This window comes from Carcharodon carcharias, chromosome 19 (genome assembly GCF_017639515.1).
Source record: "Carcharodon carcharias isolate sCarCar2 chromosome 19, sCarCar2.pri, whole genome shotgun sequence".
NCBI lineage: Eukaryota > Metazoa > Chordata > Chondrichthyes > Lamniformes > Lamnidae > Carcharodon > Carcharodon carcharias.
Genome location: NC_054485.1, coordinates 83,228,991 through 83,373,169, shown reverse-complemented (window position 1 = coordinate 83,373,169; position 144,179 = coordinate 83,228,991). Strand labels below are relative to the sequence as shown.

General features: G+C 44.0%; 1 protein-coding gene across 3 annotated transcripts; it reads left to right on the top strand.

Annotated features, from left to right (window-relative positions):
* The first annotated feature begins 53,678 nt into the window (after positions 1 to 53,678).
* On the top strand, positions 53,679 to 84,282 carry LOC121291552 (E3 ubiquitin-protein ligase RING2-A-like). Of its 3 annotated transcripts, none has more exons than XM_041212909.1 (7): positions 53,679 to 53,781; positions 65,610 to 65,756; positions 76,220 to 76,380; positions 78,031 to 78,246; positions 80,613 to 80,903; positions 83,070 to 83,241; positions 83,945 to 84,282. In XM_041212909.1, exons 2-7 carry the CDS (start codon positions 65,679 to 65,681, stop codon positions 84,044 to 84,046), a joined length of 1,020 nt encoding a protein of 339 aa, XP_041068843.1. In that variant the 5' UTR covers positions 53,679 to 53,781; positions 65,610 to 65,678; the 3' UTR covers positions 84,047 to 84,282. The 3 variants fall into 3 exon arrangements, with proteins under 3 accessions (XP_041068843.1, XP_041068841.1, XP_041068842.1); XM_041212907.1 differs by having other exon boundaries at positions 65,610 to 65,807; XM_041212908.1 differs by having other exon boundaries at positions 53,692 to 53,900; positions 65,610 to 65,807.
* Positions 84,283 to 144,179: the final 59,897 nt, after the last annotated feature.

Below are 144,179 nucleotides of genomic sequence, written 5' to 3'. Positions count from 1 at the left end.
GGGCTAAAGTTCCACTCCAGGGCTTGAGCACCAAAATCACAGTGGAACTCCCAAGGGAGTGCTGCACTGTTGGAGGTGCTGCCTGCTTGGGTGAATATAAAAGATCCCATGGCATTATTTTGAGGGAAGGGGGGGGAGGGGTGCGAGATAATCCCCGGTATCCTGGCCAATATCTATTGCTCAGTCAACCTGACAGAAAACAAGATTGTCTGGTCATTCGATATCACATTGCTGCTGGTGGGAGCTTGCTGTGCACAAATTGGCTGCTGCGTTTCCTACCTTCCAATAGTGGCCACACTGCACTTCATTGGCTTGGAGACATTCTGTGATTGTGAAACGTGTTATATAAATGCAAGTCCTTCTTTCTTTCAGAATTTTCTAGTGGATACGTTAGCGCCTATCTCATGTCTATCTATATGGGCCTTAATTCTGGCTCCCCCACCAACCGCACCCCCCCCCCCACCACCTCCGCCCGACGAGTGGAAACATCTCTCTGAATCTACCCCCATCGAACCTTTCATAATCTAAATGACCTCCGTCACCCCGTCAGCTTCTTTTTTCTTGCGAAAAGAGCTCCAGCCTATTCAATGTTTATTTATATATCAAATACCCTTGAGTTGCTCCCTATACATGTTCATCATGTGTAAATTAGGAATGTCGTGGTAGTGTGCAGATGGTCAAATTTTGTTATAGTGCAGCAGATATATGTGTATCTGTGTGTGTATGTGTTTAATATATTTTTCCCAATACTGTTAACTTTCCCCCCACGAAGTGAATACCCTTTGATCCTGTCCAGACGCCGCCCCCTTTGTGCCAGCATTCTCTTTAATCGCGCTACTTTGCTCTTTCTTCTCCGGCCGGATTGGGACCAAGTGTTCGGAGGGACAATGCGATCTCAAGCTGCAGCGGCAGTCCTTATACAGAAAGCTTACTGCTGAAAGGAGTCCTCTTGAACGCTTCTCACGCTGGGACTGAAGGCGCAAAGCCTTTCATTGTCCCCTTGGTTTCACCGTCACCATTTTAAAGAGAGGGTGTGTGTGTGTGTGTGTGGGGGGGGGGGGGGGGTTGGTTGGGGGGGGCGGTGGCGGGGGGGCGGTGGGGAGCGCTTGGAGGGGGGCGGGGGGGGGGTTGAGGGAGGGTGGTTGGCAATGAAGTTAAGCCCTTTCTGTAAGTAAACAGAACTAGGAATTAGTCACCTCACAAACCTTTACAAACTAAACTCCCTTCGCTCCAAAAGAAAAGACAAAGTTTCTGTTTAACAATATTCACTAAACAGAGGCAGTGGGCTAAGAGAATTGGGGAGAACATTGTTTAGGACAGAGAGAGAGAGAGAGAACCCTGGTCTCCCAAACACCCACTTCTGGAAGAATAACAACATTGGATAACAAAAATCAAGGCAGTTACTCAGCCTCAATGAGTTATTTTTCTGGTTTGAGGTATTGGCCTCATTTGTCTCTTGCGATGCACATTCCACGCTTACATCTCATCATTTGTTTGTATTTAATTTATTTCCCCTTATTTTTTTTTAAATGTGCATGTACAGGAGGTTAGGAGGTTTAAGCAGCTCTATAGATTTAGCAGCAGTTTTGAAAGGGGTTAAGGCTGAGAAATCGATGTGGATGCAAGCGACTGAATGAAGCATCTTCGCTATAACAAACTGGCCGCAGAAGTTAGTGGATATTTCGAAAGTTTGTTTTTAACTGAGAGTTCACTTTCACATCTCATATAGATGTACGCTCTGCCGCCAATGTAACTCCTTCCCGGATTATCCAGCCGCCAGGAATTAGAGGGCATTGCAAACATCAGGACACTTTCCCTCACTTTAGATTGGCTGGCCATTATATTATTTGCTTCTTTCTCTCTCTCTTTTTCCCCTCTCCCTTTGTATATCGGTTGCCAGGCGACTCGGGAGACTAAGAGAAACTATTTGCCCGATAAATTAAAGGAGAGAGAGAGAGAGAGAAAGTGAGAGGGACAAGAGTGACAGGACGTGAAGGGACAGCAAAGCTTGAGATTGAATCGTCCTTGCTATAGTTATATGATGCGACCAAAGTTGCTGAATGATTTTTTAAAAAAAAACTTTTCAAACACTGTTATTGGGTCTCCCTCTTGTTTTAGCAAGGAAAAACACTGCCCTCGTTATGACACAAAACCCAACCGCGAGTTACAAAGCAGCCTTTGCAAAGGGGACAAGAAGATCTGTGTTTATTTTTCCGCCTTCTCCAATCCTGGTACCAAGCGTCCAAGGCACAGCAGCGTCAGAGTTCTCATTCAGAAGTGTTCTGAGTGTACATGAGGTGAGGCCTTTCTGTGTTTTGCGGCTCAAAAGGGGGGTGGTGGGGGAGGGAGGGAGGGGGATGGATGGAAGGCTTAAATAGTCTCCACACTGCCATAGTGACCGAAGGAGGGAGGGAGGAGAGGGTTTGGGGGGGTGGGGTGGTGGGGGTGGGGGGGGGGGGGGGGGGTGGTGGCTTTAAGAGTCATGAGCTAAGAGATCTCCATCCATCACACTACAGATTCATTGAGCCCCGGACAGTCGCTTGGCCGAGAGGATATATTGTCAGTAGACAGACTGCCCACCAACTGAGCAGCCCAGAGGGGACAAAGCTGAGAGGCAAGACTCAAAGGGCAGCCGGGGTGGTGGGGAGTGGGGGTGGGTAGGTGATGGGTGGGGGTGTGGGGGTGGGGTGGCGAGAGAGAGCCCTCAGAACCACCGCGTTTGGGGAGCGAGTGAAAGCCACACGAAAGACGGAGAGGGAGAGAGAGACAGAGAGAGAGAGAGTCACTCTTCACAAGACACAGGAGAAGAAGCCAGCAGCAGGTCTTCATGGAGGAGACAGCACCCCGAGACTCAACCAAGGATGTAAAGGACACAATGAAACCGAGAGAACTGAAGCCAGGCTGGACGAGTTGGAATGGGTCACCCAACGCAGATCTAAATGTAGGAAAAAATGTTTGGGCTGAGTGTGTGTGTGATAATTCCTGTTTTCCTTAAAACCGAGGGTTTATTTTTCTTCTTTCCACAGGAAGGTAGAAGCTGAACTAGATTGTCTCTGCTTTCCCCACATTGAGAAAGAGAGAGAGAGAGAGAGAGTGGGGAGACTTGCCCGAGGACCCCAGCTCTTGATTGTCCGAACGCAATTCTTGTGCTTCATGCGAACAAACCCAAGAATTGTGCCTGGACATCTGAAGCCGGGTTTTGTCTAATTGTCTTCCAATCGATTCTCCCACTCTCTACTCGGACATCAACCGATGGATTGGCGGACAGTCCCAAGAAGTGGCCCAGAGCAACTCTTCATCCGATTGTTAAGTAATAAAAGACATCAGTGAGGGCAATCGATTTTTTTTTTTTGCTGGTTTATTCCCACACTGTGAGGCGCCTCCTCCTCGCAGGACCGCTTCCCAAGAAAGGCAAATGTTAATCTCTCAAAACACAAATAGGAGATTTCGGAAATCTTAAAATTCGGAATATTCCGTCAAAAGGGCCTTTCTTTGAGTTTCGTGTGAGTTATTTGATTCACACACAAACAAAATTGCTGGAGAGGTTCCAAAGGAGGCGAGTCATTGATTAAATCGGGCGTTTTAGATCAAAGCTGTGTACTGTTCAGATCAATTTAGACCATTGCTGGTCCAGCCGGAATATTGCGGATTCTGAATTTTAAATTTTTTTTAAAAAGCACACACACAGTAACTCAGCAGGTCTGGCAGCATCTGTAGAGGGAGAAAGAGAGTTAACTTATAATTTTTGGTCAGGAGCATGGACTTTACTCGCTTATAGCAGAAGGCTTCAATCGGGTTAAACTCGGATAATCAGGACCGCCCTCCCCGCAATGTCTCAGTTGTCGAAAAGGATTGTATTCAATTCTATCCTGTCACTCAGTAAAGCGCCCCCTCTCTCCCCATTCTCTCCCTCCACAGCCTCCTTTCTGCATCCTCGCCCCCTCCCCCCGGCCTCATTTCTCTCCCTCCCTATTTTTTCACTCATTCTCACTTTTCTCCTCTTCAACGGCTCTATCTTTCCTTCTCTCCGACTTTCTCTGGCTCACACTATCACCCATCCTCGCCACCTCGCCCGCACCCCCTCCCACGACACCCCCCTCCACCCCGCACCGCCCCCCCTCCACGTCTTTATTCCCACTACTGTTTTCTCCCCGTTCCCTTGCAGTATTTTTTTTCAAATTCTCAAACTCTTCCTTTGAGCTGGTAGCGCCTAGAGTGGGGTATGGGTCTGTCGCTGGTGGGTTGGGGAGGGGGTGTGCGGAGCATCACTGAAATGGTCACCAGTCATTTCTTGGGACTTTATTGTGCTCTCATTATTCCAACAGGAGGGAGCCAGTTCTACAAGTTTCACATTTCTAGTCCTTTAACTAATGGACTGCAAATGAAAAGTACGACTGTCTCCTGACTTTCAGGGCCTTCATCAGGAATGAATTAAAAACAAAATTGGAACCTTGCTTCTTTGTTTTTTTCTTAAATATACTGTAAGTGCAGGTCGATATAGCGCGTTCTAGCTGGTTGTCCTCAATCGCCAATGGTCTATCTCAGTCTCTCCTCCAGACTTCCTTTTGCTCTTGTCTCCGTGACAACAATGACCTGGGGCCAGCCATTCACCACACTCTGACTGGAGGATTGAGCGTCCACCACAGCGGTCATCATGACGTTCATTTCCCTCCCCGTCCTGGGTTCGATACCAGGAAAGTCTGGCTGGCTTTCCTCCCGACAACCCCCTAAACCAGGCTGGGTGATTGAGACAAAATAAAAAAGCAGCCCTACACCTCTTCTGGCTGCTGTGTGTTACAGAAAAACTAGCATTTATATTGCGCCAGTCACCAACCCTGGCCATCGACGGCGCATGGCAAAAGCGATAATTGGGAAGTACGGCCGACTGTGGGAAAGCGAGGTGAAATACTGGAGTTAATTACAGCAATCACCAAATCCACTGTATCCCACAATCCATATCCCCATTCCCACACTGTATCCTCCATCAATCTCCATCTCCGCACTGAATCCCACATCAATCCCCATCCCCATACTGTATCCCACATCAATCCCCATTTGCACATCGTATCCCACATCAATCCCCATTCTCACTCTGAATCCCAAATCAATCCACTACCCCACATTGCAACCCACAATCCACATCCCCATTCCCACACTGATCCTACATCAATCTCCATCTCCGCACTGAATCCCACATCAATCCCCATCCCTACAGTGAATCCCACATCAATCCCCATTTGCACATTGTATCCCACATCAATCCCCATTTGCACATTGTATCCCACATCAATCCCCATTCTCACTCTGAATTCCAAAACAATCCCCAACCCCACATTGCATCCCACAATCCACATCCCCATTCAAACACTGTATCCCACAATCCTCATCTCTATTGACACATTGTATCCCACATCAATCCCCATTCTCACTCTGAATCCCAAATCAATCCCCAACCCCACATTGCATCTCATAATCCTCATCCCCATTCCCACACTGTATCCCAAATCAACCCCCATCCCCACACTGCATCCCAAATCAATACACATTCCCACACTGTATCCCACATCAATCCCCATCCTCACTCTGTGTACCATATTAATTTCCAGCCCCACACTGTATCCCATAATTCTCATTCTCACATTGAATCCTACAATCCTCATCCACATCCCTACACATTTTCCCAGAATCCCCAGTCCCATGCAGTATGCCACATACATTCAAATCCCCACATTGTATCCCACATCAATTCCTACTCCCACACCACATCCCACATCAATCCCCATTCCCACACTGTTTCCCACATCAATCCCCATTCACACACTGTATCCCACAATCCCCATCCCATTCCCACACTGTATCCCACATCAATCCCCATCTTCACTCTGTGTCCCATATTAATTTCCAGCACCACACTGTATCCCCAATCAGTCCCCATCTCTGTAGTGTATCCCACATCAATCCCATTTTCAAGCTCTCTCCAAGACCAATCTGCATTCCCATTCCCTTACTGTATCCCACATAAATTCCCAAACCACGCTTTATCCTACTCAACCTCCATCCTACACTGTATCTAACTTCAATCCCCATCCCATTCCCTATGTACACCCATCCCCAATATGTATCCCACATCAATCGCCATTCCCATTCATGCACTGTATCCCACGTCAATCTCTATTCCCATTCTTACTCTGTATTCCACATCAGCCCCATTCTCAATCCCACTGTGACCACATCAATCTCTGATCTGATTCGCACACGGTACTCCACTGTACTCCATGTCAATCCACATCCCAACACCGTATCTCACATCAATCCCCATTCCCACAATGTATCCCATATCAATCCCCATTCGCACACTGCACCCCACATCAATCCCAATCCCCACACTATATACCACATCAATCTCTGTTTGCAAACTGTGTCCCACATCAATCTCTATTCCCATTCTCACTTTGTATCCCACATCAGTCTCAATTCTCAATCCCACACTGTGTCCACATCAATACCTAATCCGATTCCCATACCATACTCCCCTGTACTCCTTTTCAATCCCCATCCCCACACTGTATCCCACATCAATTCCCATCCACAGACTGTGTCCCACATCAATCTCCATTCCCACAATGTATCCCATATCAATCCCCATTCGCACACTGCACCCATCAATCCCCATCCCCACACTGTATCCCACATCAATCCCAATCCCCACACTATATACCACATCAATCTCTGTTTGCAAACTGTGTCCCACATCAATCTCTATTCCCATTCTCACTTTGTATCCCACATCGGTCTCAATTCTCAATCCCACACTGTGTCCACATCAGTACCTAATCCGATTCCCATACCATACCCCCCTGTACTCCTTGTCAATCCCCATCCCTACACTGTAACCCACACCAATTCCCATCCCCAGACTGTATCCCACATCAATCTCATCCCCACACTGTATCCCATATCAATCCTATCTCCACACAATATCCCACATCAATTGCTTCCCCACACTGTATTCCACATCAATCCCATCCCCACATGGCATCTCACATTAATCCTATCCACACACTGTATCCCACATGAATCCCCACCCCCATACTGCATCCCACATCAATCCTATCTGTGCATTATTTATTTCTATTTTTTTTTTCTTTCTTGGGATGTGGGTGTTGCTGGCTAGGCTAACATTTATTGCCCATCCCTAAATACCCTTCAGAAGGTGGTGGCGAGCTGCCTTCTTGAACTGCTGCATCCCATGTGATGTATGAAGGGAATTCCAGGATTTTGACCTAGTGACAGTGAAGGAAGAGCAACATAGTTCCAAGAGAGGATGGTGTGTGCTTTGGAGAGGAACTTGCAGGTTGTGGTGTTCCCATGTGTCTGCTGCCCTTGTCCTTCTAGGTGGTGGATGTCATGTGTTTGGAAGGTGCTGTTGAAGTAGGCTTGGTGAGTTGATGTAGTGATGGATGGGTGCTAATCAAGAGGACTATTTTGTCCTGGGTGGTATTGAGCTTCTTGAGTGTTACTGAAGCTACACCCATCCAGGCAAGTGGAGTGTATTCCATCAAACTACTGACTTGTGCTTTGTAGATGGTGGACAGATTTTGGGGAGTCAGGAGGTGAGTTACTCATGCAGGATCCCTAGCCTCTGACCTGCTCTTGTAGCCACAATATTTATATGGTTAGTCCACTTCAGTTCTAGTCAATGGTAATCCCCAGGATGTTGATAGTAGGGGATTCAGCAATGGTAATGCCATTGAATGTCAAGGGGAAACAGTTAGATTCTCTCTTTTGTGGCATGAATGATAGTTGCAACTTATCAGTCCAACCAGAATGTTGACCAGGTCTCACAGCCTATTGAAATGGACTGCTTCAGTATCTGACGAGTCACAGTGAGTGCTGCTGAACATTGTTCAATCATCACTTCTGGCCTTATGTTGGACGGAAGGTGATTAATGAAGCAGTTGGAGATGGTTGGGCCTAGGACACTACCCTGAGGAACTCCTGCATTGATGTCCTGGGACTGAGATGATTGACCTCCAAGAACCACCACGACCTTCCTTTGTGCTGGGTTGGACTCCAACCAATGTGGAGCTTTAATCCTGATTCCCATTCATTTCAACTTTGTTCAGGCTCCTTGATACTGTACTCAGTCAAATGCTACCTTGATGTCAAAGGCAGTCACTCTCACCTCACCTCTGGAGTTCAGCTCTTTTGCTCATGTTTGGACTAAGGCTATAATGAGGTCAGAAGCTGAGTTGTGATGGTAGAGCCTAAACTGGGTGTCAGTGAACAGGTTATTCCTATGTAAGGGAACTCAAGAGCTTGGGGTGTAGGCAAAACTGGGCATTCTCAAGAGACCAGAATTGGAGGAATGCAGATGTCTTGGTTGGGGGGGGGGGGGAGGGGGGGGGTGCAGGGTTGTGGAACTGGAGGAGTTTACATGGATATGGAGGAGCAAGGCCATGGAGGAATTTCAAAACAAGGATGAGAATGTTAAAATTGAGGTGTTGCCAGACTGGGAGCCCATGTAGCTCAGGGAGCACAGGGATGATAGGTGAATGGGACTTGCTGCGAGTTAAGACATTGGGCGGAATTTTACGCTGGTGGGATTTTACTGTCCCGCCAAAGTTTTAAGCAGCTTGCTGCATTTGACGGCCCTGCCCCCACCATGATGGGGCTGTAAAATTCTGCCCATTCTTTGTTTAAAAAGCACAGAAGGAGGCCATTCAATCCATTCAAGTCATGTCTGTGCTGGCCCTTTGAAGGAGCCTCACCTAGAGCCACTCTCCTTCCTTTTCCCTATAGCTCTGCAAATATTTCATTTTCAGATAATGATCTGATTCCCTTTTGAATAAAGATCTAATTCCTTTCTGAATGTCTTGATTGAACCTGCGGAACATTACTTATCCAGGTAAGTGGAGAGTATTCTCAGGTACTCTCAGGTAGCGCATTCCAGGCCCTAACCACTCACTGCGTGAATAAGATTTTCCTCATGTCGCCATTGCTTACTTTGCCAGTCACCTTCAACCTGTGCTCTCTGGCTCTCAATCCTTCCACCAATAGGAACAGTTTCTCCCTATCTACTGTGCCCAGACCCCTCATGATTTTGAACACCACTTTCAAATCCCCTCTCAACCTTCTCTTCTCCAAGGAGGACAGCCCCAACTTCTCCAACCTTTCCATGCAGCTAAAGTTGGAAATGCCTCAACAGTTGGAAAATATCAAACACTAATCCAACACCTGTACCAAAAACACACACTAAAACCCCAACCCAGGGTTGGCCAGAGAATGGGAATTTTTACTGAGCTTCTGTTAATGGGCTTTTACAGATGTCAGTGTGGATTGCACAGTCTCTGATAAGCCTCAACAAAATCTTTATTATATCTACGCTTTTCAAAAGTTTTGGGATTGCGCTCTTTTGGATACATCCCGGTAACTAATTCCACTGTGTTCAGAATCTATTGCATGATGTTTGTTCCCAGTGAACCGACACAGTCCCAAAATTTGGAATTTCCTCTCAGTGGGGCATTAATTCAAATCTTTCCCCAGTGCAAATTAACCAGCTTACTTGCTATTTTGGAAGCTAATTGTGTTCAAATTTAAATTCTTAATCAAATTCATCTCCAACAAGAGAGAATTTAACCATTTCCCCATGACATTTAATGGCATTACCATCACTGATGTGGGGGATCCACTATCAACATCCTGTGGGTTACCATTTATCAAGAAACTGAACTGGGCCAGTCATATAAATACTGTGGCTACAAGAGAAGATCAGAGGCTAGGAATAGTGTGATGAGTCACTCACCTCCTGATTCCCCAAAGCCTGCGAACCTTCTACAAGGCACAAGTCAGGAGTCTGATGGAATACTCTCCACTTACCTGGATAAGTGCGGCCCCAATAACACTCAAGAGGCACAACACCATCTAGGGCAAAGCAGCCTGCTTGAGTCACACCCCATCCACCACCTTAAACATTCATTCCCTCCACCATCAATGCACAGAGACAGCAGGGTGTAACATCCACAAGATGCACTGCAGCAACTCTCCAAGGCTCCTACCAAACCTCTACCACCTCTACCGCCTCTGTGACCTCGACCACCTAGAAGGACAAAGGCAGCAGACACAGGGGAATACCACCATTTGGGAAGTTCCCCTCTAAGCCACTCACCATCCTGACTTAGAAATATATCCTTCACTGCTGCTGGATCAAAATCCTGGAACTCCCTTCCTAACAGCACTGTGGGTGTACATGGGCTGCAGAGTTTCAACAAAGCAGTTCACCACCACCTTCTCAAAGGGCAACTAGGTATGGGCAACAAATGCTGGCCTTGACAGTGATGCCCATATCCCAAGAGCAAAGAGAAAAGTGTGTCTTCAATTTACGGTTTGATATCACCTTCAGGGGTGTCGTCCAATGCCTTTAAGCCATTGGATCTCATGAGGCATCAGACACAAACCCAATCCCAGCCTGGTGGAAGGGATCACTGATGAGCTGTCATGCGTGGTGACCATCAGCATTTCCTCCCTCTTCCTTGACCTGTCGCAGTCTGCAGCCATCTCAACTGAAATTAGCACTAACCTGAGAGCAGAGATGAGAGAGCCTGGGCTTTCTTGTTGGGGAATTGAGAAGCTGACTGACTTAACTCTTGAAAGGGAGGAGAGAATGAGGGGCAGAGAGTGCAACAGGGAAAGAGAGAGTGCACCCCAGCAGAGACAGGAGCTGCAGCAGAGTAATTGCATTATAATTTTAAATCACTAGGGACTATCCAGAGGGCCTTAGTGACTAGCTCCTGCTTTGGATGAGCTGCTAATTGACAGCCACTGTGGTGCTAAATCGCACAACCCCCTGACAGGCCCACACATGACACAAGCCCATCAATCATCGACTGGAAGTCCGTCCGACTGTCTTTAGGAGCCGCTGACCCCCTCTCCACTTTCACCTGCATTGGTGTCGTCCCTATGGCGACGGTCGGGCTTGCGGACAGCAGATGGGCACCCGGAGAACCTCTGCTACCCAGAGAAAAAAGAAATGTAAAAAAGGGAACATGAAAGACAAACAGGAGTTTCCCCTCGATTGTATTAGAGGAAACGAGCGCTGACGCTTTTGTTTCATTCTCTCGATTGCTGCAGCCTCAGTTTGTTCGGATCCTCGCTTAATCTCCATTCTCTGCAGCCTGGTGCTGGAGATTTCTGTTGTTCCCGTTTACACTTGTAGCATTACCTGTTCCTGTGTTGTTAGCTCGCTCCCAGGCATTAGCTGGCGACCCATGTTCCTTCGAAAGCAGAAAGGGCCGTTTTGCCAGTGAAGGTAATGCTGCCTCACCACAGGCTCTGAGGCATTACGGCCGAGGGCTCGGCCTGGCCTCCTTGCCTGGATGTAAAAGTTCCCTCTGCGTTACTTGAGGAGTTGGGGGCAAACCAGTTCCTCCTTATTTATTCATTCACACGCTGTTTTGTGCGGACTTTGTTGAATTTGCTCACAAAACAACGAGGCTGACGTGTTTCAATTATGACGTCCTGTTGCATAGACTGGTTCTGATAAAAGATCATCGATCTGAAATACTAACTCTTGTTTCTCTCCCCGCAGATGCTGCCTGACCTGCTCAATGTTTGCGGCATTTTCTGTTTTATTGCATAGGCAAGGTTTGTATTCCCCTTGTGGATAAAAGATTAAGTGGCGATTTAATTGAGGCGTTTCAGCTGATGAGAGGAGTTGATAAGGTAGACTTTATTCATCTGGATTACACCCAGGATTACTGGTTTCTCCGGGACATACAACGCTCCTCGGACTGCTTTTCTGGTCGCATCCTGAGATCCACACTCAGTGCCATGCGCAGCTATATGAACACACTCGACCTCTCCCTCCAGCAGCACCGACTCACCCTACCTCTAAGCTGTCCTTGCCTCCAGTTTCATTTTATTCTTCATCTCATCCGACGCCTCAACAAGAAACTTTGTCTCTCTCTTTCAGGTGCAAAGGAACGCAAGCTCCAACAACTCATCGACACCAACACCCGTCCAGGACCCTCCACCCCTGCCCATCCCCCTGACCTCATCCCGTCTTCCAATCCCAGCTCTGGCCGTGTATTCACCATACCCCTGACCTTCTCTCTGATACTGAACGTTCAGTGCTCAGCAAAGGACTCAGTTTCATACCCTTACACCCTCATCTCAATGAATTTCGGGCTCGGCACGATGCTGAACTCTTCTTCCGCCGCCTTCGTCTCCATGCTCACTTCTTTGGGCAGGAGTCCTCTCCTCGTTCAATAGATCCTTTTACCAACATCCGCAGTATTTTGCTTTTATCTCATTCATCTGGTCTTGGGAGACCCCAGAACAAAGCGGCATAACCTTAAAATTAGAGCTGGGCTGTTCAGGGGTAATGTTAGAATGCACTTCTTCACACAAAGCATCGGGGTAATCAAGAACTGTCTCCCACCAGAAAGTTGGGGCTGTTTCATCCAACAACTGTTGAGGCCAAAGGTCAATTGCATGGAGCTGTCAAGGCTGAGATTGACAGCTTATTTTTATATAATTTTTCCTGTAATGTGAGCCATTTCTGGCAAGTTTGGCATTTATTACCCAGCTTGAGCTGCCCTTGAGATGGTGGTGGTGAGCCGCCTTCTTGAACCGCTGCAGTCCATCTGCTGTGGGTGCACCCAGAGTGCTGTGAAGGAGAGAATTCCTGAATTTTGACCCAGCAACAATGAAGGATGGTACATGGGGGATATTTTAATATCTGCTAAGGAATATCTGACATTTGGCAGTTTTGGATCCAAAGGTGCATTCTAAGTGAAAAATGTGTTTATTGTAAAGTTACGAGAAAGAACAAAAGTGGGAGAGGGATGAGAATTTCTGGAGCACCTTATCACATCCCTTATACATGTCCTGGAGCACTGTTCAAACTATGAACTATTTTGAGGTGCTATCACTGTAATCATTTTTTGGACAGCGTAATCTAACAAAAAGAAAGACATTACACTTATACATTGCCTTTCATCTCCTCTGGATGCCCCGAAGTGCTTTACAGCCAACATCTTTTAAAGTGTAGTCATCTTTGTCATGTCTTCAGCATAGCAGCCAATTTAAGCACAGTAAGCTCCCATGAACATCAATGAAACAAACAGCCAGATCTTCTCCTTTAAGCTGTTGGCTGAGGAATCAACATTGGCCAAGATGCTGAGGTGAATTCCTCTGCTCTTCAAGTAGTTTTGTGGGATCTTTTACATTCCCTAGGTGACAGGCTGTTTAACGCCTCATCCAAAAGATAGTGCAGTGCTCCCTCGCTGGGAGTGTCAACTTGGGTTTTTCTGTGCCCCAATCTCTGGAGTGGGGAGCTTGAACTCAACAAGCTTCTGAGCTCGAGGGCAGAGTGCTACTCTCGGATCCGCGGCTGATGCGTGAATGGCCAGTTAATGTGATTTTCAGCCATGTTGGTTGAGAGAGGAATGATAACTTGGAACATCCTGCACTTCAGCAAAGGCTGCCATGTGACCCTGAATATCCAGATGCATCAAATTAACTGTGTCCTCCAGAAGAGGGCACCCTTGACAGTGCAGCACTCCCTCGGTACTGCATCAGAGTGTCAGCTTAGTTCCTGTACTTGATTCCTGGAGTGGGACGGAACTCACAATTTTCTGACTTGATTTGCAAGAGCACATTCAAGCTCTATGTGAAAGGTTTGACTAAGGGGCTTTACCCACGATGCCGTGCAGTTGCCACGGCATCAAGTGCGGTATCATCAGTGACAGGTGACAACAAAAGTCACACTTGGGGACATAGGAACAGGCAGAGGCCACTCAGCCCCTCGAGCCTCTCCCGCCATTCAGTAAGATCACAGCCGATCGATATCCACCCAATGTAGCTCCATATTCTCTTAAATATTCACCTTGTAAAAAACCTATCAACCCCCAGAATTTAAAGTTAAAATAAGCACCAGCATCTGCTACTACCTGCAAGGGAGAATTCCACTTTTCTCCCACCTTTTGCATGAAGAAGCATTTTCTAATCCCTTTCCTGAATAACCAGGCTCTGGTTTTATGGTTATTCCCCCTCATCCTAGACTCCACCCACCAGTCAAAAATGTTTCTATCTTGCTCTATACATTCCTTTCCAAACCCTTAAAATCCTTAGTTGCGTCACCTCAACCTTCTAGACTCTGGGGAAAAGAAAGCTAATTTGTGTAATCTCTCCTCCTTCGAGCCCTGGTAACATTCTGGAAAATCTTTGTTGTGCTCCCTTGAAGGTCAATATAATCTTTCTAAGGTGCAGTAGCCAAAAACAGTTCTCAATACCCTTGGTTCTTTCTCTTAGTTGATACCAACAGCCCTATTAAATTAAACATTTAAAATTGACCACGGTACAAATACTCTTTTAGTCAGCAAATTGTTATAGATACGGAGTGCACTGCCCGAAAGGGCTGTGGATTCAGATTCAATAATAACTTTCAAAAGGGAATTAGATAAATACCTGTGAAAGGAAAATTTGAAGAAGCATTGGGGAAACAGCAGGGGGTTAATGGGATAGCTCTTTCAAAGAGCTGGCATAAGCACAAAGGGCTGATTGGCCTCCTTCTCTGCTATGCAATTCAGGGGTGATTTTAACTGTGAGGGGTGTGGTAGGGGTGGAGATATGCAAGGCTGATTCCACACTCCTCATGGAGTAACTCTCCATCAAAGTCAAGATTGGACAGTGTGTACATCTGACCTTCCATTCAACCCCACAGATTTCCTGTCTGGCATGTTAGGTTAAAATTACTCCCATATTCGGTTATCGGGTATGGACCAAGATGGACCGGGAAACAATTCAATTCAGCTGAATTGGCAGGTCCATCAGAAGGCGGTTGGATTCAATAGTCCAAGTATTCCTTTTTCCCTACCGTAACTTCAGCAGCAATCTGGCAGAAACCAAGAGAAAATGTTACAAATGACTGTGATTCAAGCATTGGCACTGATTCCCCGAGTAAGGACGTTGGGGGCTGGGGGTGCGGTTCCCCTCAGGCCTTGCACCAAAGTTGAGGTAAAACACATGGAGAATCCCCTGCAAAAGCTCCAGGTCTGCCGTTGACCGTGTTCGAAGGAGGGGAAGCTTCACAAAACAAGAATCCGACAGAGGCCTGCTCTTGATTGCATTCCAAAGACTTCTGCTCAATAGCCATCACTTTTGGAGGGATAGAATTGATAGTAGGAAAATTATGCTATATCTGTATCAAATCTTGGTTTGACCACACTTAATGTGCTGCATACAGTTCTGGTCGCCATATTATAAAAAGAATACAGAGGCACCAGGTAGGACTCAGAGAGATTTAAGATGATACCAGAAATGCATGGATACATGGGGGAGATAGCAGCATAGTGGTAATGACATTAGTAATCCAGAGGCCCAGGCTAATGTTCTGGGGACAAGGATTCAAACAGCTACATGGTAGCTGATGGAATTTAAATTTAATTAATAAATCTGGAATTGAAAAGCTAATCTCAGTAGTGAAACCATTCCAAACGCAGACTGGGTGACAGCTTTGCGGAACACTGGTCTGTCCGCAAGCATAACCCAGACCTCCCTGTCGTTTGCCATTTCAGCACACCACCCTGCTCTCATGCCCACATGTCTGTCCTTGGCCTGCTGCAATGTTCCAGTGAAGCTCAACGCAAACTGGAGGAACAGCTCCTCATCTTCCGACTGGGCACTTTACAGCCTTCTGGATTGAATATTGAGTTCAACAAATTTAGATCATGAACTCTCCTCCGACCCCACCCCCTTTCCGATCACCTTTTTCCAATAATATAGATTTTACTTTTCTCACCTATTTCCATTATTTTTAAATGTATTTCCATCTATTGTTTTATCTCTACCTTTTAGCCTATTTCGATCCCTTCCCCCCACCCCACCCCCACTAGGGCTATCTGTACCTTGCTTGTCCTGCTTTCTACCCTTAATGTCACCATTAGCACAATTCTTAGCTATTATTACCACCATCAACACCCCTTTGTCCTTTTGGTATGACATCTTTTGGCAATCTCCACCTATCACTGGCCCTCTATCTAGCTCTACCTGTCCCACCCCACCTTAAACCAGCTTATATTTCACCTCTTCTATTTTTCCTTAGTTCTGATGAGTCATACGGACTCAAAACGTTAACTGTATCCCTCTCTGCAGATGCTGTCAGACCTGCTGAGTTTTTCCAGGTATTTTTTTTTACTGTAAAAACCCATCTGGTTCACTAATTTCCCTTTCGGGAAGGAAATCTGCCATCCTTCCTTATCCGGCCTACATGTGACTTCAAACCCACAGCAATGTGGTTGACACTTAGTGGCCCTCTGTAATGGCCTAGCAAACCGCTCAGTTCAAGGGTAATTAGGGATGGGCAACAAATGCTGGCCTTGCCAGTGATGACCACATCCCATGAAAGTATAAAGACAAAAAACCTATCAGGAAAGGATGGAGAAAGGAAGGCTGGACAGTGACTGTTAAACTTCTTGCTGCCAGCTGGTGAAGGAGGAGACCAGAAGTCAATCTTTACTCAGTTTTAGATTTATTCACAAAGTGAGACATTAAAAAAGTGTAACTCCTAACTCTACAATAACCCCCCAAGCCTGTGTCAGTAAGTATCTTTGTAAGTAATTATCCAATGGGTAGCCCCCACTTGTAGACACCTAACATTAATTTATGTAATTTATACATATATCCCTTTCCTCCTTTAATAAAATTTCAATAATATTCACAAACAATATTTCAAAACAAATCAATTAAGAGAAAATCATTTTTCAAAATATCTATAAAGCATTGCATCACAAGATGGTCCTTGTCTAGGACCCCCTATAACCTTTTGGTACAAGTACCTTTTTTCATGAAACGATCAAATGATTGAGGAATTGCAACAACACATTTGATTGTGGAGATTTCCTTTTTGCTCCAACATTTGTTTCACGAGAGCAAGGTCAATCTTTCATCTTTCTCACTTACACCTTTTGTCAAGTGACTGTTTCCCCACAAGGAAAAGTTATCTATGTTACCCGGCAATTTGAGAGGAAAAAGCTGGAATCAGATGTAATGGTATTACAGTTGAATAAAGGGAACTACAAAGGCATGAGGGAGGAGCTGGCCAGAATTGCCTGGGAGATGAGCCTAGCAGGAAAGACAGTGGAACAGCAATGGCAGGAGTTTCTAGGAGTAATTTGGGAGACACAACAAAAATTCATCCCTAGGAAGAAGAAGCATACTAAAGGGAGGACGAGACAACCATGGCTGACAAGGGAAGTCAGGGACAGCATAAAAGCTAAAGAGAAAGCATACAATGCGGTGAAGAGCAGTGAGAAACCAGGGGATTGGGAAACCTACAAAGACCAACAGAGGACAACTAAAAAAGAAATAAGGAGGGAGAAAATTAAATATGAGGGTAAACTAGCCAGTAATATAAAAAAGATTGCAAGAGTTTTTTTAGACATATAAAGGGTAAGAGAGAATCAAAAGTGGATACTGGGCCGCTGGAAAATGACACTAGAGAAGTAGTAGTGGGGAACAAAGAAATGGTGGAGGAACTGAATAGGTACTTTGCATCAGTCTTCACAGTGGAAGACACGAGTGACATCCCCAAAGTTCAAGAGAGTCGGGGGCAGAGGTGAGTATGGTGGCCATTACCAAGGAGAAGGTACTAGGAAAACTGAAAGGTCTGAAGGTGGATAAATCACCTGGACCAGATGGATTACACCCCAGATTTCTGAAGGAGATAGCTGAAGAGATAGTGGAGGCATTAGTGGTAATCTTTCAGGAATCACTGGAGTCAGGGAGGGTCCCAGAGGACTGGAAAATCACTACTGTAACCGTCCTGTTTAAGAAGGGAGTGAGGCAAAAGATGGGAAATTACAGGCCGATTAGCCTGACCTCGGTCGTTGATAAGATTTTAGAGTCCATTATTAAGGATGAGATTTCAGAATACTTGGATGTGCATGGCAAAATCGGGCAAAGTCAGCATGGTTTCATCAAAGGGAGGTCATGCCTGATAAATCTGTTAGAATTCTTTGAGGACTTAATGAGTAGGTTAGACAAAGGAGAGCCAATGGATGTTATCTACTTGGACTTTCAGAAGGCCTTTGACAAGGTGCCGCACAGGAGGCTGCTCAGTAAGATAAGAGCCCATGGTGTTAGAGGCAAGGTACTAGCATGGATAGAAGATTGGCTGTCTGTCAGGAGGCAGAGAGTGGGGATAAGGAAATCCTTCTCAGGATGGTGGCCGGTGACTAGTGGAGTTCCGCAGGGATCACTGTTGGACCACAACTTTTCACTTCATACATTAATGATCTAGATGAAGGAACTGAGGCATCCTGGCTAAGTTTGCAGATGATACAAAGATAGGTGGAGGGACAGGTAGTTTGAGGAGGTGGGGAGGCTGCAGAAGGATTTGGACAGGTTAGGAGAATGGGCAAAGAAGTGGCAGATGGAATACAATGTGGGGAAGTATGAAGTCATGCACTTTGGTAGGAAGAATAGAGGCATAGACTATTTTCTAAATGAGGAGAGAATTCAGAAATCTGGAGTGCAAAGGGACTTGGGAGTCCTAGTCCAGGATTCTCTTAAGGTTAACTTGCAGGTTGACCCGATAGTTAGGAAGGCAAATGAAATGTTGGCATTTATTTTGAGAGGACTAGAATATAAAAGCAGGGATGTGCTGCTGAGGCTTTATAAGGCTCTGGTCAGACCATATTTAGAATATTGTGAGCAATTTTGGGCCCCGTATCTCAGGAAGGATGTGCTGGCCCTGGAGAGGGTCCAGAGGAGGTTCATGAGGATGATCCCAGGAATGAAAGGCTTAACATATGAGGAACGTTTGAGGACTCTGAGTCTATACTCGATGGAGTTTAGAAGGATGAGGGGGGATCTAATTTAAACTTACAGAATACTGAAAGGCCTGGATAGAGTGGATGTGGGGAAGATGTTTCCATTAGTAGGAGAGACTAGGACCCGAGGGCACAGCCTCAGAGTAAAGGGAAGACCTTTTAGAACAGAGATGAGGAGAAACTTCTTTAGCCAGAGAGTGGTGAATCCATGGAATTCATTGCCACAGACGGCTGTGGAGGCCAGTCATTGAATGTATTTAAGACTGAGATAGATAGGTTCTTGATTGGTAAGGAGATCAAAGGTTACAGGGAGAAGGCTGGAGAATGGGGTTGAGAAACTTATCAGCCATGATTGAATGGCGGAGCAGACTCGATGGGCTGAATGGCCTGATTTCTGTTCCTATGTCTTATGTCTTATGCCTTAATAGGCAAACTGTTTTCAGTACAAGGTTTTTATGACTGGTCTATACTCCCATGAATATGTGGCCAAAATGGTGAAAAAGACTTTCAAGATGACTTTTCTGGAGGTGGGAGAGCCAACTCTAACATCTGTATCTTCCAGTCACCCTTCAAAATGCCAAGTAACTAATCTTCTAAGTCCCATCTACAAAGACATTTTCCATGCAAGTCCATCCTTGTTACAAGATTAGCTGGCCCCCATCTGGTACTTCAGGATAAACTCCAATTTTTTCCAAATATACAATTCCTTTTGTTTTGCCTCCCCTGCTAGTTTTCCACTTGTTCCTCGGAAGCCACCATAGCTTCATGGCCATGAGGGCTTCTGTTTCTGGCCCTATCTCATGACTGCTTTGTAGCCCTCCTTTCATTGTGTAACCTATTCAAGCTGTAGCCTCTACTTGCATTTCAGTGTCTTCAGGACCAATAGAGAGATCTTTCTCTCCCACAGATGGAGACTCTTTTTCCGATAATGGTCATTTCCTAATGCAAGAGTCAGTCTCAGGCCCACTATTAAAACTCACATTGTGCTTTCTTACTTTCTATCCTTTTACCCCATTGTTATGGACTGGAGGGGATTTAATTTAGAACAATCCTGATTTCTCCGCTCACTATCCCTCTGTAAACAGAAAAGTGTTTTGGATTTTTCATTCAGTTTTTGAGCGATCCAATCCTCTACTAATAACACCACAACAAACTTGAGATAGGGTAAAATAAGACGGCTGGTTTATTTTACACACACACAAAATGCGGGAAGGGTTTTTGCAATGTACGCCCCTTTTTGCATTTTTAAAATTCACTCACAGGATGTGGGCATCACTGGCTGGGCCAGCATTTTTGTCCATCCCTACTTGCCCTTGAGAAGGTGGTGGTGATCTGTCTTCTTGAAACGCTGAAGTCCATGTGGTGTAGGTACACCCACAGTGCTGTTAGGAAAAAAGTCCCAGGATATTGACCCTGCGACAGTGAAGGGACGGCTATATATTTCCAAGTTGGAGTGGTGAGTGACTTGGGAGGGAACTTCCAGGTGGTGGTGTCCCCATGTGTCTGCTGCCCTTGTCCTTCTAAATGGTAGTGGTCGTGGGTTTGGAAGGTGCTGCCTAAGGAGCCTTGGTGAATTCCTGCAGTGCATCTTGTAGATGGTACACACTGCTGCTACTGCATTGCTGGTGGAGGGAGTGAATGTTTGTTGATGTGGTGCCAATCAAGTGTGCTGCTTTGTCCTGGACAGTGTCAAGCTTCTTGAGTGTTGTCAGAGCTGCACTCATCCAGGCTAGTGGGGAGTATTCCATCACACTCCTGACTTGTGCCTTATAAACAGTGGACAGGCTTTGGGGAGTCAGGAAGTGATTTACTCATTGTAGTAGATTCCTAGCTTCTGACCTGCTCTTGTAGCCACAGAATTTATATGGTTAGCCCAGTTCACTTTCTGATCAATAGTAACCCCCAGGATGTTGATAGTGGGGTATTCAGTGACGGTAATGCCATTGAACATCAAAGGGTGATGGTTAGATTCTCTTTTGTTGGCGATGCTCATTGCCTGATACTTCTGTGGCATGAATGTTGGTTGCCACCTGTCAGCCCAAGCCTGGATATTGTCCAGGTCTTGCTGCATTTGGACATGGACTGCTTCAGTATCTGAGGAGTTGCGAATGGTGCTGAACATTGTGCAATCATCAGCGAACATCCCCAATTCTGACCTTATGAAGGAAGGAAGGTCATTGATGAAGCAGTTGAAGAGGGTTGGGCTAGGACACTGGCCTGGAGAATTCCTGCAGTGATGTCCTGGAGCTGAGATGACTGACCTCCAACAGCCACAACCATCTACCTTTGTGCTAGGTATGACTCCAACCAGTGGAGACTCCAACCAGTTTTGCTAGGGCTCCTCAGTCAAATACAGCCTTGATGTCAAGGACAGTTACTCTCACTTCATCTTGGGAGTTCAGCTCTTTTGTCCATGTTTGAACCAAGGCTGTAATGAGGTCAGAAGCTGAGTGGCCCTGGCGAAATCCAAACTGGGCGCCTGTAAGCAGGTTATTGTTAAGCAAGTGCCGCTGGTTCGCACTGTTGATGACATCTTCTATTACTTTACAGATGATGGAGAGTAGACTGAGCGGTGATTGGCTGGTTGGATTTGTCCTTTTTGTGTACAGGACATACCTGGACAATTTTGCACAAAACTCGGTAGATGCTAGTGTTGTAGCTGCACCAGAACAGCTTGGCTAGTGGCGCAGCAAGTTCTGGACCACAAGTCCTCAGTTCTATTGCCGGAATATTGTCAGGACCCAAAGCCTTTGCAGTATCCAGTGCCTTCAGCCATTTCTTGATATTATGTGGAGCAAATCGAATTGGTTGAAAAACTGGCATCTATGATGCTGGGGGCCTCTGAAGGAGGCTGGGATGGATCATCAACTCGGCGCTTCTGGCTGAAGGTTGTTGCAAATGCTTCAACCTTAGCTTTTGCACTGATGTGCTGGGCTCCTCTATCATTGAGGATGGGGATATTTCTGGAGCCTCCTCCTCCAGTGAGTTGTTTAATTGCCCACCGCCAATCATGACTGGATGTGGCAGGACTGCAGAGCTTGGATCTGATATAAAAACAAAAAAACTGCGGATGCTGGAAATCCAAAACAAAAACAGAATTACCTGGAAAAACTCAGCAGGTCTGGCAGCATCGGCGGAGAAGAAAAGAGTTGAAGTTTCGAGTCCTCATGACCCTTCGACAGAACTTGAGTTCGAGTCCAAGAAAGAGTTGAAATATAAGCTGGTTTAAGGTGTGGGTGGGGTGGGGGGGGGGGGCGGAGAGAGAGAGAGAGAGAGAAGTGGAGGGGGGTGGTGTGGTTGTATGCAAAAGCAGTGATAGAAGCAGATCATCAAAAGATGTCACAAACAACAGGACAAAAGAACACATAGGTGTTAAAGTTGGTGATATTATATAAACGAATGTGCTAATTAAGAATGGATGGTAGGACACTTAAGGTATAGCTCCAGTGGGGATGGGGAGAGCATAAAAGATTTAAAAATATTTAAAAATAATGGAAATAGGTGGGAAAAGAAAAATCTATATAACTTATTGGAAAAAAAACAAAAGGAAGAGGGAAACAGAAAGGGGGTGGGGGGGGAGCTCAAGACCTAAAGTTGTTGAATTCAATATTCAGTCTGGAAGGCTGTAAAGTGCCTCTTCGGAAGATGAGGTGTTGTTGCTCCAGTTTGCGTTGGGCTTCACTGGAACAATGCAGCAAGCCAAGGACAGACATGTGGGCAAGAGAGCAGGGTGGAGTGTTAAAATGGCAAGCGACAGGGAGGTTTGGGTCATTCTTGCGGACAGACCGCAGGTGTTCTGCAAAGCGGTCGCCCAGTTTACGTTTGGTCTCTCCAATGTAGAGGAGACCACATTGGGAGCAACGAATGCAGTAGACTAAGTTGGGGGAAATGCAAGTGAAATGCTGCTTCACTTGAAAAGAGTGTTTGGGTCCTTGGACAGTGAGGAGAGAGGAAGTGAAGGGGCAGGTGTTGCATCTTTTGCGTGGGCATGGGGTGGTGCCATAGGAGGGGGTTGAGGAGTAGGGGGTGATGGAGGAGTGGACCAGGGTGTCCTGGAGGGAGCGATCCCTATGGAATTCCAATGGGGGGGGTGAAGGGAAGATGTGTTTGGTGGTGGCATCATGCTGGAGTTGGCGGAAATGGCGGAGGATGATCCTTTGAATGCGGAGGCTGGTGGGGTGATAAGTGAGGACAAGGGGGACCCTATCATGTTTCTGGGAGAGAGGAGAAGGCATGAGGGCGGATGCGCGGGAGATGGGCCGGACACAGTTGAGGGCCCTGTCAACGACCGTGGATGGAAAACCTCGGTTAAGGAAGAAGGAGGACATGTCAGAGGAACTTTAAACCACACCTTAAACCAGCTTATATTTCAACTCTTCTTGGACTCGAACTCAAGTTCTGTCGAAGGGTCATGAGGACTCGAAACGTCAACTCTTTTCTTCTCCGCCGATGCTGCCAGACCTGCTGAGTTTTTCCAGGTAATTCTGTTTTTGTTTTGGATCTGATATGTTGGTTGTGGGATTGCTTAGCTCTATCACTTGCTGCTTATTCTGTTTGTCACTCAAGTAGTCCTGTGCTGTAGATTCACCAGGTTGACACCTCATTTTTAGGAATGCCTGGTGCTGCTCTTGGCATGCCCTCCTGCACTCTTCATTGAACCAGGGTTGATCCCCTGGCTTGATGCTAATGGTAAAGTGGGGGATATTCCAGGCCATGAGGTACAGGTTGTGTTCAAGTATAATTCTGCTGCTGCTGATGGCACACAATGCCTCATGGATGCCCAGTCTTGAGTAGCTAGATCTGTTCGAAATCTACGGTGGTAGTGCCACACAACACGATGGAGGGTATCCTCAATATGAAGGCGGGACTTTGTCTCCATGACTGTATGGTGGTCACTCTTACCAATACTGTCATGGACAGATGGATCTGTAGCAGGCAGGCTGATGAGGATGAGATCAAGCATGTTTTTCCCTCTTGTTAGTTCCCTCACCACCTTCCACAAGCCCAGTCTAGCAGCTATGTCCTTTACGACTAGGCCAGCTTGATCAGTAGTGGTGCTACATTGAAGTCCCCCACCAGAGTACATTCTACGTCATTGCCACCCTCCGTGCTTCCTCCAAGTGGTGTTCAACATGAAGCAGCACTGATTCATCAGCTGAGGGAGGGTGGTACATGATAGTCAGCAGAAGGTTTCCTTGCTCCTGTTTGATCTGATGCCATGAGACTTCAGAGTCAATGTTGAGGACTCCCTGTATACCACTGTGCCAGTTGGACAAGACATACCCAGGGATGGTGATGGCGGTGTCTGGGACATTATCTGTAAGGTATTATTCTATGAATATGATTATGTCAGGCTGTTGCTTGACTAGTCTGTGAGACAGCTTTCCCAATTTTTGCACTAGCCTCCAGATGTTAGTAAGGAGGACTTTGCAGGACTTTGCCGTTGTCGTTCTGGTGCCTAGTTCGATGCCGGGTGGTCCATCTAGTTTCATTCCTTTTTTGAGACTTGTAGCAGTTTGATGCAACTGATACATTTCAGGGGGCATTTAAGGGTCAGCCTCATTGGTGTGGGTCTGGAGTGACATGTAGGCCAGACCAGGTAAGGACGGCAGATTTCCTTCCCTAAAGAGCACTAGTGAACCAGATGAGTTTTTATAACAATCGACCATGGTTTCATGGTCATCAATAGACTTTTAATTCCAGATTTTTATTGAATCCAAATTCCACCATCTGCCATGGATGGACTCAAACCCAGGTCCCCAGAGCATTATCCTTGGTATCTGGATTAATAGTCCAGCGACAATAGCACTCCACCAGGGATAAGGAATCATGGTTTCACGTGAGCCCAGTGTCCAGAATCAAAAAGTCCAATGGTGCATTCCTTCAAGGGTTATTGGGCTGAAACTGTTGCACGGTGATCCGCTTTTCCAGAAGCAATGACTTCCACGATGGAAGAAGGCACGTAGAGATGAACTAGTCTTCTAGACACAGATACAGAGCTTCAGATATTCCAGTAGTACACGATGTAGATGAGGGCCAGGCAACTGAAAACCTGGTCAGAGATCTTTGTTGCTACGAGTCAGGTGGTAAATGGTAGGCAGAGGCAGGCTGCTAGCCTGGAGTCCTGGTTCTCTTCTGAACTTCTCTTCAGCGACTGAAGATGGAATCCAAAAGCTGTATAATTTAAAGCAGTTCAAACAGCTCAAGTCTCGGTCATGTGATAGGATGGTTTGGGTTGAGCCTTTAAACTAACGATGCCCCTTGTTAAAATCCATTGTGTTTTGAGGAGGTAACTGTCGAACCATTAGCAGAATGTTGGAGATGAGGAGTCACAAATAGCTCTGCCTTTGTCCATAGATGCTGGTGCAGATATCTCGCCTACTCTCCTTTATGTTGGTTTGCCTGGATAGTTTATACAATGCAAGGAGTGTTACATTCCAGGGGTTTGATGTGTGCCCTTTTTTCCATTTGTAAAGTGCTCAGAAACTTCCAGAACCACCATCATGTGGCCAGCAGTGGCCATCTCATCTGCCCAGCCATTTGCCCATTTTTTTAAAAAGCAGAATTTAAACAAGAGAATATGGAAGAAAAACAAATTTCTTTAGTTTTTTTACTTCTTTGTGCCATCTCAGCAGGACACCATTCTGCCAATCTATGAACCTCGCTTCTTGGCTGTCACCTTAAACATTTAACCAATACTTAAACTTTCCAGCAGCTTTTTCTGCATGCCCTACAATAGTCAAAGCCCTCCATTCACGGACTCACTGGAAAACTTGTCACCCGCTTACCCACTTTAGGCAATTGGCCTGGCCTTTGGATGTAATTGCCCTATTCTGTGTGTCAAGATCACTCAGCCTACCACCACCTAACCACAGGGAAGAATTTTACATTCCCCGCTGGCGAGATTGCAGGCAGGGGGTGGGGGGTGCGGGGAGGGGGGATGAGCGTAAAATCCCTTGGATGAGCTTCCCACTGGGCTCCCGCCATCCCCAACTTCTCCGCAATTTCATGCTAGGGCAGGTGAGGCCTAGGCCACTTAAAGGCTATTTCCCACCCAGCCTCAATTTTCAGTCTGGCAAGAGGAGTCCTGGGGTATCGGGGAAGCCTTAAAATAAACTGGGTTCAGGCCTAGTGGAGGAAGGGAGGTGGTTGCTGATTGAGGGCTGCTGATGGAGGCGCCCTGTTTTAACATCAGGCACTCCAACACGCCCACCTCCACCCCCAATAAGGTCCACAGATCCTCCCTCCACACCAGCCTCTCCACTGACACCCTAATCCTCCTCTTTCCACCCCCCCCCCCCCACTGCCCCCAAGCCCAAGTCCTCACCTTCCCTCCCTGCCCTGAGACCCCCAAAGCTTAAGCTTACCTGGTCCTGGATTCTTGGGACTTAGGCTCTGGGGAGGGCTCGCAGTCCCAGTCCTGTCCACTGCAGCTTCTGGCGCTGCAGGGACTAGAGAGCCACTGGCCAATCGGATTGGCTGGCAGATCTCTGAGGCAGACTTCCTCCTGAGTGAGGGGAGGGAGTCCCATCTCCAGCCAATTAATGTTCGTTAGAGCGTTAAATGGTTGTGTGCAGGTAGTATCGGGAGGCATGTGTTTCCTGCCAACTCTGGATGGTAGGAAGGGAAACTCTGCCATCTTAAAATCCTCCCCCTGATCGATTGCGTTCTGTTCCTCAGGACTGTCATTGCAAAACACGATCAGGTGACATAGAAAGTACCTCATCACCTTCTATCAGCTTCTCAGATCCTGACAGTTTGTCATCAATCCCAATTAGGAATGAGGAACGCACCTTAATAATTTGATTAGCTTGTTGGATAACCACTGGCTAACTATCATGCCTTGTAGGATGCCTTACAGCTCTCTGAGTTTCTCCGAGACCTCAGCCGTGTTTAAAGCCATTCTCTCTTCATGTAAAGGAATCAAATGTGCAGAAAAAACGGAACTGATCGCAGTCCCCTCTGGAGCAGAGGGACTATGCCAAACTATCGGGGGAGATGGTGCGTGGTTAGCAATCCAGAGGCTAATGCTCTGGAGACACTGGTTCAAATCCTACCATGGCAGGTTGGTGAAGTTTAAATTCAATTTTTAAAAAAACTGGAATTAAAAGCTAGTCTCAGTAATGGTGAGCATGACAACCCTGCTGGTTCACTAATTTCCCTCAAGGGAAGGAAATCTGCCATCCTTACCCAGTCTGGCCTACATGTGACCTCAGACCCACAGCAATGTGGTTGACTCTTAACTGCCCTCTGAAGTGGCCTAGTAACCCACTCAGTTCAAGAGGCATTTAAAGATGGGCAACAAATGCTGGCCTTGCCAGTGATGCCCAGATCCCATGAAAGAATTAAAAGAAAAACACACAGAACATAATTTGGGATTCCTCCCATTGACTGAGTTGATAGGGACTATATCCTCCAACCATATGAAGAGAATTCTTTGCATTAAGTGTCCAGGCCAATGCAGTTGTCAACTTGGGTTGATCTGCTAAGATTTTATGCAGAATTTCATCTTTCACCGTTTGATTCCTTTTACAGAGGCCATTGCTGAAAGGACTTTCAGCTGCGGTGTTCATGACCATAATGTTCATGTTTTCATACATGTCTCCAAACTCATCATTAGCAAATCCTGCTTCATTATCAGTCAGAACCTTAGCTGGTGGCCCAAGTCACATGCCTATCCATTTTTCCATGACTTTATCTATAATCATCCTTTTGTCCTCACCAGGTATTACTGTAGAAAGACTAAATCTGGTTGCCATGTCTGTAAATGTTTTTCAAAAATTCTGTTTAACAGTCATTTAGTAGTGCAGAGCTTGAGTATTGCTAAAAAAAAAAGAGATTTCTTGTCAAAACATTTCATCTTGCACTCATTAGGACAAAATGCAAGAATACCAATGTCAGGGGAAACGACATATTTATACTGTATGAGAAGAGATTGCTGATTGGTTGGCAAGTGGACTCTGATTGGTCAAGGCATTGCCATGGTGGATGCATCAGTTGATGGTGACTGACAGTTAATTGTCAAGCATTGTTTGAAATTTAAACCAGGCAGCTTGACTCTGATTGGTTAAGACATTGCCCTGAGGAATGAACCAGCGAATGGCTGTAACTTATTTTGTTTAGCTGAAACCGGTGCAACGTGTGTATGTGTTCTTTCTGTCTGCAAAGAACAGGGCCCTGTGTCTTAATATATGTAGCTTCCAGTCACGTAAGTGCACCACAAACTGTGCCACACAGAGTTCAGTTGCCAACCAATCTGCAATCTTCTCATACAGTATAAATATGTTGCTTCCCCTGACATTGGTATTTTCTTGCGAATTGTCCTGAAGAGTATATGACAAAAAGCTTTGACAAAAAATGTCTCTTATTTTCAGCAATTTCTATGTTTGGCCCATACATTTAGCTCCATGGCAACCATCTCACTAAAGTCATGTGCCAACAGAAAGTTTACAATAGGATGTGGTGGTGTGCTCTGATACTTCTTACATATTTCACATTTTGCATTAATTTTTGATCAACCTTGCATACTCATCATCAACCACACATGCACCACTTAGCAGGATTTTTAATCTTTGACAAAAAGGTTGAGCAAATTGTCTGTGCAGCTTTAAGCTAATTTGTTTTTCTCTCTCTCTGATTCCTATCAGCTGATGCCATTAATATTTCTTTAACATTCTGATTAGAAATATCAGATTTTGTGAAAGGAATATAACAATACCCTGACTGGGTAAACTGCAGATCCACTGAATTTCCAAAAACAACTATTATATCATGTTCCATGACCAGTTTCATATGTGTCTTTTTCATGGAAGACTTACTTAATAGCAATGGTATCTCACTAGAAACTACATCAGTACTGATAAAGTGGCTCTTTTGCATGGAATAAATACTTTTTTTAGACACATTTTTGACACATTTCTACCTCTCTTCAGTTGAGAAGAAGAGTCAGATTGGACTTGAAATGTTGACTCTGTTACTTTCTCTATAAATGCAGACAGACATGCTGAGTTCTTCTAGCACTTTCAGTTTTTATTTCAGGTCTCAAACATTTGCACTATTTTGCTTTTACTCCTTTTAATGACCTGTCATCCCTGAACCTAAAACAAGTTGAACTTTCATATTCCCTGACCTTATGCCAAGCCTCACGGCTTAGTGAATCTAGATAACATTTTAGCCAATCTCTTCCACACACTGTTGAGGTGCAACCACTATCAAACATTGCATGGTTAAATGATTCTGTGACTAATACACTCATCACTAGACTTAAGAATCTTGTGACTAGTGTAATTCCTTCAGACTGATCATTATCTTCACCTCCAACCTCCAAATTCTCTGTGCTATGCGCCACTTCCAGAACCCTGCTGTTTCGCTTGGTCAGTTCATCGCATAATGATATTTTGAGTCACAGCTGAAGCACCTGTTAACTGTTCAACAGACATTCATGGGTTCATTCACCAACTATTGCTTCTCCAATCCTGTCATCTGCTTTGGCATCCAGATCTGCTAAGAGTATTTTCAACTTCAGCCAGTGACCGGACAATCTCGAAATGCTGCAATCATCGCGTTCTTTATCCTTTACAACATTGGAACATAGGACTTTGGAGCAGGCATAGGCCACTGAGCCCCTCAAGCCTGCTCCACCATTTAATAAGGTCATGGCTGATCTGACTGTGATCTAAACTCGACTTTCCTTTCTGCCCCCCATAACCCTTGACTCCCTTGTCTATCAAAGATCTGTTTAACTCAGCCTTGAGTAAATTAAATGACCTAGCCTCCACTGCTTTCTGAGATAAGAGAATTCCACAGACCAACGACCCTTTGAGAGAAAAAAAAATCCTCCTCATCTCTGTCTTAAAGGCTAGACCTCTTATTCTTAAGTGTGTCCCCTGGTTCTAGTCTCTCCCACAAGTGGAAACATCCTCCTGGTCAAGTTCCTTCAGGATCTTATGTGTTTCAATAAAATCACTTTCATTGTTCTAAACTCCAATGGGTATAGGCCCAACATCGTACAACGTCTCATTTGTGCCATCAAGACTGCCAGAAATGACTGCTTCCCTGGGATTTATTTTCAACACAGCAAATACATGATCCAAAAGGCTGTCTCTTTCTGAGAACTGAACCAGTAAGTGTTTCTTTATGTGTGCATAAGTCCAAGGAGTGCCCCCTCCTCCACACCCCATCCACCTAAAACACTTAACCTTAATTTACATTATTAACAGTGACCTAATAGAGGTCTTTAAGACGATGAAAGGTTTTGATAGAGTGGCTGTAGAGGAAATACTCCTTCTTGTTGGGAAGAGCATAACAAGAGGTCATCAATATAATATAGTCACCGAGAGATTCAATGGGAATTCAGAAGAACCTTCTGTACCCAGAGAGTGGCAAGAATGTGGAACTTGCTACCACATGGAGTGACTGAAGTGAATTCTATAGATTGAGTTAAGAGGAAGCTAGAAAAGCACATGGAGGTGAAGGGAATAAAGAATTAGTAGATTTAGGTTAGGAAAGACAGAAGAAGGCTGGAGTGGAACATAAACACTGGCATGAAATGGTTGGGCTGAATGGTCTTTTTCTATGCCATATATCCTATGTACATGTATGTATGCATGTGCTCAAGCGCAGATGCTCAACATTGATAAGATTGGCACCTGTCATGATTTCTGCCTAGATGGAATAGGCTGCCACCAGTTAGTGTCTAGGTACTCACATGGAGGATATCAATTGGTGAGGCACCAAACAGCAAAAGAGAAAAGGGGCATGCGTTGAGATCTCATAATCTCAAATTCAAACATGGCTGCTTTCTGCAAACAATAAAAACCGAGAGCAGAGGCAGGTGCTGGGTCATACCTGAACGGGAATAATCACATCAGGCAGTTTACAGTAGCTTCTCAAACCAAAAGGTGCTTCTTTTTGTACAATGCCAATTGTGAATCTACACCACTGCTCTCTGGTCCCTCATTCCATGTGGCCATCCTTCATGTGAGAACCTGGGACAGTGAGTTCTAACAAACTATTTGATTGCAATTAGGCATTTAAGGTCCACATTTCAAATTGGACATTTTCACAGAGCAGATTTTATTGCTGTGGTCATTCAGAACTCCGAGAGAGGTAGAAGGATTGGGACTGAATCCCAACTCAACAGCAACAGCAACAATAATGTACATTTCTATGGCATCCTTAACATAGTAAAATGTTCCAAGGTGCTCCACAGGAGCATATTAAACAAAACATGGCACTGAGCCACCTAAGGAGGTATTAGGATCGATGGTCGAAAGTTTGATCAGAGAGCTAGGTTTTAAGGAGTATCTTTAAAGAGGAGGTGGAGAAGTTTAGGGAGAGAATTCCAGCACTTAGGACCCAGGCAGCTGACAGCACAGCCACCAATGGCAGGGCGATTAAAATGGGGAAGTGTGGGAGTTCAGAATTAGAATGGCTCCCAGTCCACTAAAGCCTCCATTGTAAAATTCCCACCTTTGTTTGCAAATCCCTCCATGGCCTCAGTACTGGTTTGACACTTTACCCCTTACAATTCAGGCTGATTGGAAACAATCCCCTTTCTTTGCTATTGTTTAAAGTGACATCAGTTTGGACCAGTCTTAACCCAGTTCCCCACTGTGCTGAATCTGCCAACAGAACTGCCTGCAATTCTACACAACCGGTTGTTATGTTATCAACTTCCTTTTTAAGAGGCCACAGTGGTCGCTGAAGGGGAACATGGTAATGATATGGGATGGGAAGAAAAAGGCTAAAAGCAAAGAGAGGATTGGGAGGGCATCCTGCACTTCCACCATTAACCAGGACACCGCAGCATATCAGAGAATATCCTGCTCTTCTCTGAATGGTGTCATGTGCTCCCTATACACATCTGTAGGGGCAGACGTGCACTAAATTAAATGTGTTCCTCTGAAGGGTGGCACCCATGGCAGTGCAGCACTCCCTCTGTACTGCACTGGGATGAGAGTCTAGATAATGTTCTCCAGTCATTGGAGTGGCACTGAAGCCATGATCTAAGATTGGTGGGGCAAGAAGTGGCCAGAGGCTCTGTCAAGCCTGCCTCACACACCATGAGGGCCAGAGCTTCATGACTTAAAAAAAAACAAAGACTTTTATTTGGTGCCTCTCATGACCTCAGGGTGTCATAAGGTGCTTAACAACCCATGGCAGCCGTATTGAAGTGTAGTCACTTTTGCAATGTAGGAAATGCAGCAGCCAATTTGCACACAACAACATAATCATCCGGATTTTAGTCACATTGGCTCAGGGGCCAATATTGTTCAAGACTCCTGGAAGAACACGCTTGCCCTTCTTCAAATAGTGACCCTTGGAAACTTTTACATCCACCTGAGAGGGCGGATGGAGCTTCGGTTCAATGTTTCATCTGAAGGATGAGTGCGACACTACATTGGAGATTTAGCCTGAATATTTATGCTCAGGTCCCCTGATTAGGACTAAAGCTCATAACTTTCTGACTCAAAGGTAGGAGCAACTGAGCCATGCTGACACTTGAAAGGATGAGAAATATATTTCTAACTCTCTGCCTCCCAGTTGTTCCCTATTTCCATGATGGCTGAGCCAGTGGGCTTCAGGAAAGACATGAACCCCTCCTCCTCAATCCTTTTGCGGGTAGCCAACGTGCCTTTGGAAGACTGGGCACCTTATGCTCCCAGGACTTCGGGCACCCGTTTTGTGGCTTCCAGCTTTGGCCGGCAGGTTTGTGGTTTCTGGGTCGGCACTTACCAGCTGCCAGCTTGGGCCCTCTTGCACCCGGCTCGGCCAGTCTCTCTCCGCCACCCGCTCACAGCCCTCCACCCTTATCAGCTGGAGTCTGCAGCTGGCTTGCGGGCTCTGGGACTTTATAACATTCCTGTGAAGCGCTTTGGGATGTTTTATTACACTAAAGGTGCCACACAAATATAGGTTGTTGTTGTTAGCTGTGTTGCCATATAGAAGTGGGGAGATGGGAGGGTTATTAATGCCAATTCTACAGAAACTTCCAACTGGTCGGCCAGGATGGCCAGACCTCCCCTGTGAGGTGGTGACAAGGTGCTATTGTGACACGTCTGGCCCCAGCGGGTAAGGTAACCCAGTGTGAGTGCCCACCTCCTTTATGAAAATGACCCCCATCCCTGGAGGTTTGGCACAGGGACAGGAACTGGGCCAGGCAGCCCTTTCAAGGGCAGAGAGGGGCTCAAGGAACTTCAGAGCTGGTATGTTATTTCATCACTTTGCTTTTTGGTGTATTTTGTATTTGGGTAAACTCTAAGCTTCTGGTGGCTGAGATCAGTTACCACCCATGCACACCAAGCACCCCCCCCCCCCCCACCCCCCCACCACTGAACTCATGGCAAATATGGTTCCACCACATGGCCATTGACATCTGGCCAAGTGTCCACCTTTATTATATTTTCCCTCAGGTTTGAATCCCTCCATGAGAAAGTATGAAAATTTTGCATTTCTGTAGCACCTTTCATGTCGTCAGGATGTCCCAAAGCACTTTACAGAGGTGAAGTACCTTTGAAGTGTGATGGCAGAAACATGGCAGCCAATTAGTGCACAGCAAGATTCCACAGACAGTAATTTGACAATGACTGGATAATCTGTTTTTTTTTTAAGATGATTCTGGCCCCAGGACACTGGAGAGAACATCCCACCCCCCTCCCCACTCCTCTCCTTCGAAATAATGGTGTTTTGGGAAGCGTCACCTGGAAGATGATGCCTCATCCAAAAGAAGGTTTAAGTTGTGGCGTTTTCAATTCACTCCCAAAACCCCCATTCCTCATTCACGGCCCCAGCCCTCAGGGATGGAGAGAGTTCAATTACTTGCCTGCTCGCTGCCTTCAAATACGGTGGAATGCGGTTTGAACCCCAGAGGGGCTTTGTAATGGAAATGAGAGTGGGGCCAGTTCTCAGAGAATGAAACCACTGAATACATTTGCACACAGCCTCAATCCTGACACGCCACTATAATAGCAGTGAGGGCATTCCCCTTTCTTCAGCTCATATCAACACTATTAGCTCTACTAATTAATACGTGCACGCTATTGCTCCATAACTCATTAGCATTCCTTCACAATGAAGAACTCTCTGCTGAAGCAGGCACTAGTCACCTCACCTTGGCTGAGGAATTCCTCTGGTCACTAAGTGTTGAGAATTGTCAATGCCTTCGTGACGATTCCACCGCTCATTATTTCTTACAACTTGGTTAGAGATGGGGATCGAGAATGAAACCCACAACACCACCCCCCGCCACCCCCAAACAATCCAGCTTACAAAATGTCTCTGCTCGCTTTCAGTAGTCTAGACTAATAACCTTGTATAGAACCTTGGTCTGACCACTGTTAAGAGAACTGTGAAAAGTTCTGGTCTCCATCTTATAAAAAAAGGGATCTGGAGGCACTGGAGGAGGTGCAATAAAAGATTTACTGGAACGATAGCAGAACTGAGAGGTCATAACTATCAGGAAAGGCTGAACAGATTGGGGCTCTTTTCCCAAAAGAGGAAAAGACTGAGCAGTGACCTGATGGAGGTTTTCACAATTATGAAAGGGTCTGATGGGGTAGATGAAGACAGGGTGTTTTCACAAGACAAGGACAAGGGCAGCAGTTACATGGGGCAAAATTTTATGGTCCCGTTGCGGTGAGGGCGGGACCAGAGAATGCGAGGAGCTGTTCAAAAATCCATTGACTTCAGCAGGACTGGAAAATCCTGCCAGCGGAAGGGGCCAAGAAATTCCGCCCTATGGGAACACCACCACCTGGAATTTCCCCTCCAAGCCACACACCAGCCTGACTTGGAAATATATTGCCATTCCTTTACCATCGCTGGGTCAAAATCCTGGAACTACCTCCCTAACAGCACTATGCGTGTACCTACAACACATGGACTGCAGTGGTTCAAGAAGGCAGCTCACCACCACGTCCTCAAGGGCAATTAGGGGTGGGCAATAAGTGCCAGCCTAGCCAGCAAAGCCCACACCCCATGAATTAATTTTTAAAAAACTTTATAGAGGTGTTCAAATTAGGGGCCTTAAATAGAAGATAGTCACAAATAAATCCAGAGAGTTGTCGATGCTGCATCACTGAGTATATTCAAGACAGAGGTCGATAGATTTTTGGATCCTTAGGGAATGAAGGGATATGGGAATAGTGCTGTGAGGTGAAATTGAGGTAGGTAGACCATGATCCTGTTAAATAACAGAATAGGCTCGAAGAGCCAAATGGCGTACTTGTGTTCCTATTCCTTATATTCTTACAAGAAACAAAACCAAAGAACTCTGAAAGGTATGTCAACCACAGTGATGCTGGTTTTAGGGCTAATCTGACAATGCAATCAGTGATAGCTTGTTCCCAATGGATGATGGTCAACTCAAAGTAATCTGAAGGACATTCATAGGCAAGGCAGCCATTTCGGTTCATTTTTTGTTCTTTATTGGGATTTTGTTGTCACTGGCAAAGCCAGCATTTGTTGCCTCTCCCTAATTGCCCTTCAACTGAGTTTCTTGCTAGGCCATTTCAGAAGGCAGTTAAGAATCAACCACATTGCTGTGTGTCTGGAGTTACATGTAGGTCAGACTTGGGAAGGATGGCAGATTTCCATCCCTAAAGGGCATTAGTGAGCCAGATGGGTCTTTACAACAATCATTGATTGTTGTTATGGTCACCAGCACTGATGGGGATAGCCTTATAATCCCAGATGTATTCATTGAATTTAAATTCCACTAGCTGTTGTGGTGTGATTTGAACCCATGTCCCCAGAACATTAGCCTGGGCTTCTGGATTACTAGTCTGGTGACATTACCACTACACCACAATCTCCCACTTATGAGGTGCTTTGGGACATCCCAAGGTTGTCAGAGGTGAAAACTCGTCCTTTGTACTTTGAGCCAGTTCTGTGAGACGTGATAAGCCATAGAACTCTAAACTGATGTTTTCCTGCTTCTCCAAATTGCCCTACCTTCATCAGCCAGTTTCAGTATATCATATTACCAGCTAAGTCACATTGTCAAAACTGAATGTTCTTTGACCATAAGTTACACTGTTGAAACTTAACAAACCAGATATGCTGACAGTATATATCCACAATCACCTATAAGTGGTCAAGTGGATTGTACTCTTCTTAGTGACTGGCCAGGTCACTCCTTGCTTCAGCTGAAGTAAAATTACCCGGGTTCCTCAGGTTTTATACAGTGAGCAGATGGGGTGAGGAAAAGCTTTGGCTGATGCTTGTTTGACGCAGCCACTGTTGTTGCTCCATCACCTCCAGCCCTGAAGCCGATCTTTCCAATTCTTCTGAAGAGCCACCATGTTCGGCTGTTGAGGTGAGATTGTGCTGCTGAACAGATGTGATGCAGCTTCTTCTATGAAGCAAGATTCAATTTGCCTTTGCTCTAAGTTGTTTCTTTATAAAAAAAAAAGAACAGTTTGGGAGAAGAGGCCTCGTGGATAGGACATTAAGGGGTGATCTGATTGAGTTGTTGAAGGTCAGTCAAAGAGCTGATATTCAAGAGTGAGAGAAACTCTTTCCCCTGTGGAGGGAGAAACAGAATTAATATAAAGGTCGTGACATTTCATGGGAACAGGGTGATGAACGTCAACTTGGAAGCTTGAAGACTTTGGAAACAATTTCTCTTGATTTAACTTTCATGATTTCAAACACCTCTATCAAATCTCTTTCTCAACCTCTCTGCTCAAATTAGAATAACCCTTTCTTTTGTCGTCTCTGTCATAACCACATCCCTGGAACCATTCTAGTAAATCTCTTCAGTATGGTCCCCAAATCCTTCACAACCCTCCTAAATTGTGGTGTCTAGAGTTGGACACAATACCCCTGCTGGGGCCAAACTAATATTTTATAAAGGTTCAGCATTACCCCCTGACTTTTGTACTGTGTTCCTCTAATTATAGAAGGACAAGGGCAGCAGATGCATGGGAACACTACCACCTGCAAATTCCCCTCCAAGCCACACCATCCTGACTTGGTTTGACTTCACTGTCACTGGGTCAAATTCCTGGCACTCCCTTCCTAACAGCACCATGGATGTACCTACGCCACATGGGCTGCAGCGCTCAAGAAGGCACCTCACCACCACCTTCTCAAGGGCAATTAGGGATGGGCAATAAATTCTGGCCTAGCCAGTGGTGCCCACATCCCGTGAATGAGTAAAAAAAACCCTGTGAACCCACAACCTCCTGGCTCCGAGACGAGGGTGCCTCGCTCTGAGCCACGGCTGGCACGACTTCCAGCTCTGGGTGGGTCATCGTGAGAATGCCGAGCGCTGTTCTCTTTAGATAAGGTGCCTTGTTGGTTAAAATAGCAAAACGTGATGGCTCTGACGAGAGCAGTTCTAGAAAGAACAGTTGTCAGATGCCCCATAGTGGCCGGTTTAAATCAAGGCAGCCTGAAGACACCAAATACTGCCTGGCTTGAGATCAGTCAAGTGTCACGTTCCCACACATTAGCTGCTTCGGGTAGGGGAGCCTTCAGAAAACAGCCAGTTCATCAACATATGATGCATGTGAATAAACGTGCAACTCCTTTATCTGAAACTAGTTAGCTATGGTTGGGTGTTTGGGCTACATGTCAGCAGTGGCTCAGTGTTTAGAGGTCTTGTCTCTGAGTTACAGGGTCGTGGATTCAAAATCCACTTGAGAATGTAACCCAGGCTGGCACTCCCAGTGCAGTATGGAGGGAGCGCATCACTGTCAAAGGTGCAGCCTTTCAAACGCGATATAAAACCGAGGGCCCTGCCTGCCCTCTCAGGTGGATGTAAAAGATTTGCTAGCACTGTTTCAAGAGGAGCAGGGCTATTCTCTCTGGCCTCCTAGACAATACTTACCCCTCAGCCAACACCTAATAAACAGATTAAACCCATTGGTCCTTTAGGCAGCTTGCTGAATGCAAATAAGTGGCCACATTTCCCTACATTACAAAATTAGAGCAACTTAAGGCACAGAGGCAGGTCATTTGGCCCTTCTTGTCCATGCTGCCTGACAAGGAGCCATTCAGTCTAATCCCATCTTCCAGCTCTTGGTCTATAGGCCTGTAGCTATGGCACTTCAAGTGCATATTGATGTGATTTTTCTATGTGATGAGGCTTTCAGGCAGTGTTCCAGACCCCCAACACCCGCTGGGTGAAAAAATTATGCCTCAACTTCCCTCCAATTCTTATACCAATTATGTTCAATCTCTGCTCCCTGATTATTGACCTCTCTGTGAAGGGAGATAAGTCCTTCCTATCCAATCTTTCCGAGGCTCTTCATAATTTTATATACCTAATTAAATTTCCCCTCAGCCTCCTCTGTTTTGGAGAAAACCCTGCAGCCTACCCAATCTTTCCTCTTCACTAAAATTCTCCAGTCCTGGCAACATCCTCTCCAAAAAACCCTCTCTAATGCAAACATGAACCTATGTGCTATCGGCAGGATGTACTGCAGCAACTCATCAATGTTACTTTGGCAACACTGCTCTCCCCTGCAACATCAGCTATCGAGAATGGCAATGGTGTGGAACACCTTCAAGTTTAAGCACTCCTCTGGCTCACACAACTTATATTTTTGCTTTCATATGACTTATATTTATATCACAAAATTGTTACAGCGCAGAAGGAGGCCATTCAGCCCATCATTTCTGCACCGGCTCTCTGAACGAGCAATTCATTAGTGTCATTTTCCCGACTTCTATCCCATAACCCTGCACATTCTTCCTTTTTGGCTAACAGTCCAATTCCCTTTTGAATGCTCCGATTCAACTTGCCTCTACCACACACTCTCAGAGCATTCCAGACCTTAACCATGTGCTGCGTGAAATTTTTTTTCTCATCTATTAGTGCCTTTAATGTAATAAAATGTCCCAAGGTGCTTCACAGGAGCATTATAAAACAAATTTAGACACCAGCCACATAAGAAAATGTCAGTTTTAAGGAATGTCTGAGGGGAGGAAAGCAGAGAGGTGGAGATGTTTAGGGAGGGAATTCCAGAACTTGGGGCCCAGACACCTGACGGCACAGTTACCATGGGGGAGCGATTAAAATCGGGGATGCTCAAGAGTCTGGAATTAGAGGGATGAAGAGATCTCGGAGGGTTGTGGGGCTGAAGGAGATTACAGCAATAGCAAAGGGGCAAGGTCATGGAGGGTTTGAAAACAAGGATGAGAATTTTAAAATCAAGGCCTTGCTTGACCAGGAGTCATAAAGGTCAGTGAGTGCAGAGGGTGATGGGGGAACGGGACTTGCTGCAAGTTATGACACAACCAGCAGAGTTTGGAGGACCTCAGGTTTATGGAGGGTAGCATGTGGGAAAGCAGCCAGGAGTGTGTTGGAATAGTCAACAGCATCCTGACATGTACCTTTACATCATTGTTCCTTCATCATTGTGGGGGTTAAAGCCCATAATTCCCTATCTACCATTGTAGGGGTGTGATCACCACACAGACTGCAGCAGTTCAAGGAGAGGTCTGACAACCATCTTTTGAATGCAACCAGGGATGGGCAATAAATGCTGGGCTTGCCAATATAGCTCACATTGCAAGAACAAATGTAACATCTTGACTGGCAATCAGGTTGTTAGGACTTTCTCCAGTACCTGTTCTGATGCTGAACTATGACAACCATAGCTCCACTAACAACAGGCATCAGAATGCTGCTTAGAGAAACCAGCAGCATTCCCTCACTTCCATAAGCGGTCTACCTTCAGTAATGATTTCCAATATTGCTGCAACAATGTGGTAAAACACCTCGAGGTGCTTTACCAGAGGGTTACAGCCTCTTGGGTATTTATTAGGACACCTGACCCGAAGCTTGATCAAAGAGGAACTTAAGAACATAAGAAATAGAAGCAGGAGTAGGCCATTTGGTCCATTGAGCCTGTTCCACCAGTCAATAAGATCATGATTAATCTGAGGTGGCCTTAACTCCATTTTCCTTTCTGCCCCCATAACCCTTGATGCCCTTGAATATATTCAATGACACAACTTCCATGACTCACAGGGAAAGAGAATTCCAAACACTATGACCTCTCAGCGAGAAAATCCTCCTCATCTTCATCTTACTTTTTAGCATGGGTCTCTAGCGTTCTAGATTTTCCTTTATTCATTCATGGGATGCAGGCATTGCTGGCTAGGCCAGTATTTATCCCATCCCTAACTGCCCTTGAGAAGATGGTGGCGAGTTGGCTTCTTGAACCGCTGCAGTCTATGTGGTGTAGGTCCAATTTTCTGTAATGGTTTGATGCAACTTAGTGTCTTGCTTGGCCATTTCAGAGGGCATTTAAGAGTCAACCAAGTTGCTGTGGATCTGGAGTCACATGTGCGCCAGACCTAATAAGGATGGAAGATTTCCCTCCCTAGTGAACCAGATGGGTTTTCAAAACAATCGTTTCATGGTCATTATTAGACTTTTAATTCTAGATTTTTATTGAATTCAAATTCCACCATCTGCCATGGATTCGAACCCAGGTCCCCAGAGTATTATTCTGGGTCTCTGGACTACTAGTCCAGTGACACTACCACTAACCCACTGCCTCCCCTGAATCAGAGAGGCTGTGTTCTGTGATAAATAATGCTCATACTCAAATAGTCTTTAAAATTTCTTAAAAGTACAGAGAAAAAAAATCTGGCTCCACACACAACAGGTACATTTTCAAGGGAACATTGGAGCTAGTTGTGGAACCAGAAGGTTTTAAGGAATGTCTTAAAGGAAGAGAGAAAGATGGAGAGGTTTAGAGAGGAAATTCGAGAGCTTAGGGCCCGGGCAGCTGAAGGCACGGCTGCCAACGGTTACGCAATTAAAATCAGGGATGCACAAGTGGCCAGAGTTAGAGAGGCTCCTGGACGGGCAGCACTCATTTCTCATCCTCATTTTCAAAATCTCCATGGCCTCACCCTCCACCCCTCTGCAAGAGACAGAGTAGGGCTGAGGCTGCAGGAGGATTTGAAAACAAGGATGCAAATCTGTAAATTGAGGTGTTGCTTAGCCTGAGAGTCAATGCTAGTCAGCGAGCACATGGGATGGAGGGTGAATGGGACTTGGGGCAAGTTAGGGTCCAGGCAGCAGAGTTTTGGATGAGCTGCAGTTTATGGATGATGGAAGGTTGGCCAGGAAAGCATTGAAGCAGTCAAGTCCAAAGGCAACAAAGTTACAGATGAGGGTTTCAACAGTAGATGAGCTGAGGTGGGGTTGGAGACTGTTGATCTTATGATGGCAGCTACCTATAATCAGATCCCATGGGAAAGATGATGTTGATGATTTTAAAACCAAGATATCTGTGCTCCTCCAATAATGGCCTCTTGTCCATTGCCCACTCTCATTATCCCATCATTGCTGGCTATGCCATCAGCCGCCTAGGCCCTAAGTTCTGGAATTCCCTCTGTGAACCTCTCCACCTCACTCTCTCTTTTTCTTTAAGATGCTCCTTAAATCCCACCTCTTTGATCAGCTGTCTTAATCCATCCTTCTTTGGCTCATTGTCAAATTTTTGTTTGATTGCGTTCCCGTGAAACATTTTGGATGCTTTACTACATCAGATGACATAAAATTGCTCATCTAAGTGAGCCAACCTGTTATAATCTAGAAAGCCAGTTGTTGTTCTTTATTCAGTTTTATATTTATTTACAGAGTGAAACATTGCAAGCATATACCTCCAAACTTAACCAACAATAGTTTCAGTAAGTATCTCTTTATATCTGCTCAAGTAAAACCCCAATTATTGCCTTTCGCCTTCATATAATTAAATACAATTGATATACAATTAACGCCACCAATCCCACTGCTGTGTGCCATGTTAACGTGTGATCTTCCATAATTTAATTGGATCCGGGTCAGTAATTAGCTCAGTTAGTGTTTCACTGACATCGATAACATGCAAATTGACCTTCGTAAGTAAGAGGCTGCCATTTCTGCAAATTGACATAATGATTACTGCCATTTGATAAACAGATTTGAGAGAGATTGCAAATGAGAACACTGATTCAGCATGAGGGATGGAAACCAAAACAGGATGTCAGATAAACAATCCCAGAAATAGAGGCTCGAGTGGGGCACAGATGTTGGCATGGACTGTTTCAGCTGAATGGCCTGTTTCTGTGTTGTATACCAGCAACAGCTTGCATTTTGCACTGTAAAATGTCCCAAGGTGTTTCACAGGATCATAGTCAGATTTTAAAAAAAAACTGGCGAGCCACATAAGGAGATATTAGGGCAAATGACCAAAAGCTTGGTCAAAAAGGTAGGTTTTAAGGAGTGATTTAAAGGAGGAGAGAGAGGTAGTGAGGCAGAGAGGATTAGGAAGGGAATTCCAGAGTTTACGGTCTAGGTGATTGAAGGCATGGCTGCTAATGACGGGTTATAGGACGTGGGCCGTACGCAAGAGGCCTTAATTGGAAGAACATAGAGCTCTTAGAGGGTTGTAGGGCTGGAGGAGGGAACAGATTTGAAGGGGCAAAACCATGGAGGGATTTGAACACAGGATGAGATTTGACACGTTGGTGGATAAGATGCCTCTGGCACCGGGTTTATCGCAAAGGAAATGCTTGTTTTATGCTCAGATCATCTGCAGCACTAAATGCGAGTGAAAGGAGGCATGTTTTAACCAGAGAGAGAAATAGGAAGCAGAGACAGAAAAATAGAGACACAAGCATGAATGGAAAGGCAGCAAAAACAAGTGAAAATATTTCTTCTTCGGGTTTTCTATTGAAGTTTGGGTGGGAGGAGTCCCACCAGATGAATGAGTGTGAAGCAGAAGAGGAGACGGAGCGTCAGAAGAGAAAGCTGTGAGATCAGCGTGCAAAGATGGACACTCGCCCTTCTTTTCTTTCCCCTGTGAACGCTGTCTTTATGAAGGGGTATGCCCCTGAGCACACAATGGGAGCGAGGGACCCAGCGAGGAGCCGGTAAATGTTTTGCTTTTGGTCAGTGACCTTTCCCTTTTGGATGCTGAATGCAGCAGCTGTTGCCTTTTTGGACTTTAGCCTGCATTTGTGGCCTCCTTGCATCACCAACCACCCCCCCCACCTCCGACACTCCCTCCCATCTCCTACCCTCGCTGTCCTCGGGTGATCAATCAAACTGATCGATCGCCAAGCTACTGCTGGGAGCCTCGTCGCTTCATTTCAAAATGAATAGTCAAAGAGGCGGGGCTTTGAGAGAGAGGCGGGGATGATGAGGAATCTATTATGCCTGTAAAAGCAAATTTGCTTTTCACATTAGTTTGGGTCCATTAAACAGTGGGAGGGGGGATGGGGGTGGTGGAGCTGGAATCAGAAACGAGGCTTGGGCTATGGGAAAGCCAAAAGAAAAGAAGGATTTGTACATTTGCAAACTGAGACAGGATGGGTCAGAGTTGGGATTCACACACATGCCCTGGTTGGTATCGTGGCCTGCAGTTATTAAAGGGACTGAGTCATTAAGCAAAATTGTTTCACTGTTGACAAAGCTGCAAGGACAAAGGGTGCTTTAACTTCTTATAAACAAGAAATAGGGGTGATGGCCAAGAGCGGTGGCATTGAAAGTCCTTTTAATTTGATTTTTTTTTCTCTTTGTTTTCATTCTTTTTCTCTTGCCCGACATTCTTCTCAGGTCCTCTGACCTCCAGGGCTGGGGAGTCAGGGAGGCGTCTGACCTGCTCCCATGCTCTCGGTCGAGGTCTGTGCTGACCGATTAGAAACTGGGGTAGAACCACCACAGAATTGTTATGGCACAGAAGGAGGCCATTTGACACCGGAGAGGAGAAGATCCTATTTCCCTATTGCTTTAAAACTCCAACATTTAATGTCCCCAGCGAGTTCAGTATCCTCTTCATAACTTTGAACCTGAATCTTGGACTCACCCTTTGAGCCTTGAATTTCCAATTGTCTGACATAAAGGATGCATTCCATCCCTGCAGGAGCACACTTCAGTCACCCAAACCCTCAGGCTGTAGGTAAAGATTGGCAAGAACCAAGGTTTTCGGACCCCTCCCAATGCTGCTACCCCACCCTAACATGACGGCATAGGCTCCTGCCAGAATTTGAACAGACTAAAAACATGCATTTTACCACATAGTCATTTATTGGCTTCCTGCTACTTCTCCGTCTTCAGCCATCTGACTGGGCAGGCCATTGGATTGCAGGATTGCCTGGAGCTAAGTAGGAAAAATGCCCCAAAAACTCTGCTCCCACCTTCCGTCACTGACCACTCCTGTACCAGAATGCAAGAACATAACAAGTAGTGGGCCCTTGAGTCTGCTCTGCCACTTAATAACTTTGTGGCTGAACTTTTACCTCAGTTATACCTATCCCCCATATCCCTTAATCCCCTTAGTACACAAAAATCTATCAACGAATATACTCAACGACTGAATATCCACAACTCTCTGTTGTACAGAAGTCCAAAGATTCATAATCTTTGAATGAAGAAATGTCTCCTCATCTCAGTCCTAAATGGTCAACTCCTTATCCTGAGATAGTGACCCCTGGTTCTGGACTCCCCAGTCGGGGCGGTGGGGTGGGGGGGTGGTGGTGGAAACATCCTCCCAACTGTCATGTCTCTTAAGATTTTTATATGTTGCATTCATTCTTCTAAACTCTCGGGAATATAAGCTTAGTCTGCTCAGTCTCTCCTCATCTCAGGAATCAGTGTTGGGAATCTTTGTTGCGCTGCCTCTAAAGAAAGTGTATCCTTCCTTAAGTAATGAGACCTAAACTGCACTCAGGTATGGTCTCACCAAGGCCCTATATCATTGCAATAAGACTTCTTTACTCTTATACTCCAACTCCTTTGTAATGAAGGCTAACATACCATTTGTATTCCTCCTTACTTGCATGGCAAATTTGTATGATTTGACAAGGACACGCAGGCCTCTTTGAATACCAACATTTACCAGTCTCTTACTTTTTAAAATAATATTCTGCTTTTCTACTTTTCCAACCAAAGTGGATAACTTCACATTTCTCCAAGTTATATTCCATCTGTTGATCTCTTGCCCACTCACTTAACCTCTCTATAACCAAAAACCCTGTCAACATGGAAGGATACAATGGGCTGGTGGTTGATGGAGGACAGAGATATAGAAAAAAGGCAGGCATGTGAGGTTTCTTTTTTATTTATTCATGGGGTGTGGGCATCGCTGGCTGGGCCAGCATTTATTGCGCATCCCTCGTTGCCCTTGAGAAGGTGGTGGTGAACTGCATTCTTGAACTGCTGCATCCCATGTGGCGTGGGCATACCCACGGTGCTGTTAGGGAGGGAGTTCCAGGATTTTGACCGAGCAAGAGTGAAGGAACGGCAATATATTTCCAAGTCAGGATGGTGAGTGGCTTTGAGGGGAACTTCCAGGTGGTGTTCCCATGTGTCTGCTGCCCTTGTCCTTCTAGATAGTAGTGGGCATGGGCTTGGAAGGTGCTACCTAAGGAGCCTTCGTGAGTTTCTGAGTGCATCTTGTATATGGTACACACTGCTGCCATTGTGCATCAGTGGTGGAGGGAAGAATGTGGAAGGGGTGCCAATCAAGTGGGCTGCTTTGTCCTTGATGGTGTTGAGCTTCTTGATTGTTGTGAGAGCTGCACTCATCTGGACAAATGGGGAGTATTCCACCACACTGCTGACTTGTGCCTTGTAGAATGTAGACAGGCTTTGAGGAGTCAGGAGGTGAGTTACTCGCCACAGGATTCCCAGCCTCTGATCTGCCCTTGTAGCCACAGTATTTGTATGGCTAGTCCAATTCGGTTTCTGGTCAATAGAATACCCTGTTAGCACTTCCCTGAAAATAGACATTAGCACTTTACCTACGATGGTCACCAAGCCCACTGGCCTATAGTTGTCTGTTTCCTCTCTCCCTTCTTTCTTGAATAGCAGGGTTAGGTTTGCTACCTTGCAAGCTAGAATCTCGTCCACTTAAGAATCTAAGGAATTGTGGAAGATCAAAACCAATACGACTATAATCTCAGCATCATTTTTTTTCAAATCCTAGCTTGCTGATCATCAGATCCAGGGGATTTGTCAGCTTTTTGACCCACTAATTTGTCCAGCCTTATTTCTTCATTAATGCTAATTTCACTCATTTTCACTAGGCCCTTGGTTCCAGAAGGCTTTTTGGGTCTTCTACCATGAAAACAGACAGATCATACTCATTTAATATCTCTTTCATTTCCTTATCTTCCATTATCATTACTCCTCCCTCTGCCTCTGATGGACCTGTTTATTCTCGCTAATCTTTTCCTTTTTGCATAACTAAAGAAGCTTTTACAATCTGTTTTTATGCCTCTAAAGCCTTTAGTTTTGTACTATTTTTCCTTTCTTTATCCACTTCTCATACTGGCAGCTTTTTAAACCATTTCCTTTAATCTGATATTCTATTTAATTTCTCAGCCGTATTAGGACCACTCTTCCTGTTAGGTTCTTATTCTTAAGGCAATGGTAATTCGGTCGTGAATTGTGAATGGATTATTTAAATGTTTGCCATTGCTTCATTTCATATCTTTCAACCTTCCGGCCCCCCATCTTAACCAACTCGCCCCCCCTCAGATCTGCGTAGTATGCTTTGTTCAGATTTAAGACTCTGGTTTTGGAGTTAACTAAATCACTGCACTCAAAGTTAATATAAAACTCAATAAATGTAAGAATCTAAGAAATAGAAGTGTTACTGACCACTCATATACCAGGGCATAGAATCACTAACTGCTCATAGGAGTTCACCAAGGCTCCTTCAACAGCACCTACCAAACCCACAACCACTGCCATCTAGAAGGACAGGCGAAGCAGATAGATGGGAACATCACTGCCTGGAAGTTCCCCTCCAAATCACTTAACAAGTCATCCTGACTTGGAAATATATCGCCATCCCTTCACTGTTGCTGGGTCAAAATCCTGGACTCCTTTCCTAACAGCATTGTGCGTGTACCTACACCACATGGACTGTAGCGGTTCAAGGAGGTAGCTCACCACCACCTTCTCAAGGGCAACTAGGGATGGGCAATAAATGCTGGCCCAGTCAGTGAAGGCCACATCCCATGAATTAATTAAATAAGATCGTTTACCAGGGCATATCCTCGGTGACCACTCTTACCAGAGCATACCCATGCTGAACAATCATATACCAGGGTATATCCTCAGTGACCATTCTTACCAGGGCATACCCTCACTGAACAATCATATACCAGGGTATATCCTCAGTAACCACTCTTACCAGGGCATACCCACACTGAACAATCATATACCAGGGCATATCCTCAGTGACCACTCATACCAGGGCATACCCTCACTGCACACTCATATATCAGAGCATAGCCACACCGTTCTGAAGGATACTATTTAGCCCATTGTGCCAGCGCTGGGTCTTTGAGCATGCATGAGAAATAGGAACAGGCATAGCCCATATGGCCCCTCAAGACTGCTCTGCCATTACAAATAACCAATAAGGTTCACCTCAACTCCACTTTCCTGCTGTATGCCCATATCTCTTGATTATCCTCTATCCATTCCCCTTCTCTTTTGCCAAATCACTGCAAGTGTTTCCTTTGCAAGTATTTATCCAATTCCCTTTTGAAAGTTACTATTGAATCAGCTTCCACTGCCCTTTCAGGCAGCGTTTTCTAGATCATAACAACTCATTTTGAAAAAGGAAAAATCTCATCTCTCCTCTGGCACTCTAGCCAATCACTTTAAATCTCAGTCCTCTAGTCGTGAATCTTGCTGCCAGTGGAGACAGTTTCTCTCTACCTATTCTACCACAACCCTACATGATGTGTTTTGAACCCGACCTCACAGTTACATGCAGTTTTTCTGTTTTAGGGTGAGATTTCCCAGGGTGGGGAGGGGCTCATATTTGGCTGTGACCAGGTCCATGTGCCATTCTGCACCCCTGAAAAATCCCACAGGACAAGCCCGTCCCGGTTCCTGGACAAGGTCAGACCTTCTGGAGGTGAGGCATGCTGACTTCAGACCAGCAATGTGGGAGAGTGGCATTAAAAGGGACATAAAATGAAAGGACAACAGGCTGGGGGGGAGGGGGGGCGGTGCAGGGTGGAGAATTGTTCCCCCTCTGTGTTGCATTTAATGAAACTGTAAACACATTCACAAGCAAAAAAAGACAATTTTGCTGCACATTACACAGGTAAACACAGGAAGTCATCCCCTCTATCTGTTCAATGGGGGCTCTAAAATTTTTGAACATAAAAGATCATGTTTGGAGGGCATTGGTTACAGATCATTAAGTCTCAGAGAAGTCTCTGTGGTCTTCTGTAGGTTAACTGCAAGTCTTTATGAACTATTAGAGCTAGTTACACCTGTACAGTAAAGGGCACAGGCTAGGAGCTATCTCCATGCTTAGGCCTACACACGTCTCTGCTCAACACCACACTGACCCTGGGTCTTGGTCATGTGCCTTCTTATATCACTGTGTGGGCAATACTGTACTCAGTCCCACATTAACCTTACATGTGCCAGACCCTCTTACTACAATACCTCCAAGTTTTTAGGGTTTTTAATCCCATTTCTGCTACCATGTTGGGAGGGCATTGGTTACAGATATTTTAGAGAGGTCTCCCCAGTCTTCTGTAGGTTAACTGCAAGTCTTGATTAACTACTAGAATTATTTACACATGTACAGTACACATGTAAAAGGCACAGGCTAGGAGCTATCTCCATGCTTAGATCTATACACGTCTCTGCTCAACACCACGACCCTAGGTCTGGGTCACACGCCTTTCTATATCACTGTGTGGGTGGTACTGTACTCAGTCCTATATTAACCCTACATGTGCCAGGGCCTTATACTGCAGATCCCATGGCCACTATTTCAAAGAAGAGCAGGGAGCTCTGCCCGGTGTCCTGGGGCCAAGATTTATTCCTCTACGCACATTATTAAGAAAAATAATGATGATTTGGTCATTATTACAGTGCTATTTGTGAGAGCTTGCTGTGCGTTACAAGTGACTACACTTCAAAAGCAGTTCTTTGGCTGTAAAGTTGATTGGGATCATGAAAAGCACTATATACATGCAAGTCTTTCATTTCAATCTCCTTTTAAACATCAGATTCAACATATGTTTGTTATATTGAATATTTTTTTAAATCTTTCATGGGATGTGGGCATCACTGGCTAGGCCAGCATTTATTGCCCATCCCCAGTTGCCCTCAAGAAGGCAGTGATGAACTGCCTTCTTGAACTGCTGCAGTCCATGTGGTGTAGGTACACCCACAGTGCTGTTAGAGAGGGAGTTCCAGGATTTTGACCCAGTGAAGGAATGGCAATATATTTCAAAGTCAGGATGGCGAGTGACTCGGAGGGGAACTTGCAGGTGGTGGTGTTCCCACGCACCTGCTGCTCTTGTCCTTCTAGTTGGTGGTGGTGGTGGGTTTGGAAGGTGCTATTGAAAGAGCCTTGGTGAGTTGCTGCAGTGTATCTTGTATCTGGTATACACTGCTGCCACTCTCCATCGGTGGTAGAAGGAGTGAAGTGCAGATAGAGGCATTTTGGTTCAGCAGGTCGCTGCTAGGGTTTCTATCCCACACAAGCTTACCATCACCCATCTTCATCTGTATACATTTCTATTCCTTTTTCCATCTTGTAATTATCTAGCATTTCCTTAAATGCATCCATGTTTTTCACTTCACCTACTCCCTGTGGTAGTAAGGTCCACATTCTGGATTCTGCCACAAGTGAAAACATCTTCCCTAGTTAATTTTAAAGCCTGCAATCAGGTCACTCTTTTAGCTTTCTCTTTTTAAGAGAAGAGAACCCCAGCCAGTTCAATCTTTCCTGATGGGTATAACCTCTCAGTTCTGGTGTCATTCTTGTAAATTCTTCTTTTGTACCTTCTCCAAGTGCCTCTATATCCATTTTATAATATGGAGACCGGAGCTGTGGCCATGCTTTAAGAATTCAGGATTCTTTATAAGTTTAAAACAACTTCCCTGCTTTTTTGCAAAAAATTATATTGCTCTGCATATGAACCCGAGTTTTATTTGTTTTTTTAATGGCCTTATTAACCTGCATCTCTACTTTCAATGATTTACGTAGCTGTACCTCCACATCACTCTCCTCTACTTTTCCAAACGGCTATGTGATCTCCTTATTCTTTGGGCCAAAGATCTGTCACATTACTCATTGCAACAAATGTATTTATCTCCCTTCACTAATCCTAATGTGAAGCTCACGCCAGTGAAGAGACAAAAACCGGCTCCCACGGCAGCCTGGACCACTGCTGCTCACACCCTCCCCTGTTGTGAGGTGTCATCCAAGACATCGGTGACCCCTTTCAGGAAGGCAGTGAGCCTCCTGTCAGTCGGAGTCTGGTTACAAAGCGTCCGCTCTTGCGAAAGTGTTGGAACTCTGTGTGACCCCCTGCAAACCGCATCCCCACCCCCGGCCCCATTGAGGACCGCGGTTCCTGGGAGTGAGCCGGAGGTCAGTTTTACATACCTACCGTCAGTGACCCATGTAACAGACTGCACGTAACCCTCGCCTGCCGGCTCATTATCTTTTCCCTCGTTGTCCCACCAGCCCCCACCCTCGGCCCAAGGGACCATTTAGCCATCGGGAGGGCGGATGACCGTGAAGGTGACCTGATTCCACACCACAACCAGGGCCACATTTACTTGATTCCTCCACCGCCCTCTCAGCCGCCAGAGTTACTTCCCATCCTCCCCTGAAGACGCGGAGGTGCTTACTGAGGGGAGTGTGGTTCCGTGGCCTGTTCGTGCCTTCAAAGTTTTGTGGGTGAGACTGAAGAACGAGTGTTAAGGACATGCATTTAGATCGCACTTCCAGATCCTCAAGGCATCCCAAAGCATTTTGCCGCCAATGATGGAATTTTGAAGCGCAGTCACTGTTGCAATACAGGAGACGCAGCAGCTAATTTGCACACAGCAAGATCCCACAAACAGCAACATGATTGCGACCAGATAATCACTATTAGTGATGCTGGGTGAGGGATAAATAGTGGTCCAGAACAACAGGAGGACTCTCCTGCTCTTCTTCGAAATAGTGTACCCTCCAGGATTGGCCCCAGAGTCTCCAGTAATTGTCTCCAGGGCAATGTTATGAGCAACCCTGGTGAAAAATCATCAGGCCATTAAAGGAGATTGCTTTCTTTTGTCATTTCCTTTGAACATTTCTTTAACAGATATAAAAACATTGAGAATAAGGGGAAAAAAGGTTGTTTGGCTGACAGTCAAGCATGGTCCATTTGGGTCATGAGCCTTTTTTGCTTTCCAGTTGGTGTAGGGAGGCAGTGCACCACAAGCATGGATGTATTGGCCAACTAATGGCTGGATGAACATCTAAGTACTTCTTAAATGTTACGAGTTTCTGACTCAACCGCCCTCTCAGGCAGTGAGTTCCAGACTCCCACCATCCTCTGGTTGAAGAAATTTCCTCAGCTCCCCTCAGCCTTCTACCTCTTACTTTAAATCCGTGCCCCCCTGGTTATTGAGCCCTTTACTAATAGAAAAAGTGCCTTCCGATCCACCCCATCTACACCCCTCATAATCTTATACAACTCTATCCATCCCCTCTCAACCTTCGTTGCTCCAAGGAAAACAACCCCAGCCTATCCAACCTTTCCTCATACCTCAGGTCCTCCAGCCCAGGCAGCATCCTGGTAAATTTCCTCTGCACCCTCTTCAGTGCAATCACATCCCTCCTATATGTGTTGACCAGAGCTGCACGCATTACTCCAGTTGTAGCCTAACCAACATTTTATACAGTTCCAGCATAAACTCCCTGCTCTTGTATTCTATGCCTCAGCTCATAAAGGCAAGTATCGTCCATATTGCTTCTCCCTATCTCTTCTGCTAAAATGCATCACCTCACACTTGTGGAGATTTCTTTTCCTGCAAAGTGACTCAACCTCTCTGGCCCAGAAAGGAACTAATTGAATGCATGGAGTTTCATTCTTAGTTAATACATTGTTAGTGATTTAAAAAGAAACTTTAAATTTTAATTTGTTTTCTTACAATTTCCTTTCTCTTATTCTCTCTCACTATCCCTGATTTGACTCAAATTAACCTTGTTTCTTGCCCAATCATAAAATCTCATTACCTGATACACATATGCTTTGAGTCCTATTGTTGAGCAAGCTCCCAGGTGCTCTGCCCTCATCACGCTGTTATCCCTAAGACATAGGAGCAGAAATTAGGCCAATTGGCCCATTGAGTCTGCTCCGCCATTCATTCATGGCTGATAAGTTTCTCAACCCCATTCTCCCTGTAACCTTTGATCCCCTTACCAATCAAGAACCTATCTATCTTGGTCTTAAATACACTCAATGACCTGGCCTCCACAGCCTTCTGTGGCAATGAACTCCATAGATTCATCACTTTCTGGCTAAAGAAATTTCTCCTCAACTCTGTTCTAAAAGGTCTTCCCTTTACTCTGAGGCTGTGCCCTTGGGTCCTAGTCTCTCCTACTTTTGGAAACATCTTCCCCATGTCCACTCTATCTAGGCCTTTCATATTCTGTAAGTTTCAATCAGATCCCCCCCTCATCCTTCTAAACTCTGAGTATAGACCCAGAGTTCTCAAACGTTCCTAGTTTCATTCCTGGGATTATTCTCATGAACCTCCTCTGGACCCTCTCCAGGGCCAGCACATCCTTCCTGAGATCTGGGGCCCAAAATTGCTCATAATATTCTAAACGTGGTCTGACCAGAGCCATATAAAGCCTCAGCAGCACATCCCTGCTTTTATATTCTGGTTCTCTCGAAAAAAATGCCAGCATTGCATTTGCCTTCCTAACTACCGGGTCAACCTGCAAGTTAACCTTAAGAGAATCCTGGACTAGGACTCCCAAGTCCCTTTGCACTCCAGATTTCTGAATTCTCTCCCCATTTAGAAAATAGTCTATACCTCTATTCTTCCTACCAAAGTGCATGACCTCACACTTCCCCACGTTGTATTCCATCTGCCACTTCTTTGCCCATTCTCCTAACCTGTCGAAATCCTTCTGCAGCCTCCCCGCCTCCTCAATACTACCTGTCCCTCCATCTATCTTTGTATCATTTGCAAACTTTGCCAGGATGCCCTCAATTCCTTCATCTAGATCATTAATGTATAAAGTGAAAAGCTCACACTTCAGTCAAGTTACAGGGCAAAACAGATTAGAGCAGAAGGGTGAGGAAAGCGGCTAACAGGTTATTCTGGGCCTTTAGTGTGGAGAGTGTGTGTTCAGGAAGCATACATAGCACAGGTAGCTTGCTCCAGAGCACAAGCAAAGGCAATTTGTTACCCAGCTTGTGATCCTCCAAACATTAACTCTCATGTTTGGGAAAAATCATATGTTGGCGAGGCAGAATTTGCCGATGTGGAGCGCACCAGGAATCAGAGTGGTTACAGCACTGGTCACTCGGCCCGTTGTATCCATGTTGACTTTCTGCAAGAGCAGCTACAGCTAGTCCCACTCCCCCACCTTATCCCCGTATCTTTGCTCTTTAAATAGTTATCAAATTCCCTTTTGAATAAGGACGATAGAACCCGTTGTATTCCCGATACGGGGGAACATTCTCACAGTGAACTGAACACCTCCAATGAAAAACCCTGACTCCCTGCCATTGATGTAGCACTGGGGAATTTAAAGGTGTGCATCATTAAATCGAACGACCTTTTTATCTTCCCTCGTTCAAGACACAAAACACGTTTTGGAAGCAGCAACTCGTGGCGAAACATCGTCTTTTTCACAGAATGTGCTAAAACATAGCTGAATCCCGAAAGAGGAAATGCTTGCCGCTTTAAAACAGCCGGCGCTGGGACCCACGTGACGAAGGGCAGAGGGGGGGACGCAGACGGAAGCGATGTCAATATCGAGAACCAGAAGTGACGTTGAGGCAGAGGGGCGGCAGCGAAGACCAGAAGTGACGTTGCTATTGTAAGAAGGGGAGGGGGGGGGGGTTGGTTTGCCGTTGTTGTGGCTGCGCAAGAGGAGGGAGTGACAGAAAAAAAATACTCCGAAGAGAGAAAGATAAGAGAAGAAATAAACTGAAGGTGAGGACGGGGCAGAGAATCGGGCGGGGAGTAATAAACGGTAGACCCGACTGCACCGGGTCATGAAGAAGATTGGGTTGGAAAGGCCTGGGGCCCGGGCCTAGTGAACCTGCGGCTAGGTAAGCTGCTCGAGCCGGGCTGCCGCCAGCGAGTATGCGTAAGGGCGCGCGCGGTGTAAAAGCCGCCGCCGGTGGTGGGCGCGAGACGCGCGCGTGCGTCGCGGAGGGTAGGTGAGGAGGGATACGCAGGCGCAATGCCTGGGGAACACCTGTGTCAACGTCACAAGGGGAGGGAGGGGCGTCTGCGGCTTGCGGTCAGGGCCCCAGTGAAGCAGGGAGAGACTCACCTGTAGAAAAGGAGCAGCTGCGCCTGCGTCACCGCCGGCTCAACAGGTAACAAGGGCGCAGGCGCCGACTTGGCTAATGAAGCCACTTGGTGTTACAATAACGAGTGGGAATGGAGGGGTGAGGGAGAGGAGACCTGTAGCCTTAGCATGCACCTTTATGAAACACTGCTTCGGCCTCAGCTGGAGTATCGGAAGAAAATGAAAGACTTGCATCTCTATCGTTTTTCATGACCATTGGACCTCTCAAAGCACTTTACAAACATTGAAGTACTTTTTGAAGTGTAATGTAGAAACATGGCAGCCAATTTGCGTACAGCAAACTCTCCAGCAGCAAGTGATAATGATAAGATCATCTGTTTTTCTTTGTGTGTTTAGCATGGTAGTGGTGCATTCTTTGTTAAACATCGCCTGGTGGGACTCAGGTGCCCCACCTGGCGTGGAAGTCTCTGCCACATTTGCAGCAGATGAAGACAAGGCTCCCGATTTGCTGGCCCCTGTTTTCCCTGAGCCCTCTTCTCAGCCATTTGAGTTTTGCGTTTCTGCTCGCCTCTTCTAGTCAGCTCCCAGAGATCATGGCTGTCAGCGATTGTCTCCCAATTGGCCACCTTCATATCTTGCTTACAGGTGCCCTTGTGACGGAGGTAATGAATGAAAGTCATGGCCCAGTGGCCAGTGCATCATATAGAAGATGTTTGGGCATTTGGTCATCATCCATCTGATGCGCTGAGCTTGGCCACATTCATATGTCATGGACTTAACATTGAGTGTATACTGATGGAATTAGGATGCTTCAGGACCTCTGAGTTGGTGACCTTTTCCTGCCAAGAGATGCTGTGAATACGCCTTGAAACAGCAAAAGTGGAAAATGTTCAACTTTTCTTCTGCCTAGCATGTGTTGTCTAAGTCTCACCACTGTAGAGGAATGTGCTGATGTGGCAGGCCTGGTTGGCTCGCAGTTTGGCATTCTCAGTCAGGCTGCTATCGGGGGGTATCTGTATGAGAGGACATTGGTACACTAAATGTAACAGATTTATCACTGAGAGCAATGGAAATGTTCTTGTACAGAGAGGATGGAATGAAATAGAATTAGCGATTGGCCCAAAGACCCTGTCAACATGGAAGGATACAACGGGCTGGTGGTTGGTGGAGGATAGGGATATAGAAAAAAGGCAGGCATGTGAAGTTTCTTTTTTTATTCATTCACGGGCCGTGGGCTTTGCTGGCTGGGCCACCATTTATTGCCCATTCCTAGTTGCCCTTGAGTAGGTGGTGGTGAGCTGCTGCATTCCATGTGGTGTAGATACATCCACAGTGCTGTTAGGAAGGGAGTTCCAGGGTTTAGACCCAGCGACAGTGAAGGAACAGCGATATATTTCCAAGTCAGGATGGTGAGTGGCTTTGAGGGGAACTTCCAGGTGGTGGTGTTCCCATCTATCTGTTGCCCTTGTCCTTCTAGATGGTAGTGGTTGTGGGTTTGGAAGGTGCTGTCTAAGGAGCCTTGGTGAGTATTTGCAGTGCATCTTGTAGATGGTACACACTGCTACTACTGTGCGTCGATGGTGGAGGGAATCAATGTTTGTGGATGTAGTGCCAATTCAGCGGGCTGCTTTGTCTTGGATGGTGTCAAGCTTCTTGTGTTATGGGAACTGCACTCACTCAGGCAAGGGGAGTATTTCATCACACTCCTGACTTGTGTGTTGTAAATGGTGGACATGCTTTGGGCAGTCGGGAGGTGAGTTACTCATCACATGATTCCTAGCCTCTGACCTGCTCTTGCAGCCACAGTATTTATATGGCTAGTCCAGTTCAGTTTTTGGTCAATGGTAACCCTCAAGATGTTGTTAGTGTGAGATTTAGTGGTGGTAGTGTCATTGAATGTCAAGGGGAGATGGTTAGATTCTCTCTTGAAGGAGATGGTCATTGCCTGACACTTGGGTGGCGCAAATGTTACTTGCTATTTGTCAGCCTAAGCCTGGATAATGTCCAGGTCTTGCTGCATTTGGACATGGACTGCTTCAGTATCTGAGGAGTTGCGAATGGTGCTGAACTTAGCACTTCATGTGTGGATGTCAAACATCAACATGGACTGGTTAAGCTGAATGGCCTTTGGCACTGTAGTCATTTCTATGAAATTCCATGAAACTCTAGCTATTTGAAGAAGGGGTGAGCTATGTACAACTTAACTTTGTTTTCAAGAGCTACTTTTGACCCTCTCTTACAGCAAGAAGTACATTAATACCAATCATTTGTTATTTAGGGTGCAAAATGTGCCAGCAAGTTTGGCAATGACCACAAGGAACTCAGCTGGTACAGGAGGGGATCTAGATTTTCAAGACACAATTTGAAAATGAGCCATTCAATGAATGATGTGAAAGAAACTCGCTAACAACATAGTATAAAGAGACCTGGTAGAATGAGGAATATAGAGATATCTACAAGGAATGCAGAGAGATTGTATAGTATAGGGAGTGGATAGAAACTGCAGAAAGATCAATAGAGGCAGCCTATGTGTATAAGGGCAACAAGGGACGGGCAATAAATGTTGGCCCACTCAGCTAAGCCCACACTCCGTGAATGAATAATAAGATAATGAAAATGCAGATAATTGCTCTGACGGAGATGGATTGAAAGTTATCTCTATTAATACAGTATTTGGAATTACGAGAGGTCTGTATGTCTCTTTGGATCTGAGTTACTCAATAACCTTGGTGCATAAGTCAAGGAAGAGCTTCATGAACAGTGTTGTTCCATTACAATCAACCCCATCTGAAGCCCGCATCACCTTGTGGAAAGACCGGCTCACCAGTCTCAAACAACCCCCAGTGATGGAAATTCTACCAGATGAAAGCCTTCTCCCAGGAGCTAATTGCAACTGGGCAACCTGGAAGTGCCTTAACAGACTTAGGACTGGTGTAGGTCGTTCAAAGGTGTCACTAAGCAAATGGGGATATACAACCTGCCCGACAACTTGTGAATGTGGAACTGAGCCACGGACTATGCAACATCTCCTGCAATGTCTATCGCTAGAGGAACCCTGCACTGTTGCAGATCTTGCCGAATTCAACAAGGCGCAAAAATGTGTCCCGTTCTGGCTGGGCCATGTGTAGACTGTCCCTGGACATGATAAGAAGATAACCTAGATGCAAGAATGCAGCAGGAGCAGGAATAGAAAGCCTTCAAGAGATGTTTTAGGGATAGGCTTAGGCTGAATACTAAGAATTTGAGCGGTACGTGATTTAGACTGAGATACAATTAGAAATTCGGGAAGAAATGTGTAAAAAGATTGGATCCAGTGAACTTAAAACGGGAAGCATATAAAATAGTGTTGTCACTGGGTTTAATTAAAGCGTTGGGATGGTATAATCTTACATTTGATGCTTCAGTTCAGTGTGATGCTTGATCTCGCCACTGATGGGTCTTTAATCATCACCTTTAGGTGGTGTCTAGCTCAAAATGATGCCTGTGGGTAAATCACTAGGTGGTTTTGAAATTTGTGTGGTCTTGGGTGTAAAGATTTCATGCAGCCAGAATTGTACTTGAGCTAGAATCCTTGTGGAAATGTTTTCAAAATGCCTGTGAAAATTTCTCATACTTACCATTGTTATTTTGCAGAAATGTTAGCGACATCACAATGGTACTATGGCATAATACAAACAAGAAAGTTGGGCAGGAAAGAGACGGATTGGACTTGTTGACCAAGAAGCAGTTAACTTGGGCAGAAAGTTGAAAATGAACTGGTGTAGATTCTGATAAAATCGGTCAGACCCTGTGCCTAGCCCAGACTGATGGGAAGTAATTAATCTCACATGGTATGAAGAAAGGCCCTTGCACGAACTAGGTTTGAACAGTTGATTCTGAATCCTCGCTGGCATCAGCATCAGCATCAGCTGAAAACTGTCCACAGTTTGTTCTAAATTGACAGTCTTGTTCAGAGACTCACTGTTGTGGGAGACGTAAACATATTATTTGGATCCAGCAGCAGATGCTTGTTTATAGCAGAGGGTTATGAATTGAGAACACACGGCCCAATACATCATGGGTGTAAAACCAACAGTTATTTCAAGAGGGGATAGATATTGAGAATTTACAGTATTGAGGATTATGGAAAAAGGGTAGGGAGTTGTATTAAAAAAGTGTTACCTTCGGCTAAGCCTGCCTAATGGCCTGGGTGGGTTCCTCAATTGATGTTGCTGTCCAACTTCCACAGGAACAATTGATAAACTACTGATGCAAATATGGAAATACAATGTGATATTAAACGATTCTTTTGAGCTGAATTAGTTTCCTATGTGGAGCGAAGATATCTGTTAGAATAGGAATATCTACAGGGAATATAAATATTGGAAAACCAGATCGGCACAAGGAGCTCAGCTGGTACAGGAAGGGATCTATGTTTGCAGGATACGGATTTGAGAAGGAACTGTTACTGAATGATGTGAAAGAACTAGCTAACTATAGAGTATAAAGAAACCTGGAGTTTGAGCAACGTAGTGATATCTACAAGGAATACAGAGAGATTGCACAGCATGAGAAGCATATAGGAACTTCAGAAAGATCAATAGAAGCAGTACAAAGAGTATTGTGATGTGAAGGGATAGGTACAGAGAGGATACTGACAGATATGATAGAAGAGCTGTAAAGGGAAGTGAAAATATTTAACAATCTGATATCTGTAAACAGAGGGATATCATAGAAATGGGATTTCTGCAGGAAGTGTCAAGGAATCTGGGAGGATGGAGAATCTTCACGGAGAGGGCAAAGAACTAAATTTGATGGAATATGTGTTCTTTGGAAACACAGAGGAACCCAAAAAGAGACCACAGTATTAAAAGTCTGTTAAAATTGAGCATGCACAGTTGTCAATGACACAGGGATTTTGTGGTTTTAGCCTATGAATGAAGTATAATGAAGGTAAATAATAGCACGCAGATTAAATCTGGTAAACATTTGGTAATTTTTGGTCTCACTATATTGGAATATAGCCTTTCTGGTACTAGTTTGACATGGAATAGAAGCTTACCTGGCCCTTTTCAGCTCTTTAAGTTTGGTCACATATGTGTTAGATTTACATTGCAAGCTCCTATAGTTTTTAAGCTAGCTGAATTTGGAGATGCTGTGTTCTCTTTCTATGAGATGCCTTGAAGATTACTAATTTTGAGCCATACCATAATTGTCAGCTGTTGCTTTTTTTTTTGTTCGTGGGCCAGCAATTGTTGGCCATCCCTGATTTCCCCAGAGAATGGGGTTGTGAGCCACCTTCTTGAATTGCTAGTGTCCACCTGGTGCAGGTACACCCACAATGCTATTAAGAAGTTCCAGGATTTTGACCCAATAACAGTGAAGGAACGGTGATATTGCTGCAAGTCAGGATGGTGTGTAGTTTGGAAGGGAATTTACAGACAGTGGTTTTCCAATGCATCTGCTGCCCTTGTCCTTCAAGGTGGTAGAGATCGAGGATTTGGAAGGTGCTGTTGAAGGAGCCTTGTTGAGTTGTTGCAATGCATCTTGTTAATACACGCTGCTACCATTGTGCACTGATGTTGGAGGGAGAGAATTTTTAAGGTGGTGGGTGGGGTGCTGGTCAAGCGGGCTGCGTTGTCTTGGATGGTGTCGAGCTTCTTGAGTGTTGACGGAACAGGATTCTTTGAACACTGTTGAATGAACACCGTGTGCTGCTGTACCATGTAAACCACAACTTTCATTGCAATTACTTGACGCTGTCAGCTTTCTTAATATTGAATCTTTCTCATGGCTTTCTGAACGGTTCACTTGGTTTTGGGCTCAGCACAAGATTGCCACCTTCCAGTATGTAATACACTGGCCCTGCCATTTTGTTGTGAGTGAGACCCCCTCTTTGATTGCATGCATAAATGTAGTGTGGTCAATAATTGTGTATGTGCATCAGCCCCGATCAGTCCTGTATCTCTGTCTCATTGGCTTCAGCCACTATTTGCACAAATATTAGGACTATTAAGACCTTCCTTACTCGGTGTACCAAATATCCCCTGCACTGATTGGCATTCTGTGACTGGCACAAGGTTAAATTTTGATCCATTGGAGGATTCCTAGATTGCAAAGGTACTTGCTAATAATTTGTTAGTGTCATTTGCAACATGAATGCTACAAAAGCAAGAGTTAGCCCTGAATTGAACAGGGGGTCTATATGTGTGTCAGCCATGGCTCAGTTGGTAGCGCACTTGCCTCTGTGTCAGAAGATTATGGGTTCAAGTTCTAGTCCAGAGAATTGAGTACAAAAATCTAGGCTGAGCCTGCAGAGCAATATTGGAAAGGCACTGCACTGTTGATAGTGAGATGGTGAACACAAGATATTTAACAGGCCCTGACTGCTTTCTCGGTACTAATCTCGAAGAACAGGGGCTTGCTCTGATGTCCTTTCTAATATTTCTCTCTAAAGTCAGCATCACTTTAAAAATGATCTGGTCATCATCACACTACTGTTTGTGGGAGCTTGCTGAGTGCAAATTGGCTACAGTGTTTCCTAAAGTACAACAATGACTAGACTTCAAAAGTACTTCATTGACTTTAAAACGTTTTGAGACATTGAGGTTGTGAAAGTGCTACAGAAATGCAAGCCTTTCAAAGGGGGAAGAGACAAGCATGAAATAACCTGACAGATAAGGGAGGTGCAGGAAAAGGATCTTGTAAGTATTGTGAGGCAAGAAATAAGAGTCTGATTGGATCTGAAGGGTAGGGGAAAAATGTTGATGGAGTAGGGGATATGTGTGAGGAGGAGCACAGGGATGGATTATTGGGAGAATAAGGAATTTGCTTAGAAGATTAAATGAGTAAAGTCAGACATGGTTTCTGTTGGAACATATTCACTACGGAATTGTAATATTAGTGATTTGTTGTCACGAGGAGCAGACTATAAATTTGTTTATACTCTCAGAATTACCTATCGGCAAGGCTGTGTTGTTGTGAGGAAATTGGTTGAATAATGTGGATGGTGGTGGCCTATTTGAGTTTTTAAATGTCATTTTTTTAAGAGGGCTCCTGACAGCGAGATGCCATTCTGAATTTTCCAAATCCCCGTGCCAACTACTGCTCATTGCCATTAATGGCAAGAAAATTGCAGAACGTACACTCTCAATTTTCTAATAAGTCAATGTGCTGTGTGTGGGGCCTTGGAGGATTCTATCCTTTTATTTTCACTGAAGCAATACCTCCTTTTGCTGCTGGTCCAATGCCAATTTATGATTCAATCAGTGCTGGTTTTTCTCCTTTACCCTGCTGAAGTGACCAATCTTATGAAGCTAGTGAAGGGCTCCACTGGTTTGTGGGGGCTGGGGGGGAGGGGCAAGGGGTGGTGGGAGGGGGTTGGGGGAAGGAGTGCAAAGGGGTGGGGGGGGGTCGCAGAGGAGGCAAATTAGTAGATCTTGACATTACTCTTTGCACTTTTCTTGTAGTTCTTTTACTGCATATCTACTATCCCATGGTTAAACCTAAAACCACGGTGATAGGTAGAACGAGGAAAGAAGTTCTGCTGAGGGAATATGAGCAGCTAGGGGCTAAATTAAAAAGCAGAACCAAAAAAGTGGTAATCTCCAATTAGCCACGAGCTAATTGGCACAGGGTTAATAAGAATAAAGAGGTAAATGCATGGCTCAAAAATTGGTGTGGGAGAAATGGGTTTGAATTCATGGAACATTGGCACCAGTACTTGGGAAAGAAGAAGCTATTCTGTTCGGCTGGGCTCTACTTGAATGATGCTGGGTCCAGTGTTCTGGCATATTGCACAACTAGGGTTGTAGATAGTGCTTTAAACTAAATGGTGGGGGGAAGGGTCCAGTTGCATGGAAATATAAAAAATCAAAGTTTGAGAGGGTAAGAGTGCAGGTTAGTGACGAGGCTGATTGTTACCAAAAAGTGAAAGGAAGGGACAGTTTGTGTGAATGCCAAATTGCACCAAAGAATCATATAAGAATAGGGAAAATTGACAATAGGGCAAACTTAAAGGCTTTGTATCTGAATGTGTGTAGCATTCGGAATAAAACTAATGAGTTAACAGCACAAGTAGAGATAAATAGGTTTGATTTGGTAGTGATTACTGAGACGTGGTTACAGGGAGAACAGATTTGGGAGTTGAATATCCAAGGGTACTCAGTGTTTCGGAAGAATGGGCAGGAAGGAAAAAGAGGTGGTGTAGCTTTGTTAGTAAAGGAAGAGATCAGTGCTATAGTGAGGAATGATATAGGCACTGGAGAGCAAAACGTAGAGTCAGCCTGGGTAGAAATAAGAAATAGCAAGGGAACGAAGCCCCTATTGGGAGTAATCTATAGGTCCCAAACAGTAGTTCAGCAGTAGGGCACAGTATAAACCAGGAAATACTGGGAACGTGTAAGAAAGGTAAGGCAATAATCATGGGTGATTTTAATATGCATGTAAACTGGACTAATCAAATTGGCAAAGGTAGCCTGGAGGGAGAGTTCACGGAGTGAATTAGAGATTGTTTCTTGGAGCAATGTGTTGTTTAACCAACCAGGGAGTAGGTTATTCTGGATTTGGTTTTGTGCAATGAGATAGGATTAATTAATGATGTCATAGTAAAGGATCCTCTAGGGAAGAGTGATCATAGCATGCTAGAATTTCAAAACAAAAACAGAATTACCTGGAAAAACTCAGCAGGTCTGGCAGCATCGGCGGAGAAGAAAAGAGTTGACGTTTTGAGTCCCCATGACCCTTCGATCGAACTGAATTTCAAGTTCAGTTTGAGAGTGAGAAACTTGAGTCCCACACTAGTGTTCTGGAATTAAACAAAGGTAACTACATAGGCATGAGGGCAGATTTGGCCCAAGTGGACTGGGCAGGAAGATCACAAGGTAGGACGATTGAGGAACAGTGGCAGATATTTAAGGAGATATTCAATTCCTCCCAAGTAAAATATATATACCAAAGAGGAAGAAAGATGGTAAGAAGGGGGAAAAGCATCCATGGCTAAGCAAGGAAGTTAAAGATAACATAAAGGCAAAAACTAAGGCATACCAAATTGCAAAGGTCAGTGGCAGGCTGGAAGATTGGGAAACTTTTAAAGATCAACAAAGGGTTGTTGAAAAAAATAATAAAAAGAGCAAAGGTAAATTATGAAAGAAAACTAGCACAAAATATAAAAACTGATAGCAAAAGCTTCTACAAGTATATATAAGGAAAGAGAGTGGCTAAAGTGAATGTTGGTCCCTTGGAGGATGAGACTGGGGAGTTAATAGTTTGGAATGCAGAAATGGCAGAGATGTTTAATCAATATTTTGCCTCAGTTTTCACGGTGGAGGACACTAGTACCACCCCAATAGTTACAGGTAGTGCAGAGGGTATAGAGAAGGAGGAACTTAGAGCAATCACCATCATTAGAGAAAAAGTACTGAGCAAACTATTGGGGTTAAAGGGTGACAAGTCCCAGGACCTGATGGCCTGCATCCCAGGGTCTTAAAGGAAGTGGCAGAGGAGATAGTGGATGCATTGGCTATAATATTCCAAAATTCCCTGGATTCTGGAAAGGTTCCTTTGGATTGGAAAAACGCTAATGTAACACCCTCATTCAAAAAGGGGTGGAGGCAGAAAGTAGGAAACTATAGACCAGTTAGTTTAACATCTGTCGTTGAGAAATTGTCGGAATCCATTACGAAGGAAGTAGTAATGGGGCATTTGGAAAGTCAAAATGCAATCCATCAGAGTCAGCATGGTTTTATGAAGCGTTTGCCTAATTTGCTAGAGTTCTTTGAAGATGTGACAAGCAAAGTGGATAATGGGGATCCTGTAGGTTTAGTATATCTGGACTTCCAGAAGGGCTTTGATAAGGTGCCGCACTAAAGCTGAATACAAGAGATAAAATCACACCGAGTTAGGGGTAATATATTAGCTTGGATAGAGGATTGGCTAACCAACAGAAAGCAGAGAGTCGGGATAAATGGGTCTTTTTCTGGATGGCAAAATATAATGAGTGGGTTGCCACAGGGTTGGGTCCTTGGGCCCCAACTATCTACAATCTATATTAATGACTTGGATTCGCGGATGGAAGGCATTATAGCTAAATTTGCAGATGGCACCAAAATAGGTGGAAAAATAAGTTGCAATGAAGAAATATGAAATTTACAAATGGATATGGACAGGTTAGGTGAATGGGCCAAAATTTGGCAGATGGAGTTTAACGTGGAAAAGTGAGAGGTTATCCATTTTGGTCAGAAGAATAAAAAGGTGACTTATTATTTAAGTGGAGAGAAACTTCAGAATGCTTCAAGTGCAGAGGGATTTGAAAGCTAGTATGCAGGTACAGCAGGTAATAAGGAAGGCAAATGGAATTTTAGCATTTATTGCTAAAGGAATAGAGTATAAAAACAGTTGTTGCAACTGTACAAGGTATTGGTGAGACCGCACCTGGGGTACTGTGCACAGTTTTGGTCCCCTTATTTGAGGAAGGATGTAGTTGCATTGGAGGCGGTTCAGCGGAGGTTCACTAGATTGATTCCAGAGATGTGGGGCTTGTCTAATGAGGAGAGATTGAACAGTTTAATCCTATACTCACTAGAGTTTAGAAGGATGAGAGGAGATTTAATTGAGGTATATAAGATGCTAAAGGGGATAGACAAAGTAGACGTGGAGCAGATGTTGCCCCTTGTGGGGCATTCTAGAACAATAGGCCATAGTTTTAGGCTAAGGGGTGGTAGATTTGAATCAGAGATGAGGAGGAATTACTTTTCTCAAAGGGTCGTGAATCTGTGGAATCCACTACTTCAGTGCAGTGGATGTTGGGATGCTGAATAAATTTGAGGAGATAGACAGATTTTTAAATAGTAACGGGTTGAAAGGTTAAGGGGAGAGGGCGGGAAATTGGAGCTGAGGCTGAAATGAGGACAGCCATGATTGTATTGAATGGTGGGGCAGGCTCAAGGGGCTGAATTGCCTTTTCCTGCTCCTAGTTCTAATGACTGTGGGAGGACATCTATGAGGCTGTCTAGTAGAGGATATTTCCTGTGATTGAGAAAAGACTTGTTCCTTGGTAGTTACTGAACCAAAGAATGCAAGCAGTACTTTGAGGACCATCTATGCTAAACTCGCAGTGCCCAGAGGAAGGCCAGAGGTCCCCTTGCTGCAAAAACTTGCCCCAGGCATCACATGAACTACCAGTTCTGTGGATGTCCATGCCAATCTCCCATCGGACACTTCAGTCATGAGAGGCCCCACAGAAGATGACACAATCATTTACAGCTTGGACATACTAGAACAATGAGGAGTCTACCATGACTTTTAAGTGATGTTTGCCTTGTACTTTTCACCTGTCAAAAAGTTGTGGGTTGGGGATCACCTGTTATGCTACAGGCTGTGTGGTTAATTTTGGGAAGTGTAGAGCACCAGCTCACTCTTTCTTTACACCCTTGCTTATCTTTCAGCTATGTGAGTATTTTGTAATTGATTTTTAAAATGGCTTTGATTAATGCTTTCTTTTTGTGCTTGTCCTTTTCTCTCCCAGGTCTGAACAGAGTGCAAAAGCAATCATTCATTCATTTCAAAATAAAACTTAAACAAAGCTGCAGTCACTATGGCAGCACCGGTGAATACTCAGAACCCTAGTAAAACATGGGAGCTCAGTCTCTATGAACTGCACCGGACCCCACAGGTGAGTAAAACAGGGCAGCTCAGCCTCTACGAACTACACAGGACCCCGCAGGTACGTGTTGAGCAGAGGGGATATCCCTTTGTGTCTATTTTGCATGTCTGCATGAGAAATATGCACAGTTATTTTTAACAGAAAGCCCTTTGCAATGTTTTAGTTGCTGTACAATGCACGTTTTTAAATTGCACATGTTGCACAGCAGTAAGCTTTCAACTAGGGCTAAACATTTTATACAAAGCTTTGATTCTCAGCTCAGTACTTATTACAATTAGGCAGTTCTATTTTCTCTTCCATTTATAACATGTCCTTATTATTCCTTCTTTCCTGGTTGCCAACACATCTCCTCGCTTGAGAAAGAGAGGCCTTTGCAGTCCTAGCCCTCTTGGTGCCATTCTGGCTAACGAGGTTTAGCAAAAGTCCACTGTTCTGACTCGCCCTCCTACTCATTTGCTGTCCCACCCCTACATTAATGGCTTAGTTGTGATAGAATTGGGTTTGCAGCGTGTTCCTCCAGAGCCTCATGCGCCTCTTTAACATTACATTTGTGACACTCAACCTTTTCTAACTATACTGCATTAACATTGTAAAACCCTAAAATAATTTAAGTCAAGAAAAGGAAGAGCATTTTTTTTATTGTGGAGATAAAAGGCTAATCATTATGTTGCACCTATAGTTTTAATGATTTTAATGAAAAACATTGTGCTCTAAGTAAACCTGTATAACCGTTGTTATAGATAATACCTTTGGCCCGAGGAACAGGTTTTAAAGATGGCTTTACTGACAGAACTATTTTCAGTATAATTTTACTTGTTGCAAAATCTGTTCTAAAAACACCGACAAAAAAGCATTCTTTCAATTTGTATGTAAAATTCTTACTACATTTTTATTCAAAGTGAAAGCGTACTGTTTTCCCATTAAATTAATAATGATTGACCGTTTTTATATTTTCTTATTAATAATGTTTATATGCAATTCACGCAAATTGATGTATAAAACCTGAACATGCACATATGGGATACAAAGAGAAAAAAAATGTAAAAATGCAAACCAGTCAAAAGATGTGATAATTCAGCGTTAGGCCTATTCTGATTTTAGTTTTTTCAATTATTCAATTCAATAAGTAAACTCAATTTATTATACATGAAAATTATGCATTCTACCAGAGACTGTCGGCAATTTGACACTTATTTGGTTTAGAAATGCCGAAATTTCATCCTGCCGTTCCCAATAGTTTCTATTTGACTCATTTTTTTTTTAAAGGCTCTTCAAGTTAAAAAGTTTGCTGAACACTGTAATAGTGCTTAACCCTGCCATTCCCTGAGAGGTGCTGCATGGCTTGGGTCCATTTTCTTCTGCATTTTGCAGGGGAGTCTTGTTGGTTTTCTGTCTCAAAATAACAGAAAATGCTGCAAATACATAGGCCAGGCTGCAAATGATTCAGGTTAGTCTGCTTGGCTGTCCATTGATCAGATGTGTCCAAATCTGCTATTATTTCCAGCTTTTCCCTTTTTATTACCTTTCCTCAAACTATTTATCTCTCGATCAATTAAGAAGCCACTGGTTGTAATTTGGGAAATTAATACTGTGCACTGCTGTTGGTATGGGTGCATTGAACTTGAGTATGTGTACGTGGGGATTCTGTGTTTGCAACTAATTTGAGCACTGCAAAATACTTGATGTCTGAAAGTCTTGTTCCTTCCCTAAAGGAAAATTACATTTAGGCAGAGGCCGCCAGGCCCTTGGTGATGGAGATTACTTCCTATAAGATTGTACAGCACAGAGGGAGGCCATTTGGCCCATCGAGCTTTTGGCAGTTCTTTGGAAAAGCTATCCAATTAGACCCACACTGCCCCTTTTTCCCCTTTGTCCAATCAATTTTTCATTTTCAAACATATACCCGGTTTCCTTTTGAAAGTTACCATTGAATCTGTTTTCACCACTCTTACAGACAGTACATTCTGGATCACAGTGGAAAGCAAAGTTCTCCCCTCCCCTCTGACTCTTTTGCCAATGGCTTAACTGTTTCTCCTGGTTACCAAATCTCCTGCTAGTGCAAGCAGCTTTTTGTTATTAAATCTATCAAGACCCTTCATGATTTTGAATACCTTCTGTTACCTCCCCTTAACTGACCTTGCAACCCTGGCTTTTCCAGTCTCATCACATAACTGAAGTTCTTCATCCCTGGAACTATTCTGGAAAGTCTTCTCTCTGCACCCTCTCTAAGGCCTCGACATCCTTGCTAAAATGTGGTGCCCTCAATTGGATACGCTGCTCCAGCTGAGGCCTAACCAGTCTTTTCTAAAGGTTTAGCATAACTTTCTTGCTTTTGTTCTCTATGAGCTGCATTTTTTTTGGCCGAGTTTTGCAATTGAAAGCCTCACCCTAAGAGAATTTTTATTCATCACAGTGAAGACCAGTTGGATCTTATTGTATAGCTTCTCTTTTGTTAACCTTGTTTTTGTTCCATGACCCTTAACATTTAGGGACAGATCGAATTCCTGGCCAAAATTGATCTGTAACGTTTAAGTTGTTACTTTTAGAAACAAAAGATGCGCACTCAAAAAGAACTGCCGATTCTTTTACTGATAAGGCCTGTGTGAGGGTATGAAGTCTGTTCTGGAGTTTGTTTTTTTCTTTCCAGGCAGCTGTGGGGAGGTAACCTGGTAAAGCGGTGGGTGAGGTGGCGGTGGGGAGTGAGGCATGCTTCCTATGTTGGTTTTGGGTCCTGTGTAAGCACGTTAGAGGATATGTACTTTAAAGCATGTTCACAGTCTCGCTAGACAACAATTTGCTTTTGTCAGTTTCCCTGACTAGTCAGTTAAGCATAGTACGCACAGCCCCCCAGGCAGTCTCCTGATTGAGAGAGTAAATTCATATTGTTGGGGTGGGGACAAGGGGCGTTCAACTAATGTGAGGAAAGGATAAAAAGCCCGGGAAGCAAAGAGAAACTGGAAAGGGGTGTAGGTTAGACGAGAGAAAAACTGAAAGAAGGATTAGGATGAGTATGATAGCCAAATACAGACAGATTTAAGCTACCTGTATGTAAATGCACTTAAGTATATTCTAAATAAAATTTGTAAACGAGGAACAAGTTGCTGTGAGCAAGAGGTGTGTCTTTATTTCACTAACAACAATGCAGCTTTAGTTGGATTAGGATTGGGAGCTGAACATTTCCTCGTTAGAAAATATTTGATGGATAGACCAGAAAATAAAGGACAGCTTGGTAGCGTTTCTGATAGATTCTACTGCAGCACAAACAGAAAATCCCCTCTTAATTGAATACTTTACTTCAGTTTTCAATGGTGAATGTGACAAGTGGGAGAAAGAGTAAATCAAAAAGGCAACTATAGATAATGAAATGGCATAGAGGGAAAAAAAAATCTGTTGAACTCAAAAGTGGAACAGGTGCTAGAGCCTGATGGCAGGCAACTTAGAATGCCAGGCGAATTTGGTGAAGCTCTGACTGCAATCTTTCAAACATCCTTGGATTAGAGGAGTTGAACCCAAGGATTGGAAAGTTGCCAGTCTCGCACTGGTGTTTGGTAAGGGTGACATGGATTGCTGGGTCACTATAGATCAGTCTGCCCAACATCAGGAGTCGGTAACTAGAGAGCATAGCATAGATAAAATCACCTGAAACCCATGACCCAGTTATGGGCAGCCAGAATGGATTTGCAAAAGGCCATTGGTGTCTGGTAAGCATAACACTGTTCTTTTGAGGTATTAATCGGGTGCTAAAGGAAATATTGTGGCTATTGGATTTTCAGAAGGCATTTGAAGGTGCTGCCCAGTAAACACCTTGACGAGATTAATGTGTGTGTGGTATACTGGTAATGTCACTGACTAATGCCCTGGGGGTACAGTTTCAAATCCTGCTGTGGATTTTAAATTCAATTAATTAATAAATTCAATTAATAAAAATCTGGAATTAAAAGCCAATCTCAGCAGGAACATACGACCTAGGAGAAGGTGTAGGCTATTTTGCCGTTCTGGCCTGTTTCGATATGCAATAAGATCATGGCTGATCTGTTGGGGTCTCAGCTCCACTTTCCTGTCTGCCCCCCCCCCCCCCCCCCCCCCCCCCCCCCCCCCAACCACCCCATAACCCTTGACTCCCTTGTCTATCAAAAATCTGTCTGACACTGCCTTGAATAAATTCAGTGACCCAGCCTCCACTGCTTCCTTGGGAAGCGAATTCCACAAGCAACAAACCTTGGAGAAAAAAATTCTCATCTGTTTTAAAGAGAGACCTTTTATTCTTAAACCGTGTCGCCTAAATTCTAGTCTTCCTTACAGGTGGAAACATCCTTCCAACATCTATCCCATCAAGTCATCTCAAGATCTTGTATTTTTCAATAAGATCACCTTTCATTCTTCTAAAGTCCAATGGCTTTAAGCCTAATGTATTCAATCTTTCTTCATAAGATAAGCCCTTCACCCCAGGAATGATCCCATGTAACTAATAAACCTGTGGATTGTCGGTAAAGTCAAGCAACGGCATGGCATAGTCATGTTAACAGAATCGTACCCCAGAATGGGACATTGGCTCTCAGGTATGCCTTTTCCTACCTCAAGACCAACCCAGCAAAGAAGGCAGCACAGTGATATATATCCTGTTACCCTGGTCATCCTCAATAATAACCCTAGGCTCCATGAAGTATCATGGTGTTAGGTCAGATGTGGTCTAGGAAACCTCTTGCTGATTACTGCCTACTGCCCCACTTATGAACCCGTACTCCTCCATGTTGAAAACCATTTGGAGGAAGCACTGAAAGTGACAAGGGCACAAAATGTACTTTGGGTGGGGTACTGCAATGTTCATCACCAAGAGTGGATTGGTAGCACCATTACTGATCAAGCTGGCTGAGTCCTGAAGGAGACAACTGCTAGGCTGGGTCGGTGGCAGGTAGTGAGTAAACTAACAATATGGAAAAACCTACAAGAGTTTATCCTCACTAATAAACCTGTCGCAGATACATCTGTCCAAGACAGTTTTGTTTGGAGTGACCACTGCATAGTCTTTGCAGAGACATGCCCTGTCTTCACATTGAGGATACCCTCCATTATGTTGTATGATACCACTGCTGTATGAAATGTGCTAGATTCAGAACAGAGCTAGCAGTTCAAAGTTGGGCATCCATGAACCACTGAGGCCCATTAGCAGCAGCAGAATTGTATGCAACAACAATCTGTAATCTCATGGCCTGGGATATCCCTCAATGTACCATTACCATCGAACTACGGGATCAGTGCTGGCTCAATGAAGCATGTAGGAAGTCATGCCAGGAGCACCAACGGGCATAAGGAAGAATGAAGTGCCATGCTGGTGAAGCTACAACACAGGGGTATTGCATGCCAGACAGCAGAAGTAGCAAGTGATAGATAGAGCTAAGCGATCCCACAACCAGCGGATCAGTTCAAAGCTCTGCAGTCCTGCCACATCCAGTTATGAATGGTGGTGGGCAATTAAAAAACTAACTGGAGGAGGTGGCTCCACAAATATTCCCATCTTCAATGATTGGTGATCCCAACATATCATAACAAAAGACAAGGCTAAAGCCTTTGCAATCATCTTTAGCCATAAGTGCTGAGTGAATGATACATCTTGGCCTCCTGAGGTTCCCAGATGCTAACCGTCAGCCAATTTGATTCACTCCATGTGATATCAGAAAATGACTAAGGGTACTGGATACTGCAAAGGCTGTGGGCTCTGACAACATTCTGGTGATAGTATTGAAGACTTGTGTTCCAAAACTTGCAACCCTAGCAAGCTGTTCCAGTACAGCTACGACAACTGACATTTAACTGATGAAGTGGATAATTGTCCATGTACGTCTTGTACACAAGAAGCAGGACAAATCGAACCCAGCCAATTACTTAAGAGTGTGAAGGCATTGGAGAGAGTACAGAGGAGATTTATATGAATGAGTCCCAGGATGAAGAACTGGAGCTAAAGGATGGATTTGAAGGGTGGGACTGTTTTCCTTGAGAAAAGAAGGCTGAGAGGAAACTTGTTAGAGGTATTCATGAGAGGTCCATCATTGTACTCTCAACCATCAACAAAGTAATGGGAGGTATTGTCGGCAGTGTTTCAAGCACTCTCAGCAATAAACTGCCCATCAATGCTTAGTTTGGATTCAAATAGATCCACTTGGCTCCTGACTATATTACAGCTTTAGTCCCAACATGGACAGAAGAGCTAAATTTTAGATGTGAGCTGAGAGTGACTGCCCTTGACATTAAAGCAGTGTTAGAGTGTAGTATCAAGGAACCTTGGAAGATTGAAATTCAGGGATGACTGTCCAGTGATTGAAATGGATATCCCAGGACAAAGACAGTATCTTTGCAGTGCAGAAGGTGGTCATTCGGTCCATCAAATCTGTGCTGGCACCCTGAAAGGGTATTCCACCTAGACTCAGTTTCCTGCCTTATCCCCATAACCTTGCACATTCTCGCTTCAGGTAGCAATCCAATTCCCTTTTGAATACCTTGGTCAAACTTGCTTCCACTACCCTTTCAGGAAGCTTGTTCCAAACTCCAACCACCCTCTGGGTGAAAATAAATTTCTTCATTACATTTACTCCTTTTGACAATTACTTTGAACATGTGCCCTCTAGCTGTTGATGTTCTCTTGACTGGGAACAGTTTCTCATTATTTATCCTGACTATACCCCTCAGGATCTTGAATACTTCTATCAAGTCTCCTCTCAGCTGCCTTTTCTCTCAAATAACTGACTATAGCTACAGTTCTTCATCCTGGGAATCATTTATGTGAATCTCCTCTCTCCAATGCCTTCACACCCTTAAGTATGGCACCCAGAAATGGATGCAGTACTCCAGATGAGGCCTAACTAGTGTCTTATACAAGTTCAACATGACCTCTTTACTTTTGTACTCAGTGCCCCTATTAATAAAGCTAAGATGCTATATGCTTTATTAACTGCTCTCTACATGCCCTGCCATTTCAATGACCTATGTATGTATACACTGAAGTTCCTCCGTTCCTGCATTAGACGCTCCCCGATTTTTTTAATACTGTCTTACCATACCTTTCCTGCCAAAACGTAATCATCTCACACTTCTCTGTATTAAACTTCATCTGCCACTTGTCTGCCCAATCCACAACATGTCTATGACCTTTAGAAATTCAAGACTATCCCCAACGCATCATCATTGACCTTCTGTCCATTATAAGGTCAGAAGTGGAGATGTTTGCTGATGATTGCTCAGTGTTCAGTCCCATTCTCAACTCCTCAGACACTGAAGTAGTCCAAGTCCATATGCTGTAAGACCTGGACAACATTCAGGCTTGGGCTGATAAATGGCAAGTAACATTTGGGCCAGACAATCACCAGGAAATGATCATCGCCAACAAGAGAGAATCTGATTATCTCCCTTGCCATTCAGTGGCATTAACATTAACTGCTCACTACCAACATCCAGGATGTTAACAATGACAGACATTGAATTGGACCAGCCATATAAACACTGGCTACAAGAGCAAGTCAGAGGCTGGGAATTCTGCAGAATGTAACTCAACTCACTCCCTAAAGTTTGTATACTCTCCACTTGCTTGGATCAGTGCGGCTCCGACAACAGTCAAGAAGCTCATTACTATTGAGGAAAAGCAGCCTGTTTGATTGGCATCCCATCCACCACCTTAAACATTCACTCCTTCCACCACCGATGCACAGTGGGAGCAGTGTGTGCCATCTACAAGATGCATTGCAGCAGCTTGAGGCTCCTTCAACAGCACCTTTCAAACTTGTGACCCCTACCACTTAAAAGGGCAAAGGCAGCAGATGCATGGAAACGCCACCACCTGCAAGTTCCCCTTCAAGCCATATGCCATCTTGGCTTGGAAATATATCGCCGTTCCTTCACTGTCATTGGTCAAAACTGGAACTCGGTCCGTAATAGCACTGTGGGTGTACCTACGCCACATGGACTGCAGCAGTTCAAGAAGGCAGCTCACCACCACCACCTCAAGGACAATTAGAGATTGGCAACAAATGCTTTCCTAGCCAGCGACACCTGAAAGAAAAAAAAACTAAAAGGACCATGGCAGCATTGATGGGAAGTTGGCTGAAGGGCAGGAGGATGGCTGGTTGTTAATGGATTTTTGGAGGGTTGTAGATAAAGCTGTCCCTTGGGGGTTATTATTAGGACTATTGCTCTTAGAATAAATGCATCCATAAAATGTCATTTAAATTGGCTGATAGGGGGCACAGTGAAACAAAAGGAAAGGTGGATAATCTGCAGATAATTGGAAGAAAATTCAGGAGAATGCAGAGGGATTGGTAGATTTGATGGATGCAGAGAAAATTAGATCGTTTTGGAACGAAGAATAAGGAAAGAAAACATAGACAATGGTAAAGCTTTAAAAGAAGTTTGAAGAGCGGAGGAAGTTGAGTTCAGGTGTTAATTATGCTTTAAATATAAATGTCTGTGCGATCATGGTTTTTATAAATGGGAGCGTAAGACTACAGAAGCATGAGTAGAGGTGATAATTGGTTATAATATTTCCTGTACTGTGCACGCTACTTTAGGAAAAATATCAACATAAAGTAGGTACAGGAGAGATTATTAAGACAGGACAATGAACGGGAAGCTTTGGCTATGAGAAGAGTTTAGACATTTAACAGAAAGGGATATGAATGATATTGATTAGATGAATTGAGAAAAACTATTTCCAATGGTCAGTGACTGACATAAGTCTAATGTTGTGGTAAGAAGAGAAGGGAGATTAGGAGAAGTTTGTTTATGTGGAGGGTTCTTGTGGCATGCACTGTCCGATGAGAAATAGTGGTGGGAGCAGAAATTAGAATAGATTTTCAAAGGAATGCGGGTTAATATTTAAATATTTGAAAGGACAGTGGAATGGGGCTTAGTGGATAGCTCCTTGCGTTCAATGGTTTCCCCCTGTGCTGTAATATCATTTGATTCTAAGTAATTGTTCCACTGTCCCATTATCAATAATTGCTTATCAATGATCAAAAGGCTTGTCCCCCTTGTTTGTATACATTTTAACTTACCAAATATATAATCTGTGTGGCCTGCATATATTCATAAAAGTTTGAATCCTGATAACCTGAAGTAAAAACAAAATGGTGGAATTGCACAAGTTAATTAGCATTTGAAAGGCTACTGTTATGGGTGGGATTCATCACCCTAGTCATAAAGCATCAATCTCCCTGCCTCTCCCTCCTTCCCTCCCTCTCCCTCCTTCCCTCCCTCTCCCTCCCTTTCTCTCCCCCTCCCTCTCCTCCCTCCCTCTCCAACCCTCTCCCTCCCTCCCTGCCTCTCCCTCCCTCCCTGCCTCTCCCTCCCTCCCTGCCTCTCCCTCCCTCCCTGCCTCTCCCTCCCTCCCTGCCTCTCCCTCCGTCTCTCTCCCTCCCGCTCCGTCTCTCTCCCTCCCGCTCCGTCTCTCTCCCTCCCGCCCCCCCCGCCCCCCCTCTCTCTCCCTCCCTCTCCCAGCGCCTCCTCTCTCTCCCTCCCTCTCCCAGCGCCTCCTCTCTCTCCCTCCCTCTCCCAGCGCCTCCTCTCTCTCCCTCCCTCTCCCAGCGCCTCCTCTCTCTCCCTCCCTCTCCCAGCGCCTCCTCCCTCTCCCCTCTCTTCCTGCGCCTCCTCTCTCTCCCTCCCTCTCCGCCTGCACGCTTTCTCTCTCTCTCCCAGCGCGTGCTCTCCCATTCTGCCTGACTTGTGCATTTCCACACATTCTGCTTTTACTTTTGGTTGAGGTTGTAACTTTCTCACAGGAGTCCTGTGGCCCTTGATATCTCAATGCCTGTTTGCAGTTCCGACTTTGAGAAGCAAAGAAGCAAGGCTCTAAATTAAGATTGGGAAACTTCAAGCTGATGAGAGCAATGGTTAACAAAACTTAGCATGTTGAAATTTGACACTATTCTTGCTGCACCTTGTGTGGGCCAGTAAGAGGCCACTTGTTTTCAGGAGTTATTGGGCCAGAAATCCTGAGGTCATGGCAAGTTGTTAAATTGAATTCAATAAAACTAGTTAATTTCTGGATTGACTGCAGAAAAATGACTTATGAAATTGTCAATAACCCAACTGGATCACCTTCCTGGTCTAATCTACATGTGGCTAGTTCACACTGCTATGTTACCCTCTGAGCTGACCCAGCAGATCACTCAGTTGTACGCAGTTACTTTGAAGAGGCCCAACCGTACTTTTTCAGGGTGACTAGCGATGCACAATATAAACAGCCTTGCTAACCTTGCCCAAGTCCGGAGAACAAATTTTAAAATAATAGTTTTAACGCTTGGGCATTTATTGCTCAGCTTCAGTTGATCGGTGCTGTCTTTGACAAAACTCCACCGACAAAATTACAACCATGTAGATCTAGATTACAATAATTCACCTGTTACGCCTCTCACCTCTTTGTTTGCAGATATAATGGCCGCAGAAGGTTGGCTTATTACATTGACTGCCTTGTCTTTTTCTTTCAGGAGGCAATTATGGATGGGACGGAGATTGCAGTGTCGCCCCGAAGTTTACACAGCGAGCTGATGTGCCCCATCTGCCTGGACATGTTAAAGAACACCATGACAACAAAGGAGTGTTTACACCGCTTCTGCTCAGACTGTATCGTCACTGCACTCCGCAGCGGGTATGGGACAGTTGGATGTTGTGTGTGGTTAATGCATATAACCTGTCTGGTGGCTTGGTGATTAAATGCACCTTCACCCAGTGTCTGCAGAGGCTTTGAGTCTAGCTTGTTAACTAATGTCAGGTGTTGAGTGAATGGTGATTAGTGAGCTGCTAACTGGCGTGTAGCGTTACACATCTCGGGTCTGAACTCTCTCTGGTTCTATGCCACTAGTCAATCCTATGATTTACTGTCCAATATCTAATTATTTCCTAAAGCGGCTAGCTGATTTTATTATTAAATACTCTTCCTAATCAGACTTCCTGAGAACCTACACTCAGACCGCAGCAGTTCACTCTCAGGTACTCGGACTGTAACAGCCTTCAGTGTACTTCAGGAGTTACAGCACCACCCAGAGATAGGGCTCAGTTACTACAGCAATCATTGTTATTCACAAATGGAAAGAGAGACAGAATGTAAAAGAAGAACTTTCATTCTGTATTATAGTAAGGCGCCTTTCACACCCTAAGGGTATCCCAAAACACTTTATACCTAAATTCTTTTAAATACCATCACTGTTATATCGATAATTGCAGCAGCCGTTTTGCATATTGCAAGTTAGAAGTGAGTGTAATGTGCAGTTAATCTGCTTTGTTCTTGGCTGGGGGATGATGGTTAACTAAGGCAGTGAGGCAAAGCACTGCATTTCACCAAATACCGTTATGGTCCCATTCTTGTGTTATTCACCACCTAAAATACAATTCTGTTTGCCTGTGGTTCTTTTGCTGAAGATCTTAAATCTTTGTTTTGTGATTATCGAATGGAATCACTTTTCATTCTACATCTTCTCAATTTAAAGTTTTTCTTCCTGAATGCATTGTCAAATGGCTGATGTTCCATGAGTTAATGTTCCACCTGTGAGCCCAGTCAGTGAGTGCGAGACTGTTTAATGATGAAACGTATCATAGTCGAGTCTGATTCTCTATGTGATGTCTACATCAAGTGCTCTTGGGTTATGTATCAGGGTGATGAAATGCAGCCTCAATGACCTCCTCAGCCTCAACCATAAGAAGGATTCCTTGCAGCAACCCTCTGCCATTGTTCCACTTCCTACACTGGCTATCCTGTATGTCTGAGTTGGATTGTCAGCTAGAGGCAGATTTACGTTATGGACCCATTTTCATAACTGGAATTGAGACTTGAAAAAATTTATTTCCTGTGAAGTCCTTTCACTCCATACTCTGGTATGGATTAGGACTCGTAAAAAGCCAGCACCCATCACACTGAACTGTTTTGTTTCCTGAGCTTCACCTGAGCTTCATGTTTTAAAACATTCATTTTACCTCTGTCTACATTTATTAACAAGTGACCCCTACCCCTTCCCTGATTTTAGGCTCTCCTTCCTTGTGCGCCCAACAAGCAAGTGAGCAGGTGATTAGTTCCCAATATAATATGATTTTGTCTATCTGATTTATTATATTCTGTTTTTTTTTCTGCTAAGGAATCACATTATTCTGGGATCTCATGCTGCAACTAAGTGTTGCCATTCCAGACTGGCCTGTATTACTTGCCCTTAACCGAAGAATTCAGGCTGTGATGTGCTCTAATGTTGTGCCCACTGGCATGTGGCTATCTGCTGAACTAATAATGTTTTCTGCCACTTTTGTTTAGGAACAAAGAATGTCCTACATGTCGAAAGAAGCTGGTGTCTAAACGATCGCTCCGACCAGATCCAAATTTTGATGCGTTGATCTGTAAGATCTATCCGAGCAGGGATGAGTATGAGGCACATCAAGATCGCGTGCTGGCACGATTGAGCAGGCTGCATAACCAGCAGGCCCTAAGCAGCAGCATTGAGGAAGGGCTGAAAATGCAGGCCATGCACAGGTAAAGGGGGACTTGTCCCGAATGCCAGGCGGTGCTTATTTTGCCCACAGCTCCACCTTTGAATCTCTTTAGTCAGGTTTCTGCTCCTGCCACAGCACTGAAATAGCCAACGTCAAGGTCACAAATGAAGTCTTGCATGACTGTGACTGTGGTAAACTATCCCTCTTCATTTTTGTTGACCTGTCTTCAGCCTTTTACACGGTTGACCATGCCATCCTCTTCTGTTGCCTCTCCTCCATTATCCAGCTGGGTGGAACTGCACTCGGCCAGTTCCTTTCCTATCTGTCAAGTTGTAGTCAGAGAATCTCCTGTGAATGGCTTCTCTTCCCTCTCCTGACCCCTGAGAATCTATCCTTGGCCCTCTATTTCTCATCTACGAGCTGGCCCTTGGCGGCATCATCTAGAAACACAGTGTCACGTTCAACATGTGTACTGATGGCACCTAGCTCTATCTCACGCCATCTACCTTGAACCCTCTACTGTCTCCGATATGCCATGCAGTTTGGGCAACATCTGGTGTTGGATGAGCAGAGATTTCCTCTAGTTAAATCTTGAAAAGATCAAAGGCAGTGGCCACACACTCTATTCCCAAGCCTCTGATGTCATCTCCCTCCCTGGCCACTGCCTGAGTCTGAACTGGATAATTTGCAACCTTGGCAACAAATGCTGAGCTCCTGTCCCTATACATCGCCATAACCAAGACTGCCTTTTTCCACCTCCATGATATTGCTTGTTTCAACTCCTGGCTCAGTCCACCCATTGCAGAAATCCTCCGGACTCACCTTTTCCAATGTTCAACTGGACGGCCTTCCACCCTCCATAAGTTTCAGCATATCCAAAATTCTGATGCCTCTGTCCTAACTCTCAGATCCTGTTCACCCAGCACCTCTGATTACTAGCCTGCATTGATTCTTATTTCGGCAACATGTCAAATTTAATGGTCTCAACCTTGTGTTAAACCTCTTCAAGGCTTTGCCCCTTCATATGTTTGCAGCTTCCTACAGCCCTCCAAGATTTTTCCGTTCCTCCAATTCTGGCCTCTTGCACATCCCATGTTTCGGTTGCCCCTCGAGTGACGGTCGTGGATTCAGCTGCTTAGACCCTAAGGTTTGGAATTCTTTCCGCCTCACTCGTCCTTTAAGTCAATCCCAAAACCTACCTCTTTGACTAGCTGTTCCGATATCGTTTAATGTGGCTCTGTCTCAAATCTTGTATGATTGCACTCTGAAGGGCCTCAGGATGCTTTCTTATGTTAACGGTGCTATAAAATTCGAGTAGTTGTTGCAAGGGTAGAAGAAATGCCCTGCATTCCAAGAAGTTCAAGAAGTGTTCTGCTGGAGGGTTATAAAAATCAGGAGATTCTGAAGTTTGCAGGCAGGGTTAAAAAAAGGCTCTAAGATATGAAAGGGTTGGGGTGGGATTGGAAAATGTAGGAGGTTCAATGTTTGATAGTTATTAAGAGAAGTAGTTATAAGGAAAAAGATCAGAAAACAGATCAGTTTAATACTTAGATTCTAAATCGCATTGTTCATTATTAGTCAGTATTCTCAGAGAGGGTATGTACTTTATCAGAAAGTGTCTCACTCACTATGATAGTCTGTTCAGGAGGTTTATTGCAGCAAGTGTTCATTTTTCTATTGTTGTTTAGGTCTTGAAATTACATTTTGGGGTAATTGTTTAAGAATGCTAACTTGTTGTTCTGAAATTCCTGTGTCTGCTACTTGAGTTGAGGTTCTATTCCTTACTTTAAAGCGTTAACAGTTTGTACAAATAGAAGGGAATTTCTGGCACAGTGTTTGTGCGCCAGTATCTCACTGTGTAATTTCACGTCCATTGTATTTTCAGTGGGCACGTTGTAGGACTTCAGCGGAGATGACTTTTCATGACCTTGAAGCCACAGTGTTAATTTCCCCATCTTTCTTGAAGACAGGTGCCTTTCCATACCTCAAGCAAAAGGCCAGTCTCACTTGCAGGCTTTTGGTCATCAGGGTTAATGTTCGTATACACATTTTTCAGCTGGAATTAATGAATAGTGATCAGGTATGGACCTGAGAGGCTCAGAAGCCAACTCTCCTGTCCCCACTATCCTGGCTGGGATAACATAAGTACATTGACCAAACCTGGAATGTTTCTGGAGTATGATTTAATTCTGCACTGCACAGGCCAATGTTCTAGCAGAGACCTTGGGACATTACCAGGTTACTTTTTGACAAAATTCAGGTGCTTTATTGTCAGATTTTAGAGCGCTGTTCTTGTGTGTGCCGGATGACTGCGATCACCCTCTTTTTATGTAGTTGGAGGCACATGCATTTTAAACATGCTCCCCTTTTACCCCCCACCTCCGCCCAACCATTTCCTCTTTGTAGAGCTCAGCGAGTAAGGAAGGCACAGCATGAATCAGACAACACCACTTTCAGTGGAGGGGAGGACAACTGTGACAGCCGCTCTCATGTCAGCAACGTGTCTACGCACAGCAATCAGGAGGCCGGTCCGAGCCGCAAGCGCTCCAAAGCTTCCGATGACTCCTGTCCCGATCTGGATAACTCACGGGAAGGGGCTGGAAGCCCAGATGTTGGGGTGGATTCCTGTAGTGAAATCGAGTTGGTCTTCAGACCTCATCCAGTGCTGGTGGAAAAAGATGAATATTCACAAACAAGGTATGGGAAAATGGCCTGTACAGATAAGATTCCAAGTTAGAAGTGTTAAGCTCCAGCGCGCATCTGTAAGATATTGTGGAATTCTCCAGCAGTTTGATGTGCTACTGTGACACCTTCTGTTCTGGCTCAGTTGCATCCTGCTGTTTCCAACCTGGCTGTGTCATAATCAGTCACAATAATTGTGCATACTTGTCCTGACTGTAAGCAAAGCTACTGTACAAGATCTTGGGATGCTTTTTAACATGGAGGAGGATGAACAAGCATGAATTCCATTTTAACTGGTGTAACTTTGCTCTGAGCAAGTTAGATAAGAGAAAGGACTTGAATCATATGGTGCCTTTCACACCCTCAGGATATCCGAATGCACTTCACACCTATCACTGTTATGTGGCAAATGTGCCAATTTTTAATCCAGTTTGTTGTTAACTGACTGGGCAGGTGTTAACTGCCCAAGTCAGCAGGAGGTGGTCATTCCTGTATCTCCATGGCTGATCAATCTGTTTATGGGGATAGTGGGGGATAATGGAATCCTGCTGCAGATTTTCATAATGGGTGCAGTTAAGAGGCAGTCATTATGGGAAAAAAAGACTTAAAAATGAACTGACTCATTCCAGCCTGTGTGTCACGGGTATGATGGTTTTATTGCCCCTTCCTATGCAATTGTTTGTTTAAAAAAGTTTAGCAAAAGCACTTCATTTTACATATGTATATTGGTTTCCAGGTTTTGCACAATATGATAAAAGGAGTGAGACAATCCCCGCCACTAACCACCATTACTTTTACTGCGATCTGCTTTTTGGATACGGGCCTGCACCCTCCCTCTCGGGGTGTGCACTCCTTCAAGATGGCAGCTTGAGAGAAAGACTTGCATTTATACCACACTTTTTACAATCTTAGGAAGTCCCAAAGTGCTTTACAGCATTTTTTTTAAAGTGTATCTCTTTATGTCGAATATGTAGCACAGAACCAGGCCATTTGGCTCAACCAGCCCATACCAGTATTCATGCTCTATTTGTGCCTCCTCTCACCCTTCCTTATCTAATTCTGTTAGCAGCACCCTCTATTCCTTGCTCCCTCATGTACTTATCTAACTTTTCCTTAAATATATCTATACTATTCTCCTCAACTCCTCCTTGAGGTAGCACCTTCCACATTCTCGGCACTCTTTGTAAAGAAGCTTCTTCTGGATTCTATATTGGATTTTTTGGTGACTGTCTTCTATTGATGGCTTTGTTCTTCCCCACAAGTATCTTTCTGTATCCACTCTGTCAAAACCTTTCACAGTTTTAAAGATCTCTATATTAGATCACCCCTCAGCCTTCTGTTTTCAAGGGAATTTAGACCCAGCCTGTTCTTCATTTCCTGATGGGTATAATCTTGCAGTTTGGTTTCATCCTTGTAAATCATTTTTGCACCTTCTCCAGTGCCTCCTATATCTTTTTTATAATATGGTGACTGGAACTGCGTACACTTGTACAAATATGGCCTAAACAAGATTTAATGCCAGCTTAACATAACTTCTCTACTTTTCAGTTCTCTCCCAAATAAACCCTGGTGCCTGCTTTGCTTTTGTTTATGGTCTTATTAACCTGCATTGCTACTTCTAGTGACTTGTTTATTTGTACACACAGTTCCCTTTGCTCTGTTACCCCATTTGGATTCTTGTTTTCCATTTAACATGTGATTTCCTTATTTTTCTTACAAAAATGTAATACCTCACACTTATCTATGAAATTAATTTGCCAGTTATATGTTCATTCTCCAAGTTTATTAATGTTGTCTTATAATTTGTTGCAGTCCTCTTCCAGTTTGGAGATGTCCACGAGTATAGAACTTGTGCTTTTAAAGTTTAAATTATTGCTATAGATTCTGAACAATGTAATGTAGCAAATGCGACCAATTTGCACACATCAAGCACTGCAAACAGCAGTGCGATAAACGGTCAGATAAGATGAATTTGAATGATTTTGATTGTGAGCTGTTAACAATCTACGTGACAAAAGTTCGTATTTTTTCAAAATTTCCTAGTTACTTTGCCATGTATCAGATGACTGACATTTCTATTCAGCTTCCACCTTTGAAGAAAGTGGCTTATGAATTTTACTTTTGTATTTTTTTCCCTCTTCCTACCTAATTCTGAAACCATGATATGCACTGATGGCTCAGATACGTGAAGACCACTGCAAATGCCACTGTGGACCATTTGTCCAAGTATCTGGCATTAAGGATTGCTTTGGAAGAGCAGCAGAAGAGCATTGGGAATAACCCTGTCAGTCTGGAGGAAGTCAGTGAGAAGCAGTACACAATCTACATCACTACCTCCGGGGGCCAGTTCACGGTAGGTACACACAGTTCATGTTTTAACCTGTTGTACACAGTTCGATTGAAAGGCTCTTTCATCTTGCTCTGACATTTCTGTTCCTCTTAGGTTCCACTTCTGCCTTTCCTCCCTGTATTGTAGCTGTGTACAAATGGATTTTCATCATCCTATGTCCAGCTCTAACTTCCTCCTTCCCTGACCTTAGAAACTGCTGTTCCTCACCTAACTTCAACTTTCCCTTTTGTTCTGTAGGTTTTAAAATCGGATCTTGGCTTTACTTTGCGACATCTACTTTGTTTGTTATCTTCTCTTTTTCTACCTTGATGCCCTGGGCTTGTGGCCTCAGCCTTTCTCTAAGGTTTCCCAATAATAAAGTGAAGGCAGGATTTGCTACAATGAAGTGTGTTCTGTCCCTCCCATAGAACTAAGAAACATCCTGGTCTTGACCAGATGCTAGAGGAGTATTGAGATGCCCCTGGCGGTAGATCAGGATTTGACACAATGACTTGGCTTTCCTACCTAGCCTTTAACCTCTGGTAAATTGTAGCAACCTAGGTGAGATCAGTTCATAGAACACAGAATGAGCTTTGGACCTTACTGAGTTGTTTTGACTCACTGCCACCATCAGCAGTTGGTTTAACCAAACTCCCATGTTATTCCCCAGGAAAGCTTCTCGATAGGATGTATCTCTGTTTAATTCTATCTTTGAATTTCTGTGCAGACATTGAATGGATCACTGACGCTGGAATTGGTGAATGAGAAATATTGGAAGGTCAGCAAGCCTCTTGAGCTGTACTACGCCCCCACCAAAGAACAGAAATAGTGAAGGAGGGAAAGGACCAAACAAAAATTGCTATCTGCTTGCTTACTCCTTCCATTTATTCGCCACAATAAGACTGCCACAGCGTTTTGGCTTTGGAGAGTGTGGAAGGGACTGTGCTGAATCCCGCAAGAGAAGGACTGGCTGGAAATTGTTTGAATTTTGATGCAAGGCCATTGAGAGGAAATTCTTTCAGTCGGGGTTGGGGGAATAGAATAAATCTGAACTGTTACATACCATTGCTCCTGTGTCCTGCAGTGCTGGTTGCGAGTGTGTGCTTTGAGTTGAGGACCACATTTTGAGGTTTGACCTTGCTTCTGCTGTGATCAGTCGGCCATCCCAGTTAGAGTGGGTATGGGCGGAGCCTCGTGGCTTTAGTGCTCAGTCCCTTGGTTAGAGACCTGCTGATACTTTAAATGTATATGGTTAGCATCATCCAGTAGCTGAAGCTAAACAGAGGCTGCACAGCACTGACAGTCTGCACCCTTCTCGTAGCATCTGGTGAGGGGGTGGCAGGGAAATAAGGAACCAGGTTATTTTAGCCACATTAAACTTACAATTTTAAAAATAATTTTCATGCTTTGATATTTGTTTCCTTTTCCCTTCTAATCATAGCATTTTTTTTCCATTTTTCTGATTTTTTTTTCTTTTGTGCTTTTGTCCAATGTAGCCTTCAACATGTTTCTATATATAAAACCCCAGCTCTGCCTGTCCCTTATGATTGCAGGTCTTGGTTTTACACTCCTAGGTTTTAATTTATGTAAATTTTAAAAATCATGATCCTATGCTTAATTTATCAGATTCTCAATGTTCTCAGCATAGTCCTAAAGTTCCCTCACTGACCCTTTTTGAGCAGCTGATTTCATTTTAATCCCTTCACTGAGACTAATCCTTGTGGGCTTGAATAAAGTGCCTGTGCCACTTGGCCTAAACGTTTAATTCCCATTGCACACCTGCCTCTATTTTCTTATTTGTCGCTGTGTTTGGAGAGGAGCATGTTGAAGAACAGGAGTTAGCTGTGTTACATGACGTGATTTGAGATTGAATTGTGACGATTTTCGTAAGATCCCTCAGTTGATCTTTGGTGCATTTGAGACAAAATGTACCCATTTCATATCTGCTGCATTGGAATGGAAAATCTACTTAGTAGTGAGCTTTCATGTCTATCACCATGTTGTTTGAAGGTTGAGTGGGGGTGGGATGGAAACTGTTGTGGGCCTGCCAGCTGTGTTGCACGAGTTTCATATCGTGTGATGGGAGAAATATTTTAATATCTAGAGGATAAAATTTGTTGGGTGAGTTTTTTTAGTAGAAAAAAGCATACACTTACAATATCCATTCTCCTGCATATATATTTTTTTCTACCTTCCTCTTACAGAAGCTGTTGACTTTCTTCTATAGTGTCTTTCCATACCTCACTCCGGTTGTTTTTGTGTGTATGTCTGTGACCCTTGACCACCTGTGTTGGCAGTCTATTTGCACCAGCATCACTGTTGAACCCAAACTCTTCCATTCTTGCTCACAATCTGGGCCAGCGGAGGATAGTGATCAAGAGCAAGATCCAGTGCCAATTCTGCCTCTTCCTAACCCAAGGCCACTACCGCCAATCAAGGCTCATGGCGTGTTCTCAGCAGAGATTTGATAGGAGAGAACAAAGATCAAGTCTGGCTTTGTTACTGAATAAACTTGTTGGTCCCTACATTTGATATTGACTGGGAGATTGTGTTTGTCATATGCATTGTTGCGATATCACTGCTTCACATAATTATTTAAGTGTGGTAGATCAAGAACAGCATTGAACCCAGTCCACAATTTGATATGATCATGGCTGATCTTGGGCTTCAACTCCTCTTTCCTACTATCTCCCCATATCCCTTGCTTTTTTGTATATCCCTGCCTTAAATAAAATATATTTAATGACGGAGCATCTACAGCCCTCTGGGGTAGATAATTCCAAAGATTCACAACTCTTTAAACGAATTTCTCCTTGTCTCAGTTGTAAATGATCATTTCCTTATCCTGAAACTGTGCCTCTGGGTTTTAGATGCCCCAACCAGTGGAAAAACTTGTTTAACCTGTAAAGTCCTAGTCCTTTCAGAATCTTGCATGTTTAAATGCAATCGCCTCTCATTCTTCTTAAACTTCAGTGAATATAGGCCCAATTTACTCTGCTTCATCACAGCGCAACCCTTTCATTCCAGGGACCAATCTCGTGAACCTTTGCTGTACTGTCTCCAACGCAACTGTAGCCTTCTTTAAATATGGAGACCAAAACTACATACAGTATTCCAGGTGTGGTCTCAGGGAAGTCCTGTACAATTGTAGCAAGACTTCTTTATTTTTAATCCCCTTGCAATAAAGGTTAACATGCTATTTGCCTTCCTAATTGCTTGCTGTACCTGCATGCTAACTTTGAGTTTCCTTGTGTACACAAGGCTCTCTGAACATCAGCATTTGCAAGTTTCATACCATTTTTTAAAGAAAAATTCTGCTTTTCAGTTCTCATGGCCAACGTGAATAACTTCACACATCCCCACATTATAGCCATCTGCCATCTTTTTGCCCACTCACTTGACCTGTCTGTCTCTTTGCAGCCCCTCTGTACCCTCCCACAATTTGTTTCCAGCTAGCTTTGTATTGTCAGTAAACATAGGTACACTGCTTTCTGTCACTTTGTCTAAGTCATTAATATAGATTAAAAATAGCTGAGGTCCAACATTGAACCTTGCAGCATTTTAGTAGAAACAGCTTGAGTGGAGATGAAAAATAGTAAATGAAAGAAGTCACTGGTGGGAGTTGTTTATAGCACATTCCCCCGCCTTGCGCGCACTCTCTCTCTCTCTCTCTCTTCTCCCCCCCCCCCCCCCACCACCACCACCACAACAGGAGTGACAAAGTAGGGCAGAATATACCTCAATTCATGGGGGCTTCTAAGAAAGATACTGCAATAATCATGGGAGATTTTAACCTTCATGTAGATTGGACAAATCAGATTAGCAAAGGTAGCCTCGAGGATGAGTTCATGGAGTGAATTTGGGACAATTTCTTAAAACAATGCCTTTCTGGAACAGATTGGGGAACAGGCTATTTTAGGCCTGGTAATGTATAATGAGACAATATTAATTAAATATCTTGTAGCAAAGGATCCTCTAGGCAAGAATGATCATAGCATGTTAGAATTTCACATTCAGTTTGAGGGTGAAAAACCTGGGTCTGAATCTCATGTCTTAAACTTAGGCAAGAATTTACTGGCAACAGTGAACTGGGAAAATAGATTAAAAGGTACAGTTGATAAACAGTGGCAGAGATTTGAGACATTTCATAACTCAACAAAGATATATTCCATTGAAAAATAAAATCTTGAGAATCTGGCTGAGGAAGTTAATGGTGATAGCAAATTGAAAGAAAATATGTACGATGCTGCAAAGACCAGTGGTAGGCCAGATAATTGGAAAGGTTTTTAGAGATAGCAAAGGATGACTAAAACAAAATCATAAGAAGGAGAAATTATAATGAGCAACTAGCAAAAAATATATAACAGAGTTTCTGCAAATATATAAAAAGTAAGAGAGTAGCTAAAGTAAATGTTGGTCCCTTGGAAGGTGAGACTGGGGAATGACTTTTTTTTAATCCATTCATGGGATGTGGGCATCGCTGGCTAGACCAGCATTTATTGCCCATCCATAATTGCCCTTGAGAAGATGGTGAGCTGCCTTCTTGACCCGCTGCAGCCCATGTGGTGCACTCTCAGTGCTGTTAGGGAGAGAGTTCCAGGATTGTTTGACAAGTTAATGGCGGAAACTTTGAACAAGTATTTTATATTCCTCTTTATCAAAGAGGATAACCCAAAGCATCCCAAGAACAGAAAATTGAGGGGAAAAAGGGAGGAGAATATAGAGACATCTCACCCCCTCCACTGTTTAAATCCTGATAATATAGGGACATTCATTCACAGTTAATGGGAGTGTTAATGGAGTAAAAAAAAGGTGCCACTATTGACAAGCTGTCCCAAAGGAATACCTCCTAGAATTTGTTCATTGATTATTGACTGTGTTTTAATATACCCGTCAATCTAACGTTTAGAAATGTGATACCATTACCGTACATTTGTGGGTGAGGTTTACTTTTCTGACTTCATGCAGGGAATGAGCCATCTCTCAAGTTTGCCTGCACCTATTCAGCATGTTGCTTTGTGATATGTGCAGTAACTAATGCAGCAGGTCCCACTGCTGGATGCAATGAGAGTTACATGCCAAATAATTGTGTGGCCACATTAAAACTGCTATTTTTGACTGGATTCCCACACCATGCTGAATGTTATGCATGTGAATTAATCCCTTGTTAAAACATTTCATATAATAGAACTGATGGTGAAAGGTAGGCAAGGCTACAAATTCTGAGATATTTTACTGCAGTGACATCCCTCAATCCATCCCTCTCCCCTCTCTCCACTGGATTTCCTGAAAAGTGCTGTATTAATATTATTTCTTTCTTTATTTTAAGCTATTCAGCTTCAAAGTTTTGGTGGCCATCTACATTCTACCTGGATAGCAAGGAGGTTGGGGAAAACATGATGGCTTAGATCTTCCAGTCAGCCGCAATGCTGGATGCATTGCCACTGCCTGCAAAATTTTCTCTGACCCAATGATACTACCCAATTTTAGCCATGTTTTATGACCCTGTCTGAAACTGAAATAGATCAGAGAAGCCTTTACTGGGGAAGACCAGTGAGTGTAGGAGAGTCTGGGAAGGAGAGAACAATGTCCCCTTTTTACGACAGTGGCTGCTGTATTCAGTAAGTTTTTCAATGTCTCAAGTCTTTTAATGAATGTGTGGGGGTGAGTAAATGGATGCATACGTTTTAGTAATTGGGTGAGGTGGGTGGGGAGGATGGTTGTCGGGTGGCAGTGAGGTGGTCAGTGGGGTTTTAAGTTTGTGTCAATGTTTGGGACCTTTAGTTCCAATTGCCACTGACCACTCTGGGTATGAGGCACTTGGTATAAGCAGTTGTAAGTTTATTAAGTAGAATCACAAGTAGTGCAATAAAATTGTACTTAAGGTGGTAGCCATAACCTGTTCTTACGAACACCGGCTCTGTACTCTCCAGTTAATTAGGACACTCTCTCGGTGTGTTCTTGTTGTTGCCATGTTCTCCTTGACAGTGGTGTATCTTCTCTTTTGCTGAGGGTCTCAAACTCCTCCTCTTGTACCTTTTTTGGATCTAGCCTTGTGCAGTGTTAGGTGACTGATTAGTTTAAGGGACACAGTTTAAAAATAAGAGGTCTTCCATTTAAGATGGAGAAATTTTTATGGGGGTTATGTATCTTTAGAACTCTCTTCCCCAGAGAGCAGTGAAGGCAGGGTCATTGAATGTTTTTAAGGCAGGAGTCGATAGATTCTTGACTGACAAGGGAATCAGAGGTTATCGAGGGTAGGCAGAATGTGGAGTTGAGGCCACAATCAGGTCAGCAATGACCTTATTGAATGGTAATCCAGCTCGAGGGGCTGAATGACCGACTGTTGCTCCTAACTCGTATATGTTTGTATGTAGCCTGAGCAGGGCAACGCCTCACTTTAGCCAACTTGATTAGTTTACTATTATTCCGTTGTTGACTTGATTAGTTTACTATTATTTCACTGTTGCCCATTACTGTATTAACTTAAATGACCTTCATGCATGATGTTTTTGTTTATTTAGCAGGAAACCCATTAGCTAAAATGGTTAACGTAGCACAGTTCCTTACTTTGCTATTGTCTAATTTTACATGTCAGCAGACAAAAATGCTTATTCAAGCTTCCAATCAGCCAAAGGTCAGAATATTCCCTGAAACAAGTTTTACTTTTTGACGTTTTCTTTCCACGGTCCTTATGCATCCAAATCTTTCTTTGACTAAATTACTTAAAAATCATGCCTCACTTCTTGGCATTTTCTGAATTCACAATTCCATATTAACCTATGTATTTCCCACCTTGAAGGTGAAGCAAAGCTGATCCTTCAAAATTACTATATATAATGACGGAACACTCGATACGTATAATAGCATTAAAATTCTGCTAGCACCCGTGACACAAATATTTTGCAAATCTATGCTTTAAGCTTCAATGTTCGGACTTTCAGTTTTATCTTTATATGATAAGTAAAGTACATACAGAAAAATAAAACAATGTAATTCATGCTTCAATCAGGCCCTGTCAGACTTGCAGAATCAACTGTTGTGGCTCTGGCACTGTAGTTGCATACATTCCCCACATGGTTCTTGTCATCAACATGTCTTTCTAAAGTTATACATAATTTGCTTCATGTAGATGAATGTGAGAACTACCCCTTCTAGAACCAGTAACTGAATAACTACCAACATCTGAGAAAGAATCCTAATCCATAGAGGAATTTCAACATTCAATCCAACATCCCAGCAATGGTTGTCATGCCCAGTTTCAGAAATGTCCTTCCTTATTTCTTGGTTCTGTTGTTGTAAGATATAACATTTATATGAATGCTCAATTCCAGATCGTAAGGTTCATAGCATGTTTGGGGAGTTGGGAAACATTGTACCCAAATTTTTTCACGTACCAGTGTAACTGTATCTTCATCGCAACGGTGACCTTAATCGTTGCCTCCTCATGATTGTTTATCTGAGGTAACAGCCACCATCCAATTTATAGAGGGTACCTGGAGAATACTGATGCATCACTACACAGACAGGTACAGTCGGGTGGTGGCAGAGGTGTGAGTAGTCAGGTGATTAGGATAGAGGGGTGGTTGGGGAGTTGGTTGGGAGTTAGGTAGTATGCTGGTTGGTGGGATAGTCGAGAGAGTAGATGAGTAGTTGAGTTGGGGGGGAAGTCGGGTACTTAGGGGAGGATTTAGTGGTGTAGGCATGTGGTCAGGATGTAGTTCGCTCGTGTCAGGAGGAGTTGATTTCAGGAGTTGGTTGTGGTGCTCAGTTCAGTCATGCTGGCTAATCACTTGAGTTAGACCAGGTATTCAGCAGCATAACATTTCCAAGGTAATTATCCAAGCAAGTCCCATGTATCTGGCCCAAATCTCTGCCTGAACTCAGTATTGGAGACATTTGTGGAGGGTCCCAGGCAGCGGGCATCAGCCCATCAGAAGTTTAAACTTCTCGGACAATTTCTGCCTATGTTTGTGCATCAGGACTTCCATGGAGTCCTGACTCGCATCTCTCAACTTAAGTCTGATCTCTGACAATCTGGGTACTGAAAGATTTGAGCTGGTTTGTTTTACATTTATGTATTCCTAAACCTAGGGTCTGGAAAGCAATTGCAGAGATGATTGAGCACCAGGTCATAATGGAAAGGGGACAGTAGAGGGAGTGCTGCATTGTCAGAAAGTCAGTATTCAGGGTGTGCTGCAGTGTCAGAGGGTCAGGGAGTGCTAAAGGAGGGTCAGTACTGAGAAAGTACAGCACTGTCAGAGGGTCAATACTGAGGGAGTTTTCCACTATTGGACCATCAATACCGAGTAAGTGCTGTATTGTCAGAGGAGTAAGGATGTGCTGAAGAAGGGTCAGGATTGAGGGTGCACTTTTGACCCCTCTAGTTTATATTGCCTTTCCTCATTTTCCTTCCAAGATGCATTGCTTCACCTCATTAAATTTCATGTGCTGTGTGGTTGCCTATTTCACCATCCATCTAAAGGAATCTTGATTTTCACCTTGAGAGGGCTAAAATACAAAGTGAGAAATGTGATGGTTCAGATAAAGAACATCAATTTCTAAGTGAGTGGCATAGCAGACTTGAGTGGGTGAATGGCCTCCTCCTGTTCCTAATGTTCATCCCTCAGTCACTTTCTGAATCAAACTTCCCAGTTCATTTCATTCTCCCCGACAACTGATGATGTAACTATAATTGGATTGTTCACAATATTGGGAAACATCTTAGTTTCAATTTGAAATTGTCTGGAGACTATTCTGATGACTCTTGGGCAGTTTTTATTCTGATTGCTTCAGCATTATGTTAGTGTCCAATCAGCATGAACTGAGTAAACAGTAACAGGATTTAATACCAGTACAGGACACTGCTCACAGACTGAGAAGGGACGCCCTCTTGGGAAAATATGTCTGGCAAATTGCTCCTCCCAACCTATCGAAGGAAACAACAAACCTTGGACTGATTGTGCTGGTCCTTCTGCATGGAGCTGTCTCTATGGGTGAATAATGGGGTCAGAGAGAGTCTCAGTTCGAGGCTTGGTACTGGGGCATTATTCTTTGGTCAGTGAGTAATAGCGTTGGGAGGGGCTGTGCCAGACTGGATACTGCTGGAGAGAGAGGGACTGATGTGTGGTCTGACTTTCACCTTAAATACTATTTGGATCTATCTTATGGTAACTTGTGGCCTGATCTGGATTGGGAAGGTTTCCCACTATTTACGAGTGACTTGGGTTTAACTCTGGCAGGTTTTTCCAAAAACTTCTTTATTTACACTATTGTACATTCCAAGCATCTAGGTAAGTACATCTTTCTTGCACAGACTATTCCATCTTCTCTTCTCAGTCTCTTGCACGTGATTGCTGATGTCACTGTTGCATCATGATACACATCACTATCCATTACCATAACTACTACCCATTATTCTACATCTCCTCCCCCACCCCCCAGTATAATGTCAACTCTTTTGATGACAAGCTTAAACTATTTTCTCAAACTAATTATGTTACATTTTCTGTAAACCACCTGTACTGTTTCAGATTCTATCCACTCTTACCCCCCCCTTTCTCTACTCTCCCCCCTCCCAACAACCAAAGTCACTGTGTCTCCCACAGTATTCTCAGCCTTCTAGTAGGATGTTGTGGACATATGCTGTTCTCATCTTTTTCCCGGAAGACAAACACATTGGTGAAGTGGGATAACAGCTTTCCATGACTGTGAGTAACTGCGCTGTGACCTCTACAAACACGTGAAACCTTTTCAATGAAAGATTGATTCAAGAGAGAAGACTTCAGGACGTGGACAGTTGCACTCTCTTGAACAGGAAGAGGACAAACTAACATTGTTCCTGGAATCTTCTGCTCCCTCTCGCCCCTTATGGCTAAGGGTGGCGGTTATTTGAACTTTTACAGTACTGTAACACTGGTTCCAGTGTCAAGTTCAAACTCAGTTTTAAAGCCTTTAACTTGTAAAGCAACTGACCAAAATTTTTGTTCTTGATCCTTCACTTCTGGGAAATCGGTATTCTTATTTCTTTTCTTATTCCCAATTTCCTAGATTGGTTGCTTTTCAGAGACATTCTCATGCTTTTTTCCTTTAATTATGTATTTAGCTTTGCAGAACTGCTTGGAATGTCCTGTCTTTCATCATTGGAAATACTCTGCCCCCTGCTGGGCAACCTTGCTTTCTACACTGCTTTTTATCTCCACAGCATGGGCACTTTAAAACAGCTGCTGCAGGAATTCCGCTCTTTCTCTTCCCACCTACGCCCCCCCCCCCCCACCACCCTATTTTGTCGTGCTTTTGAGTGGGCAGGGCTGTTGCCACTTTTGGGCTTACCCAACCAACAGACTCATCTAAAACCTCGGTATTTCCATGGATTATGGCCTGATTTTGCTTCCTAAGTTTGGCCTGTCTAATGTATTGAACTGCTTGTTTGAGCGTTAAGTTGGCTTTTGTCTGCAAAAAAGTCTGACAACTTCACATTGCAGGCTTCAACTACAAGGTGGCCGTGAATAAGTTTGTCATTCAATGGACCATACCGCATCGCAACAGCTGGCTAGCCTATACAAGCCTGTAAAGAACAGTTCAATGGATTTGCCTGGCCTTTGGGATCTCTAATTGAATTGCACTCACTTGATTGAAGTTCCGTTTTGGACTGAAGTACGCATCGAATACTTTCATGATGGTTTCAAAATCTGCAGAGGTCTCTTCCAAGCCCTTTTTCAGGGGCACATCATCAACAATGGACCCCAGTGCATAGAGGAACATACTAACCTGGTGTTTCTGCTCTTTGGCATGCAAACCTGATGCTGCTTGATTCAGCTGGAATTGCTTTTTCCAGAACTCCTAACGCTGGCCTCTCTGAACCCTCGAGGTTTGCAAATGGCTGCAGAAGGGGCAGTGACTGCTCAACTGGTGCTGACATTGCAACCGATTCTCATTGTGCCTCTCACCAAGATAAGTCTCCTGCTTCTTCCTGTTATGATGCAGCAGATGATGTGTGCCAGGCAGATCAAATCCACGAGGGAAACTTGATCACGCGATCACAACGATTTTGCAATTTGTATTTTATTTCAAGTAGTGCACCCTGAATTCAGTAGTAATAAGTCCAGCAAGACTCTAGAGATTTTTTACAAAACTAAATTAAACATTTATTAAGAAAAGATTTCAAGCACATACATAGATCTACAAATTTTTATAATTCCTAAAACCCCTAATTAACCTGGCTTTCAGTTACAACTCATTTGAAGCAATGGTTAAAAAAATAGATTTGAACAGATCCAGGCAAGTCACCACAATACTCTGGACAGTAAAATTCAAAGTGGCTTTTTCCAGCTACGGTTTCTGTAGACAGCAGCTTAATGCTGGTAGATCTTATAATGCTTTTGCCTTCTGACACATAGCCTCTTCTCCTTTTAATGCAAATCCCATTGGTCCTGTATGTCTTTGACCTTAACCTTTCTCATAATATAAATCTATTTATGGTGCTAATATTGTCAGTAACCTTTGGGAAAAATAAGCACAGTACTTGACCTAGCTTCTCTGGCTAGGTGTAGCATCCTATCATCTCTTTGAAATTCAAACTACCTTGATTTATGTAAAAATGCAAATTCTTCTCCCCTCGCATTATAAAACTGCAGCCATGTTTACATGTTGAGCATTTCAAATCTAGTTTCTTTTGATGAGTCAAAGTCTCCAGACCAGCTGTCTCCAACTCAATTAAATCCCATACACACACACACACTATCCAAACCCCACCACTAACCTATTTTTACAATAAACCACAATGTTACAAAAATTATTATATTTTCGTGACACTTCTTTTGAAGAAGTCTTCTCCCTGATTTCTCCCTGTAGGTGTTCTGTTGATGGCACCAAATCATTGTTAGGTTGGTGTCACCACCACTGCTTCCAACGTTTGTTTAGTTTCCACTTTAAATACTATTTGGATCTCTCCAGGTAACTTGTGGTTTGTCCTGGATTGGGAAAGTTTTCCACTAATTTTGAGTGACTTGGGTCTAACTTTGGTATGTTTCTTCAAAAGCTCCTTATTTACACAGTAGTACATTTTGAGCTTCTAGGGAAGGACATCTTTGTTGCACAGACTATTCCACCTTTTCTCAGGCCCTTGCATATGATTGCTGATGGGGTGGTGGTAGTGTAGTGGTAATATCATTGGACTAGTAAGTCAGAGGCCTAGGCTAATGCTGTGGGGACACTGGTTCAAATCCCACCACAGTAGCTGGTGGAATTTAAATTTATTTAATAAAAATCTGGAAGTGAAAGCTAGTCGAATGGTGTAATAGTCGTAAAAACCAATCTCGCTCACTGATACCCTTCAGGGAAGACAATCTACCGCCCTTACCTGGTCTGGTTTACATGTGGCTCCAGACCCACAGCAATGTGGTTGACTCTTAAATGCCCTCTGAAACAGATAGTAAGTCACTCAGTTGTGTCAAACTGCTACAGAAACAACAATGGCAAACCCGGCCTTGTTGACTTTGCTAACACCTCAGTATCGTCCGGCAGCTTGTGCCAAAGCTGGGAGAGCTGTTCCACACACTAGTCAAGCAACAGCCTGACATAGTCATGCTCACGGAATCATACCTTACAGACTGTCCCAAACAACACCATCACCATACCTGGGTATGTCCTGTCCCACCGACAGGTCAGACCCCGCAGAGGTGGTGGCACAGTGGCATTGAATGGGGAGAGTGTTGCCCTCAGACTCCTCAACATTGACTCTGGACTTCACGAAGTCTCATGGCATCAGGTCAAACATGGGCAAGGAAACCTGTTTACCACCTACTGTCCCCCCTCAGTTGATGAATCGGTACTTCTCCATGTTGGAACACCTTTTGGAGAAAGCCCTGAGAGCAAAAGATGAAGCTGAAGCATTTGCAACATTCTTCAGCCGGAAGCACCGAGTGGAAGATGCATCTTACCCGCCCTCTGAGGTGCCCAACATCACAGATGCTGGTCTTCAGCCAATTAAATTAACTCCATGTGATATCAAGAAATGGCTGAAGGCACTGGATACTGCAAAGATTGTGGGTCTGACAATATTCAGCAATAGTACTGAAGACATGCACCAGAACTAGCCGTGTCCCTAGCCAAGCTGTTCCCGTACAGCGACAACACTGGCATCTGTCAATGTGGAAAATTAGCCAGGTATGCCCTGTACAAGTAAGCAGGACAAATCCAACCCAGCCAATTACTACTCCCAATCATCAGCAATGTGATTAAAAGTATCATCAACAGTGCTATCAAGCGACACTTACTCAGCAATAACCTGCTCACTGATGCTCAGTTTGTGTTCCACCAGGGCCACTCAGCACCTGACCTTGTTAGACTCTTGGTCCAAATATAGTCAAGTGAACACAAGAGGTAAGGTGAAAGTGACAGCCCTTGACATCAAGGCAGCATTTGACTGAGTGTGGCATCAAGAAACCCTAGCAAAACTGAAGCCAATGGGAATTGGGTGGTGGGGTGGGGGGGGGGGGGTGTGGTGGGGGAGCTCTCCGCTGGTTGGAGTCATACCTAACACAAAAGAAGATGGTTGTGGTTGCTGGAGGTCCATCATCTCAGTCTTGGGACATCGCTGCAGGAGTTCCCCAGGATAGTGTCCCAGATCCAGCCATCTTCAGCTGTTTCAGCAATGAAGATTCTACCATAAAGTCTGAAGTGGGGTTGTTTGTGGAAACGACTCTTCAGACACTTGAGCAGTCTATCTCCATATGCAGCAAGACCTGGACAATATTCAGGCTTGGGCTGAAAAGTGGCAAATAACATTTAAACCACACAAGTGCCAGGCAGTGACCATCTTCAACTAGAGAAAATCTATCCATGCATCGGCACCTTGACATTCAATGGTGCTACTGAATCCTCCACTATCAACATCCTGGGAGTTGCCATTGATCAGAAACTAGACCAGCTGAATAAATACTGTGGCTACAAGAGCAGGTCAGAGGCTGGGAATTCTGCAGTGAGTAACTCACCTCCTGACTCCCCAAAGCATATCCACCATCTATAAGGCACAAGTCAGGAGTGGGATGGAATATTCTCCACTTGCCTGGATGAGTGCAGCTTCAACGACAGTCAAGAAGCTTAACGCCATCCTGGACAAAGCCTGGTTGATTGGCACTCCATGTCAGGAAGAGATATTAATGTATATAATGTTATTGGAAATTATATTTTTTTAAAATAGAGCTTTAGCCGATGTGTGTTAATTGGATTAAAGCCAGCTAGTCTGGGTGCTTTCATGTATCGTAGGTTTGAGATGTAAACAGAGAGGTAAAGAGTACATTTGCATTTTGTGGAATAGAGCATTCAAAGATGAGGTAAAATATTGCACCTCGCTAGGAGACACCAAGCAATGTTTTTATTACTAATAAAATTGGTATTATGAAAGGGGTTCACAGGGCCTGGTGATACAATGAAAATTTACATTCAAAAGAGAAGACTAGGTATAACCTGAGAGGAGTTTGTGTGTGCAGGGCAGAGGCATGTAAGATCTAAGCAGCTGTAAGCCTACAACTGTCTGCAAAGGAACCAAATTGAAAGAAATTTTGAATTTGTAAGGTGAAAATGCTGGTGCCTGGTTAAGTCTATTGGTTATTGCCTTAGTGGAGATTAGTTTGGGAATTTGTTAAAAGTTATGATAGAATTTGTAGACATGCGTATGTGTTTAATACCTTGTAAATTAATAGATGTTTCATTTAGTTTGATATAAAAACTTATTGAGAACTGGTGGTCTTATTCCTGAACTTAGAGTTGCAACTCAAAACATACCATTTGGAAATATAGGTTATGGCTGTTGTTTGAAGTTTCCCTCTGGGATTTTAAATAACTCAGCCTTTACAAATGGCTGTGCCATAACACCCCATTCATCACCATTCACTCCCTTCACTGATGCACAGTGGCAGCAGTGCATACCATCTACAAGGTGCACAGCAGCAACTCACCAACACCGATGATGGTTTATGTTTGCACATGCTTCAGCCTTGTCTTTTACATTAATATGCTGGGCTTCACCATCATTGAGGATGGGGATATTTTTAGAGTCATCTTCTCATGGTAGCTGTTTAATTGTCCATCACCATTCGCATTTGGATGTGGCAGGATTACAGGGCTATGATCTGATCCAAAGGTTGTTGGATCTCTTAGCCCTGTCTATCGCTTGCTGCCTCCACTGTTTGGTATGATTTATTCCTATGTTGTAGCTTCACCAGGTTGACACCTGAGCTGAGTTACTAGCCAGTTTTCATTGCCTCTGACCTCATTTAGCCACTGTGTTTATTTGGCTCTGATTTGTTCCTGAAGTGAGTGGCCTGCTAGGCCATTTTGTAGGTCAGTTAAAAGTCAACCACATTGCCGTGGGTCTGGAGTCACATATAAGCCGGGCCAGGTAAGAATGGCAGATTTCCTTCCCTAAAGGACATTAGCAAACCAGATGGGTTTTTTTATTCACCCACAGAATATGGGCTTCGCTGGCTGACCCAGCATTTATTGTCCATCCCTAATTGCCCTTGAGAAGGTGGTGGTGAGCTGCCTTGAACTGCAGCAGTTCATGTGGTGTAGGTACACCCACAGTGCTGTAAGGAAGGGAGTTCCAGGATTTTGACCCAGCAACAATGAAGGAATGGCGATACATTTCCAAATCAGATTGGTGAGTGACTTGGAGGGGAACTTCCAGGTGGTGGTGTTCCCTTCTAGTTGGTAGTGGTCGTGGGTTTGGAAGGTGCTGCCGAAGGAGCCTTGGTGAATTTCTGCAGTGCATCTTGTGGATGGTACACACTGCTGCTACTGTGCGTCGGTGGTGGAGGCAGTGAATGTTTGTGGATGTGGTGCCAATCAAGCGGGCTGCTTTGCCCTGGATGCTGTCAAGCTCCTTCAGTGTTGTGGGAGCTGCATTCATCCAGGCAAGTGGGAAGTATTCCATCCCACTCCTGACCTGTGCCTTGCAGATGGTGGACAGGCCTCACATGCTGCCTCTCTGTCACCCCCCCCGCCCCCACCCCTACACCACGCCTCTCAGTCTCCCCCTGTCCCTCACACAACGCCTCTCAGCAGCCCCCCCTCCCTCTCACACCGCCCCTTAGTGCCCCCCCACCTCTCAGTCCAGTGACAATACCACAATGCCACCGCCGCGTTGAGGTGGAGTTGAGGTAGACGATCAGCCATGATCTTGTTGAATGGAGGAAAAAGTTAGTAGTGCTGAATTGACTTGCTTGCTTCTATCTCTTAGGTTATCTGGGGAGTCAGGAGGCGAGATAGGTGCTGCAAAATTCTCAGCCTCTGACCTGCTCTTTCAGCCACAATGTTTATATGGCTGGTCTAGTTCAGTTTCTGGTAAATGGCGACCTGCCACAAACGCCCCCCCCAACCCCCGCCGCCTCAGCAGCCCCCATCCCCCCGCCCAGGATGTTGATAATAGAGGATTCAGGAAAATCAGGTGATCTACAGGATGGTGGCTGGTGTCTCAGGGACGCATTGTATTGGCTGTTTGTGTGTTTGATTGACAGGGGTGCATGCAACGCAGGCGAAGTCTGGATGTGAGCTACAGGATTATAGGAGACTGGGATGGTTCTTCCGGATGGCTTGGGTTGCTAGAGATATGATCATCTTCGACAAGGAAAAAACTGGTCTGGATAGTGCAGGTATAGTTGCACAAAATATACATCACCTATTGAACCAGAGCAAGGCCAATAATGACAGATTGAAGGATTATCTGGAGAAGAGCTGTGCCTATTGACTGAAGTTCTGTCTGTAGTACGTGGATGGAATACTAAAAACCAGTAAGTGAAGGAAGACCGACGGGAAGAGGGTGAGGGGGGGGGTCACAGAACTCATTTCTCATTATCTTGACTCCCTTCTCTCTCCCCTTGTCCAGTCCCTTCCCACCTACATCCGTGATTCCTCTAACACCTTACGTCACATCAACAATTTCCAGTTCCCTGGCCCCAACCGCTTCCTCTTCACCATGGATGTCCAATCCCTCCACACCTCCATCCCCCACCAGGACGGTCTGAGGGCCCTTAGCTTCTTCCTCAAACAGAGGCCCGAACAATCCCCATCCACCACTACTCTCCTCCGTCTGGCTGAACTTGTTCTCACACTGAACAATTTCTCCTTCAATTCCTCTCACTTCCTCCAAATAAAAGGCGTGGCTATGGGTGCCTGCATGGGCCCCAGCTATGCCTGTCTCTTTATGGGGTATGTGGAACATTCCTTGTTCCAGTCCTAGTCCGGTCCCCTTCCACAACTCTTTCTCCGGTACATCAATGATTACTTTGGTGCTGCTTCATGCTCTGGTCGGGATTTGGAAAAATGTATTAATTTCGCTTCCAATCTCCACCCCTCCATCATTTTCACGTGGTCCATCTCTGACACTTCCCTTCCTTGACCTATCCGTCTCAATCTCTGGTGATAGACTGTCCACCAATATCCATTACAAGCCTACCGACTCCCACAGCTATCTCAACTACAGCTCCTCACACCCCGCTTCCTGTAAGGACTCCATCCCATTCTCTCAGTTCCTTCGCCTCCGTCGCATCTGTTCTGATGATGCTACCTTCAAAAACAGTTCCTCTGACATATCCTCCTTCTTCCTTAACCGAGGTTTTCCACCCACGATCTTGAACTCCCTCCTCCATCCCCACCCCCTTTCTGTTTCTTCCCCCTTTTTGTTTTTTCCAATAATTTATATAGACTTTTCTTTTCCCACCTATTTCCATTATTTTTACATCTTTTATGCCCTGCTAGCCTTTCCACCCCACCCCCACTACAGCTGTACCTTGAGTGTCCTACCATCCGTTCTTAATTAGCACATTCGTTTAGATATCACGACCTTTAATGCCTCTGTGTTCTTTTGTTCTTTTGTCTGTGACATCTTTTGATTATCTGCTCATATTACTGCTTGCTTGTCCCTACAACCACACCACCACCCCCCAACTTCTCTCCCCCTACCCAACCTCTTCCCCCCGCCCCCCCTCCACCTGAAACCAGCTTATATTTCACCCCTCTCCTTAGATTCACTCTGTTCTGTTGAAGGGTCACGAGGACTCGAAACGTCAACTCTCCTTCTCCGCCGATGCTGCCAGACATGCTGGGTTTTTCCAGGTAATTCTGTTTTTGTTATGAAAACTATGACAGTTTTGTGACATAGTGTCACTTGTTTGGTAATTCCAAGGCCCCAGGCTAATGCTGTGGGGACATGGGTTCAATTCCCATCATGGCAGCTGGTGCAATTTAAATTCATTTAATAAATCTGGAATATAAAATTAGCCTCTGTAATGGTGACCATGAATTGTCGATTACCGTAAAGACCCATTTGGTTCAATAATGCCCTTAGACAAGGAAATCTGCTGTTCTTACCTGGTCTGGCCTCCATGTGACTCCAAATCCACAGCAGTGTGGTTGACATTGAAGTGCCCTCTGCAATGTTCAGTTCAAGGGTAATTAGGGATGGGCAACAAATGCTGGCTTGGTCAGCAATGCCCAAATCCCATGGTAGAATAAAAGATCTTGATCTTTGCTGAGGAGTTCCTCAGGGTACAGTCCTAGGCCCAACTCTTTAGTTGCTTCATTAATGACCTTCCCTCCATCATAAGATCAATTAAGGATGTTCACGGACGATTGCACAATGTTCACTATTCATGACTCCTCCGATACTGAAGCTGTCTGTGCCCATGTGCAGCAAGACCTGGGCAATATTCAGGCTTGGACTGATAAGTGGCAAGTGACATTCATGCCAGGCAATGACCATTTCCATCCGTCTCTCCTTGACATTCAATGGCATTGAATGTCACTTAATCCACCACTATCAATGTTCTGGTGGTTACCATTCACCCAAAACTGAACTGGACCAGCCATATAGATACTGTGGCTGGAAGAACAGTTCAGAGGCTAGGAATTCTGCAGCCAGTAACTCGCCTCCTGATTCCCCAAAGCCTGTCTACCATCTACAAGGCACAAGTCAGGAGTGTGATGGAATATTCTCCACTTGCCTGGATGAGTACAGCTCCAACAATACTCAGGAAGCTTGGCACCATCAAGGACAAAGCAGCCTGGCACCTATCCACCTTCTTTAATATTGACTCCCTTCACCACTGACGCTCAGTGACAGCAGTGTATACCATATACATGATGCATTGCAGCAACTCACCAAGGCTCCTTTCGCAGCACCTTCCAAACCCACCACCTCTACAACCTAGAAGGACAAGGGCAAGGGATGTCCACCAATTGCAATTTTCCCTCCAAGCCATACACCATCCTGACTTGGAAATATATCACCATTCCTTCACTGTTGCTGGGTCAAAATCCTGGAACTCCGCCCCTAACAGAACTCTAGGCGTACATGCTCCACATGGACTGCAGCTGTCCAAGAAGGCAGCTCATCACCACCACTTTATGGGCAATTTTGGATGGGCAATAATTGCTGGCCCAGCTAGTGACACCCACAGCCCATGTACAAATAAATAATTTTTTAAAAACCCCCCATTTTAAACACAATGTTCTTCACATGGACAGCTTATTGCTATTTTCCAGGGATAGAAGTTTTGATCCTGTTCAAGTCTTTGTTTAAAGAATAACTGGAAATCCCATGTTTTAAGAAGTACTGTTGCAATAAAGATACTACTTTAATTACAAATGTTTTGCTGATCTCCACTGACAGGCAGAAATGTGGAATCCTAATGTTAACATTGAGATTTGCTCATTTATAAAAAAACATGAAGTACCAATACAATTAGAGATGGCAGAGCCACACACGAGTAGCAACCGGGAGGGAATCCAATGTTGACAGCTTATTTCAAATTGAACAATGATACTACGTCTGTGCAAAATACTTTTAGCATGAAACCACTTTGTGTTTGAATAACTTCGAGGCATTTGGAAGAAACTTAAGGAAGGATCACATTGAGAAATGTTCAAAGTGCAATGATATGAGTTTACAAAACCTGGGATTGCCACCATGTACTGTGACTGATGCATTAATATATTAAGGTTACGTTGGCATTTTTGAAGAGGAAGCCAAACAGAATCTTACTAAAGAAAGGTATAACCATGATCAAAAGGTAATTGTTAATGAGGTGCTCCATGTTGTATAAAAAGGAGAAAACAAAGCACTCTTTTTGGATGAGGAACTGGGAACATCTTTGGTTACAGCACTCTCATGCGTGTTACACAAAGCAAAGGAGATATGGCTCTGTCAGATGCTTCCACTGGCACAGCCTCTACTCTTCTCATTGAAGATCAAACAGCATTTGGGATCTTAAAATCCCAATACTCATTCACCAGTCTTCAACACATAAATTGAACGTGAATTCTAGAGAAGCAGAACTTATTAGACAATCAAAGGTACATGAAATAAAGCTCCAATGATGCCAGCATATTGTCTCCTAGGGATAGATCCTTTACTTGAAGATGACACAAGAGTTTCTGCACAGTCTAACTCCAACGGTCATGCCACCACACAAACTTATACTCAAGGAAGGAGCACTTATTATATTGTTATAAAACTTGAATCCTAAACAAGGACTTTGTCATGCAACAAGTTAGGAAACTGGTTTCTTTGATGAAGGATACTGAAATTATAACAGGCAGATTTCAAGGAAATGGAATGTTTATTCCTTGAATAATATTAATGCCATCAGATGTAAACCTGCCTTTTCAACTCAGGAGAAATCAGTTCCTAATTAGATTTTCACAATAAAGAAGCGACAAGGCTAGATTTTGGACAAAATTCATATTTCTATTCCTGGGCCTGAGTTTACACATGGATTGCTTTATGTAGCTATTTCCAGAGTGAGGTTTTGATTTTGTTATTTCTTTGGTGAAAAAAATCTAGAAGTCCCATATTTAAAGATGGTGCAATAGAGATACTAATTTGACTGTGAATGCTTTGTGGGTCTCTACTAGTATTAAATATACTTGGCCCATTTGTGGTTGAAAATTTTGAAATTGTATTTCCAATTCCTGAATCCAAACTGTTGATGTAAACTGTGAACAGCAGTGGTCCTGGCATTGCTCCCTGTGGAATACCATTTCCTGCCTGTTTCCAGTCTGAGAAACTAACCTTAATCCCTGGTCTATGTCTTTTTTGTTTTGTAGCCAGCTTGTTATCCAGTCAGCTACTTCTCCCCTAACCTTATGTTCTGACCTAAGGCATGAGTCTCCTAAGGACCAGAATAGCTGAGAGATGAATCAGAGGGGAACATTTAGGCAATAGCAATCACAACATTTTAAAATTCAAAGTCATGATTGAGAAGGACATAAGTAAGATAAAGATCAAAGTAACAAGTTGAGCTAAGAAAACTTTTTAAGGGGATGAGAATGAAACTATGAAATGTAAACTGAAAAGTTGACTAACAAAGTCTCCTTTGTTGTCGATATGCCTGCCTTTTATTTTAGTTTCAGTTTTGCGCTTATTTCTTTATTCATTCAAGGAGTTTCATTACTGGAAAGTTAGTTCTTGCTTTTTAGTGTGATGTATTTCTCCTAGGCTATTATTCACCATTCTAAATGGTTCCTATTGCCGTTCCATCTCTTTGCTTCTCAATAATTTTTTCAGTTTATTTTCCTTAGTTTTCTACTCATCGTTTTAAAATCAGCATGTTTCCAAATTGTCACTTTCAGCTTAATTTTACTTATATCCTTCTCAATCATTATCTTAAACAGGAGATGATGTGATTGTTATTTCCTTGATGTTCCCCTGCACTTACTTCTGTGATCTGTCCTAAGCTTGTTTCCCATTATCAGATCGAAGGTTATCTTGATAGTGTGAGAATAAAAGTGTTGGGAGGAGGCTCATGTGCATTATAAACATTAGTGTAGACCAGTTGTGCTGAATAGGCTGTTTCTGTGCTGTTCATTCAATGACATTTTATGCATCAAGTTCATGGGCAGTGGCTTCATAGGTTGGCATCTGCTCTCTCTTCTCCATTTCTGTTTATCCTTCCCCTTTTCTGTTTGTCCTTCCCCTTTTCTGTTTGTCCTTCCCCTTTTCTGTTTGTCCTTCCCCTTTTCTGTTTGTCCTTTCCCATTTCTGTTTGTTCTTCCTTCCCAAAATCTCTTTGTTCCAGTAAATAACCTGTTTTTGCATACGCTCCAAAATGGATCTGCAATATTTACTAAAGATGTTAGGATTTTATTTGTTTCTTCATCCCTCCTCCCTCCCCAGTACCATCCTTCTTTTCCTTGAGTATTATAATCATCTGAATAATTAAGATCAGATGGCAAGACAAAACATATCTGTTTTGTACCATCTGCAAGATGCATTGCTGCATCTCACCATGTCTTCTTCAACAGCAACTTCCGAAGCTGCAATCTCTACCATCTAGAAGAACAAGTACTGAAGACAGTTGAGAACACCACCAACTCCAAAGTCCCCTCCAAATCATACACTGGGTCACACAGTAATATAAGGTGCACTCAGTAATAAACCACACCCTAGTAATAACCAGGTGCTACATTAATAAAATGTGCATCCAGTAATAAAGCATACCCCAGTAATAACCAGGTCATACATTAATAAAAGGTGCACTCAGTCGTAAACTTTTCACCAATGCTCCTACAGTCATATTTATTCCCAGAATTCCTACATACTGCAAGTCTTCTTTCCAGTGAATCCTCTTTCCAAATGTTTGTTCCACAAGGTCATGTTACCATGACTTTCTGACTTTCCACACACCACTCCCAGCATTCAGGGAGCCAAGAATCGTCTTCTCACTACTGCAAAACTCAAGGTTAACTCTCCTGTTACAGACCCAGACCCCAAACTGCTCCATTCCTCCCACACCCCACTACGCTGCTCCCAGTTCTCTTCCATTCTTGTCCTGCCCTTTGAACATTACCAAAGCACAACGCTCATCAGAACCTGAGGAGAGATTGTGGAACTAGCAGAATGGATTGCAAGCTGGCTACTAAACAGGGTGTATGGGATAAGGGTAGCTACTCAGACTAGGGAAAGCTGAGAAATTGTGACTCAATTTCCCCTCTAAGCTGCCAGCCTGCTTGACTGCAGGAACCCAGAAGGTGCCATGTAGGCCACTTACAAGTTGCCCCCTTAAAGATACTGTGTGGGTGTTGCCAAGAAGAAAATATTAAAGGTATCTCTCATTGAAATAAACAGGTCAAAGCCAACCAGAAAATCTTTAGCAGGGATGTTGGTGAGCACTGCTGTTCAATATTTACATAAACGATTCTGGATCCGAAGTCTGAATCTACCAGCAGTTTCCAATTGGGGAGGATAGTTCATATTGAGGGAAATAGTGACAAAATACAGGATGACATTATTAAACTTAATTTCTAATTGGCAAATTAATTTTGATATGGAACAGGGTGATATGTGAAATTTGGGAAGGAATGAAACAGAGGCTAAATGCTGTTTGAAAACTAAGTAAACAGGGTGAAGGAGCAAATGGTTCTAGGATTGCAGATATACAAATCATGAGAGCAGTGATGTAGATTAATAATGCCATAACAGCAACAAACAAAAATCTGGGGTTTATTTCTCAATGGATAGAATTAAAAGTAGCTAAGTTATAAGAAAGTTGTATCAAACCTGGGTTAAACCACACTTTGAACACTGTGAACAATTCTGATTTCCATGTTATAAAACATGAAATGGAGGAACTGTAAAGGGTGTGAAAAGATTTGCAAACACGGTACCAGACTGAGATTATAATTATCATGAAAGATTAAACAGAATTAGACAGTTATTTTCTACAAACAAGAATGCATTGGGGAGTCACTCAAAGTGGTCTTCAAGGTTAACAAAGGGCTTGATGGATTAGACAGAGATGTTTCCACTTGTGGGGTGCAACAATTAGAGGCCATCAATATAACATTGTCATTAACAATCCCAGTAGGGAACTTGAGAAATTTCCATACCAGAGAGTGGTTAGGATATCGATCTCACTACCATATGGAATAGCTGAGGTGACCAGCATTGATGCAATTAAGGGGAAACTAGATAAAACCACAATGGAGAAAGTAATAGAAAGATATACTGCAAGGGATGAGAAAGTTGTTTGGGAAGAAGTCTGTGTGGAGAATAAATACCAACACAGATCGTTTTGACCCAATTTCTATGTTGTAAATTCTGTACAATTCAATGGAATAATTCTTATCCCCAGTAGCAAACCTCACACCCAGAAATAAACCCCCCACACAGTGATCAACCACACACCCAGAAATAAACCCCACACCCAATGATAAACCCTACACCCAATGATAAACCACAAATCCAACTTTAAACCCCGCACCCAGTGATAAACCCCACACCCAGTGTTAAGCCACAAACCCAATGTTAAACCACACACCCAGTGATAAACCCTACACACTCAGTGATAAACCCCACAACCAGCGATAAAACACACACCCAGTGATAAACACACCCCCCAGTGATAAACCCCACTAAACCATACACACTGCAATAAACTGCACAGCCAGTCTTGAACAGCACAGCCAATAATAAACTATGCACGCAGGATTAAAATGTCCATAGAGAAGCAATAAAACCCATTTCAAAGGCAGAAAAGGATAAATTGCCATTAAAAACAAAGCAATAATCTCCCAGAGCAGGTACAGCACAGGTTTGATTAGAATAATGTTCCCTCTACAGTGTCCCATCAAACACTCACAGGACAGGTACAGCACGGGGCTAGATACAGAGTAAAGCTCCCTCTACGGTGACCCCATCAAACACTCCCAGGGCGGGTTTAGCATGGGGTTAGATACAAAGTAAAGCTCCCACTACACTGTCTCACCAAACACTTCTAGGGCAGGTACAGCATGGAGTTAGATACAGAGTAAAATTCTCTCTACACTGTCCCATCAAACACTCCCAGGACAGGTGCAGCACGGGTTTAGATACAGAATAAAGCTTCCTCTACACTGCCCCATCAAAGACTTGAAGGACAGGTACAATACTGGGTTAGATAGAGTAAAGCTCCCTGTATACTGTCCCATCAAACACTCCCAGGGGAGGTACAACACGGGTTAGATGCAGAGTAAAGCTCCCTCTACACTGTCTCATCAAACACCCCCACGACAGGTACAGCACAGGAGGTTGAGGGCACACATAATTTAAAATTATTGCTGGGCTGTTTAGGAGATAAGTCAGGAAGCACATTTTCGCACAATGGACAGTCGATGTTTGGAATTCACTACGCGATTACCTGGTCGGGCAATTGGTGTTTTTAAGTTTGTAAATCTATAGATTTTTATTGGGTAACTCAGTAAAGGGATGTGGAGCAAAGCCAGGAAATCTTACACAGGCTCACGAACAGCATTTCAAAACAATTGATAGAGTTAAGGTGCAGAGCAACAATAATCTAACTGAACGAAACAGCAGGCTCGAGGGGCATGAATTGCCTTATCCTGTTCCTAATGTTCTCTGGTCACTTTACAACTCAAACTACTTTCAGTTCAACGCTTCCTCCCTGGCAACTAATGATGCAACTGGCATTATTTATCTGATTGGTTCATTCACAATGTTCGGGAAGTTTGTTTCTGACGCAACTCAAATGCTCAGGGACAAAAACAAAAATACCTGGAAAAACTCAGCAGGTCTGACAGCGTCTGCGCAGAGGGATACAGTTAACGTTTCGAGTCCGTATGGCCCTTCACCAGAACTAAGGAAAAATAGAAAATGCTCAGGATCTGGTCTGCTGACTCACAGACTGTTTTATTCTGATTGCTTTGACGGTATATTTAAACCAATCAGTATGGAGTTACAGAGCAGTACAGAGGTGAGAGACTGAGGGGGACAGTATCAGTACAGGACACAGCTCAGAGATTGAGAGGGACAGTATCAGCACAGGCCACAGCTCACAGACTGAGACAACCAGCATCAGTACAGGACACAGCTCACACTCTGAGAGGGACAGTATCAGTACAGGACATAGCTCACAGATTGAGAGAGACAGCATCAGTACAGGACACAGCTCACACGCTGAGAGGGACAGTATCAGTACAGGACATAGCTCACAGATTGAGAGAGACAGCATCTGTACAGAACACAGCTCACACACTGAGACGGACAGTATCAGTAAAGGACACAGCTCACAGACTAAGAGGGACAGTATCAGAACAGGGCACAGCTCACAGACTGAGAGAGACAGTATCAGTACAGGACACAGCTCACAAACTGAGAGGGACAGAATCAGTACAGGACACAGCTCACACACTGAGAGGGACAGTATCAGTAAAGGACACAGCTCACAGACTGAAAGAGACAGTATCAGTACAGGACACAGCTCACTGACTGAGGGACAGTATCATTGCCGGACATAGCTCACAGCCTGTGAATGGACGCTCCCTTGGGAAAGGATTTCCACCAAGTTACCCCTCATAACCTGCCTAGGGAAGCAACAATGATTAGACTGATAGTGCTGGTCCTTCTGTGTGGAGCCACGTCTGCTGGTGAGAAATGGGGTTTGAGAGGGGCAATGCCAGGCTGGGTTCTGGGCTGGAGAGAGTAGGACCCTGGGTGTTAGCTCAGGTTAGTATCCCAAATTCCAGGTAATGGATTGAGTTGAATTGGGGGTGGGGTGGGTCTGGAGGGGAAATGGTTGAGGTTCAGAATCTGTGGTGAGGGGTGCAAAGCCTGGAAGATGGAATTAATGTGCCGAGCAACAATGATCTAATTGAATGGTACAGCAGGCTCAAGGGGCTGAATGGCCTTCTGTTCCTGACGTTCTCCTGTCACAGGGAGGGAGATGAAAGTCCTCAGGAGTTGAGTTTTGGGGGTCATGGGGAGACTGAAGGGCTTGAATAACAACAGGATTGAAGGTGTTGGTGTTTTGGGGTTCATGTCCTGATGTCTCTCTCTCTGTGTTTCAGATCTTCATTCTTTACAGTGTTTCTCACATCCGTGACTCCATTTTCTGGTCTCCTGGAGTATTTATCTGGATGACACCCAGCTTGGTGCATATGACAATGACCACAAGAGAATGACCCCCGGGAGCAGTGGTTGAAATACATTAAAGGATCCATGTCCTGGGAGCAGCTGAGAAAGATAATTTTGGAGTGGGAGCAGATCCTGGAATCCAATATTCCACAGTTTATGTCCACAAGCAACCAAACTGTGGTGAGTCTGGGGGTGGGGTTCAGTGGGGGTGGGACACCTGGTGATGGAGCAGTCTCTGTGTCTCAGGCGTGGAGCTCTGTGTCACGGGTGGTGGAGCTGTGTGTCCTGGCATGGAGCTCTGTGTCCCAGGGGTGGAGCTCTGTGTCCCTGTGGTGGAGCTGTGTATCCCTGTGGTGGAGTTGTGCGTCCCTGTGGTGGAGCTGTGTGGGGTCCCTTGGTGGAGCTGTGTGTCCCTATGGTGGAGCTGTGCATCCCTGTGGTGGAGTTGTGCGTCCCTGTGGTGGAGCTGTGCATCCCAGGTGTGGAGCTCTGCATCCCTGTGGTGAAACTCTGTGTCCTGAGTGGTGGAGCTGTGTGTTCCCGGGTTGGAGCTCTGTGGCCCAGGTGGTGGAGCTGTATGTCCCTTGCCTCTGTGTCTGGAGCGTTTGTAGCTCAGTCACGCTGGGGTGCATAGTGTAAGGATCTGGCCCATAAAGAGTTAACGTGGGACTGAGTACAGTACCACCCACACATTGATGTAAGAGAACATATGACCCGCACCTTGGATTCAGTGTAATACTGGACGAACTGTGTGTAGAAGCAAGCATGGAGACAATGAAGGCACAGAAATAAATTGCCAGAGAAAAGCTCCAAGGAAAGGCTTGGAAGTCATAGGCAGAAATCAAATTCCTCACTGCAGCAGAGGATTCCATTGAACCCATGGATGTCCAGCATCAAGACCCAGAGTGTGCAGAGTCAGCAGACCTGGCAGGCGTGAACAAAAAATTTAAACTTCTTAGACAAGTCCTGCAAATGATAAGTACTGCAGTGGTCAGAAATTGTCATTTAAATTGCAGTCTGAGAAACTTGATTCCTGACTCAGCACCTGAATCCGTTCAAGCTCGCTATGATTGAGCAAAGAAAAACGTTAATTGCGACTGTGTAGGCACCTTTAAAAACCCAGCAAAAGCCGGTCTTCAACTCTTCCAAGACCCAAGGACCTTGTGCTAAAATGGGGAAAACTCTAACCAGTTGATCCAGGCAGCCATTGTTGAAAACATTTAAACACTGAGATCGCGAATGCCATTACTGCGGGAGCCCGCCATAACCAGCAAGACGGAATAACCTTTTATGAAGAAGCGTACGGCAGTGCAATCTTGGATTTTCTTAAAGCTGAACCTGAAACTTAAAACTTTTTAACCGTGGATCAGAAATCTATTCTTCCAGACCAGTTTGAACTGATGCAAGGGCCTAACTAACAGAATTGGGTCTCCTGGAGAAGAAAATTTTTAACTTGCCTGAGTACACCAGGTCTAAATAAGAAATTGTACGTCCCAATTAATACATTTTTATATTTGTTTGGTGAACTTGCTGATGAAATAATCCTAATGAAATGGATTGATGAAGCCTCAGCCAACATCGATGAAATATTAAAAGCCTTTGATAAATACTTTAACTTCAAGTTGTGGGGCACACACAGTTTAAAATGAAGAATAGAAAACCCCCAGTAAAGCTACAAAAGAGCAAAAGGTACTACCTAAGCAAACCACATGAGAGTGCCAGAGAGGCAGGGAAACTTCTGGAAGGCTTAAAGATAAATCTTTTTGAAAATGCCAACACACTTCCTGAACTGCAACAGCAGGTGGCAATGCTGAGCCAGCTGACTATGGTTGAGGAGGTAGTTGTGGAATGTTCCACATTACAATCAGATAATGAAGCCACGTGCAGCACCATTGCAAACTGGAACAAGTTAAGAGTTCACTGGAGGCAGCCCTGGCTAACACTGAAATTGACGTGAATGACAAGGACAAAGCTCTGCAGCAGGTGGAGAAAGAAAAGGCAGAAGTAAAATTGGAAAATGTTTCTATCAAAGCTAAATTGGAAGGTTTGAAACATAAGATTCAACATGCAGTATGTAGATGTAGATGAGTATGGAGAAGCAAATCCAAACTTTAAAAGCAGATAAGGAAAATTCTAAGAAATGGATTGAAAATGTAACGAATGAATTGAAAGGTCTAATGAGCAGTCAGTAACCATGGAAAAAAGGTTATGAAAGGAATTGAATGCCCAGCCGAAGTTGTTAAAATGATATAAGAGATCCGCGGATAACCCTGAAACAAAGACAAATGAACTTACCAGAATAGCTGCAGAGCTGAATGAAAAGACTTGTAAGCTCAAAAAACAACTGGAAAATAAGAGAGTAATCAAAGATTTGGGTATAATCATGAAATAAGTGGGAATGAAGGTTCCATTTTTGAAGCATTGATCTCAACGTGCATCACAGCGAGCTGAATGAAGGAAGAAAAAGAAAACACACTGTATAGACGAGCTGAGAGTTTGTTCTCCCCATTAAAAAATGGGATAAAACAATGACCATCCATAAGAAAAAAATTGGGAATCAACAAAGAGCAATTTGATGCCAAAAAATGGATAAAGAAAATGAAAAGACACCCAGATGCCAGAACTCCACTTGAACAAAGTTTACCTGAAGTAACAGAGCCTACTATCCCTCCAACTGTAGTGAACACAAGAGACAAGATATGGAAGGGTTATAAAGCCTCCAGACTGCCTGCACCCATGAACTCAGAGACTTGAGGGCAGTTGGCGAGGGTGGGGGTAGGGGGCGTGGAGGGGAGAGATGGGGTAGTAGTAATGATGTAAATACATGGGATAACTTGTAAATATGTTGGATAAAGACTTGAGGGAAGGTGTAAAAAAGGGTCTGGCCATAAAGGGTAATATGGGACTGATTACAGTACCGCCTACATCGTGATATAAGAGAGCACATGATCCTCACCTAGGGGTCAGTGTAGTGTTGGAGAGAACTGTATGTAGAAGCAAGCTTGGAGACAGCTCCTAGCTTGGATCTTTACTGGACCTATGAATACAGTTTCTAGTCATTCATAAATTCTGTTGAACCACCTAAGACTATGAATACCTTAAGAAGACCTACCAACTACATCCAACACCTCACAACATGGTGGAGCTCCATGTCTCTGGGGTGGATGTCTCTTTCTGGGGCACTTAGAGCTCTGTGCCCTGAAGGATGGAGCTGAGTTACTCAGGATGGAGAAAGTTTGTGTCCTGTAAATACACAATCCCCCCTTTCCTACCGAGCTGTGTGATGGTGGAGCTCTGTGAGCCAGGGTAGGGGGTTGTTTTGGGGTGGAACTGTGTGTTTCAGGGCTAAAGCACTTGTGGCTCCTGTGATGGAGCTCTGTATCCTAGAGATTGGAGCTCTGTGCTCCTGGGCTGGAACTCTGTTAGGAGTGTTTGGAGCTCTTTGTCCTGAGCTGAGTATAGCTCTGTGTCTTGGGCAGTGCTGGGGGTGGGGCTTATGGTGCAGCTCAGCGTCTGTGTGACAGAAGTCTGCGTTGCCGGGGGTGGAGCTCCGTGTCCCTGTAGTGGAGCTCTGTGTCCCTTGGGTGGAGTTCTGTCCTGGGGTTTTGGAACTCTGTGTCCCTGTGGTGCAGCTCTGTGTTGGAGGTCTGTGTCCCTGGCTGTTCGGAATTCTGTTTCCCTGTGGTAGAGTTCTGTGTCCACCTGGTGGAGGTCTGTGATCCGAGGTATTTGGATATCTGTCTCCCTATGGTGGAGCTCCGTGTCTCTGTGGTGGAACTCTGTGTCCCTGTGGTGGAGGACCGTATCCCTGGCTGTTAGGAGTGCTGTGTCCCTGTGGTGGAGTTCTGTGTCCCAGGGTTGGAGCTTATATCCAAGTGGGGGAGTTCTGTGCTTGGAGCTCTGTGTCTCTGTGCTTGGAGCTCTGTGTCCCTGTGGTGCAGCTCTGTTTCCCAGGATGTTTGTCTATCTGGGAATACTCATCAATCCCCAGAGGACTGTGGGTGATCAGTCATTGAGTATATCAAATACAGAGGTTGAGAGATCTTTGAGTACTAAAGGAATTTAGGGAAGGTGGAGCTGAGGTAGAAGATCAGCATGACCAATTGAAAGGAGAAACAGGCTTGAAGGGCCCTGTGAACTGTGCATGTTCCTATCCATTTTATGGGGAGTCAGGAGGTGAGTTACTCACCACAGGATTCCTAGCCTCTGATCTGTAGCTACAGCATTTATATGGCTAATCCAGTTCAGTTTCTGGTCAATGGTGACCCGTCATCATCCCATCACTCCCAAGATGTTGATACTGGAGGACACAGGGAAGTCAGGTGATGATGGGATGGTGGGCAGTGTCTCAGGAATGCATTTGATAGGCTGTTTGTGTGTTTGATTGACAGGGGTGCACACAATGCAGGCATTGGCCTGCTGTGAGCTACAGGATGACAGGAGTCTGAGTCAATTCCTCTGGGTGGGATGGGATTCCAGATTTAAGCACATCTTCGACAAGGACAACCTGGTGTGGCTAGATCAAGTACCGTGGGCACAAGGTATCCAAAACTTATTGAACCAGAACAAAGCCAACAAAGAATGATTCAAAGATTATCTGGAGAAGACGTGTGTCGATTGGCTCAGGTTCTGTCTGTAGTACATGGATAGAATACCAGTAAGGGATGCGAACTGAGAGGAAGGGGGTGAGGGGGGAACTGAGAATCGGTGAGTGAGGGAGGACTGAGAGTCGGCAAGTGAGGGAGGACTGAGTGTCGGTAAGTGAGTGGGACTGAGAGTTGGTGAGTGAGGGGGGACTGAGAGTCGGTGAGTGAGGGGGGACTGAGAGTCGGTGAGTGAGGGGGGGACTGAGAGTTGGTGAGTGAGGGGGGCACTGAGAGTTGGTGAGTGAGGGGGGCACTGAGAGTTGGTGAGTGAGGGGGGATTAAGAGTCGGTAAGTGAGGGGGGACTGAGAGTCGGTGAGTGAGGAGGACTGAGAGTTGGTGAGTGAGGGGGGACTGAGAGTCAGTGAGTGAGGAGGACTGAGAGTCGGTGAGTGAGGGGTGGACTGAGAGTCAGTGAATGAAGGGGGGGACTGAGATCCAGTGAGTGAGGGGGGACTGAGAATCAGTGATTTGGGGAGAGCAACTGTAATCTGGGGCTGTGTTGGTTAGCTGGAGCTTTGAAGAGTGGGGGTTAAGTGAGTGACTCTATATCTTGAGTTTCCTGTACTGATCACTCTTACTTTCTCTCTCAGTTGCCCCCGTTATGTTCTTTACCTGTCTGGGTGATTCTGACTGGCTGCCCTGTGTCGTCACTGGATTTTACCCTCAAGTCATCAAGGTGAATCTTTGGTGAGTTGGTGTGGTGATCCATGAGATCTTGTCCAGCGGGATTTTACCCAAGCACAACAGGACCTTCAAAATCCAGAAATGGACAGAATTTGATCCGGAGGATCAGGCTGAGTATTCCTGTCGGGTGGAACACAGGGGGCTGGAGGAGAAGGTGGTGATTTACGGTAAGACTGTTTCTCACTGTTAGAGAGAACCCAGCCTCACTCCAGGATCACAGGAGGGAGGGTCAGTGCTGAGCTGCCAGCCCAGGACAGGCAGAGGACCAGGATACAGAGAGAGGGAAATGAATATTCACTTTCAATGTATTAAAGCTCACACCAATTATAGACAACAGGAATCGAGATGGTGTATCCTGGGGTGTTACAGTATGACAGGGTCTGGTGCATCTTGGGAGATTACAGTGCAACAGGGCCAGTGTATCATGAAATATTACAATACGACAGGATCAGTGTTTGACCCGGGTCAAACAAGGGTTGTGTGATCGCCCTCATTGTTCACCATTTACCTGACCGTCATCGTCCACCTCCTCTGAGGTGACCTACCGCCTGGTGTCAGCTTTCAGTATTGTCTGGGTGGGAAGCTCTTCGACCTTGGTCGCTTCTGGGAAAATTCAAAACTCACGCCCATGGACATCCGTGACCATCAGTTTGCGGTTGACTGCTGTGTGATGGCTCACTCTGTACAGGGCATGCAAAGGACGCTTGACCTCTTCAACACCTTGTACAAGAGGCTTGGCTTGTCCTTAAACATCGCCAAGATGAAAGTGTTTCACCGAACTTCCCCAGGCCAGTTGAGTGCCCTGCACCATCTATGTATATCGGTTGGCTCTGCAGTATGTGCAGGACTTCCCTTATCTTAGCAGTCATCTCTCCCAAGGGCTTACAATCAATGAGGAAGTCCAACATCAAGTCAGCTGTGCCAGTGCTGCCTTCTTCAAGCTGCGCCAACACGTCTTTGACAACAGGGTCCTTTGGAAGTCAACAGAAGTTCTGGTTTATAAGGCCGTTGTGTTGATCACTCTTCTCTACTACAGTGAAACATGGACTGTCTGCTGATGCCAAATTAAGACCTTTGACAGCCTCCAAGAGCGGTGCTTGTGAAGAATTCTGGAATCAAATGGGAGGACCACTGGCCTGCCATGAGCATCCTTTGTGAAGCTGAAGCTACCAGCATTGAAACACTGCACCTATGGAACCAAATCCGATGGATGGACCATTGCGTCCGGATGCCTGAAAACTGCCTCCCTTGGCAGATTCTCTTCTCACAGCTCTCCGTTGGCAAATGCTCAAAGGGCAGCCAAAGAAAAAGTTATAAGGAAACATTCAAGGTCACCTGAAAGCAGAGAGGCATTAACACAACTGACTGGGAGGAGAATGCTGCAGATTGCTTAGCAAGGCATCACCTGGTCCATCAAGTCACAAGCTGCTTGGAAGCTCAGTGATGTGACAGCAAGGCAGATTGGTGCCGGCAGAGGAATGAGAAGGAAGCCAAAGCTGAGGCTGTGATTTCCACTCCCCTGAGCAACAATGTGCCCCCACTGTGGAAGATCATTTGGATCCATAATTGGACTCCTCCATCCTCTGAAGTCCCACGTAACCTGACGGACATCATCCTCAATTCCAACGAACCGCTACCGCTGGTCATGCTGCAAGAATCAGTCCTGTGCCTTCAACCATTTACAATCTATGTTAATGACTTAGATGAAGAGTAATTTATCTAATTTTGCTGATGATAGAAAGTTCTGTGGAAAGGTAAGCTGTGGGGAGGACACAGAGAGGCAGTTAAATGAGTGGGCAACAAGATGGCAGATAGAGTTTAATATGGGAAAGTGTGAAGTTATTTACTTTCTAAAAATAGAAAAGCAGAATATTGTTTAAAAGGTGTGAAACTTGTAAAGGTTGATGATCAAAGGGACTTGTGTGTGCTTGTACAAGAAACACAAAAAGTCAGCATGCAGTTACAGTAAGGAGATAGGAAGGTAAATGGCATGTTGGTCTTTATTACCAGGGGATTGGACGACAAGAATAAATAAGTTTTACTATGATTGTACAGGGTTTTAGTGAGACCACATCTGGAATAGAGTGTGCAGTTTTGGCCTCCGTATTTACCAAGGATATACTTGCATTGGAGGTGGTACAGCGAAGGTTCTCTAAATTGGTCCCTGAGGTGAGGGGGTTGTCCTATGATGAGAGGCTGAGTAAATTGGGTTTATATTCTCTGGACTTAGAAGAATGAGAGGCGATCTCATTGAAACAAACAATGTTCTGAAAGGGCCTGGAAGACACTGAGAGATTGTTTCTGCTGGCTTGGAAATCCAAAATATGGGGGTAAGGAGCTGATCATTTAGGACTGAGATAAGGAGAAATTACTTCACTCAAAGGGTTGTGAATCTTTCGAATTCTCTACCCCAGAGGATTGTGGATGCTTCATCGCTGAATACACTTAAGGCTGGGAAAGAGAGATTTTTGGTCTCCCAGGGAATCAAGGGATGTGGGGAGCAGGTGGGAAAGTGGAGTTGAAGCCCAATGTATTGAATGTATTGAATGGCAGAGCAGGCACAATGGGTCATATGGTCTACTCCTGCTCCTATTGTATTCTGGGGTTCTTGGTGCATCCTGGAAAATTACAGTATGACAGGGACCTGTCCATCCTGTGATATTATAGCATGATGGGATCTGGTGAATCCTGGGATTTTATAGTATGACAGGACCATGTGTATCCTGGGGTATTACAATTCGACTCATCTTCGTTGAGGACGCCCTCCATTGTATTGTGTGGCACTACCACCATGCTAAATTTGATGGATTCAGAACAGTTCTAGCAACTCAAAACTGGGCATCCATGAGGCACTGTGGGCCATCAGCAGCAGTAGCAGAATTGTATTTAACTACAATCTCATTGCCCGGCATATCCTTTAATCAACCATTACCATCAAGGCAAGGGATTAACGCGCATTCAATGAAGAGTGCAGGAACACATGCCAGCAACAGCAACAGGCATACCTAAAAATGAGATGAAAGTGCAATATTGGATTACTTGCATGCTGAAAAGTGGAAGCAGCATGTGATGGAACCAAGTGATCCCACGACCAATGGACCAGACCTAAATTCTGCAGTCCTTCCACATCCAGTCATGAATGGTGGTGGACAATTAAACAACACACTGGAGGAGGAGGATCCACAAAAACCCCAGCCTTCAAGGATGGGGGAGCCCAGCACGTCAGTGCAAAAAACAAGGCTCAAGCATTTGTAATCATCTTCCACCAGAAGTGTCGAGCGGTTGATCCATCTCCAGAAGTCCTCAGCATCACATGTGCCTACCTTTAGCTAATTCAGTTCACTCTATGTGATATAAAACAACATGCAAACATACAAATTCAGAGCAGGAGTAGGCCATTTGGCCCCTCAAACCTGCTCTGCCATTCAATAAGATCATGGCTGATCTGATTGTGGCCTCAGCTCCACTTTCCTTCCTAATCCCTATACCCTTTGACTCCCAGGCCACTCAAGAATCTACCTACCTCTGCCTTAAAAATATTCAGTGACCCTACTTCCACCGCTCTCTGGTGAAGAGAATTCCACAGACTGACGATCCTCTGAGGGAAAAAAATTCTCCTCATCCACCTCTTAAATAGGATACCCTTATTTTGAAACTGTGTCCCCTCATTTAGCCTCTACCACAGGAGAAGACATCCTCTCAGCATCCACCCTGTCAAGTTCACTCAGGACCTTTTACATTTCAATAAGATCACTTCTCAGGCTTCTAAATTCCAATGGATACAGGGCCAAACTGTCTAACCTTTCCTCATAGGATAATACCCTCATCCCAGGAATGAGCTGAGTGAGCCTTCTTTCAGCTGCTTCCAATGCAACTATGTCCTTTCTTACGTAAGGAGACCAAACCTGTACACAATACTTTAGATGTGGTCTCACCAATACCTTATACAACTGTAGCAAAACATTCCTACTTTTAGGTTCCATTCCCCTTGCAATAAATTACAACATTCCATTTGCCTTCTGAATCACTTGCTATACCTGCAAACTAATCTTTTATGATTCATGTACCAGGACACCAAGATCCCTCTGTACTTCAGAGTTCTGTGATCTCTCTCCATTTAAGTAAAATGTTGCTTTTTTATACTTCCTGTCAAAGTGGACAAGTTCACATTTTTCCACACGGTACCCCTTCTGCCAATTTTTTGCCAACTCACTTAACCTGTCTATATCCCTTTGCAGACTCCATATGTCCTCTTCACAACTTACATACTTATCCATCTTTATGTAATCAGCCAACTTAGTAACTATGAAATCAGTACCATCGCCCAAGTAATTGATATAGATTGCAAATACTTGAGGCCCCGGCAATGACCCCTGTGGCACTCCACTCGTTAAATCCTGCCAACCCGAAAATGACCCATTTATGCCTACTTTCTTTTTTCTGTTAGCTAATAAATCCTCTATCCATGCTAAAATGTTACCCCCTATACCATGAGCTCTTATATTGTGCAGTAAGCTTTGATGTAGCACCTTGTCAAATGCCTTCTAGAAATCTAAGCATACCACATCTACAGGTTCCCCTTTATCCAAGTTGTTTGTTACTTACTCAAAGAACTTTATTAAATTACTCAAACACGATTTCCCTTTCACCAAACCATGTTGACTCTGCCTGATCACATTGATATTTTCTAAGTGCTTTACTATGATCTTTTTAATAATAGATTCAAGCATTTTCCCAATGACGCTAACTGGCCTGTAGTTTCCTGCTTTCAGTCTCCCTCTTTTCTTGAAGAGAGGTGTTACCTTTGCTATTTTCTAAACTTATGGGACCTTTCCAGAGTCTAGGGATTTTTGGAAAATTAAAACCAATGGATCTATTATCTAAGCAGTTACTTCTTTTAAGATCCTAAGATGAAGTCCATCAGGACCTGGAGGCTTGTTAGCTTTTAATTCTAATAATTTTCTCAGTACTCCTTCACTGGTAATTGTAATTGTTTTAAGTTCCTCCCTTTCACTACTTGATGCACACTTATTTCTGGGATGTTATTTGTATCCTATGCAGTGAAGACAGATTCAAAATCTCTGTTCAGTCACAATACATCACCTGCCCTGCAAACTAATTTAGGTGTTAATTTATTTTTCTTAAATAATTTATATTAGTCACTTGGTAATAAAGAACTTGAGTATTGCTGAAAAAAGAGACAAGCTGTCGAAGCTTTTCATCTGGAACTCATCAGGACAGATTTACAAGAATACCGAATCAAATGGAACAACAATTTATGCTGCATGAGAAGAGGATGCTGATAAGTTATGTATAATAAACACTGCTACTCTCAATAACCTTTACTACCGCTAGTAAACCTTACTAAAAGTATAAAACCTTACAATAACCAATCAATTACATGGGTTTTGAAGATAAGTGAGCAAAATATTCACAAACCAACCACTTTTCGGTTTTCCTGTGATGTCAGACTTTGATTTCTCTTAGAATATATTTCTAAATTAGGATGGTGAGTGGCTTGGAGAGAAACTTCCAGGTGGTGCTGTTCCCACCTATCTGCTGCCCTGGTCCTTCTAGGTATTAGTGGTCATGTGTTTGGAAGGTGCTGTTTAAGGAGCCGCAGTGAATTCCCGCAGTGCATCTTGTAGATGGTACACACTGCTGCTACTGTGCGTCGGTGGTGGAGGGAGTGAATGTTTATGGATGTGGTGCCAATCAAGCGGACTCCTTTGTCCTGGATGGCATCAAGCTTCTTTCTAGGTACTGCCGACTGCCTCCAGGTTCTCCTTTAGCCTGCTCTTCTAGATGCTTCTGACAGCCTCCGGGTCCTCCTTTCATCCTTTCTTCTAAGTGCTGCTGGCTGCCTCCAGGCCTTCCTTGTGCCCACTCTTCCAGTTCAAGACACTGAATGCTGAAAGGGCTATGGGCCTTGACAACTTTCTGACAATAATACTGAAGACTTGTGCACCAGAACTAACTGTGCCCCTAGCCAAGCTGTTCCAGTACAGCTACAACACTGGCACCTAGCCAAAAATGTGGAAAATTGCCCAGGTATTTCCTGTCCACAAAAAGCAGGACAAATCCACTGCAACCAATTGCTGCCCAATTAGTCTACTGTTGACTGTCAGCAAAGTGATAGAAGGTGTTACTGACAGTGCTATTAAGTGGCACTTACTCAGAAATAACCTGTTGACTGATGATCAGTTTAATTTCCTCCCGGGCCACTAAGCTCCTAACCTCATTACAGTCATGGTCCAAACATGGGGCAGTACAGTATGACGGGGCCTGGTGTATCCTGGGATATTACAGTATGACGGGGCCTGGTGTATTTACTTTTTTATTCATTCACAGGATATGGGCATCGCTAACAGGCCTAGCATTTATTGCCCATCCATAGTTGCCCTTAAGAAGGTGGTGGTGAGCTGCCTTCTTGAACCATTGCAGTCCATATGGTGTAGGTACACCCACGGTGCTGTTAGGAACGGAGTTGCAGGATTTTAATCCAGCGACAGTGAAGGAACGGCGATATATTTCCAAGTCAGTGATTTGGAGGAGAACTTCCAGGTAGTGCTGTTCCCATCTATCTGCTGCCCTTGTCCTTCTGGGTGGGAGTGGTTGTGGGTTTGGAAGGTACTGTCTAAGGAGCCCTGGTGAGTTCCTGCAGTGCATCTTGTAGATGGTACACACTGCTGCTACTGTGCATCAGTGGTGGAGAGTGTGAATGTTTGTGGATGTGATGCCAGTCAAGTGGGTTGCTTTGTCCTGGACGATGTCAAGCTTCTTCAGTGTTGTACGAGTTACACTCATCCAGGCAAGTGGGGATTATTCCACCACACTCCTGACTTGTGCCCTGTGGATGGTGGACAGGCTTTGGGGAGTCAGGAGGTGAATTACTCGCCACAGGATTCCTAGCCTCTGACCTGCTCTTATAGCCACAGTATTTATATGGCTAGTCCAGTACAGTTTCTAGTCAATGTTAACCCCCAGGATGTTGTTAGTGGGGTATTCAGCGATGGTAATGTCATTGAATGTCAAGGGGCGATGGCTGGTTTTCTCTTGTTGGAGATGTTCATTGCCTGACACTTGTGCGGCACGATTATTACTTGCCACGTGTCAGCCCAAGCCTGGATATTGTCCAGGCCTTGCTGCATTTGGACATGGACTGCTTCAATATCTGAATCATCGCGAATGGTGCTGAACATTTGTAGGAGAATAAAATACATCTACAGGACAACAAAGGGTTAAGTGGTTAAACCATAATGGAATGCTACAACGAAGTCTCCTTGCACAAGTAGCAGACAAACCTGCGCTGTCAGCCATTGGGAAGGAAGAAAAACAAGTATCATAAACAAACTACCAAGAGACCTTGAAACAAAGTTAGGATGCCTGTTAACAGCACTTGAGACAGGGCCTAGTTATGCTATCTGTTGTCTGTCCAGATGACTAGTCACCAGATGGGCTACTCAAGGTTTTTGTGTAATTATAAACTAAGACAGAACAATTGTATGCATGCCAAAGATAAAATTTCAATGTTAATAATTACGCAAGCTTTTACTATAACTATGTGTGTACTCTGATGCTTCCTCAGAGTGCCGGCTTGCTCCATTGTATGCTGCTGGGCTCTCCATGATATCACAATTCAATAAAGGCTTCCGAGACAAACCTCCTGGGTCTGAGTGTTCACTCCGTTTTCCGCGACAACATTATACAATTGTCAGCAAACATCCCCACTTCTGACCTTATGATGGATTTCATTGATGAAGCAGCTGAGGATGGACACCACCCTCAGGACCTCCTACAGTGATGTCCTGGAGCGGAGATGACTGACCTCCAACAACGACAACCATCTTCTTTTGTGCTAGGTATGACTCCAACCAGCGGAGAGTTTTTCCCCTGATTCCCATTGACTGGAGTTTTTCTAGGGCTCCTTGATGCCATAATTGGTCAAATGCTGCCTTAATGTCAAGGGCAGTCACTCTCACCCCACCTCAGCAGTTCAGCTCTTTTGTCCATATTTGAAACAAGGCTGTAACGACGTCAGGAGCTGGCAGAACCCAAACTGGGCATCAGCGAGCAGGTTATTGCTAAGCAAATGCCGCTTGATAGCACTGTTGATGACCCCTTCCATTACTTTGATGGTGGTCGAGAGTAGACTGAAGGGGCGGTAATTGGTCGGGTTGGATTTTCCCTACTTTTTGTGTACAGGACATACCTGGGCAATTTTCCACATAGCCGGGTAGATGCCAGTGTTGTAGCTATACTGGAACAGCTTGGCTATGGGCGCAGCAAGTTCTGGAACACGAATCTTCTGTACTATTGCTGGAATATTGTCAGCGCCCATAGCCTTTGCAATATCCATGCCTTCAGCCATTTCTTGATATCATGTAGAGTGAATTGAATTAGCTGGAGACTAACATCTGTGGTGCTGGGGCCCTCCGGAGGAGGCCGAGATGGATCATCCACTCGACACTTCTGGCTAAAGATTTTCGCAAATACTTCAGCCTTATCTTTTGCACTGTTGGACTGGGCTCCTCCATCATTGCGGATGGGGATATTTGTGGAGCCACCTCCTCCAGTGAGTTGTTTAATTGTCCACTGCCATTCACAACTGTATGTGGCAGGACTGCAGAGCTTAGATCTGATCCATTGGTTGTGGGATCGCTTATCTCTGCCTATCACTTGCTGATAATGCTGTTTGGCATGCAAGTAGCCCTGTGTTATAGCATCACCAGGTGGATACCTTATTTTTACATATGCCTGGTGCTACTCCTGGCATGCCCTCCTGCGCTCTTCATTGAACCAGGGTTGATCTCCTGGCTTAATGGTAATGGTAGAGTGGGGGATATGCTGGGCCATGAGGTTACAGATTGTGGTTGAGTACAATTCTGCTGCTGCTGCTCCCACAGTGCCTCATGGATGCCCAGTCTTGAATTGCTAGAACTGTTTGAAATCTATCTCATTTAGCATGGTGGTAGTGCCACATAACACGATGAAGGGTATCCTCAGTTTGAAAGCAGGACTTCGTTTTCACAATGACTGAGCGGTGGTCACTCCTACTGATAGTCATGGACAGATGCATCTGCGGCAGGCAGGTTGGTGAGGATGAGGTCAAGTATGTTTTTCCCTCTTGTTTGTTCCCTCACCACCTGCCGCAGACCCAGTCTAGCAGCTATGTCATTTAGGACTCGGGCAGCTCAGTCAGTAGTGATGCTATCGAGCCACTCTTGGTGATGGACATTGAAGTCCCCCACCCAGAGAACATTCTGTGCCCTTGCCATCCTCAGTTCTTACCCCAAGTAATGTTCAACATGGAGGAGCACTGATTCATCAGCTGAGGGAGGGTGGTACATGGTAATCAGCAGGAGGTTTCCTTGGCCATGTTTGATCTGATGCCATAGGACTTCATTGGGTTGGGAGTTGATGTTGAGGACTCCCAGGGAAACTCCCTCCTGACTGTACACCACTGTGCTGCCACCTCTGCTAGGCCTGTCCTGCTGGTGGGACAGGACATACCCAGGGATGGTGATAGTGGTGTGTGGAACATTATCTGTAAGATGTGACTCCATGAGGATGATTATGTCAGGCTGTTGCTTGACTAGACTGTGAAGCAGTTCTCCCAATTTTGGCATGAGCCCCCAGATTTTAGTAAGGAGGACTTTGCAGGGTCAACAGGGCTGCAATTGCTGTTGTCATTTCCGGTGCCTAGGTCAATGCCGGGCCATCTGTCTGGTTTCATTCCTTTTTTGTGCCTTTGTAGCGGTTTGTTCCAACTGAGTGGGTTGCTCGGCCATTTCAGAGGGCGTTTTTCTGGAGTCACATGTAGGCCAGACCAGGTAAGGACGACAGATTTCCTTCCCTAAAGGACATTAGTGAGCCGGATGGGTTTTTACAACAATCACCAATGGTTTCATGGTCATCATTGCACTTATAATTCCCGATTTTTATTGCATTCAAATTCCACCACCTGCTGTGGTGGGATTCAAACCTGGTTCCCCAGAGCATTACCCTGGGCCTCTGGATTACTAGTCCAGTGACAATACCACTACACCTTCACCTCCCCGACATCCTGGGATATTACAGTACAACCGGCCTGGTGTACCCTGGGATATTACAATAAACAGGCTTGGTGTATCCTGGGATATTACACTGCGACCTGATGTACCTAGGGATATCACAGTACAACAGGGCACAGTGTAGCCAGGGATATGGTACCAGGACCTGACGTATCCTGGTTTGATATATTACCAGCGCGTGTTGTATCCTGAGATATTACAGTACCAAGACCACTATTAATTATTTGTGCTTCTCTCTCATTCAATGCAAAATGATCTGTAGGGTGAATGTGGGTACTGGATATTGAATTTCAATCCGATAGTTGACAGATGGCATCTGTTATAGTGCTGAAACTTGTGCAGTCTCTACAATGTATAATGCTGGGTACCCCCAGTATGCTATCAATGCTCTCTCTCTCTCACACACACACACACACACACACACACACTCTCTCTCTACCCTTTCTTTTCTCTCTTCTCTCACACATTCTCTATCTCGCTCTCTGTTTCCCTCCAACAGTGCCCCAGTTAGGCTCCAAGCTCCCTGTGATAATGGATATTGTGCTGGGGATTTTGCTGCTCGTTGCTATCGCTATTCTGGTTCTCGTCACCCACAAAGAAAGAGGTAGGAATTGGAGAGCAAATTGAATGGTCCTCGCTATGCGAGAGGTGACTGGGGACCTGAATGGTAGGAGGTGAGTGGGAGTCTGGGTGTGGGGCCCAGGGTGGGGGAGTTGACTGGGAGTGATGGGTTTTTGTTGCTGGAATTCATGGAGGTGTGTTTGTCTGGTAGGTTTTTTCCTGGTGTTTCTGGGGAAGTGTTGGGTCTGGTAGGCTTTTATCTGCTGGTGTATGTGTGAATATGCTGGGTCTGATCGTATTTTGCTGGTGTTTGTGGGCAAATGCTGGGTCTGGTGGACTTTTTCTGTCAGTGTATATGTGGATGTGCTGGGTCTGGTGGGCTTTTTTCTGCTGGTGTTCATGGGGTTCTGCTGGGTTTGATGGGTTTTTGCTGTTGTTGTTTGAGGTGGTGCGCTGGACCTGGTGGGTATTTTTCTGCTGGCGCTTGTGGGGGTGTGCTGGGCCTGATGGGACGCTGGCTGCTGGTGTGTGTGGCGGTGTGCTGGGTCTGCTGGTTTTCGCTGCTGGTGTTTGCAGGTGTGCTGAGTCTGATGGGACTCTAGCTGCTGGTGTTTGTGGTGGTGTGCTGGGTCTGCTGGGTTTTTGTTGCTGTTGTTTGTAGGAATATTCTAGGTTTGTTGAGTTTTCCTCACTATGTAACCATCTATTTCTTTCTCTTTCCCAGAGCCTTGCTGCCCCAGGTGCTGACTGATAACCCAGGGACTTCAGTTGACGTTGATTAGTTGGAGGAGTTAACGAGAGAATTGGGGTGGGTGCCATTTCACTGGGGTGTTACAGAGTGATTGGAATTGTTTTGGGTGGGTGTGGGGTGTGGAATCGCTCCGAGTTCTGCCATCCCAGGCAGCTGTAGAGATGGGAGAGTGATCTGCTCCCGATGCCTTCAGATTCATGCTGGAGGTATGAGCACTGACCTATGGGCCAAAAGCTAACACTGAGAGATGAAGCAACTGGTGCTACTGAGATTTATTTCTGTTGTCCATTTACAGCAGCTGACACAGAAGCACATACAGAGGGCAAACTGTATCAGTGGAACACCACCTCCCGAATGCTTTGTGTTTTGTTGGTTATGGCCTGATTAACCAGCGTGGCTACATTAAATGGTTTATCACTTTGGATCCCAAGACCCCTTGACTCCTTGATTTCATTTAATATTATTTTCCAAGGTGTGAGTGTGTGTTGGCCTTTTTATTCTTCCTATCAAAGTTCATTATCTCACACTCATCTATATTGAAATTAATTTGCCAAATGTATACCCATTCTATAAGTTTATTTATGCTTTCCACTTTAAACCCAATGCTTTTACACCATGGACAGCTTTATGTTTTTCCAGGATCAGAAGTTTTGATTGTTAAAGTCTATTTTTAGGGAATTAATAGAAATCCTGTATTTTAATAAGTACTGTTGCAATAAGGATAACACTTTGATTGCAAATGCTTCACTGATCTCCACTGTCATGCACGCAGAAACATGGAATCTTAATATTAATGTTGAAGTTTCTTCATGTATAAAAAGCGTGAAGCACATTTGCAAGTATATTTATACGGGACTGGACTGTGCAAGTATAGAAATGAGACTGCAGACTGAAGAAAATGGAGAGTTGGATTAGCCATATAAATACCGTGGCTACAAGAGCAGGTCCGAGGCTTGGAGTCCTGCAGCAAGTAACTCACCTCCCGATTCCCCAAAGCCTGTCCACAAGGCACATATCAGGAGTGTGATGGCATATTCCCCGCTTGCCTGGATGAGTGCAGCTCTAACAACACTCAGGAAGCTTGACACCATCCAGAACAAAGCAGCCTGCTTGATTAGCACCCCACCCACATACATTTGCACAGTGACAGCAGTGTGTCCCAACTATAAGATGCACTGCAGAAACTCACCAAGGTTCCCTAGGTAGCACCTTTCAAACCCATGACCATTACCATCTAGAAGGACAAGGGCAGCAGATACATGGGAACACCACCACCTGGAAGTTCCCTTCCAAGGCACTAGTCAGTAACGACCACATCCCGCAAATGAATAAAAAAAAATCCAAAAGCTATTCTTTTCAGTAAAAATGAAGATTCACTAGATTTGTATGAAAATGTTTTAGAAAGGCTGTCAGGTGTCACCAGCATCAATTCTACAGATGAAAAAGATGATAATAGTCTAACCGTCCAGAGTTTCTACACAGTCTAACTCCAACAGGCATGCTACCACACAAACATCTGGCTACGTATATATTCTATGTCTGTACATTCACACACCGAACCCTATCCTTTGCAGACAGATGGACTGTCTCCAAACCTTTTTCAACTAATCAAATGCTTAAGGGACAGCCATTCCCTGGTTCATTCCCCAGGGCACTGCCTTGACCAATCAGAGACGTCCTGCCTGGTTTGAAATTAAACAAAAGTTTTGTGGTCAACTTTTCCCTGGTGCATTCTCCATGGCAACCCTCTACCATTAGAGCCCACTTGCCAAGCAATCAGCACTCTCTTCTCATGCAGTATGAATTGTTGTTCCCCTTACAATTGGTATTCTTGTGAATCTGTCCTGATGAATGCAAGACAAAAATCTTTGACAGCATGTCTCTATTTTCAGCAATACTCAAGTTCTGTACTACCAACCAAGTAAAGGTACGAAATAGAGGAACTGGAAAAGGTGCAAAAAGTTTGACAAGCATCCCACCAGAACTGAGAGGCTGCAACTATCAGGAAATATTAAACAGATTTGGACTCTTTTCTCGAGAAAACAGAATGCAAGAGGTGTCACTCAAGGTGATCTTTAAGTTTATGAAAAGTCTTGACAGATTAGGTGGACAGATGTTTCCACTTGTTGCGGTGACGTAGGCATGGGAGTGGGGATGGAGAATGGAGGCTATCAATATCAGCTAGTCACTAAAAAAACCCAACAGGGAACTTAAGAGAAACTTCTATACCAGAGAGTGGTTAGGATATCAATCTCAATACCACAAGGATTAGTTGAGGTGACCAGCATTGATGCATTTAAGGCAAAGTTCAATAAGCACATGCAGGAGAAAGGAATAGAAGGACATGCTGAAAGGGCTTGATAAGGTTGAATGGGAGGAAGCCTGTGTGGAGGATAAATACCAACATTGATCATGTTGAACCAGTTTCTGTGCTGCAAATGTTGTGCAATTCTAAGGAATAAGCCTTGCACCCTATAAGAAACCATGCACCCAGAAAGAAACCGTGCTCCCTACAATAAATCATAAACTTAGAAATAAACTTCACACCCTATAAAAAACAATACAACCAGAAATAAACCATACATCTGGTCATGAATCCTGCACGCAGTAATAAATCGTACACCCTATTATAAACTGTTCACTCAGAAACTTGCCATGTGCCCTAGCCAAGCTGTTCCAGTACAGCTACAACACTGGCATCTACCTGGAAATGTGGAAAATTGCCCAGGTATGTCCTGTACACAAAAAGTAGAACAAATCTAATCTGGCCAGTTATCACTCCATCAGTCTACTCACCATTATCAGTAAAGTAATGGAAGGGGACATCAATGGTGCTATCAGGCAATACCAGCTTAGCAATAACCTGCTCACTGATGCCCAGTTTGGGTTCCTCCAGGATCACTTAGCTATTGATCTCATTACAGCCTTGGTTCAAACATAGACAAAAGAGCTGAACTCCAGAGTTGAGGTGAGAGTGACTGCCCTTGACATCAAGGCTGCATTTGACTGAATGCAGCATCAAGGAGCCCTAGAAAAGCTGGAGTCAATGGGAATCGGGGGGAAAATCTCCACTGGTTAGAGTCATACCTAGCACGAAGGAAGATGGTTGTGGTTGTTGAAGGTCAATCATTTTACTTCCAGGACATCACTGCAGGAGTGCCTCAGGGGAATGACATAGGCCCAACCATCTTCAGCTGCTTCAACAATGACCTTCATTCTATCGTAAGGTCAGAGTTGGGGTGTTTTGCTGATTATTGCATAATCAACTCCTCAGATACTGAAGCAGTCCATGTCCAATTGCAGCAAGACCTCGGCAATATCCAGGCTTGGGCTGACTAGTGGCAAGTAACATTCGCGCCACAGAAGTGTCAGGCAATGACCATCTCCAACAAGAGAGAATCTAACCATTGGCCCTTGACACTCAATGACATTACCATCGCTGAACACCCCACTATCAACATCCTTGGGGTTACTATTGGCTAGAAACTGAAATGGACTAGCCATATAAATACTGTGGCTACAAGAGCAGGTCAGAGCTAGGAATCCTGCGGCGAGTAATTCACCTCCTGAATCTCCAAAGCCTGTCCACAATCTACGGGGCACAAGTCAGGGGTGTGGTGGAATCCTGCCCACTTGCCTGGATGAGTGCAGCTCCAACAACACTCAAGACATTTGCCACCATCAAAGACAAAGCAGTCTGCTTGATTGACACCACATCTACAAACATTCACTCTTTCAACCACAGATGCACAGTAGCAGCAGTGTGCACCATCTACAAGATGCACTTCGCAACTCACCAAGGCTCCTTAGATAGCACCTTCCAAACCCATTACCGCTACCACCTGGAAGGACAAGGGGGACAGACACATGGGAACACCGTCACCTGGAAGTTCCCCTCCAAGTCACTCACCATCCTGACTTGGAAGTATATCAGCCTTCCTTCACTGTCGCTGGGTAAAAATCTGGGAACTCCCTCCCTAACAGCAATTTCGGTCTACCTGCAACACATGGACTGCAAAGGTTCAAGAAGGCAGCTTACCACCACCTTCTCAAGGGCAATTAGAGATGGGCAATAAATGCTGGGCCAGCCAGCGATGCCCGCATTCCATGAATGAATAAAGAAAAATAAACTGCATCTGTTCACAAACTGTACACTCAGTAATGAATTGTACTGGTGACAGACTATTGACCCACTCCTGAAAAAAAAAAAACAGCTTTGATAACAGATGTAAGCATGCGCTTTGTCTGCCTTATACACCACTATGTGTGGAAAGAGAAATAAAGAAGAATATATTGTGCATCATGTTATAATCTGTACACCCAAAAATACACTGTATATCTGGTAATAAATTGTACACCCAGTAATAAATTGTATACCAGGAAATAAACCATATTGCAGGAATAAACTGTACACCCAGTAATAAACCACATGCCCAGAAATAAAGTGTATACCCTATAATATATCAGACACCCAGAAATAAACTGTACACCCGCTAAAAAACACACATCCACAGATAGACCATACTCCCTATAATATATCAGACTCCAGAAATAAAGTGCACTTCCAGTAATAAGATGCACAACAGGTAATAAACCACACACCCAATGATAAACCACATCCTTGTTTATATACTGCACACCCAGTGATAAACCACATTACCAGGTATACGTTGACAACCATATTAAATGTAGAGATGCGATAGTATCCATTTCAAAGGTAGAGAAAGAACAAGCTGTCATTTAAAACGTAAAGCAATAAACTTTCAGGGCAGGTACAACATAGGTTAGGTACAGAATTATGCGCACTCTACACTGCCCGACCAGGCAAGATAATGCACAGGTTAGGTGTGGAATAAAGCTTCCTGCTTATTGTCCCATCCAACGTTCCCAAGGCAGGTACAGCACAGGCTAGATACAGAGTAAAGCTCCCTCTGCTCTGACCCATCAGGAATTCCCAGGACAGCATGGGTTAGATATAAAGTTCCCTCAACAAACTTTTTAAAATAGACTTGCATTTATACAACACTGATGTGGGAAAGAAAGGGCTAATGTGATTACTTTGCATTGTAAAGTGAATTATACTGATAAAAGCTCTTTCCTTTGCTGTATTTTGCCATAACCCTTAGCTTACACACCTGACCTGCTTTTCTCGAGTTTTATTAGAGATAAAGTTACTGTAGCTGATAAATCTGAACGGTTTTTATTTTTTTTACATTTCATACCTTTTCACTAGCTTGCTGGATTGTGAAACAATGATAGGACATGCTTAGCAGGGACATGTTGAAGAGCATGAGGAGTCAAAATAAGCTCTGGCATGTAGCCAGCTAAGGCTGTATTATGTATAAATGTATCTTATTGTAACTGCTTTTTGAGAGATTCTGCAGTTTGAATTTTTCCCCTGCATGATTGTAATCAAGAACTTCTGACTTTAACCATCTCCAGACCCTGAATGGCATTTGTCCCACAACAGTGCCTTACGTAACACCTGGATGTTTTACAGCACTTTACAACCAATGATGTGCTTTCAAGCTGTAGCCATTGCTGTAATGTGGGAAATATTGCAGCACAGCAAGCTCTGACAAACAGCATATGTGCTAATGACCAGGAATTTGTATTTTATGTTAATTAAGGAAGAAATATTGACCACAGGGATAAATCCTTTGCTCTTCTTTGACATAGTGACTGAGGAATCTTTTATGACTGCCTGAGAGGGCAGGTGGGACTTCAGTTTAACATCTCCTCTGAAAGACAGCAGCTCTGATGGTGTAGCACTCGCAGCATTGGGAGAGTCAGCTTTGATTGTTATGTTCAAGAGCCTGGAGTGGCGCTTGAACACACAATATTCTGACATGGAGACTACTAACTACGTCTAACACTGAAACATTCCCATTGCCGGTATAGTGTTGGTTAGATACTTATTAAGATCACTGTTTGCTGCTCCAACATAAAATCCAAAGTCAGGTGAGCAACACAATTTCTATCCCTCTACATAGTCCCATCAAACACACCCAGCATAGGTACAGCACAGGTTTAGCTACATGATAAACTCCCTCTACATAGTCCCATCAAACACTCCCAAGACAGGTACAGCACAAATTTAGATACAGAGTAAAGCTCCCTCTACACTGTCCCATCAAACAGTCCCAGGACAGGTACAGCACAGGTTAGATACAGAGTAAAGCTCCCTCTACATTGTCCCATCAGATACTCCAAGGACAAGTATAGCACAGGTTTAGATACAGGATAAAGCTCCCTCTACACTGACCTCATTAAACAATCCCAGTACAGGAACAGTACAGGTTACAGATGGAGTAAAGCTCCCTTGACACTGTCCCATCAACAATCCCAGTGTAGGTGCAGCACGGGTTAGAGACAGAGTAAAGCTCGCTCTATGTTATTGCATTAAACACTCACAGGACAGGTACAACATGGGTTTGATACAGATTACAGCTCTCTCTAAACTGCCCTCATCAAACACTCCTAGGACTGGTAGAGCACGAGTTAGATACAGAGTAAAACTCCCTCTACACTGCTCCCATCAAATACTCCCAGGACGGTACAGCACGGGGTTAGATACAGAGTAAAGCTTCCTCTACACTGTCCCATCAAACACTCCCAGGACAGGTACAGCACAGGGTTAGATACAGAGTAAAGCTCCCTCTGCACTGTCCCCATAAAACACTCCCAGGGCAGGAACAGCACGAGGTTAGATAAGAACATCACAACACAAAGACATAAGAAATTTGGCAAGGTGCAGGCTGTTTGGCTCCTTGAGCTTGCTCCATCAGTCACTAACATTATGGTTGATTTAGTGTGGCTTTAGCCACTTCCCTGCCTTGGTCCCCTTATCAATCAAAAATCTGTCTAACTCGCCTTCACTGGCCCAACATCCACTGCTCACTGATGGAGGGAATTCTAAACACTAACAACCCTCTGAGAGAAGATTTTCCTCCTCATGCCCTTCTTAAAAGGCAGTTCCCTTATTGTGAAATTGTTACCCCTAGCTTTAGATACCCCAATGGGGGAAACGTTGTCTCAGCATCTACTCTGTCAAGACCCCACAGAATGTTCTATGTTTCAATAAGATCACTTCACATTCTTCTAAATTCCAATGAGTATAGAACCTACCTGCTCAACCTTTCCTCATACGATAACCTCTTCATCCCAGGAATCAGCATAGTGAACATTCACTGAACTGCCTCCAATGCAGGTATGTCCCTCCTTAAGTAGGGTGACCAAAATATTATACAATACTTTATGGTCTCACCAAAGCCTTGTACTGCAGAGTTCAAAATACATGGGGACCAAGGGCGAATTCACCCTTGAAACGTCACATATAGCCTGCGAGAAGGCCTTGTGTATTTTTTTTGAATTACCCTGGAATTTAGGGAGCCTGTAGCTCCCCTTTGTTTTCCCCATGGCAAAGCCTTGACCAATCAGAGTTGACTTGCCAAGCAATGAGCACCCTTTTCTCCTGTAGTATATTGTTGTGATTGTTTGAAATTTGGCATTCTTGCATCTGTCTTAATGCATGCAAGAGGAAAAGCTTTGACAACATGTCTCTCTCTTCAGCAATATCCAAATTCTGTAATGCCAAGTGAATGTTAAGTGAGTATTTCCTTCATTTTTGATCTCCCTTCCAGAGGAAAATGTTCAGTGTATGAACACTACTGAATCCTTTATATTTGTAAGTTCTTTTGAACTTGAATTCCAATTTTGTTCATTTGAGGCAACAGGGGACAGTTTAGTGAAGTAAATCAGGAAACTTTAGTATGCTAGTATGCTGTAAGTGAATACTTATCACAGTAGGGCAGTGACTTTACAATTCTTTTGAGTCAACCAAATAAACTAAATTAACAAAATTGGGGACGAATTAAAAAGCAGCCCCTTAAAGGGAAACTGCAAAAACAAAGACAAAATTTAAAGGAAACTTAGAAACATTAAACCAAAATGTGATTAAGGTCAATACAACATCCCAGACACTGCGGTGCCCACCGAGCACAGAAGGCATCAATAGTGCCAGCAGATGCCCCCTCTCCAGGGACACCTGACCACTAACATAGCCATGGAAAAGGGGCAGACAGTCGGTTCAGACGTATTACAGTTCTTGCTTCCCGGTGCAGCTTTGATGCAGGTTGACACACAATCTTCTTTCTCTCTCTCTCTCTGGCTTCTGATTTTCTGCTTTCAGCTGATAAGCCATCCTCAGTTTCAAATTCAGCATGCGTTGGTCAGTGAAAGCAGTTGCTTATTAACTCTTTCCAAGCCAATACCCACAGATGATCAATGATGTTATTGTATTCTGATTAGCCCAAGGGGTGTATGATCAGTTTGTGATTGGCCTCAAGGGTGATCGCCATCAATTTATATTACTTCTCACTAGAGTTTATTTCTGTTACTTCCTGCTAAAACAAAAGTGTGTTTTATGATATATTCCTTTGACCATTTATTTAGGAAAAGGGAGGCATGCTATTGAGTGCTCATGAATGATACCCTGAGGTCATCGTCTCAGAACTCTTATCAGCAACTGTCTCTAGAGGTCATCTGCTGGGTGATGTTTTTCTCTCTGTGGTTGTGGTAATTGGAATGAGTTACTTTATCTTTTAAAACAAAAGGATAATTTGGAAAAGTTGCTTATAACCTTAAAACTATATAGGCCTAATACAAAAGATTACAAAATAGGTAATACTTAAAAGTTATATAGAGTGTGTATAAAATATAAGTGCATAGCAGTAATCAGTGTTTAAAATGTTAGTTAGTAAAGTCTCCTTATACATTCAATTAATACATAGTCTTGAGTGATAAAAGTCTAAAAAGATTAAACAGTTACAAAAGTTAGTTCTTAATCCATCGTGCCAAATATAATTGCTTTCTTTTAAAACACTACAAAGCAAAACTAGCTTAATTTAGGACACAGCGGCTGTTATTTTTTCCCTCCTACCTTCCCTCTCCTGATAACACCTGGTTCCGATAATGTTCTACGATATGGGGAGTATAAGATTGCCCATTCAACCTTGAAGGTGGCAACTTGATGTGGCTCTGTAATATGAAGATAAGTGCAACAAGGGCCTTTTCATCAGTTGTTCTGTAATTAACTCATTAGTATGTTACTTCATTGCATCTATCACATGGTGCCTTTCTCTGTCAAATGAAGACAAGCTGAGTCAAATGATATTAACTGCTGGTGTCCTCTATTGGTTACAGTTTAAAAGGATAGTATACTACAAGGGTAACTGACCAATATACTTTGCTTGTGTGATCTAAACTAAAACTAAACATAAAACATAATTTTCCCTACATATAATAAACATTTTGGTCAGATCAGATCAACCCTCAATTTTCAATGCTCCAGGGAATAGAAGTGATTCCCCTTGAAGCCATTGTGCCTTTCTGGTTAATCTGCACTGCATCCTCTGCAAGTCTAATACAAACTTGCTGAGGCCCAGTACACCATCCTGAACAGGTACTTCAAGACTCTGTCCAACCAAGTCAACACTTCCTTCACTAGTATTGGAGACTTGTGGATGCTCCATTGAATATATTCAAGGTTGAAGTCCACAGATTCTTCATCTCTCAGGGAATCAAGGGATATGTGGAGTGGGCAGGAAGGGGAGTTAAGGCTGAAGATTAGCCATGGCCCCATTGAATGCCGAAGCAGATAATGTGCCATATGGTCTGCTCCTATTTCTTATGTTCTTACACATGGGATATTTTGGAATTATACTTACTTGACTTTTACTCAAAGGAGGAGAATAACTTTATCAAAATCTGGCATGGGCACAATGCACCGATTGGCCTCCATCTGTGCTGTGATATCCTATGACTCATTTCCTAGTAATGGCAAGAATTAAAATATAGGTCTGGTAGTGTGAGAAGTTGTTGTGATTGCTGCACTTTGGAGTCTGCTGTGAACAAAAACCACTCAAAGTCTGGAGCAAAAGTAGGGCATCTTTATTACAAGCATGTAGGGGAGAGCCTTCAGCAAACAGAAATATCTCAAAATTTCTCAATTACAGCAGGTTTACTCATACAGCAGTTTTGGGAGGACCAAACACAGCTGCCTATCCCACAGCCTTGGTTTTGTCCAGTGTGCATCATCCTCGACAGTAACAATATCAGCCCTCCTTTTTTTAATCTCATCAATCATATATACAGATGAGCAGGGTTGGTAGTAAAGTATAGCAAGAGAGAAGCAATTTTAATAGTGTAACTAAAGTATTGCTGAAAAAAGACATGTCGTCAAAGCTTTTTGATTTGCACTCATCAGGGCAATTAGCAAGAATACCAAATTTCATATATTAATGAACAGGGCCATGCCCTTTGCAGACAGAAAGAACATGTACACACATTGTGATTTTTTCAACTAAACAAAATTGGCAACAGGCTTTCCCTGGTGCATTCCCCAGGGCAATGTCTTGACTAATCAGAGTCAACCTGCCTGGTTTGATTTTAAACAAAGCTTGGCAGTGAACTGTCAGTTATTAGTTAACTGGTGTGTTCTCCATGGCAATGGCTCCACCAATCAGAGCCCCATTGCCAACCAATCAATAGTCTCTTCTCATGCAGTATAAATTGTTGTTCCCTTTACAATTTGGTATTCTTGGTATGTTCTGATGAATGCAAGATGAAAAGTTTCAACAAGGTGTCTTCTTTCAGCAACATTCAAGTTCTGTACTACCAAACAATTATTAGCATAACTAAACCATTATCCTATTAGCCCCTCATAAAACACATCTGGTTCAAGTACATAAATGATTTCAACTCAGTAGCACAATTTAACAAAATGTGGAAGATATAGAATTGTAGGGTAGAATTAATACTGAAGAAGCCTGCTACAAATGCAAAGAGATGTTAATAAGCTTGCAAAATGGGTGTGTGATTGTCCAATTAATTTCAACATAGATTTCAATATGGCTTCAAAAAGGTTGATTGTTCCCAATCCGAAGCTGTGGAGATAGTTGATGATGGAAGCCCAGGTAAAACTGTCCACTCAGGCTTCCAAAAACTCCTTTGATAATGTACCTCACGAGAGAGTTCTCTACAATATTGAAGCCTCTGATATTAATGGTAATATATTGAACTGGATTGAGAACTAGCTGGGAGTACTTTAGTAGAAAATATACCTCGAGTTGCATTTGGATCTGTTTGGACACTGTTTGCCAGTGGTGTCCCAGATGGAAAATGGGATTAAAATGAGTGGCTAGTTTATTTTTTCCTCCTTTTTTGGCTGGTGCAGACATGAGGCCGAATGGCCTCCTTCTGCACTATAACTTTATGGTTGTATGGTTTTTCTATGGATCACAGGTTGTTCATTGCTGCTTATTACTTTCAATAATGATCTGGATGGAGGTGTTTGAAACATGACCTTCAAGTTTGCAGATGATACAAAGACCTGGGAATATTTGACTGCTTCAGGTGGATCCTAAAGTGATGGGAATATGGCTTATGACTGACAAATGATGTTTCATTTTGAGGGGTTTATCATTGGATTTAAAATGGTGATTATTCATTTGATTAGTGGCAAAGCCATACACTGCTGAGGTTGCAACACTTCTCTCTCCTACTTCAGAATACAAAGCATCTCCAAGCTGAGCAAAATCAACCAACGGAGTACAACAAATGTGGGTATGTAATCTCTAATATTGAAGAAAACGTCTGCTCTAATACACTTGTTTTTGGAATCTTTTTCCTCTCCTCTCTGATTTGGTCCCTTTCCCATACAATGCCTTGCATGTAATTTACTCTCCAGTAAATTTCTATCATGCCTGGTCTTTGTCTTATTTCTTGTATTTTAACACATTCTTACTTTACCTGTTTAATGCAATTCAGCAAGTTTCACTCACTGGCAACATTTCAAGGTCTATTCACAATACCTTACTTAACATTTTGGTCAATCTTAAAGAAACTGCCTTGCAGTATTATGTCATGTTGATTTCTAGATCACTGTGGTGCCCTTGACCAAACAGAGACAAGGGCTAGGCACCTTTGTTCAATAGTTAATGGAAATCTTGAAACTGATGGTCATTTCAACAGTCAAGAAATCCTAACTTAGCAGCACTGCCTTTACTAATTTTAATAAGTGATGTGAAACTGTAGTCTAGCAAACTTATTAAACTGCAACCAAGCAAAGCTTTAATACTAGACAATAATAATAAACAATTTGAAAGCTAGTATACATGACTACATCTAGGAGTGATAAGAAATGTCAAGGCAGACAGCCTCATGTTTCAAATTGGTTCTGCCTTCGTTCACCTGCAATCGGAACATTCCCATGCAAATCAGACATCCTTCACTTGCCACCACTTGACTTAAAGGCATCGAAGATAATTTTGAGGAACTATAATTCCAGCCAACGCTTAAGTTATTTAATTCTTTCAAGCCTTGTCCCTCTACATACCCACTTAAGCTTATATTCTTAATGCCTCTGCCTCAAGGGGAAGGGCATACCTCTGACCCTTAACTTAATCATTAATTTAGTTCTTACTAATCATCATTTTTCTTTGATATGCTAAACTAATCTTGTGCCTTGATATTTTCAGTGTATTGCACACCGTACATTCTTTCTCTCTTTCACATGCACACACACAAACATAAACATATACAGATTCATATTAAACAGTGAGAGACACACACACATATTTAAATATCCACCCAAATACACACAGAGATGCACACAAATACACATGAACATATAACAGGTATAAGCCTTAGAGACACATGGATGAGAGAGAGAGAGACAGAGAGAGAGACAGAGACAGAGAGAGAGACAGAGAGAGAGACAGAGAGAGCAAGATGGGAAAAATAGACAAAAAAATGTTCTGCCTGATGACATAGCTAAATATTTCAGTACTGGGAAGTAAGCACACTCTTGGCTCTTAATTTGTTTTGAAAAAAGACTAGCTTTAACCTTCCATGTATGAAAATGGTGGCAGCATCTGCCATGGTCAATTCTGATGTGGATGATGGTTATCCCATGTTTGTGAGGAATATTTAATCCTTCAGGGTTACTGTGCAACCCTCTATAAATAATCCATCTGGTATGCCACAGAAAAAAGAGAAATAGGACCCCACCCCCAAACCTGCAACTTGGAACCAAAGACATTGGAGGCAGAAGTCACCACCTCTGCCCCTGCCTTGCACAGCCACCTCAGACTGAAGGTTTAGGGAAGACTCCCTTCCCTTCGTCGGGTCAGGATATTGCTGGGGAAGAGAAATAAGTAGGAGTTCACAGAGTAAGGTAAACCACCTAGATGCAGTACAGCCTTTAAATATCAGCAACAAAGCCCATTAAACTTAGCACACCCCCCACAAACACCAGCAGCAAAGTCCAATAGATCCAGCACATCCCACGAACATAAGCAGCAAAATAGCACCTCTCTCCCCAACAAAACAAATCAACAGTGGCAAACCCACCAGACACAAGAGCACAAAAAATAGGAGCAGGAGTAGACCATATGGCCCATAGAGCCTGCTCGTCCATTCAATGCAATCATAGCTGATTGTGGGCTTCAACTCCACTTCTCACTCTCCATATCCTTTAATTCCCTGAAAGACCAAAAATCTGTCCATCCCACTTTAAATGTAATCAACGACAGAGCATCCACAACCCTCTGGGGTAGAGAATTCCAAAGATTTTCAACCCTTGAGTGAAGAAATCTCTTCTCATCTCAGTCCTGAGACTGTGCCACCATCTTTTAGCTTCCCCGACCTAATCCTATCAACCCCCACTCAGAGTTTTGTAGATTTCAATGAGATCATCTCTCATTCTTCTAAACTCCAGAGAATATAAACCCAATTTACTCAGCCTCTCATCATAGGACAATCTCCTAATCCCAGGCACCAACTTAGTGAACCTTCAATGTCCCTCTCCACTGCAAGGATATTCTTTCTTAAAAGTCGAGAGCAAAACTGTACACAGTATTCCAAATGTGATCTCACCAAAACAGTGTACAATTATATCTGGCCTTGTTTATTCTTGTACTCCAATACTCTTGCAACAAATGACAGCATGCCGTTTGCCTTCCTAATTGCTTGCTGCTCCTGCATGTTGACTTTCTGCATTCCTTGTACAAGCACACCCTAGTCTCTTTGAACATCAACATTTACAAGTTTCACACCTTTTTAAAAAAATCTGCTTTTCTATTCTTATCACCAAAGTGAATAACTTCACACTTCTCTATATTACATGTCATCTGCCATCTTCTTGACCTCTTCATCTCCAGCAGACAAACCCATCAGAGTGACCATGCCTGTGCAAATACCAGCACAGTAATCATCAGACTCACGACACACAAAATCAAACAAAAAAATCAGAAAGGTCCAATTCCATAAACACCAGCTACAAAACTCATCAGATCCATGTGACAGAAACATAGTCCTTGAACTCCCGCCACATATTGTTACAGGTAATGTTGAAGGTGCAGAGGGGACCAGTTTAAGAAGGTGGTTTATGATGGAGGAGAGAAGCTGTGGGTTGCATTTGCATTGTGGGATGATCTTTTAACAGTAAGTGATGGAGAGGAAGTGATAATGTTTCATGTGGAACAGCCAGCTCTACAAAAAAACCTGCAAATGAATTAGCTCCCACTTCACATCATTCCTCTCAGATCCAGAGATTTGTCCCATCTGTCATTCCCAGCAGATATTAAAATGATCATTTTCTCAGGATTGTAGAAGTTTGATTTTACATCTGTTCAATACCTCATTTAGACTACATTATTGGATCAAGAGTCTTATATTGTGTAGCGGCTCAATGCTGGTGCTCAGTGACTGGAATTCATGTTACTCAGCCTAGAACCTAAACATCTCTGCTTCCTATTATTTACATGATGTTGCGGTGGGTGCTTGGTTAGCTCAGATGGCTAGAGTGCATAGCAGGATTATGCCAACATTGTAGGTTTAATCTTCATACTGGCTTATGGCAGCCTGCCCCACGCTTTCAGAGTGGTGCTCCTCAAGCTAAAAATAACATACCTCTCTCCAATGAAGAAAGACGTGTATGATGCTTTACGGATTATGGCTAGTTACCTCACCTGACAAGTTGTGGGCAATATGCTTACATAATTCTGCCATTAATATTCTTTAGAATATATTTCAAAAGGTCCCCCAAAACTAACATTGCTGCTCAATTCATTAAATGAATCACTATCACTTCACTTCATACAATCAGGCAATATGACAAAGAGATATAACCACGGTTGGGAGTGCAGCCTGTCTTGGGGGTACAGGGTATGATTTCAACATGTTCAGATGACACAAAAAACTTAAGGGTTCTGAACGGTGAGGAGATTAATAATAGGCTTCAAGAGGACATAGAGAGGATGGTGGATTGGGCAGAAACATGGCAGTTGAAATGTAATCCAGTGAAGTGTGAACATAAAAAAACATCAATTAGGAACAGGAGTAGGTCACTCAGTCCCCCGAGCCTTTTGCACCATTCAATAAGATCATGGCTGATCTGATTGTAACCTCAACTCCAAATTCCCGCCTATCCCCAAAGGCCTATCATCACCTTGCTTATCAAGAATCCATCTACCTCTGACTTAAAAATATTCAAAGACTCTGCTTCCACTGCCTTTTGAGGAAGAGCATTGCAAAGACTCATGACCACGGGGAAAAAACAACACCCTCATCTCTCTAATAAATGGACGACCCCTTATTTTTATATGGTGACCCCTAGATCTTTAGAAACATCCTGTCTACATCAACCCTGTCAAGGCCCCTCAGGATCTTATATGTTTTAATGTGAAGTGGTATCTTTTGGTAGGGAAAATGAAAAGCTGCAATATAAATGAAAGGTTACAAAGGAGGGGGCAGGTACAGAGACACCTGGGGGTATATATGCACAAAGCAATGTAGGTGGCAGAGCAGGTTGAGGAAGTTGTTCAAAGGCATATGGGATCCTGAGTTTTGTGGATAAAGACACGGTAAAAAAGCAAGGAAGTTATGATGAACTTCTAAAAAAGATTGGCTTGGCCTGAACTGGAGTACTGTGTCCAATCCTGGGCACCACATTTTACTTAGAAAGAATGTGAAGGCTTGAGTGAGGGTGCAGGGAAGTTTATGAGAATGGTTCCAGGAATGAGGGACTTCAGTTACATAGATGGATTGGAGAAGCTGAGGTTGTTCTCCTTGGAGAAGAGAGGATGAAGAAGAGATATGATAGAGCTGTTCAAAATCATGAAGGATTTGGCAGAGCAGATAGAGAGAAACTGTTCCCAGTGACAGAAGAGTCTAGAACCCATGGACACTAGTTTAAAGTAATAAGCAAAAGAACCAAAGGTGAATGAGCATTGCTGAAAAAAGAGACATGCTGTCAAAGCTTTTCATCTTGCACTCATCAGGAAAATTCACAAGAATGCTGATAGTAAAAGGAACAAAAATTTATGCCACATAAGAAGGGAATGCTAATTGGTTGGCAAGAGGACTCTGACTGGTTGAGGCAATGCCATGAAGAATGCACCAGGGAACAGTTAGCTGCTAAGCTTGTGTTCAAGTTCAAACCAGGCAGGTCCACTCTGATTGGGCAAGGCATTGCCATTGGAATGAACCAGGGAATGGTTGGTCCACCATCCCCCCATCCACCCACCCACCCCCCCCCCCACCGCCCCCACACCCCCAAGCTTTTGTTTAGTTGAAAAAGGCACAATGCATGGACATGCCTACAAAGAACAGGGCCCTGTGTGGGTAGATCTGTGGTTTCTAGCTTGCATAATCGAGCCACGCTGCAAGTCCGACTGATAATCCTAAATTGGCTTTCAGTGCAATTCTCATCACAAAAAGTATTGTTTAGCAGGTGTTGTCTAATCACATCTAATGCTGGACCATATGTTTTGAGTTTTGCAAGCACATGCTGGTTGAGTGTGGCCTGTACTTTGCCTGGTTAATTCCCCATGGAAATGCCTTGACCAGAGTTGACCTGCCCGGTTTGAATTTGAACAAAAGCTGGGCAGTTAACTGTTCCCTGGTGCATTCTCCATGGCAATGCCTCTACCAATCAGAGTCCACTTGCCAACTCATCAGCATTCTCTTCCCATGCAGTATAAATTGCCCCCTCTACTATTGGTATTCTTGCCAATTGTCCTGATGAGTGCAAGATGAAAAGCTTTGACAGTATGTCTCTTTTTTCAGCAATACTCAGGTTCTGTGCGACCAAACGACTAGGGAGTCTTCCGGAATCTGGAATGCATTGTCTGAGAGTGCAGTGGAAGCTGATTCAATCGTGACTTTGAAAGACAAACTGGATAAGCGCCTAAAGAGAAAAAAGAAATTCAAGGGCAGTGGACTGGGATTTGTTGAGTTGCTTTTGCAGCAAACCTGCAAGGGCACGATGTGA

Coding starts and splice junctions, on each gene's coding strand:
- LOC121291552 (XM_041212907.1), top strand. CDS start 65,679: ATGGCAGCACCGGTGAATACTCAGAACCCTAGTAAAACATGGGAGCTC. Junction 80,904..83,069: donor GATGAATATTCACAAACAAG/GTATGGGAAAAT, acceptor CTGATGGCTCAG/ATACGTGAAGACCACTGCAA. Junction 83,242..83,944: donor CCTCCGGGGGCCAGTTCACG/GTAGGTACACAC, acceptor ATTTCTGTGCAG/ACATTGAATGGATCACTGAC.